This window comes from Bubalus kerabau, chromosome 14 (assembly GCF_029407905.1).
Source record: "Bubalus kerabau isolate K-KA32 ecotype Philippines breed swamp buffalo chromosome 14, PCC_UOA_SB_1v2, whole genome shotgun sequence".
Taxonomy (NCBI): Eukaryota; Metazoa; Chordata; class Mammalia; order Artiodactyla; family Bovidae; genus Bubalus; species Bubalus kerabau.
In genome coordinates this window covers 49,552,074-49,696,252 of record NC_073637.1, presented here as the reverse complement: position 1 = coordinate 49,696,252, position 144,179 = coordinate 49,552,074, and the positions used below count along the sequence as shown (strand labels likewise).

Sequence of the window (144,179 nt, the reverse complement as noted above, 5' to 3'; positions counted from 1 at the left end):
TGCAGGGGGCGTGGATTTGACCCCTGGTTGGGGAACTGAGATCCTGCATGCTACATGGAGTGATCAAAAGTATTTAAAAACAAATAAAATTTTAAAAGAGAGGAATGATGGAATAAAAAATAATATTAAAAAAAATCAGTTAATAGTATTCATACTGAAGATAAGTTTGGCAGAGTATTAACATTATGTGAGCATCATCATAAAAGTGGCTTGGGGTGGCATGAAGCCTGTTGTGTTAAAAGTAAAAATTTGGTCTGAACCTGGTTGGTTGATGAGTGAGAGGCTAGTGAGATTATGGGAAACTTGGTCAAACAAATGTAAATGTTGTGGAGAAAAAAATTAGGGTGGTGTTAGAAAACAAGATAGGCAGCTTGAAAAGGAATTTAGTTATATGCCAAAGGGAACAGAGGGTTGGAACGTAATTGCCCTAGATTATACTTTACAATATGATCCTCTGGGCTGGCTGTTTATAATATAACTTCTGTGTAAGGATAAGCCTGTATCATCTTAATGGATTTTTGATAGAATACCAAAATTTTAAAGTAACAAGGCTGTGCTGCTATCAAGAAGTAATTCTCCTCTTAACTCATTTTTTATTTTAATGTTCTGTACAGTGACTTGCTCATCACTCTTTTTTTCTTTCTCTTAACGATCCTAAGTATATTTTTCCAAAAAGCAACCACTGACAACCCTAAAGCCATTGTTCAGGGCTCTGACTCCTATGAGCCTCTCAGGTAATACTGTTCCTCGTATTCAATGTCATCTTTCTTATCCCGTCATTTGCTTTCTTGGCTGCCAAGCGTCTTCCATTTATCTGTCTCCTTTTTCTTGTGTCAGGCCATTCTGAGTGGTAATTTTTCATCCTGTCTATTTCCTTATCCCAGTGGTCCATTCATTTCCTTCAGGCTCCCTTTCCTTCCTCCTCCATGCCCCACTTCCTGACAGCACTTTCTCTAGTGAAGTTTTGAAGCATTTCAAGAGTTGACAGCTGAAGACGGTGATGGGGCTGAATGAGAAGATGAGCTTATTGAAAAGTCATCCCAGGGTTTCACATTAGAGCTCTTGGTGGCAAATGATGGAAAATCAACTCAGCTTAAGGAAGGAATTCCCAGTAGTAAAGACTTTGTATGCCAGTGCAGGAGACACAAGAGACGTGGGTTTGATCCCTGAGTCAGGAAGATCCCCTGGAGGAGGGTATGGCAACCTGTTCCAGTAGTCTTGCCTGGAAAATTCCATGGACAGAGGAGCCTGATGGGTTACAGTCCATAGGATCGCAAAGAGTCGGACATGACTGAGCATGCATGCACATAGCTTATGAAAAAGGGAATTTATTGGTTCATGTATCAGAAAGGGTAAAGCAGGATAGGAGGGATTACTGTCGGAACCTGGACTCACAAACTAGAACCAGAATTCAATGAATTTTTTTTTTTTTTTTTGATGTTTCATTCTATAGATGGGTTTCCCTTATGTGCTGGGAAATATGGCTACTGACTTTAAGCTCCAGATTCACATCCTCCAGCAGACAAAGGGCTTTCTCTCTCCTGCCCACCCCCTCCAACTGCAGATCCATATATCATTCCCAGGGAAGGCATTTGATTGGTCATGGGGTTGGGGGAAGGGATTAGGATATGGCACTAACAACCTCACCAGAACCATCGACAGGGAGAAGAAAAGAGTGGTTCTTGGGATTCTAGGACAATAAAAATAGCATATAAGCGCTATAGAATTAAAGCAACTTTTAATAAATTTTTCCCTACAGAATTATACAGGAAAGAAGTCCCTTCCTCTGTAGTAACCCTTATAATTAAAAAATTACCTTGAAGAAAAGATTTATAGTACAGGTGTTCCCAACTACAGGGCTTTTTGTTTTAATCTAACACCATGTTAGATTCTTTTAAAAAAGTCTAGCATGCATGCATGCTAAGTCACTTCAGTCATGTCTGACTCTGTGACCATCTGGATTAACCCACCAGTCTTCTCTGTCCATGGGATTCTCCAGGCAAGAATACTGGGGTGGGTTGTTATGCTCTCCTTCAGGGGATCTTCCTGACCCAGGGATTGAACCCACATCTCTTCACCACTAGCGCCAGTAATCCATACTGGTTAAGTAGTTCCCTCCTGCACTGACTCTGGGCTTGGTGGTTTGATTTGTTCTGGCCAGTTGGACAATAATACAAAACAGAAGCTTGAAACATGTGGGCATTGGGGCTTACCTTCACCTACTGCTCTTGAGAACCCTGTTAAGCCTGGTTAATGTGCTAGATTATGAATGGCATGGCCTGGTTATACCCATTTCTCTACAAACAGTGAACCATTGAGGTCATTGACCACCAGTTGAGCATGAAAACAGGAGTGAACAAAGATGATACCACGTGGAGCAGAAGTGATCCATCCCTACTGAATCAAGCCTTCATTTCTGAGGACGGTGAGGCAGCAAACCATGTGGTCATCTGAGGGGAAGCCATTCCAGACAAAGAAAGTTACCAGCATAATATTCCTGGAGTATGATGGGCCTGACTTGGTCCAGGCATAACAAGGAAGCCTGACTGACTGGAGTGCAGTGAACAAGGAGAAAGGAAGTAGGAAATATGATCAGGGAGGTAATGGACGAGAGTGAAGTTACCTGGGACCAGTGCCTATGGTGACTGGCGTTTACTCTGAGTGACATAGGAAGCCATTGGAAGGTATCGAACCGAGTCGTCATCCATCTGGTGGAGGTTTTAACAGGATCACTCTGGCTTCTGCCTTGAGGACAGTTTGATGTGGGGGAGTTGGCTAAGGTGCAAGGGAAACCAGTTGGGAGGGATGATCCAGGGGAAGAGAAAATGGACACTTGGATGATAGCCATAAAGGTGGTAAAAGTGGTTGAATTCTGGCTATATTTTGAAAACAAAAGAGCAGGATTTGTTGGAGAGTATGATGGAGGATGTATGAGAGATTAAGGAGTCAAGGAGGGACCCCAAGGTTGCGGGTTTGAGGAAATGGTAGTTCCATTGACTTGGATGGTGAAGTTGCAGGAGGAACTTGTTTGTAGGTGAAGCTCAGAAGGCCAGCTCTGGACATGTTAAATATGAGATGTTCAGTAGATATCTCAGGGGAGAGGTCAAGCGGGCAGCCAAGAGCTAAAGATTGAAGTCAGCTAGAGGTATAGGGTTCAGCATCATCAGCATGTGGGTGCTATTTAAAGCCATGAGACTGGAAAAAATTACCAAGGGAATGTGCACAAATGAAAAAGACTTTCAAGGACTGAGCCATGAGGTATTCCAATGCTAAGGACAGGGAGATGAGGAAGAATTAACAAAGAAATCTGGGAATGAGCTTCTAGTGAAGTGGAAAAAATAAACAGCAAGAGAGTGAATGTGAAATACCCCAGAAGCCAGGTCAGGAATATATTTCAAAGATGAACCAAGTGGTCAAAAGAGCAAATGTGCCAACAAAATCATTGTTGTCAGGCCAGCAAAATCATAATTGACCATGTGATAATCATATTACTGAGTATAAAATGACAAACTGGATTTCTGGTTCAAATCTTCTATGAGTTGGATACTCCAAGTTGAACCTAGAGCAATGAAACTGCTTTGGGTCTGTTGACCAAATTGGGTAATATGAGGGTCAGACCTTGGACTATAATAAATTCGTGTGACCTTGTGAGGCTATTTGGCAATCCCTCTGTTTGTATCTGCTTTTAATGATAGTTTGGCTTTGTCACGTGCAGGGCCTGCCTGGGAATTCAGTCTTCACATGTGCCTCTAACCAGCCTGCCCTGTCAGAGCTAATCTATTAGCTGCTTTATGAGATATCCCATCTGGGCTGGGTCTTTTATGGATAGGTTTTTGGAGTCATTGCCACACACATGGTGAATGGAGCAGTAGAAACTATGACAGTCAGATTGGAATTTGTACAGCAGAAACTTGCTTGGGAACCAGAAGATTTTGTTTCTAGTGCTAACTCCATCACTTACTTAGATCTGGTATTTAGGATAAGTTACTAAATTTCTTAGTGTATTATCAGGAAAGGTTAGATTATACAGCTGTTAATAAATTAGCAGTAAAATCTCAGTGGCTTAACACAACAAAGGCTTATCCCTTGCTCCTGGTGTATATTTATCCCAAGTGTATGAGCAGCCTCTACTCTCCCTAGTAACTCAGGGACCAGCTTGATGGAGGTTCCACCAGCTAGTAGCTTCTGTAACACACTCCCACCCCCCTTCATCCCTTAGCTCAGGGGAAGAGAGGAACAGGACTGGGAGAAGAAAGTGCAAATGAGTTTTTCACTTCCTCAGTTCTGAAGAACTATGCTTCATTTCTGCGCAAAGCCCATGGGTGAAAGCTTGTTTTGTGACCTCACCTAACTATCGTCAAGTCATGAAGCATAAAGAAACAAATGAAATCTTCACTGACCATTGTAGTCTAGGTCACACTAAGTTTCTATATCTGTTCTTACAATTAATAGCAATACTGTTGTTATTATCATGGAGATATGATTATTTATCTCATAATACTATTATTTATCTCAGATGTTAGGATTAAGTGAGATAATGCAGGTGACATGCTTAATATAGAGCCTGACTCCTAACAAATGTTGGACAAGTTCTACACATGATAAATGTATTATTATTATTATTAATAGGGCTTTCCTGGTGGTTCAATTGGTAAAGAAGCCACCTGCAAAGCAGAAGACTGCCTGCAGCACAGGAGACCTGGGTTTAATCTCTGGGTTGAGAAGATCCCCTGGAGAAGGAAATGGCAACCCACTCCAGTGTTCTTGCCTGGGAAATCTCAAGGACAGAGGAGGCTGGTGGGCTACAGTCTGTGGGATCGCAAGAGTCGGATATGACTTATTTTTATTATAAAGCGGGCAATAAATTGTTCTTTTGTTATTATTATCATCATCATTTTGTGATTCTCTTAAGAGCAAAACTGATTTTGCCTAAGGCCTTAAACATTTGTGACTTTTGGGCCATTGTAAAGTCATTCTGCCCTGAAGTTTGGCTTAGGATCAAGACAAGGGCCATTGACAAAAACATTCCAGGAAAACTGGAATCGAAGATGGCTTCTCTTTACCTTCTTCCCTTGGCCTACCCTTTTTGCCAGTATTCCTGGCCACAAATGCCTCTGTCAGCAACCCAGGAAGAAGTCTGAAGATACTGGAAGCATTTAGCTCTTTCTCCTCCTAAGTGATTTCCCAGGGTCCAGAGCACTTCTTACATGTCCAGGCTCTCAGAGTGTGAGACCCGGGAGGCTGCAGGGGCGGCTCAGTTTTCCTGGCAGTCGGGTTCCCTTGTAAACAATGAAATGAGGTGGACTTAAAAAAATGGTCGTACTCGACAAGCAGACTTACTCTTGTCTGGAAATGTTTTTCAACTTTCTCTTTTCTACCTGGTTTGTCGAGGTATGAAGATCCCACATGACCTGATTTAGAAGCAGAAAGGTCTGTTGAGAAGCCCTATTTGTTGTTAAATATAGGGATATGGAGAAGACTGTACTGAAGGATGGAGAAGGCAATGGCACCCCACTCCAGTACTCTTGCCTGGAAAATCCCATGGACAGAGGAGCCTGGTGGGCTGCAGTCCATGGGGTCACTAAGAATCAGACATGACTGAGCGACTTCCCTTTCACTTTTCACTTTCATGCATCGGAGAAGGAAATGGCAACCCACTCCAGTGTTCTTGCCTGGAGAATCCCAGGGACGGGGGAGCCTGGTGGGCTGCCGTCTATGGGGTTGCACAGAGTCGGACACGACTGAAGCGACTTAGCAGCAGCAGCAGCAGCAGTACTGAAGGAAGGAGAAATGCCAGGTGGTCCTTTGAGCCTAGACTCTCTACAAAGTCCAGCAAGATTGAGTAGCCCGAGAGTTAATCCTGCCCACTGTCTGCTACCGAGACTTTGCTTCCTTACATTTGACCTTGAAATCAATCCTGCTTTTTTACCTCCACGCCCTTCTTCTTTTTAAAAAATTGCATTTATTTTTGGCTGTGCTGGCTCTTTGTTGCTGCCCATAGGCTTGCTCTAGATGCAGCGAGCGGGGGCTACTCTCCAGTTGCAGTGCACAGGCTTCTCATGCAGTGGCTTCTTTTTGGGGGGAAGCGTGGGCTCTAGGGCGCGGGCTTCAGTAGTTGTGGTGCATGGGCTTAGTTGCCCCACGACACGTGGGATCTTCCTGGACTAGGAATTGAACCTGTTTTCCCTGTGTTGGCAGGCAGATTATTTGTCATTGGCTCATCTAGGATGTTCCCCTTCTTTTTTATGCAATTATGTATTATGTGTGCAATAGGTATCTGTCTATATTTTAAAATCTATCTATCTAGGCCAGGTCTCAGTTGAGCCACGTAGGACCTTTAGTCACAGCATGCAAAACTCTTAGTTGTGGCATGTGAGGTCTAGTTGCCTGACCAGGGATCAAACCTGGGCCTTCTGCATTGGGAATGTGGAGTCTTAGCCACTGGACCATCAGGGAATTCCTTGCCCTGCCCTTCTATTTATCATCTGTATTCTACCTGCCAAATGAAATCACACTCATTCTTCAAGGTCTGGTTCAAATGCTGCTCACTGCCTCCTTGAAATCTTTGAAGATGTCATCGCAAGGACTATGTTTTTGTGGTATTAACAGTGTCCGGTGTTTAATAAATGTGTGTCAAGTTGAAAACCTCCCTCTTCGTTAATTTTATCCTTTAGTTTATGTTTTTGGAAGCCACTGACTATGTCAGGGTTTGTGGAAAGTTGTTTTTGCCCCAGAATCTCATCAGGAAAAACATTAAATGTTGAAATTCCCCCAAACTTTCAAGTTTATTAAACTCGAAATAGTTACTCCCAGACATCATCCCTAACTACATGGTATTCCCTTACCTTCTGTGAAATTGACTTGTAGATCAAGGTTTAACCTTCAGTTCAACTTAGTTCAGTTGCTCAGTCATGTCTGACTCTTTGTGACCCCATGGACTGCAGCATGCCAGGCCTCCCTGTCCATCACCAACTCTGGGAGTTTACCCAAACTCATGTCCATTTAGTCAGTGATGCCATCCAACCATCTCATCCTCTGTCGTCCCCTTCTCCCGCCCTCAATCTTTCCCAGCATCAGGGTCTTTTCAAATGAGTCAGCTCTTCACATCAGATGGCCAAAGTATTGGAGTTTCAGCTTCAACATCAGTCCTTCCAGTGAACACCCAGGATTGATCTCCTTTAGGATGGACTGGTTGGATCTCCTTGCAGTTCAAGGAACTCTCAAGAGTCTTCTCCAGCACCACAGTTTGAAAGTAACAGTTCTTCTGTGCTCAGCTTTCGTTATAGTCCAACTCTCACATCCATACATGACTACTGGAAAAACCATAGCCTTGACTAGATGGACCTTTGTTGACAAAGTAATGTCTCTGCTTTTTAATATGCTTTCTAGGTTGGTCATAACTTTCCTTCCAAGGAGTAAGCATCTTTTAATTTCATGGCTGCAATCACCATCTGTGGTGATTTTGGAGCTCCCCCAAATAAAGTCAGCCACTGTTTCCCCCTCTATTTTCCATGAAGTGATGGGACTGGATGCCATAATCTTAGTTTTCTGAATGTTGAGCTTTAAGCCAGCTTTTTCACTCTCCTCTTTCACTTTCATTAAGAGGCTCTTTAGTTCTCCTTCACTTTCTGCCATAAGGGTGGTATCATCTGCATATCTGGGGTTATTGATATTTCTCCCAGTGATCTTGATTCCAGCTTGTGCTTCATCCAGCCCAGCGTTTTTCATGATGTACCCTGCATAATAGCTGATAGATAAAGAGCAGTGACCGCAGGCCAAGCACTGTAAATGCTTTGCTTGCATTGTATTATTTAATCCTCATAGGATCCTTGACTAGTTTTTGCAGTAGAGAACCAAGATGTAGAGAAGTGAAGGCAGTCCCATGGTTGGTTTCTAGTTAGAGACAGAGCTGTTACTCAATTCACCTTTCTCTTATTCCAATCTCATACCCTCAGCTCAACCAAACTCTCTCAATAAAGAGAAACTATCAATTAAAAAAACGTGTTGGAGTATAGTTGATTTACAATATTGTATTAGTTTCAGGTGTACAGCAGAGTGATTCAGTTATACAGATACATATATTTATTCTTTTTTAGATCCTTTTCCCCTAATAGTTTATTACAGAATATTGCCTTGAGATCCCTGTTCTTGTTGGTTATCTATTTTACATATAGTAGTGTATGTTTATTCCAAGCTCCTAATTTATTCCTCCTTCCTCAAAGTGTTTCCCCTTTGGTAATTATAAATTTGAAATTTGTGAGTCTATTTCTGTTTTGTAAATAAGTTCATTTATATCATTAAATTAGGTGCTTTGTATGAATTACATCATATGACATTTGTGTTTCTGACTTGACTTAGTACACCTATCAATGTTCAGATGATTGCTATTTACATGATTATTATCCATCCATGAGTTGGTTCTCTTGTTTATTTTCCTACTGTGTAGGAGACTGCCAGCAACTGGGATAATTAGAGTGGGACTTGAGAACCCCTTTGGCCAGATGCCCTGTGGAAATAACACTGTATCAGTCTGCTCAACTTGGACAGCCTCATTCCATCTCTGAATTGTGTGGGAATTTCCCACTGCACAGCTGTTGGCCATTTGAGAACTAATTAGTCCTAGAGCATAAATAATAACTGACCACCGGGAGGGCTCTTCCTCCTTCCAGTTGGGGCTCCAGATGCTGGCCGGGTGTTTGACATGGCAGCTCTAAGGCTGGGGCTAACTTGTGGTATCTGAAAATATCATCTGGGAATTGCCTGCCTTAGAACCACAGGAATGCTTGTTAAAAATGCAGATTCCTGGGCCAGATTTCAAGCCTATAGATTCACAATCTCCCACATGCCTCTTGCATTCATAACATCTGAGGAACACTGCATTGTTAGGCTTTTGGAAATTTGAGAGGGTGAGACTTTTGTCTCTGTGTGTAATTTTTTTCTAGCCCTGCTTCTAAGAAGATGTTTCTGTTAGGTTTATGCTTATAAAATGGTTATACAGTGGTTATCATACAAGGTCGTAGAGGCCCTGAGCTGAAGCATAAAGTCAAGTAAGAATTCTCCTGCTGGGCTTGGAGAATCAAATAAAGGCCCTGGGAGAAATGAAGACAGTGTTATTTAAAGAGGAAGCAGCCAGCCTGTGGTCTTTGAAGCGGTGGCAGAGAAAACAATCCTGGAAGCCTTGCTTTCCTTCCAGCTTTTATACTCCACGCAACAGAAGCCACACAGCTGGGGCTGGATCTGCATGATGTTGGAAGCAATTTTGAATCATATATCACATTTAAAAATCAGTGTTCAAGAAAATCTGGATTCATGGCCTCTCTTGATAAACCTCTAAATGTGGCATCACTGGGTCCTGTTTTCTGAACCAGCAGTTGATGAGATTTTAACAGACACCACCCACCCCTCCCACTTCTCTTTGTCCAGTTCACCACCATCCTCCCCCTGCTGTCTTGCTGCACACCCGACCTTGTCACTCGTTTCCATTACCTGCCGGACGTGCCTAAGCACGTACCCTCCTGACAATGCATGGCTGGGAGAAAACTGGGAAGAATGCTGAACAGGAAGCAGAGGCTCCTGGAAGCGTGTTCTTGGAATAAGAGCCCCCCACCATTTTAAATTCCTATGTTGACTCACTAGTTGAAAAAAAATGTAAATGTTTAGAGGAAACAGCATGAAAGCAAGACGACAAGGCAGGACCAGAAGGTAGTCAAAGTAAGTGGCTCCAGTCACCTCCAAATGCCCAGGGCCCTCAGCTCCACCTGGGAGGTCACATCCAGGGGTCGCTTCCCGTATTTATGGAGCAAGGCTGGTTGTCTATGTATGTCTTTGTCCTCCAGGTTTTATAAATGATAAATTCTTCTTCTTCGTCTTTTTTAAATTGGAGTATAGTTGCTTTTTGGGCTTCCCTGGTGGCTCAGTTGGTAAAGAATCTGCCTGCAATGTGGGAGACCTGGGTTCAACCCCTAGGTTGAGAAGATCCCCTGGAGAAGGGAATGGCTCCCCACTCCAGTGTTCTTGCCTGGAGAATTCCATGGACAGAGGAGCCTGGCAAACTACAGTTCATGAGGTTGCAGAGGGTTGGACACGACTGAGTGACGAACACACACACATAGTTGCTTTACACTGCTGTGTCAGTTTCTGCTGTACAGCAAAGTATAGTATGAATCAGCCATACATACATATTTATTTCCTCTTTTTTGGATTTCCTTCCCATTTAGACCCCACCAAGCACTGAGTAGAGTTCCCTGTACTATACAGTAGATTCTTATTGGTTATCTATTTTATATGTGGTAAGTGTATATATGTCAATTCCAGTCTCCCAGTTCATCCCCCACACCCTTGGTGTCCATATTTGTTCTCTACATCTGTGTCTCTTCCTGCTTTGCAAATAAGATCGTCTATGTCATTTTTCTAGATTCCACATATATGCATTAATATACAGTGCCGGGAGCCGGCATATTGCATATTGAGTGCATATTGCATATTGAGTGCAGCACTTTCCACAGCATCATCTTTCAGGATCTGAAATAGCTCAACTGGAATTCTATCACTGCCGGGAGCCAGCGTGAGGAATTCCGCCCATGACAAAGGTCATGAGGAAGGAGGCTCGGCATACGCAAAGGCGGGATCGAGCCTCAGGAGTCCCCCTGGAAATTCTCGAGCATCTACCCCGAAAACCAGAGTCTGCCTACTTTCTGCTTTGTGCTTTCACCTACACCTCTGACTTTACGGGGGGCTGTCCCCCACTACCTCTCTCTGAAAAGAGAGTTAGCTTACAGCTCCAGTTAATAATTCCTGGGTGTGACAGTGTTTCAACCTACAAACTCCTTTGGAAATCCTCTAGCCTGCCTGAATGGGTTTTTCCGGCCACATGTGATTGTTCAGAGCCTCCCAACTGTGAGAGGCAGGAGATGTTCTAAACTGCCTAAACACAGATTCCTTTGAGTAGTTAAAAGATTGATTAGAAATTGTATTGGTGAAGGGTTTTTCACTTGTTGGGCCAATGTTTGCTGCTAAGTCTCCATACTCCTTACCTACTGTGTCCTTGGCAGTGTATTGATTGATATAATGGGTGTATAGAAATGTAAAATGCAGCTTTGTCCAATGCTTTTTGGAAGGCTGGCGCCTGACTTTGGAATAATCACCTTTAGAGAAAGATAAGTTTCTTAAAATGTTAACAGGCCTCCTGGCCAGAAGATGATGTCTATCACCTGAACTTTTGCATATGATAAGTTTACAGGAAAAAAGCCTGGCTTGCTGCATGACTCTACCCCTTCCCCCATTATCCTCTATGCATAACTTAAGGTATAAAAACTACTTTGAAAAATAAAGTGCGGGCCTTGTTCACTGAAATTTGGTCTCCCCATGTCATTCTTTCTTTCACCTTCTGGCTGAATTTTTCCTCTGAGGCGGGGAAGCTCGTCAAGCCTACTAATTTTGCCTGGGCTTCTAAGATCTGACCGGGGAGGCCTTAGTGTCTCCTCTCCTTCGGGAGAACGGGAGGACACCTGCGGCCTTCGTAGGTGACGTTATACTCTGCTTTGGAATTTTATTCAGCCTCTTTTCTCCACTGAATTTCCTCACTGAGCTATCCTCATTCTATTACTCTTTAAATCTTTGATAAATATTTATAAATAAATAGGTCGCCGATGCCGTCCCCGCTTCGAATACCCTGGATCAGCCGGGGCTGGACCCCGGCAATACAGTATTTGTTTTCCTGAAGTGATAAATTCTTAAATTACATTTATGAAAGTGAAAGTGTGAGTTGCTCAGTCGTGTCCAACTCTTTGCGACCCCACAGACTGTAGCCCACTAGGCTCCTCTGTCCAAGGAATTCTCCAGACAAGAATACTGGAGTGGTTGCCATTTTCTTCTCCAGGGGATCTTCCAGACCCAGGGATCAAACCAGAGTCTCACGCATTGCAGGCAGATTCTTTACCACCAGGGAAGCCATAAATTACTTTTATAGAAGAGACTTAGAGACTTGTAGAAATGAATTTTTTGTGTGGGTGTGATAATGTGTATATAGTGAAAAAAGAAAAATGTTTTGACGCAGGTAGTTACATACTTCCCGATACTTTCTAGGTACCAGCTGTTGGTCTGGCTTGATGCTTATTGTGTTCATAGAGTATGTTATTTGATTCTCACAAACCCCATGAGGTGGATCTTGCTACCCAACCTTAAAGATGAGGAAACTGAGGTTCAGAGAAAAGAAGAGGTTTGCTTAAGGCATATTAGCAGTAAGTGACAGTTGTTCAGTCGCCAAGTTGTGTCCTATTCTTCTCGACTCCATGGACAGCAGCACGCCAGGTTTCCCTGTCCCTCACCATCTCCTGGAGTCTGCTCAAGTTCATGTCCATTGCATCAATGATGCCATCCAACCTTCTCATCTTCTGTTGCCCTCTTCTCCTTCTTCCTTCAATCTTTCCCAGCATCAGGGTCTTTTCCAATGAGTTGGCTCTTTGCATTATGTGGCCAAAGTATCGGCAAAGCTTTCAGCATCAGTCCTTCCAAAGAATATTCAGGGTTGGTTTCCCTTAAGATTGGTTTGATTTCCTTGCTTTCCAAGGGACTCTCAAATGTCTTCTATAGCACCATAGTTTGAAAGCTTCAATTCTTCGGCACTCTGCTTTCCTTATTGTCCAGCTCTCACATCTGTACATGACTACTGGAAAGACCATAGCCTTAACTATATGGACCTTTGTCAGCAAAGTGATATCTTTGTTTTTAACACACTGTCTAGGTTTATCATAGCTTTCCTGGCAAGAAGTAATTGTCTTCTAATTTCATGGCTGCAGTCACCATCCACAATGATTTTAGTGCCCAAGAAGAGGAAATCCGTCACTGCTTCCACCTTTTCCCCTTCCATTTGCCATAAAGTGATGGGACCGGATGCCATGATCTTAGTTTTTTAATATTGAGTTTCAAGCCGGCTTTTTCACTCTCCTCTTTCACCCTCATCAAGAGGCTCTTTAGCTCTTCTTCTTTTTCTGCAGTCAGGGTGGTATCACCCACATAGCTGAGGTTGCTGATATTTCTCCTGGCAGTCTTGATTCCAGCTTGTAACTCATCCAGTCTGGCACTTCACATAATGCGCTCTGCATTTCAGTTAAATAAACAGAGTGACAATGAACAGCCTTGTCTTACCCCCTTCTCAGTCCTGAATGAGTCAGTTGTTCCATACAGGGTTCTAACTGTTGCTTCTTGACCTGCATACAGGTTTCTCAGGAGACAGGTAAGGTGGTCTGGTATTCCCATCTCTTTAAGAGTTTTCCACAGTTTGTTACAATCTACACAGTCAAAGGCTTTAGCATAGTCAATGAAACAGAGGTAAATGTTTTTCTGGAATTCCCTTGCTTTCTCTATGATCCAGTGAGAAATTTGATCTCTAGCAATTTGATCTCTGGTTCCTCTGCCTTTTCTAAATCCATCTTGAACATCTGGAAGTTCTCGGTTCCTGTAGTGCTGAAGCCTAGCTTGGCGCATTTTGAGCATAACCTTACTCACATGGGAGAGAAGTGCAATTGTACTAAAGAATTGAACATTCTTTAGTACTCCCTTCTTGGGAACTGGGATGAGGATTGACCTTTTCCAATCTTGTGTCCTCTGCTGGGTTTTTCAAATTTGCTGACAATTGAGTGTAGCACTTTAATAGCATCATCTTTTAGGAATTTTTAAATAGCTCTGCTGGAATTCATCACCTACACTAGCTTTATGGGCAGCAGTGCTTCCTAAGGTCCACTTGACTTCACACTTCAGAACGTCTGGCTCTGAGTGAGAGATTACATCGTCATGATTATCCCAGTCATTGAGATCTTTTTCATACAGGCACTGAGATCTTTTTCGTACAGTTCTTCTGTGTAGAAAGGTAAAGTGACAGAGCTGGGGTTTTAAATTCAACTGTGTCTGATTGTGAAGTCAGTAGTTTTTCTACCAGGGAGTCTAATGTTATGTTTTCTCATTTTTTTTCATGGTTTCAAGAGACATGTTATGGTTGAAGACATATATAATGGTATTTATTGAATTGTGTTATACTAACCAGTAGGTCATGCCACCTTAGAAATTTAACAGCATTTTTCTAAATGATAGGAATGTTTACTTGCTTTTAGGTTAGGATGATCACAGGTGACTTATTCTAACTTCTAAGAATTTATAATTATTTTTCAATTATTTAGCATTGTATGGTTTAATATTTTTGGGAAAAGATCCTTAAAAGAAAGTGTATTAAAATCTGCAATTTCTTTCAAGAAAGTGGGAAAGTTTTGCCAATTAACTATAGTGATCATTCTTTCATTTCATTCATTTTTTCCTCTAAATTTATTGAGATTATATTGATATATAACATTGTACAGAGGAGAAGGTAATGGCACCCCACTCCAATACTCTTGCCTGGAAAATCCCATGGATGGAGGAGCCTGGTAGGCTGGAGTCCATGAGGTCGCTAAGAGTCGGACACGACTGAGCGACTTCACTTCACTTTCACTTAACATTGTACAAAAAGCACAGCATGTTGATCAATACACCTATCTATTACAAAATTATTACCAATATGGTATTCACTAGTTCCGCTCTCTCTTCACGTAGTTACCATTTCTTTTTTTGTAGGGAGGATATTTAATATCTATACTCTCAGCAACTTTCAAGGATATAATAAAATATTATTAATGATAATCACCATCATATACATTAGATTCCCAGACTCATCTCATAACTGGTTTATTCTCTGATCAACAACTCCCCTTTTCCCCCACCTCTCAGCCTGTGGTCCTACCATTCTACTCTGCTTCTATGAGTTCAGCTTTCCTAGATTCCACATGTCAGTGATATCATACAGTATGTGTCTTTCTCTGACTTACTTCACTTAGTATAATGTCCTCAAGGTCCATCTATGTTGTAGTAAATAGCAGGATTTCCTCGTTATGATTGAATAATATTTCATTGTGTGTGATGTATATTTACATACATTTGTATTTACTTTGTATATTCACATTTTTTTCCCCCGTTTTTTTTGTTGTTGTTGAAAAACACTGAAGAGGTTTCCATCAGTTCAGTTCAGTTCAGTTGCTCAGTCATGTCTGACTCTGTGACCCCATGAACTGCAGCACACCAGACCTCCCTGTCCATCACCAACTCCTGGAGCCTAGCCAAACTCATGTCCATTGAGTAGGTGATTCCATCCAGCCATCTCATCCTCTGTCATCCCCTTCTCCTCCTGCCCTCAATCTTTCCCAGAATCAGGGTCTTTTCAAATGAGTCAGCTCTTTGCATCAGGTGGCCAAAGTATTGGAGTTTCAGCTTCAACATCAGTCCTTCCAATGAACACCCAGGACTGATCTGCTTTAGGATGGACTGGTTGGATCTACTTGCAGTCCAAGGGACTCTAAAGAGTCTTCTCCAACACCACAGTTCAAAGTATCAATTCTTCTGTGCTCAGCTTTCTTTATAGTCCAACTCTCACATCCATACATGACTACTAGAAAAACCATAGCCTTGACTAGATGGATCTTTGCTGACAAAGTAATGTCTCTGCTTTTTAATATGCTGTCTCAGTTCAGTTCAGCCGCTCAGTCATGTCCGGCTCTTTGCGACCCCATGAATTGCAGTACACCAGGCCTCCCTGTCCATCACCAACTCCCAGAGTTCACTCAAACTCATGTCCATCGAGTCGCTGTCTAGGTTGCTCATAATTTTCCTTCCAAGGAGTAAGGATCTTTCAATTTCATGGCTGCAATCCATATCTTGGCTTATTCTTTGGTGATAGCCATTCTAGCTAGTGCGAGGTGATATTTCATTGTGGTTTCTATTTTTTCTTTTTTGCTTTGAAGTTGTATGACTTCTTTGTATAATTTGAATATTAACTTCTTATCAAACAGATGATTTACAAATATTTTCTCCAATTCTGTAGGTTACCGTTTCATTTTTTTGATGGTTTCCTTTGTGCAGAAGCTTTTTACTTTGTAATCCTACTTATTTTTGCTTTTGTTGCCTTTGCTTTTGGAGTCAAATCCAAAAAATTGCCAAGACCAATGTCAAGGACTCTACACCCTATGTTTTTGTCTAAGAGTTTTACAGTTTGAGGTCTTAAGTTCAAGTCTTTAATCCATTTTGAGTTGATTTGTCTGTGTGGTATAGGATAGGGGCCCGTTTTCATTCTTTTGCAGATTTCTTGGGAAATCTTATGGACAGAGGACCCTGGTGGATTGCAGTCTATGGGATTGCAAAGAGTTGGACATGACTTAGAAACTAAAACAACAACAACCCAGATATCCCAATGTTATTTATTTGGTGCCTTTGTTGTAAATAAAATGATTTACATATGAGTGAATTTATCTGTGAGCTCTGTATTCTAGTTCTTTGATCTGTTTGTTTTTATTGCCAATACTGTATTGTTTTAATTACTATAGCTCTGAAATATAATTTGAAATCAGGAAGTATGAGTCCTCCAGCTTTGCTGTTCCTCAAAATTTCTTTAGCTATTCGGGGTCTTCAAAGTCAATTTCCCTGGGGGTTCTCAGTCCCTTTGCCAGATCCTCAAGTTGGGAAATCTGTTGTGGGTCCTAGAACTTTCTTAACAGTATGAGAATTTATTTGGTATAACTGTTCTTCAGTTTATGGGTCATCTGCTTGGTGGCTCTGTGGTAGGGTTAATGGCGACCTCCTCCAAGAGGACTTATGCCACACTCAGGACTGCTGCATCCAGAGCCCCTGCCCTTACGGCAGGCCACTGCTGACGCGTACCTCTACAGGAGACATTCAAATACTCAAAGGGACGTCTGGCTCAGTTTTTGTGGGGTCTCCTGGTGTCCACAAGGTTTTGTTTGAGCCCTCCAAGCGTCTTTGGTGTGTATGGGATTTGATTCTAAATGTGATTTCTCCCCTCCTACCATCTTGCTGGGGCTTCTCCTTTGCCCCTGAATGTGGGCTATCTTTTTTTGGTGGGATCCAACATTCTTCTGTCGATGGTTGTTCAGCAGTGAGTTGTAATTTTGGAGTTCACAGAAGATGAGCGCATATCCTTCTACTCTGCCATTTGTCATTCCATACAAAATTTTCAGTTCATTTCGGTTCAGTCACTTAGTTATGTCCAACTCTTTGTGCCCCAGGAAGTGCAGCACGCCAGGCTCCCCTGTCCTTCACCAGCTCCTGGAGTTTGCTCAAACTCATGTCCATTGATTCGGTGATGCCATCCGACCATCTCATCATCTGTTGCCCTCTTCTCCTCCTGCCTTCAATCTTTCCCAGCATCAAGGTCTTTTCTAATGAGTTGGCTCTTTGCTAGAGTGTTGGAGCTTCAGCTTCAGTCCTTCCAATGAATATTCAGGGTTATTTCCTTTAGGATGGACTGGTTGAATCTCCTTGACGTCTAAGGGACTCTCAAAAGTCTTCTCCAGCACCACAGTTAAGAAGCCTCAATTCTTTGGCGCTCAGCCTTCTTTATGGTTCCACTCTCATATCCGTACATGACTATTGGAAAAACCATAGCTTTGACTATGTGGACCTTTGTCAGCAAAGTGGTGTCTCTTCTTTTTAATACACTGTCTAGGATTGTCATAGCTTTCCTTCCAAGGAGCAAGCGTCTTTTAATTTCACGGCTGCTGTCACCATCCGCAGTGATTTTGGAGCTCAAGAAAATAAAATCTGTCACCATTTTTACTTTTTCTCCATCTGTTTGCCATGAAGTGATGGGACTGGATGCCATGATCTTAGTCTTCTGAATGTTGAGTTTTAAGCCAACTTTTTCACTCTCCTCTTTCACTTTCATCAAGAGGCTCTTTAGTTCTTCTTCGCTTTCTGCCATAAGGGTGGTATCATCTGCATATCTGAGGTTATTGATATTTCTCCCAGTAGTCTTGATTCCAGCTTGTGCTTCATCCAGTCCAGCATTTCTCCAGCATCTCTCATTATAAGTTAAATAATCAGGGTGACAATATACAGCCTTGATGTACTCCTTTTCCTATTTGGAACCAGTCTGTTGTTCCATGTCCAGTTCTAACTTTTGCTTCTTGACCTGCATACAGATTTCTCAAGAGGCAGGTCAGGTGATCTAGTATTACCATTTCTTGAAGAATTTTCCACAGTTTGTTGTGATCCACACAGTCAAAGGCTTTGGTGTAGTCAATAAAGCAGAAATAGATGTTTTTCTGAAACTCGCTTGCTTTTTTGATGATCCAACAGATGTTGGCAATTTGATTTCTGGTTCCTCCCTTTTCTAAAACCAGCTTGAACACCTGGAAGTTCATGGTTCACATACTGTTGAAGCCTTTCTTGGAAAATTTTGAACATTACTTTGCTAGCGTGTGAGATGAGTGCAATTGTGCGGTAGTTTGAGTGTTCTTTGGCATTGCCTTTCTTTGGGATTGGAATGAAAACTGACCTTTTCCAGTCCTGTGGCCACTGCTGAGTTTTCCAAATTTGCTGGCATATTAAGTGTAGCACTTTCACAGCATCATTTTTTAGGATTTGAAATAACTCAACTGGAATTCCATCACCTCCACTAGCTTTGTTCATAGTGATGCTTCCTTAGGCCCACTTGACTTCACATTCCAGGATGTCTGGCACTAGGTGAGTGATCACTCCATCATGATGATCTGGCTCATCAAGATCTTTTTTGTACAGTTCTTCTGTGTATTCTTGTCACCTCTTCTTAATATCTTCTGCTTCTGTTAGGTCCATGCCATTCTGTCCTTTATTGTGCCCATCTTTGCATGAAAAGTTCCCTTGGTATATCTAATTTTCTTGAAGAGATCTCTAGGCTTTCCCTGTCATTTTCCTCTGATTATTTTATTTCTGTTGGAATTTTGTTAGGGATTACATTGAATCTGTTTATTGCATTAGGTAGTATGGATATTTAATAATAATAATTTTTCTAATACATAAGCACAGAGTATCTTTCCATCTATTCATGTCTTCAGTTTTTCTCAATATTGTATAGTTTTCAATGTATACTCTTTCACTTCCTTAATGAAATTTATCCCTAGGTATTGTATCCTTTGTGATATAATTGTAAATCAGATAATTTTCTTAATTTCTCATTCTAATAATTTATTGTTAGTGTGTTGAAATGAAACTGATTTTTGTGTACTGATTTTGTATCCTACAACTTTACTAAATCTGTTTATTACAACATTTTTCTTGAGGGGGAGAGTCTTTAGGGTTATCTATATATACTTTGCTTATTTAACTTATATGCAGAGTACATCATGAGAAACGCTGGGCTGGAGGAAGCACAAGCTGGAATCAAGATTGCTGAGAGAAATATCAATAACCTCAGATATGCAGATGACACCACCCTTATGGCAGAAAGTGAAGAGGAACTAAAAAGCCTCTTGACGAAAGTGAAAGAGGAGAGTGAAAAAGTTGGCTTAAAACTCAACATTCAGAAAACGAAGATCATGGCATCTGGTCCCATCACTTCATGGGAATAGATGGGGAAACAGTGGAAACAGTGTCAGACTTTATTTTGGGGGGCTCCAAGATTACTGCAGATGGTGACTGCAGCCATGAAATTAAAAGACGCTTACTCCTTGGAAAGAAAGTTATCACCAACCTAGATAGCATATTCAAAATCAGAGACATTACTTTGCCAACAAAGGTCCATCTATTCAAGGCTATGGTTTTACCAGTGGTCATGTATGGATGTGAGAGTTGGACTGTGAAGAAAGCTGAGTGCTGAAGAATTGATGCTTTTGAACTGTGGTGCTGGAGAAGACTCTTGCGAGTCCCTTGGACTGCAAGAAGATCCAACCAGTCCATCCTAAAGGAGACCAGTCCTGGGTGTTCATTGGAAGGACTGATGCTGAGGCTGAAACTCCAATACTTTGGCCACCTCATGCAAAGAGTTGACTCATTGGAAAATACCCTGATGCTGGGAGGGATTGGGGGCAGGAGGAGAGGGGACGACAGAGGATGAGATGGCTGGGTGACATCACTGACTCGATGCATATGAGTCTGAGTGAACTCCGGGAGTTGGTGATGGACAGGGAGGCCTGGAGTGCTGCGACTCATGGGGTCGCAAAGAGTCGGACACAACTGAGCCACTGAACTGAACTGAACTGATATATACTATCATGTGTAAGTAGATACAGCTTTAGTTTTAATTTTCTGATTTGGATGCCTTTTATTTATTTATTTTGCCTAATTGCTCTGACTAGGACTTCCAGTACTGTTTTTAATAAAAAGTTCAAAGAGTGGGGGTTCTTGCCTTGTTTTTCATCTTAGAGAAAAAGCTTTCAGCCTTTCACCATTTAGTATGATGCTAGCTGTGGGCCTGTCCTATATGGCTTTTACTATGTTGAGGTACATTGCCTCTATAGCCATTTTGTTGCGAGTTTTGATAATGAAAGATGTTGAATTTTGTCAAATGCTTTCTGTACCTCTGTGGATTTTTACCTTTTTGTTACTGAAGTGTATCACATTGACTGATCGGCAGATATGGATCCATCCTTACATCCCTGGAAAAAAATCTGACTTGGTTGTGGTGTATGATCCTCTTAATATACTGTTATAATCAGTTTGCTAATATTTTGCTATTTTTGCCTTTATATTCCACAGGGTTATTGGCCTATAGTTTTCTTTTCTTGTAGTGCCCTTGTTTGTTTTTGGTATCAGGGTAATGCTGGCCTGATAAGATGAGTTTGCATGTATTCCTTCTCTTCTGTGTTTTGGAAAGGATGAGAAAGTTTGGTGTTAATTCTTCAAACAATTGATGGAATTCACCGGTGAATCCATTTCCTCCTGGGCTTTTTTTTTTTTTTCTTTTAATAGTGGATTGTTTTTGATTACTGATTCAATCTCACCACCTGTGATTTTTCTATTCAGATTTTCTATTCCTAATTCAGTCTTCTAGAAATTTATCCACTACTCTAAGTTGCCATGTATTGTTTATAATATTCCCATATAATACTTTGTATTTCTATTATAAATTTGTCTCCCGTTTCATTTCTAATTTTGAGTCCTCTCTTCTTTATTAGTAGTCTACCTAGACATTTGTCTATTTTGTTTATCTTTTCAAAAGAAAGCTCTTAGTTTCATTTTTTTCCCTAATATTTTTTTAGTCTCTATTTCATTGATTTCCACTTGAATTTATTATTTCCTTCATTTTATTAACCTGAGACTTCATTTTTTCTTTTTTATAGTTTATTAAGATGTAAAGTTAGGTTGGCTATTTGAAATCTTTTTCTTTTATAGGTACTTTTATTTACTGCTATAACCTTCCCTTTTACAACTGCTTCTGTTGCATCCCGTAAGTTTTGGTTTTATCTATTTCCAATTTTTATTTGTTCGAATTTATTTTTTATTTCTTTTTCAATTTCTTCTTCAACCCATTCGTTGCTCAAGGGTATTTTGTTTTATCTCCACATATTTGTGAATATTCTAGTTTTCCTCTTGCAGTAGATTTCTAATTTCATACCATTGTTGTCAGAAAAGATGTTTGATATTATTTGTTTTCTTTAATTTGGTGACTTGTTTGATGGTCTAATATATAGCTATTCTTGAATAATGTTCCATGTGTACTTGAGAAGAATGTGTATTCTGCTGGTTTTGGATGGAATGTTCTCTAAATGTCTAAATCCATCTTGTCTAATGTATCACTAAGTCCAACATTTCATTTTTGAATTTTGGTCTAGGTGATCTATCCAGTGTTGAATGTGGGGTACTAAACTCCCTACTATTATTACTGCCTCTTTCTCCCTGCAGAGATATTTATTATTTGCTGTAAAGCAAGGGCTTCCCAGGTGGTGCTAGTGGTAAGGAGCCCACCTGCTAATGCAAAGGACATAAGAGACTTGGGTTCGATCCCTGGGTTGGGAAGTTTCCCTGGAGGAGGGCATGGCAATCCACTCCAGTATTCTTGCCTGGAGAATCCTCATGGAGCAGCCTAGAGGGCTACACTCCATGGCGTTGCACAGAGTTGGACACGACTGAAGCAACTGAGGACACATAATGTGTATATTTGGGTGCCTTGATGTAGGCTATGTGAATATTTATAACTGCTATATCTTGGTGAATTGAGCCCCTTTATCATTATGCATTGACCTTCTTTGTCTCTTATTAGTGTTTTTGGCTTAAAGTCTGTTGTGTTTGGTACAAGATTAGTTGCCTCCACATGCTTTTTGTTTCTACTTGTAAGGAATATCTTTTCCCATCCCTTCACTCTGAAGTGAGTCTGTTGTAGCTAGTATATATTTGGGTCTAGATTTTAATCCCTTCAGCCATTCTGGGTGTTTTCATTGGTGAATTCAACTCACACATATCTAGAGTTATTATTGATATGTAAGGACTTAACTAATGCAGTTTTATTAATAATTATCAGTTTGTTTTACGTCTCCATTGTTTGTTTTTACCTCATTTCTGGCTACTTTTGTAAATTGGTGATTTTTTATGATCATATATTCTGTTTCCCCTTTCTTTATCTTTTACGCTTTTACTATAGGCTGTTGCCTTGTGGTTACTAAGATGGTTACATAAGACATCTGATAAATAAAACAGTCTATTTTAAGATGATAGAAACTTTAATTGTCTACAAGAGCTTCACCTTTTTGATCTTCTGCCTTCAAATTTTTGATGCATTATTTACTTTTTATATAGTGTGTTCATTAACAAATTATAATAGCTATAATTATTTTTAATACTCTTTTGATATTTATACTGTAGTTAAGTGTCTAACACATCGTCGTACTACAGAATTAGTTTTCTAAGTTTGAATGTTTACTTTTACCCATATGCTGTATACTTTTGTACATTTTCATGTTACTGATTGACATTATTTCATTTCAGCTGGAAAAACTACTTTTAGCATTTCTTGCAAAGCAGATCCAGGGCTGATGAGCTCCGCCAGATTTTTTTTCTGCTCTAGAAAATTTTGGGCTGGCAATTATTTTTCTTTCAACTTTGAATATGTCATTGTATCTCTCCTGACCTAGACTTTTAGTTGAGAAATCTGCTTAGAGCCTGATGGAAATTTCTTTATAGGTTATTATCTTTTTCCCTTGGCTGCTGTTAGGATTATCTCTTTATTTTTGATTTTTGACAGGGTCATTATAATGTGTCTTAGATATGGTTTTATTTGCACTGAGTTAATAGGGTTATATTAGCTTTGTATACTTGGATATATAATTCTCTACCCAGACTTGGAAAGTTCTCAGCTATTATTTGTTTTAAATTGAGGTGTTGTTATCTCTGCAACCCCATGGACTGCAGCACCCCAGGCTGCCCTGTCCTTCACCATCTCCTGGAGTTTGCTCAAACTCATGGCCATTGAGTTGGTGATGCCATCCAGCCATCTGATTCTCTGTCACCCCCTTTTCATCTTGCCCTCAATCTTTCCCAGCATCAGGGTCTTTTCCAGTGAGTCGGCTCTTTGCCAAAGTATTGGAGCTTCAGCTTCAGTCCTTCCAATGAATATTCAGGGTTATTTCCTTTAGGATTAACTGGTTTGATCTTCTTGCTGTCCAAGGGACTCTCAAGAGTCTTCTCCAGCTCCACAGTTCGGAAGCCTCAATTCTTTGGCTCTCAGCCTTCTTTATAGTCCCATTCTCATATCCATACATGACTACTGGAAAAACCATAGCTTTGACTATATGGACCTTTGTTGGCAAAGTGGTATCTCTTCTTTTTAATACACTGTCTAGGATTGTCATAGCTTTCCTTCCAAGAAGCAAACGTCTTTTAATTTTGTGGCTGGTCGCCATCTGCAGTGATTCTGGAGCCCAAGAAAATAAAATGTCACCATTTTTACTTTTTTTCCATCTGTTTGCCATGAAGTGATGGGACTGGATGCCATGATCTTCATTTTTTGAATGTTGAGATTTAAGCCAGCTTTTTCACTCTTCTCTTTCACTTCTCATCAAGAGGCTCTTTGGTTCCTCTTCACTTTCTGCCATTAAGGTGGTATCATCTGCATGTCTGAGGTTGTTGATATTCCTCCCAGCAATCTTGATTCCAACTAATGCTTCATCCAGTCCAGCATTTCACATGATGTACTCTGAATATAAGTTAAATAAGCAGGGTGACAGTATGCAGCCTTGATGTACTCCTTTCCCAATTTTGAGCCAGTCCATTTTTCCATGTCTGTTTTTAACTGTTGCTTCTTGGCCTGCATACAGGTTTCTCAGGAGACAGGTCAGGTGGTCTAGTATTCCCATCTCTTTAAGAATTTTCCAGTTTGTTGTGATCCACATAGTCATAGTCAGTGAAGAAGAAATTGATTAAAAAAAAAAAATCCCTTGCTTTTTCTATGATCTAACGGATATTTGCAGTTTGATCTCTGGTTCCTCTGCTTTTTTTGAATCCAGCTTGTACATCTGGAAGTTCTTAGTTCACATACAGTTGAAGCCTAGCTTGAAGGATTTTGAGCATTACCTTGCTAGTATGTGAAATGAGTGCAGTTGTACGGTCATTGGAACATTCTTTGGCTTGCCTTTCTTTTGTATTGGAATGAAGACTGACCTTTTCCAGTCCTGTGGGCACTGCTGAGTTTTCCAAATTTGCTGGCATAGTGAGTGCAACACTTTAACAGCACCATCTTTTAGGATTTGAAATAGCTCCACATGAATTCCATCACCTCCACTAGCTTTGTTCATAGTAATACTTCCTAAGGCCCACTTGACTTCACACTCCCTGATGTTTGGCTCTAGGTGAGTGACCACATCTAGAGTGATGATGGTCATCTGGTTCATTAAGACCTTTCCTGTATAGTTCTGTGTATTCTTGCCACCTTTTCTTAATTGCTTCTGCTTCTGTTAGGTCCTTGCTGTTTCTGTCCTTGATGGTGCCCATCTTTGCATGAAACATTCCTTGGTATCTCCCGTTTTCTTGAAGAGATCTCTAGTCTTTTCTCATTCTGTTGTTTCCCTCTATTTCTTTGCATTGTTCACTCAGAAGACTTTCTCTCTCCTTGCTTTTCTTCAGAATTCTGCATTTACTTGGGTTTATCTTTGCCTTTCTCCTTTGCCCTTTGTTTCTCTCTTCTCAGCTATTCGTAAGGCCTCCTCAGACGACCACTTTGCCTTCTTGAGGTGAATATATCATTAGTTTTCAAGTGCACAACATAATGATCTTTGTATATATTGCAAAATGATCACAGGTGAACATCCATCACCATATGTAATTACAAATTTTTTCTTGTGAGAACTTTTAAGATATACTGTTAGCAACTTTCACTTATGCAGAACAGTACTAACAACTGGAGTCACAGTTATGCTATATATGACATCCCTATGACTTATTTTATAAGTTGAAGTTTATACATTTTGACCTCCTTCCCCCATTTCACCAATCCCTCCTTCCCCACGTACCTTTGGCAACCACTAATCTGCTCCCTGCATCTGTGAATTTGGGAGTTTTTGTTGTTTTAGATTCCACATATAAGTGATATCACATGGTCTTTGGTTTTCTCCGACATGTCATTTAGCATACTGTTCTGCAGTTCTATCCATTTTTGCAAATGGTGAGGTTTCATGTCATTTTCTATGGCTGAAGAATATTCCATTGTGTGTGTGTGTGTGTGTGTATTCAAGACACACAGTTTTTATCTATTCATCCATCATAGACACTTAAGTTGCTTCTATATGTTGGCTATTATAAATAATGATGCAATAAATTTGTGTCTTCTTCAGTTAGTGTTTTTTATTTCTTCCTATAAATACCCAGAAGCAGATATGCTAGATCATACGTCAACTCTATTTTTAATTTTTAAAGGACCCTCCATACTGTTTTCCATAGTGGCTGCACCTATTCAGTCTAACAGCATACCAAGTATTCCCTTTTCTCCACATCTTCACCAACACTTTAATTTCTTGTCTTTCTGATAATAGCCATTCTGACAGGTGTGACATGCTATCTCACTGTGGTTTTGATTTCCATTTCCCTGATTATTAGAAATATTTTTTTCATGTACTTGTTGGCTATACTTTTTGGAAAAATGTTTGACACTCTCCCCATTTTAAAATGATTGTTTTGCTATTGAGTTGTATGATTTCTTCAAGTTTTACCTATTAATCTCTTATCAGATATATAATGTAAATGTTTTCTCCAATTTTGTTTTCAGTTTTCTGGCAGTTTCCTTTGCTGTGCAAACGCTTTTTGGTTTGATATAGTCCTACTTGGTAGTCTTGTTGCTTTCTACGGTCAGATCCAAAAAAATCTTAGTTGAGACTGATTTCAAGGAACTTATCACGTTTTCTTACAGGAATTTTATGGCTTTACATCTTTCAAACTTTACTTGATTTATAGTAAATTCTGTAATTTCCAGCCTCATTCTTTTGTACGTGGTGGTTGTTTTCCCAATACCATTTTTGAAGAGACCGTCATTTCCCAATTGTATATTCTTGGCTCCTTGGTTGTAAGTTAACTGGCTGGTAAAATGTGTATCTAGGCACCTTCCAGGTGGGCATTTTGTCTGCTCCCTCTGATTTGGGCCTGGCTCTGTGTGCACATGCACTCCTGAGTCGGTTAATTCCTTTGCTGCTTGCTACAGTCCTGTGGTTTGAATGTCAGCTTGTGAATCCTGTTGGTTATCAGAATTAGCTGATCAAGGGTCCTTCCCTCAGGCAGCAGCCATAAAAGCTCGGGCATCAGACACGTGTATGATCTCGTCTCAGATATAGTGGTCACTTGAAGCAAGCTAGATGTGTCTGTTGGTTTTCCTAGTCTCTGAAGAGGATCCCAGTCACCCCTACAGGAGTGCTAAATTAGAAGCCTGAACCCTAAGCATCAGCTTTTTTTCTCCCCTCTGTGTATTTATTAAAAATTTTTTTCGAATATAACTACTTTACAGTGTTGTGACGATTTCTGCCGTACAGCGACATGGGTTACCTGTATGCATATGTACATCCCTTCCCTCCTGAGCCTCCGTCCCGCCCTTCTAGGTCATCACAGAGCACTGAGCTGAGCTCCCTGTTATGTGGCAGCTTCCCACCAGCTATCTTACACGTGGTGCTGTATGTATGTCAGTGCTCTCTCCATTTGCTCCACCCGTCTTCTTCCCCTGCTGTGTGCACAGGTGCTCTGTACCTCTGCATCTCTACCAAGCATCAGCTTTCAAATAGAAGCTTTTCTTTGTTTGCTGAGTGCGTGAAGTCTTAAGTGTCTTAAAAGTTCACAGCTGGTGGTGGGACAAGTCAAATGCTTGAATGCAAAGATGGGTACGTTGCAAGTTACCTACTGAACACCCTGGCTAAAGTAGATTTCTTAGATGGATCCAGCAAATCTCCAGAACATTGTTAGTTAGCTACATTTGTTTAGACCCCAAAGGACACACCCCCCACCCACCATGTCATAATTTCTATGTACTTAGCAATTACAAGACTATAACTATGCCCCAAAAGATTCCTCAGCATCAGCCATTTATTGGCTTCATTTTAATCTTAATACATTCTAATACACCAATACACCTTGTAAAGATTTATTATTTTGTACTCTAAATAGCTCTTGAAAAATTCACTATTTGTGTGGATAATTAGTCTAGTTAAGGCAAAAAAGGAAGCAATATTCTTGGGGAATGCCACCAACTGAATAACAATAGTCCAAAATTTACAGCTTATAACACAACTTTTATTAGAAAAGTTATACATAACATAGCATCAACTATTTTCAAGAACAATATTAAACCCGATAAGCAACAAAAACCAGACTAACAAAATGTGTAACGAGAAACTAATGACCTTTCTATAATCAAACATTCAATTATCTACAATGTCTTTATACAAAGGGAGAAAAAATCCATGGTTTACAGGCACATGATACTGAAATAAAGCGGCAATAGCAATTTATACAATTACCATTCTCAAGAAACTGAATCATCAAAACAGGAATTACGAGTTCACAAATTTAAAACATCTCACATAATTTAAAATTATTGGGTATACACTGAAGTCTGATTTTTTTTTTCCACACAAGTGCCAACACTTAAGCTAGAACTTTTAGTGTGTAATTTTGCCCTAAAAAGTTAAGACACGTTTTGATAATCATAACAGTCACATAATTTCTGGTGCTACCTGGTCTGTTAATATTTAAAGCCTTTATTTGGATGTTTTTCACTTAATTTATAGGAAACTATTGGATTTCTGTTGCAAAGCTATTACAGTTCCAAAGGAGTGTGCAAGCTTTGGAAAAAAAGATCAGTACTAAAACTTACAATAAATATCAAAGAAGCCATTAGTTTTTACAGCACTGTCTGCTTAAAGGTTAAGTCTACCAGTTGTACAAATTCCCATCAGTCTGTCCTTTCAGTTAGCACAGCAATTTCTATTTTCATGATCTGAATACTCAAATGTGTCCAAACATCTTTTTAAAACCTTGATTTATAGCTCCTGGAAAATTATAGATGCTTTTTATCTTCATTCTACTCTAAAAAGTCTATTTCTGCTCATTTTAGAGTCTCACTAAAACAACAGATTTCAGCATAGTAAGATTCATTAAAAAGTTTCAAATGGAATGATTTACAAAATAGGGCACTTTAAACCAAGTCCTACCTTTTTATAGTTACAGTACAATTTCACATACCAACCCCCACCCCCAATGGTGACTTGTGAAATTATACTTTAAAACTTATCCCGAGAAGACAGTCTGTTTGGGGCACCATCCCGGAAGGCCAATGGTCCCTTCTAAGACTGCCGGGTGTTGCTGATGGGAAAAGACAATTTCTGTCAAAGATTCACACTACTGTTCTTAACTGTCAGGTGTTTTTTCCTGAAACGTTCTCCTTTAGAATGCAGTAATGGAGAACTAAGAAAAACTCCAACCTTCATTTGCTACTCAATTATATGCGCCAATATTGCACACATCTGTTCTGGACTGATCTTGGGGTGCTTGCTTTCTCCACCAGAACACAAACACCATACAAGCAGTTCTGCTTAAAGAGGAGATGGGTAAATTTAAAATACTGGAAAAAAATGAAAAAAGGCAGAGACTTTGTACAGACAAAAATCTAAATTTTCTCGAAGGGTTTTGTGTGCCCTACACACGGGGGCAATTTGTACACACTAGTGAAATGAACACTAGCTCTAATGCTTCTAGCTGCTCAAATAATGTGGAACCTTGGTCCCGGTGTTGCAATGATATCACTGTACGGCTCTTCCTGTGTCAGCTCAATAGCTTGCTGCTTTTTAAGAACCAAGAAGCTGTAGAACTTTGCTGCAGCTTGCTTTCTGTTCGTGTTTCGGCACAACTCAAGCAAACTGATAGATTCAGCTCCAGTTTTAGCGAGAGCTCGCTGAAATAAAACCAAAGAGGAAGGATTAAATGAAGGTAATCAGCAGACCAAAGCAGTAATTTTAGATGCATACTATTTTTGTATATTATGTGAATGTTTCTCATATTTAAAAAAAAACAAAGGGACAATGTTAACACAGACTCATTTCTTTGTAGATTTAATTGAACTGATAAAATAGTAAAATGTAGCACTTACAGTTTCCCAAACTTTCAACTATCCTTTGAATCTATTTTAGGAGACCCTGAGCATCTTGCCTGGTATTTCATAAAGCAATCTCCTCTGTATCTGATACATGAATGCCCAAGGATAAGTGACACTCTAACCCTGTACAATGATTTGACAAATTTAATGATTCAACACATTAAATCTGCTCAACCCAAAATAAGATGTATACACACACCAAGAAGCTCTGCTTTGCAGAGTAACAAAGGGAAAGTATTCACCTGGATGCTTTCCAGGCTTGATTTTAGCCTAACAGCTTATGTATTAAAGTAGTTTAAGGTATGTGGTTTTGGAAGAAGTTTCAGAAAAGGCAGACTTGCTGGTTATACAGCATGTAACTTTTCCTTTTAAGGAAACAATGCCAAAAGCCTTTGATGAAATTTTTCTCTAAGCCTTCACTGGCATACCTGAAGACCATGAAGCATCTGCTGGGTCCTTTTGTTCCACCTTCTTTCCTCTTGATCCTGATCACCCCCTGAAGCATCTTCATCCTAAGTGAAAATGACCCCACACAAAAACTGACAAAACTACTACAAAATGAAGCAGAATCTGTTATCTCCTAAAAACTCTAAATTGTGCATTTTGGTTAGTGGAAAAAACACTTAGCATTTAGTTCAATCTGTTTTTAAATTACAGAAGAATGTCCTCTGTGCATTTAGCTGACTATATGATTCTGTACTGATCTAGAAGCATGGGATCTATACAGTGTGGTCCATGGACTAATGCTGGCAAGCAATGGGTTATTGGCCGCTGCTAAGAAACTTGTATCAAGTGTTTCAAAAGAAAGGGGCTATAATTTATATTTAACTGTAATAGCCTGGTTCCCAGTCACCTGCCACCTACAAGACTGAGATTGGCACTGGGCAAGAGCTGAGATACTCCCAAACTATATTGGAACTATACATAATATCCAAAGGACTAGGAGTTAACAATTTCAAAAACATCAGAAAGTATAATTTTTAATACTAATTGAACATAGTCTGAGATTCTCTAGAACACTGGTTGAAGAATTCTGGGGCTAAATTCTTACTTTAAAACAATGTAAGGCTCATAATCAAGCCCTAAGTGGTTATGAAACCTATGCTGGCATAAATTACAAATATGAACAGATGGTAATGAGAATTAGTCTTGGAAGAAAGTTTAAACATAAAGGTTTAAATAAAATATTTGACAGGACATCAAAGAGAAAAATATCTAAGTCTTCAATAACAATCTTAAAGATCGAACAAAAGCAGGGGGTGGAGGGTTGGGAAGACAAAAGACCCTGAACAGCCAAAGTGTGCATGAGGAAAAGGAAATCCATTCCCAAACTACCTCTACTTTTTTAAAAAATAAAAATCAGATCAGCCAAGTCACAGCCCACTCCACTCTAACGAAAACACAAACCCCTCACAAATAGAGGGGTTATATGAGAGGCAGATGTTAGTAGCAGTAAGAACTGACCCTCAACCACAAGAGAACATCTCAGAGCAGCTTACAATTTAGAAGTCAAGAAATCAGCGAAAGGGCAAACCTCTTGTCCTCCAAAACCCACAAGGGACCGAGTGAGTTATTTAACACAGCATAAAACTTGAGGGTCTTGATGGTCTAGAGCAGTGGTCCGCAACCTTTTTGGCACCAGGGACCGGTTTTTGTAGAAGACAATTTTTCCATGGATCGGGTAGGGTGTGATGATTTGGGGATGAATCAAGAGCATTACATATATCGTGTGCTTTATTTCTATTACTACGTTGTGATATATAATGAAATAATTATAAAACTTACCATAATGTAAAGAGCCCTGAGTTTGTTTGCCTCCAACTAGATGCTGCCATCTGGGGGTGATGGGAGACAGTGGCAGGCGCTCCACAGCACTAGCATCACCACCTTGGCTCTACTGGCATCAGATAATCATAAGGAATCTCTTGCATGCGCATTTCACAGTGGTTTGCACTCCAATGAGAATCTAATGCCACTGCTGATCTGACACGAGGCAGGGCTCAGGTGGTGTGAGGATGGGGCGTGGCTATAAATCGGATGAAACTTCACTCCTTCACCTGCCGCTCACCCCCTGCTGTGAGGCCTACCTAGTTCCCAACAGGCCTTGGACCAATGGTTGGGGACCCCTGGTATAGACTACTCACTAAGAATTTTGCTAAGTTTTGCTTTTATTCAAACATTTTTCATCACTCTGATAATTAACTCAGCTCCAATATGAAAAACAACAACAAGCTGGTGGAAGATTTTCACTAAATCTGGATGGGATTGTACTCATCAGATCTTTTTACATTTCCTTACCTCCTCCTCCTCATCATCTTCTTTCTCCTTCTCCTTCTCTTTTTCTTTTTCTGGTAAAAGTTCTAACTCCGGAATTAACTGACAGATATTTGGAGGTTCTTCTGGGGGCAGCTCTACAGGAGGTATTTCCATCTGCTCTGCCTGCTGAGGCTTAAAGCAATAAAAACAAGGCAATTTAACGATGCACATTTTAAAGGTAGCTTCTTTTAAGTTGTAGTTGCTGCAGTTCTCAAAATGAAAAGAAATACTGGGGTCACACCTCCACACTTCCCTCATAATCAAAAACTGATTACAAGTCTCAACATTAGTTTACAAAAGAAAATCCATTCACTGTCTTATTATCCTAGAGCAAAGGCGCTTTGTTTTTATACTTAACTATTTGCAAGCACTTAACAAAAAATCCTCAAAACTTTCTGTATTAACATTTTAGGAATAAACAGAATCCACTGACTCCAGGGCAATGCAAAAAGACTCTACCATTAATTAGCCTGGCACAGGCAACCATTACTGTGTAAGACTGCCTTAAGGCCATTGCAACTCAGCTTGAGTGCTAAATAGGCCTTTGGGCTCCTCCTGAAGCAAATAATACAAATGAGGAGACTATTTTTCTGGATCCATTTCTTGTATTTTCTTCTCTGACTTAATACAAACAAACGAGAACATTAAAATACTGACAAGGGAACAATTATCCAGAGAGTGGTACTAAAGCAACCCACCTATTACCTGCTCCCCTTCCTGAACTCAAAGAGAAAAATGCACCCAGCCGAGAACTAGTTCTTAAAATTCGCAAGGAATATTCTTTTGCCAGTGTCTTCATGGAGGCTGAACCAAGAGCCTAAGGTAAAAACCCTAAGAGTATCTATCACCTGACACCTGTCTGAATGACTAACCTGTCAGAACACCAAAAAAGACGAGAGACAGCAGCAAGTGTTGGCAAGGATGAGGAGAAAAGGGAACCTTCACGCACTGCTGCTGCAAATGTAAACTGGCTCAGCCATTATGGAAACTGTGGAAGTTCCTCAAAAAATTAAAACTTAAATTAAAACTAGAAATTTCACCTCCAGGTACTTATCCAAAGGAAATGAAATTACTATGTGGAAAAGATGCTTCCATGCTCACAGCTAAGCTATGAAAACAACCTAAGGGTCCATCAACACATAAATGGATGAAGAGAATATGATACACACAGACACAGATATATTATTCACCACAAGAAATTATGCCTTTTGTGACAACACAGATGGACCTGGAGAGCATTATGCTAAGTGAAATGAAAGATGAGTCCTATATGACAGCTGTATCACTTACATATGCCATCTTAAAAAGCTGACATTCACAGAAGCAAAGAGTAAAATGGTGGTCATGAAGGCTAGAAGGTAGAGGAAATTAGATGTAGCAGATGTTGGTCCGAGTATACACTTCCAGTTATAAGTAAGTTTGGGGGATCTAATACACAATACGATGATTACAATGAACAATACAACTGTCCCTGCGTATCTGCAAGGGATTAGTTCCAGGATCCCTCTTCTAAATAGAAAAATTCATGGATGCTCAAGTATCTTACATAAAACACTTATTCCAGACAGCCCTCAGTATACATCCATGGATAAGGAGGTTCAACCAACTATAACTACATACTTGAAAATTGCTCAGAGTAGATCTTGTGTGACAAGAAAAAAAATCTAATTCTGTATAAAGTGATGGATAGTAACTAAACTTATCATAGTAATCATTTCACAATATATACATGTATCAAGTCATTATACTGTACACCCCAAACTAATACAATTTATATGTCAATTTTATCTCAATAAAAATGGAGGGAAAATGTTCCATCTTGCTAACAGTTATTTATTAGCAAGAAGCTTGTTCTATTTTACTCAAAATGTATTTAACAGGTTCCTTATGTTGCTTTTCTTATTCTATCTAGAACTGTCTGATTCACCATGAGCTAATGTTTGAGAAATAAAATAAAATTAGAACCTAGTATCAAGGAATCCATATTAGCCAAGGATGTTCAGGCCACTCTGAAGCAAGACTATCCAAGAGGAGTCAGAAAAAAACAAAAACTTATACACTAAAAACAATTCCCACTCAGGGCACACAGTATTTAGATCCCTGGCTGCCATTTTTTCTCTCTGGATCCATTCCTTGCTATTTTCTGCCCAAACCAAGATACTTCAAAAGGTCTCCTTAAATAACACTTGCTACTACTAGGGATCTAAAATATTGTATGAACATCCCAAACATTTTGATGGAGACATGTGCTTACAGGGATCACGGGTTCTGGGTCAATTTGTCCCGCTTTTCGTTTAACTCCCTGAGGTGGTGGTGGAGGCATGGCGGACTCATCCAAGTTTGTTCTGCTGGTCTCCATCGACTCCTGTAGGCGGCTGGGCTCTTCCAAAATGGGCTCATCTACAATTGGTCACATGAAGAGAAGACTTAGGTCATACAGTCCTGAACAATATTTTAGAACCATTTAATAGTAATATGCCACAACATAGGTACTTTCCCTAGTAAGGAAGGCAGAATAAAATTTTACCTCCACAAAAGTTACTCAATTTATAACAAGACATTTAAAAGTGGGAGGGAGCTTTAAAAGGACAGGTGCCACTTCCAGTCCAAGGCAGGACAATCCTTTAGCAGACTAGCACTCAGCCAACTCCTAAACCTCTAAGCAATCAGAGAATATAAAGCATGTATTTCCCTGTTCAAACTTTGAGTACACTTCTTTGTTCCTAATTTCTTTTACTTTGGCAATATATAGGTAAAATTTAAGCCAAATGTTCACTTAAACTTTATGAGGGAACTATTCTAATAAAACAGACCGATAACATCACGCTGCTGATGTTGCTGCTGCTGGTCCTCTCTAGGAACCTCTGGATTTTCAAATTCTTTGAGGAATTCATCCAAATTATCAGCCTCTCCTCCTTTCCTCCTTTTTCGAAGATCTTCTGGTACTAGTGGTGTAAGACAACGTGTAAAGAGCTATAAAAAATAAAAAAATCAATTATATAATATCTACTACAAATCACAAGAAATGAAAGCCTACCACTAACATTACAATGTTTTAATAGTTGGTGCATATATACATAAAATTGAGCATGATTTCTACTTAATGTTATACCATATTCACACTCCATTCTGTAATTTGAAGTCCTGTAAGATTTTCATTGCAGCAATTTTAGATAATTTGAGGATGAAATTTTTTTATCCATTGTTTAACTTGGAGATTTAGTTTTAAATTTATTGACCTGCAGTTTATTTTCACATTCATACACTTAAAACTCAATCTAACTGAAATCATACCCAACAGCTTTACATAGTACCCTTTTCACTTAATGATATAGTAATTTTATATTATTTCTAGTATGTTTAATGACTGAATATTCCACTGAGTGGAAATATATATGCTTGTGCATATATATGCCACGCTTGAAAGATTTTTTAGAAAAATTTAACTGTAAATAATAATTATTTAACATCTTCATAGAGTTTTTTCCCCCATATTTTAAATTGTCTCAGGAAAAATTACTGACAATGAAACCACTAAGTCCAAAAAAAAATCATCTTAAGAACCTTCTTCCAAATGACGACGATTGTGCGTCCGAAAAAATAGCAGTTTTAACAAAGCTTGCTGCTTTAAAGACTTTGTTTTTAAACAATCGGTTCTAAGAATATTTCAACTCTAGAAAACGGCTTGTAAATTAAAAGAAATTCTCATAAAGCCAGAAATCTGTATTGTGGGAAAAGGAGAACCAAGCCATGTTTTAGCCAGAAAGCATCACCTAAAGAATGTAGACTTGAACCACGGTACACACTAAGGCAACAGAACCACTAATTTATCATAGGAAGCTGAGAAAGAACTATTATTAAACACACCAGTGGCTTTTTAGAATAGTGAAAATCCATTCCACATCTTTTAGAGATGTAGGTGTCACTTATAATCTTTCAAATCAGGTTTATGTTCAGTATACTGTGGTTTAAGGGAGAAAAAAGATGCCATATGGCTGGCTGAACAATACCTGATCAAAAATGATTTAAACAAAAGGTTTTTTTTTTTTTTTTTTTAGATTACATTTTTTTTTTTTTTAATTTTATTTTATTTTTAAACTTTACATAACTGTATTAGATTTGCCAAGTATCAATTAAAGTTTATTTTAAAAAATGATCAAAATCTGTATGAAATTTTAAAAATCTGCAAATGCTATTACCTTCAGTAGTCTGTTATTCCATAAAGGTTGAGCAGGTAAAGAGAAGAGTTTTTCCACTCCTCCTGTCTCTTTCCACATCATCAATTTCTTGGTGGGTGGTGCCAGATCCAAAGTAGTAACAATATCAGAATAATCACTAAGCTGGGCTCTAATTGTCTTGCTATCCAACTCTTTGACACTGTCAACAATGAGCTTCCTCTTCCTCTTGGCTTTTGTTTCTTTGACTGGCATGATAAAAGAAAATAAGGTCATCTTTCTGAGAGGCGAGCAAGAACCCTACAACTTTGGTCTCATTGTATTTATGCCTTTCTACATGCCTAGAAGAAATGTTAAACTTTCATGAGTACAGAATCTATTTTAACTGATGCTTCCCAAGCATCATACAGAAGCTGACATATGATAAATGTTCAATAAAAATTTGCTGAATGAGTATGTATAGACTTTTAGCACAAAATGGGCAAAAAAAAAAAAAAAGAACCAATTCATTTTTGCCCATGTAGTTTTATACTGTAAACACGAAACATATCTCACCTCATTCAGAGTTAGACCCAAGCACTAGGTTTTGCCAATTAGCTAAGTGACCATTAAAAAAAATTAACTTCATTTTGCTAACGTCTTTATTTTCTCATCTGAAATATGGCCAACCACTTACAAGGGATTGTAAAATAATTAGTATAGTGTCTGGCATAGATTGAGGACTCCATAAATGGTTGCAATTACTATGATTTTTATTAGAAAAGTTATAATTCATGTATGGCAGCTGCATAAGCAGCTTGATGAAGTGAAACAAGCCCAAACCCACTTAAATGAACCTGAAACTCCATCCTATACACTTTTTGTGGGTTCATTTCTAATCCTTACTAAATTCTTACAAAGCAGGTAACATTATCTCAGTTTCTTAAGATACAGAAAGGCTCATGGTATTAAATAAATTCCTCAAGATTTCATTCTGTCATACGTTATATAACTCTATTGGTTTTAAAGATAAAATATGCACGTGGTTCAAAAGTCAAGAAGCTGTTACACAGTGATGGCCTCTGTCCAGCCCTCCTCCAGCTACTGAGTTCCCTTCCTTGAAATTACAAGTTCAAGTTAGCTGTCTTAAACAATGCAGTATTTGTCCTTACTTTTTTTAATAGATCTCTGTGATATCTGTTAATAATACAGTACATAATTTACTTAATTACCAAGGTTACCCTACTACTGAAGTTCTGTGAGGAAAGCCTTGTTCATTTTTATATTTTCAGTTCCTAAATCATGTTTGTTACATAGAAAAGTATTCTTTTTAAACCAGAAGCCATGTACTAATTTTGGTGATCAGATTCTATGTAGGAAATCTCGAAAGTTAATCTTGTTTTAACTTAGAAGTAATAACAATATCTTGAGTCACAATGTAAATAGCTTATTCCATCCCACTGTACCCATAAACCATTTAGAAATTTTTAAGTTTCACATCCAAATTACATATTGCCTCTTCTACTCAGAAGAGGCACCTCCAATTATACTTTGCTATGCTTCTTATTTAAGCACTATAACTGATTAGTCAATCTTGTTATCTTACTGAAAAATGCCTTGCAGTGTTTTTAAACTGTTATACATGTGACCTGTTCACATTTTTATAACCCCCAAACACTGAGATACATATGTGCAGGAAGCCTGTTTCATCCTTTGGAAGTTATTTCACAGCAACTTGTAAAAACATTCTGTAAGATACTAAAATTGTCACTGATTAAAGATTCTACGATAGACGTCGGACAAAGGAGAAAAATTATTTAAAATGAGATTACTAGAAAGTGTGTTTGCTCACCAGTGATATCAATAGGTTCCAAAGCAAAGGCTTCTTCCTCATTTGGAACAAGCGTTGTCTGATCAGTCATAGTTGGCATTGGTTCGACAGGATCCACTGAATCAGGACTATCAGGCCCACCCACTATAAAAGCAGAAATTTGGTCACAAAAGGCTTGGAATTTACTATACATCCAACAAATGGTAGGGGAAAAACCCCTTTGAGTAACTGAAAGAAACCCACTGGTACCAAAGAGAAAACATTTTTCTAATTATAAGGTGTTTCCAGTTGACCTACTGGCCAAAACACAAGGAGGAGCACAGGGTTAAACACATAAGAGACTCAACCATAAGCACTGTTTAAGATTCACAGTTCATTAAAAGCTGAAATGTTTAGTTTTTGGTCTTCTACATGAAATATGTTTTTGGATGCCATACAATCACACGCAATCACTGAGCATGAAATGCTTACTTGATACGTTATCATCCTCGTCCATATCATCATGTGCAGGCTGCTCTGGCAACATCACCCCCGCCTCAGACAGGGCAGGGGGGTCGTCAAAGATACCGCCATCATTATTACTAATCAGCTTGTCATCTGAAACAGGGAATGTAACTTAGTTGCATTTAGAAAAGAAATGCTGAAAGATCAATAGCCAATCACTGGGAAAATAAAATTATGTCAAAATGGATTAAATTAAAAACTTTAAATCTATCTCTTCATGGTAGTATATGGAAGTATTAAATACTTGCACACATGGGAAAACAGTCTCCTTCTTAATTTTAAAACTTATACTTACAAACACAAATAGAGAAGCCTGAAGAATTAGTAAAACTTAAAATTCCAAGACATGCACTTATAAACAAAATTAGGTATTGCTAACATTTTAAGGTTACAGGCTTACAGAAAACTTCAACTGAACCAACTGGTCACAATTCACACATATATACCTAGAGAGATGCTCAAGACTGAGATTTAGCAGCCACTCTAAAACACTGCAACTAAATAAAGAATTTATCACCTTGTACTGACTTACCTAATATACCACCATCATTTCCTTCTCCAAAATTGTCATCCTTATACTGGTCTTCATATTCTAAATGGTTAATTTTCTCATTAAGATTGCTGGTGCTCTGCTCAGGCTCTAATAGGAGATTGGAAGCACCAGTGCTTGCTAACATGTCATCATCCTCGAAAGCGCTGCCTTCTCTCATTATCTCACGATCATCCATTCCAAAGTCACCTAAACAAATTTTAGTCAGTCATTAGTTGAAAAAAGTTTGAAATACTGCTGATACAAAAGAAAATGCCTTATGATTTAATTATAATGCCATATTTGCCTAATAAAGTCTTATGTATCTTTGACTATTAAAACATCTGGTTTAAACTTTAAATCTTCAGGATCTACATTGCATAAACTGATTCTGGGGCGTGATCAGAAAATTCAAATAAGATCCAAATTTAGGTTATCCTAAATATGTTTAGTGACATAACTTCAACATTACAGCTAGTGGCTAATGATTTCCTTCTCTATTACCAAAATCATTTTCTTGTAGAATCCTAAATATGTTTAGTGACATAACTTCAACATTACAGCTAGTGGCTAATGATTTCCTTCTCTATTACCAAAATCATTTTCTTGTAGAATACTGATGTTTCCAACTTCTTCTCTCATGGTTATCTCTTCCACTCTACTCTGGTTCAGGCTGAACTGCTGGGCCACATCGATGTCACTATAAAAGAATTTCAAAAACAGTTTAGTCTCAATTCTCACTGTATTGTTTTATAAGGGAAAACATATCTCAATTCTATTCTATAAGGGGGGGAAAAGTATACACACAACCTATGGAGCCTAAATATTTGACATTAAATAAATACAATCCAAGAATCTAAATGATTTAGAAGCGAATTTCATTTGTATTTAAATTTTAAAAATGTTAATGACCAGTAAGCAAAATATAGTATGCTGAAATCACTACATAAAGCAACATGGTATACAGAGAGGAAGAACTTAGAGATGCTTGGGTTTTCATCAGGGCCGGCTAGGCTATGTGAACACTGACGTTAACTGGCTTTTCTGGAACTCTGTTTAATATGAACCAACCTCAGATTGGGTGATAGTGCAGCCTGCACTTAGTGGGGAAAAACACCTGCACATAAGCAGACCCTTGCAGGTGAAACTGGTATTAAGGGTCAACTGTACACATTAAATAAAACTGGCAATGTATTGATAAAGAAAGAAACTGGATGATCAGCACCTGGAGTTCATACTACTAATCACTCTTCCTTTTTAGCTGTGTTTAAAAAGGAAAAATTCCACCATAAAAATTAAAAAAGCAAAAACAAAAAAAACCACCAAAGTATAAAGAGAAAAAGTAAAGCAGTCAAATAGTGCCGAGCACTAATTAACACAATAAATTCAAAGTAATAAATTTACATTTAAGTCACAGATTGTTTTTTTTAAAAAGCAAAAAAACCAAAAACAAAAACATTGTTAAACAATAAATGGGGCTTGATGTAGAGGGTTTCTTGGTTAACTGTGCTACTTAATCACTTAGTCGCATTCCCTGTTGTGGTCATGATAGCTGGCTTTGAAGACTCGAGGGAGGCAGACGACACAGCACAGTGCTCTGTTACAATGGTCATCTCTGGACAACCTTCTGTCCTCAAACGTGTGTTGTGACAATGACCTTCACTCGCCCTTTGTATAAAGTTATCTCACATGTTTATTAAAAGAAGAAAAGAACAAAACTTGTGGCTGAGTACAGCTTGGTCAAGATGATAAAATGGTAGAAGACTTTAGTAAATACCTCTGGAAAAAAATCATGAAGCTACAGTTCAAGTTTATTGATATCATCATGTAAAGCAAACAGCTAGAGAGCTGTTCAATTTACATAATGGCCTAAGCAAATCAGAATTCTCTTTAGCAGTGTTAAAGCTGACATCGTTTACATGGTTTTCTTACAGAAGAAACACTTTTGGGTTATATGTTTCATATTTATATACTATCATAAATACAGCATATGCATTTTGGCTACATGTTAACTCAATGTCAAAACCTCCCAAGAAAACTATGTTATTTGTAAGCCAGTAAAGTTTTTTGGTACACCAAGTCAATAATTAAAGAAAAAGAAAAAGAGAGAGAGACATACTCTAAGTCAGGCAGTGGCTGATCAAAATCATGAAATTCTTCAGGTAAAGTAATGGCATTGTACGCAGCTTCTCGATTTTCCTCAGGCAGGTCAACAACACCTAGAAAAGTAACAGTAAGCTTCAAGCCCTGGCTATACCAAAGTTTACCAAGGGGTCAAGGAAGGTTAAAATGTCAGTTTAATTTCCTAAGGTTATATTCCAGGAGGGTTGCTTCAGTACCACTGAAGCACAAGTACTTTAGCTTGTTCTATAATCATAAGTCACACTACTTGAATCACAAGAAAAAGGTCAAAGCACTAATTATGAATTAAACTGAGAAATCTTTAATAAAAGGACATAGCATCAAATAAATATTAGTAATAGCTTTCTATATAAGCATGAAATTTATGAGGAAAAGGAATGACTGCAAAAGAGTATCCCAAATGCTAAGAGGAATTAGTTATTCTAGAAAAGTGGGATTAAATTATTTTTATTTTCTTTACATTTCCTCCTATATTTTAAAGTGGTCTATAATAAACATGCATTGATTTAAAAGATAAAAAGAAACAAAATGTTATTTTAGCAAAATACGCTTAGTAGCCACAAAGTAGAAAACAATCAAGTATCATGGCCTCTGCCTAAGCATTTTACTTTTAATCAAATCTTAGAATCTCAAAGATTTCACTATTCATGTTACAATAATTTGAAATAGAAGAATACAACATCAGTAGAAATTAACAGTATAAAGCAGCTCTCCTACACACTGAGATTATTTTAGTCAGAATAAAATTTCATCAATACTTAAAATAAATTATACAATTGTAATTATCTATGCAGATCGAAGTTTGGTTCTACGGGTTCAGTTTTAGAAATCAACTATTACCTAAAACAAAACAACAAAGAAATATAGAGAACATTTAAAAAAGTTTTAACAACTTCAGTTAAAAGTGAATTTGATTTTAAGACTACATTAAAATTTTAAGATTTTTTTTCTGAGCTGTATTTTTAAAAACATAAAACAATGAGTTTTCAACACTTCAACCTCTGATGACTGCTGAAAAAGGAGTTAAAAGGGCAGCTCCAAAGGAATAACAAAAAAGGTCTGCCATAATTCCATTCACAGAACAAAACTGAAATGGACTATCTCCCTTGAAACACTGCCTCTCCAAGCTTTGCCCATTTTTGAAGGGCTCCTTGTATTGCAATTAAAACAAACTATGCCCATCTAGAAATACATGCTTAGCAGTTTTCACCCCGAACACAATGAACTTCAAAGTTAAAACAAAAAAGTCAACAATACCTGGCCGAAAAGCCATCTTTATCTTAATGAATGCCTCATTACAATCTGCCAGGAGGTATTTGGCTTTTCTGTGGTAGATTCGAACTACTCCCAGTAAGAGATGTCCTGACGTTCGGAGTGCCATCTTCACCTGCGGATTAACATTAATTTATACAGTAATGTTCTGGTTTTAGAGAAAATTTCAAAGCCTGTATATTGTGCAATTTATAGGCAGTTTATATCTCTTCATACTTTTAACCATTTATTTGAAGTTACCTCATAATCACGACTGAGTGACTTCCCTTTCACTTTTCACCTTCGTGCATTGGAGAAGGAAATGGCAACCCACTCCAGTGTTCTTGCCTGGAGAATCCCAGGGACGGGGGAGCCTAGTGGGCTGCCGTCTATGGGGTTCATACAGAGTCGGAGCAGCAGCATAATCATGTATATTTTTTCTCACCTGTAAATTTCCTGAGTATACAACGAGAACAGACTGACAGAAATCCATGAATGAACATGGATGTGAATGTAGCTATTAAGCAAGTATTAAGGCAACCCATGAAGTATTACCATTAGCACATTAAGTATGTGACACTTTTGGATGCCAATCCAGAGTCACTGCTCCCTGTCAATTAACTGAACTCTGATTTTATGTGGGAAGTGAACATCCCCAGACTTGAAAGATGACAGTCTCGTTCATCTGTGCTGATGCTTGTTTCTGAGTGGGCATATAGCCTAGTTCAACTAACAAGGACTATTAACTAGGTCAGAGAATTCTGAGATATTCCCAATTAAAAAAACAAAACAAAAATCTCCACAAAAAAACTGAACACTCTCTTCCTTCTCCCCTCCTGCGCTGTGAGTAGGTGGGGCTTACAGCTGCCTGCAGTAGCCCTGTAACCACAGGGCACAGGAGTGAAGACAAGGACAAGAAGCCAACAAACTAAGAAAGGTGAGTCTAGGTGAGTCCTTGCATGACATGTTGGAACTGCTGAACCAATCCTAGATCTTCCTACTTCTAAAACTTCTAGTTAAACAAGACCGCTAATTTCCTGTCTAAGCCCCTTTTAATTTTTATTACCTGACTGGAAAGCATACTAAGCAATAAAGGGTAACAGTACTCTTTTTATTTTTTTAAACAAGAAATCACACTCCTCAGCCTGTACTTTATCAAGGTGGATCTTGAACAGTGTTTATGGGGGGATCTAGACTGGGGTCCCATCACTTCATAGGAAATAGATGGGGAAACAGTGTCAGACTTTATTTTTTTGGGCTACAAAATCATTGTAGATTGTGATTGCAGCCATGAAATTAAAAGACACTTACTCCTTGGAAGGAAAGCTGTGACCAACCTAGATAGCATATTCAAAAGCAGAGACATTACTTTGCCAACAAAGGTCCGTCTAGTCAAGGCTATGGTTTTTCCAGTAGTCATGTATGGATGTGAGAGTTGGACTGTGAAGAAAGCTGAGCACCAAAGAATTTACCCTTTTGAACTGTGGTGTTGGAGAAGACTCTTGAGAGTCCCTTGGACTGCAAGGAGATCCAACCAGTCCATTCTAAAGGAGATCAGTCCTGGGTGTTCTTTGGAAGGACTGATGCTAAAGCTGCAACTCCAATACTTTGGCCACCTCATGCGAAGAGCTGACTCATTCATTGGAAAAGACTCTGATGCTGGGAGGGATTGGGGGCAGGAGGAGAAGGAGACAACAAAGGATGAGATGGATGGATGGCATCACCGACTCGATGGATGTGTTTGAGTGAACTCCGGGAGTTGGTGATGGACAGGGAGGCCTGGTGTGCTGCGATTCATGGGGTCGCAAGGAGTCGGACACGATTGAGTGACTGAACTGAACTGAGACTGTGGGATAGAGACAGTAGTTGGGAAAAGAATGAGGGAATTAAACCCTCAATCTAAACAGAATCAGAATTCCTCTGGTTACAGTAAGATTTTTTAAAAGCACAAGGAAAACACGAGTGCAACTTTATCAGACTGTTTTCTAGTTCACACCACAGAAACATTAAATTCTAAGGTAGCAAAGAAAGCTGTTAAATATCTGCTTACAGATTACCTTATGATTAGTATACCATGTTACTTATAACTTACAACACAATGTGTTGTTTTATTTAATACATGTACTCCATAGAGCAGTCCAGGATTCTATTAACAATAACCCAGGACCTACCTTTATGGTCACATGACATGACAGCATAAATTACGAAGTTTCAGCTCAGTTCAGTTCAACCGCTCAGTCGTGTCCAACTCTTTGCCACCCCATGAATCGCAGCACGCCAGGCCTCCCTGTCCATCACCAACTCCCAGAGGTCACCCAAACTCATGTGCATCGAGTTGGTGATGCCATCCAGCCATCTCATCCTGTGTCATCCCCTTCTCCTCCTGCCCCCAATCCCTCCCAGCATCAGAGTCTTTTCCAATCAGTCAACTCTTCACATCAGGTGGCTGAAGTACTGGAGTTTCAGCTTCAGCATCAGTCCTTCCAATGAACACCCAGGACTGATATTTAGAATGGACTGGTTGGATCTCCTTGCAGTCCAAGGGACTCTAAGGGTCTTCTCCAACACCAAGTTCAAAAAAAAAACACCAAAAGCATCAATTGTTCGGTGCTCAGCCTTCTTCACAGTCCAACTCTCACATCCATACATGACCATAGGAAAAACCATAGCCTTGACTAGACAAACCTTTGTTGGCAAAGTAATGTCTCTGATTTTGAATATGCTGTCTAGGTTGGTCATAACTTTCCTTCCAAGGAGTAAGTGTCTTTTAATTTCATGGCTGCAGTCACCATCTGCACTCATTTTGGATCCCAAAAAATAAAGTCTGACACTGTTTCCCCATCTATTTCCCATGAAGTGATGGGAATGGATACCATGATCTTAGTTTTCTGAATGTTGAGCTTTAAGCCAACTTTTTCACTCTCCTCTTCCATCAAGAGGCTTTTTAGTTCCTCTTCACTTTCTGCCATAAGGGTGGTGTCATCTGCATATCTGAAATTATTGATATTTCCCCCGGCAATCTTGATTCCAGCTTGTGCTTCTTCCAGCCCAGCGTTTCTCATGATGTACTCTGCATAGAAGTTAAATAAGCAGGGTGACAATATACAGCCTTGACGTACTCCTTTTCCTATTTGGAACCAGTCTATTGTTCCATGTCCAGTTCTAACTGTTGCCTCCTGACCTGCATATAGGTTTCTCAAGAGGCAGGTCAGGTGGTCTGGTATTCCCATCTCTTTCAGAATTTTCCACCGTTTATTGTGATCCACACAGTCAAAGGCTTTGGCATAGTCAATAAAGCAGAAATAGATATTTTTCTGGAACTCTCTTGCTTTTGTGATGATCCAGTGGGTGTTAGCAATTTGATCTCTGGTTCCTCTACCTTTTCTAAAACCAGCTTGAACATCTGGAAGTTCACGTTTTACATATTGCTGAAGCCTGGCTGGAGAATTTTAAGCACTACTTTACTAGCGTGTGAGATGAGTGCAATTGTGTGGTAGTTTGAGCATTCTTTGGCATTGCCTTTCTTTGGGATTGGAATGAAAACTGACCTTTTCCAGTCCTGTGGCCACTGCTGAGTTTTCCAAATTTGCTGGCATATTGAGTGCAGCACTTTCACAGCATCATCTTTCAGGATCTGAAATAGCTCAACTGGAATTCCATCACCTCCACTAGCTTTGTTCACAGTGATGCTTTCTAAGGCCCACTTGATTTCACATTCCAAGATGTCTGGCTCTAGATGAGTGATCACACCATTGTGATTATCTGGGTCGTGAAGATCTTTTTTGTACAGTTCTTCTGTGTATTCTTGCCACCTCTTCTTAATATCTTCTACTTCTATTAGGTCCATACCATTTCTGTCCTTCACTGAGCCCATCTTTGCATGAAATGTTCCCTTGGTATTTTTAACTTTCTTGAAGAGATCTCTAGTCTTTCCCATTCTGTTGTTTTCCTCTATTTCTTTGCATTGATTGCTGAGGAAGGCTTTCTTATCTCTCCTTGCTATTCCTTGGGAACTCTGCATTCAGATGCTTATAACTTTCCTTTTCTCCTTTGCTTTTTGCTTCTCTTCTTTTCACAGCTATTTGTAAGGCCTCCCCAGACAGCCATTTTGCTTTTTTTGTATTTCTTTTCCATGGGGATGGTCTTGATCCCTATCTCGTGTACAATGTCACGAACCTCCGTCCATAGTTCTTCAGGCACTTTATCTATCAGATCTAGTCCCTTAAATCTATTTCTCACGTTTACTGTATAATCTTCAGGGATTCTTATGAAGTTTAGAGTTATAAATTCTTATTTAAAACTGTAATAAATTTCTGACTAAATCCAAGACAGATCCAATGATGAATCTCTTACCCAATTAAAACGCTGCTCTTAACCGAAAAATGAGACTCTTCCTTTATTAAGGTTTGCCTTAGGAAATTTGAAATTAATAATGACTATACCTAATCCTTCACGTGAGAAAAAAAGGAGGCAAAAAACTCAACCATGGTATGCCATTATCTTGTCCAGAATTAGCAACTTTTAGAAGGTGGTGCACAGAAAACAGAGTAGTGGTTACCTTAGAAGAAGGGGATGGGGGAGAGGCAAAGGGGTAAAGGGATCAACTGCATGGGAATGGATGGAAACAAAACTTTAGGTGGTGAGCACGCTGCACGGTATACAAAAGTTGAAATAAAAAATCTATTATATAATGTTATAAATCAATATTACCTCAAAGTAAATTACTTAAAAATGAAGATAATAGTTTAAAAAAAGGTAGTGTTTGGGCAAAGGCTTTCTTTCTTTCTAGATTAGCTTGGTTCATAATTTAGTCTAGAAGGAGGTAAAATGAGGTGTGGAATTTTTGCTTCTGAGCTTGCTCATTATTAAGCGTGTGGGTATGATCAAGAACACAGGCTATATACATCCAAGGACAGCTCTACAGGGACTAAGAGGGGCCGTTCCAACCAGAGCGGGGGAAGGCATGGAGTTCTGAGTGTACCATCTGTCTGACACTTGTTCTAAACCACTAGATCAACATTTCCCTGCAAGAACTGCACAACGAGAACAAACATTAGAAATTTTTAGGTCACTTCACCCTGTGGAGGTATCTATTGTGATACATTCTACCATAATAAACCAAAATCAAAGAAAAACAGACTTAGAAATGATTTTAAAGTTATAAGTGTCCCTAATGGCGTACAAAATACTCTGCACACATTATGAATAAATGTGTTTTTTTTTAAAAGCCAAATCAACTTCAGTATTTGCTTATGGATTTTGTTAAAGATTAGCCACACATATCTATTTCCAGAAAAGAGTTCAATTTCTCCTTTCTCCATTAACTTAATTCAGTAAGCATACCTATAAAAAGAAAGCATTTCTCAATTTGACCAGCAGTGCACACTGGTACAACTTCCCCACAGAATACATGGTTAATGCATCAGATATCTTAAAAATAAGTATACCACCTGCTCCAACAATCACATTCCCAAAACATCAACATTAAAGAAAGACACAGAACAAAAGATTTTACAAATAACGGTTACCAAATGGTTGTTTTTTAAAGAGGAAAATAAAAACTTTTAATCATACCACTTAGAGCAATCTTTAGGAATATTTTAACGTGCCTTCTAGGCTTTTATATGTGCATACACACAACTGTCCTTTTTGTGTGTGTATGTGTACATAAAACTGCATATTGTTTTGTAATGAGCCTTTATCCAGGAAAAGCTCTGTCTATAGTATTACCGTAATTTTTAATGGCTGCATTAAAAGACCAGAGCAATTCAGAAAATTTGGGAAAAACTATGGATTAGCTCCCTCCTTTCAAAAAATGCAGCTGGTAAAATAAATCATGCACAATCACAACTATAAATTACAAGTCCATTATCCTTTATCTGAAGTCCTAGGGTCAAATGTGTTTTGGAAGTCAAAGCTTTTTTGAATACTATGAAGTTAATGCAGTACGCATGCCATTTATCAAAACATTCCCAGAAGTGTCTGCAACAACTCCCCCCACCCCCAATCATACACATTAGTGTTTCTGCAGTTAATTTATGAAAACACAAATGACCTCACTTCAATTACAGTCAAGTGTGTTTCTGGGTTTTCCTGTGTATTTTAAGTTCTGTGCGCAAGACACTATGACATTGTACAATACAACTGCTAAAATGATGGCAGAGTTATGAACAGAACTTTTCCCGAACGCAGTCTTGTTACAAAACATACAATGCAGTTTTTGTATACATTCATTAAAAGGGAGAAAAATTACATGTGTAACACATGCACCCATGAAAGTCTAGAAGGCATAGCAAAATACTAAAGGTTTCTCTAGGTGGTAGAACTAAAGGTCACTTATTTTCCCATTTGCAGAAAGTTTTCTAATTAGTACTGTCTTCGAAATAATAAAACATCTTTAACACCAATAAATTCTACATTAATAACTCTAAAACTGGTTGAAGTTCCATAGAAACTTTATAATGTACTCTAATTCCAAATCAAACTTTCACTTCTCTCCTGTAAAACATTTTTCCATATAACTTTTCTGAACAAGTCTCTGCTACATCCCAGCTTTATTCCTGGATCCTCTTGCTCTTTCAGCAATGAAGAACTACTCTCATTTAACTGTCAATTCTAACAGTAGCTCCCAATGCTGATCCAGAGATCTGGAATCTTTAAAAACAGGGAAACTGGTAGATATATGTGTATATGCATATGTAAAAATACAACATCCAGAAAGGACCTTTAAAACACAGACGTAATATATGTATAAAAAAATTACATTCAAGGACTATACCTTTATTTTGAGATTAGCCCTTCATACATTTTTTAAATCAACCTGTTTGTTCCTCAATGAAATGCTAATGATGTTAGTAGCTCTGTGTCTGTGTTTTAATGGTCTTTCTTTGGCAACACAAAAAACATGTATTAAGGCATACTATTTGTGAAATCCAAGGGTGGAAACCACTGCTTCAGAAGTTTCAGAGGATACCAAGAAAATGTCTAGAAACAGAGCAGCAAACAAAGCAGATAAGGTTAGGACATTCCCAAGCCTTCCATTCTAGTGACACACAGTAATTAAATATTTAGGGAAAGTGCATGGCCAAGTACAAAAGTTCTATGATGGGAAAAAGGTTTGTATCTTCAAGAAACAGCAAGCAGGCCTGTGAAGCTGAGGTGGAGCAAGTGTTCTGGACACTGTTCACCATATGGATAAAGTAGTTAGATCTGGCCCCTGTAAAATTTTCCAAATGATGGGTCCTTATTTTGAAAACTTTATATAAATTCTATAAATTCCTCAATCAAAAACACCTATACACATATTTAGTACAAAAACATCTAGAAAGTCAAATATAAAATATTTGGGTACTGCTAGACCATGCTTATCTGTCATTAAAAGAGGCAAATGAAAATTATCTTTGTACTCACAACAGAATTTTTAGAGAAGAGAGTATCAAACTGAAACTCTGGCTAATCTATGGATTTTCTTTACCCTCAATATACACAGATGCCTGCCTAAGAAATCATTTTTATAGAATTCTATTTCACACATCAGTGAGCAATCAACAAAGTAATAAAAATATCAACATCAAACATACCTTTGGTGAGATGATACTCTCCACACTGCTCTCTAAATTACACTCAAACACATGGGCTTTGGTTAGCTTCTTATCCCAGTGGGCCGCAAGCCAAATTTTGGCCAGCGGCCCTCTTTTACTGAGGACAAAATGTGCGTAGAACATTGTTCTGGTTGACTATGAAACAGGAGGAAACCTGAGGGGGAAGAAAAATTAACACAAATGCCACATGAGAACTGAATTATCAAGATGTACAAGAAATCGGGCTTCCCTGATAGCTCAGTTGGGAAGGAATCCACCTGCCATGCAGGATACCCTGGTTTGCTTCCTGGGTCGGGAAGATCTGTTGGAGAAGGGATAGGCTACCCACTCCAGTGTTCTTGGGCTTCCCTTGTGGCTCAGCTGGTCAAGAATCCAACTGCAATGAGGGAGACCCGGGTTCAATCCCTGGGTTGGGAAGATCCCCTGGAGAAGGGAAAGGATACCCACTCCAGTATTCTGGCCTGGAGAATTCCACGGACTGTATAATGGGGTCTCAAAAGTGTCGGACATGACTGAGCGACTTACACAAAAAATGTGAAGTTTCCTTTTAAATCTGAGAACTATGTATGAAAGGCTCAAGTGAAGTAGAGTATAAATTAAAAAAAAAAAACACAAAAACCTATTGTTTAATTTTGATAGCATTAAGAAAAAGACTGCTCCCCCCATACTAAGGTGAAAAGGGGACAAAGGTCAGATCACTTTCATGCCACACTAATCTGTATTGGAACAGAATTAACACTGGATGGAACTTCAAAAAGAGTAGGTTTTCTGATGACAATTTTTACTTACAGTGAAAAAACTTTTTTATCTTACAATAAAAGTGCTAGTATGTTTTTTCACTGTAAGTAAAAATTGTCATCAGAAAACCTACTCTTTTTGAAGTTCCATCCAGTGTTAATTCTATTCCGATCCAGATTACTAACTGTGAAAGTAAGAAGTAAGTTTGCTTTTGGCCCAAAGTTAGAAAATTTATTCCTCATGATAAGAAAAAAATGTCCAGGAAGAAAAACACTCAAGCACAGATATTAATCAATGAGGAAATTTCCATTTTAGAACCCCATTTAAAAATGAGATTCTCAGCCAAATGCATTATACAATAATTGCTACCTCATGTCAAGCATTTTACATTTCACCAAGTTGATAAGTAAGTGGGTTGGCCCCATTTTACAAGTGAGTAGTCTAGAAAAGCTGAGCCTTAAAAAAAAGCATTACCTAAGTTTTCTCAACTCAGGAATTTGGAAAGCACTTGCCCTCTTATAATTTAAATACTAAATCGAGAACAATGATACAGTACACAATTCATCGTGACTGAAATATTCTTAGTAGAAATACAAGTATGCTATTTTCCTTTTAGTAATCTAATGTATAAATACTAAGGCAAAAAAAACAGCCTGAAATACTCTAGCTCAGAGAACATATGAACTGTGTAAAACTGTAATTTCCCTTATATCATGTAGTTTTTCTTTTCCACAGATTTTTAAAAATCTTTCACCAAATGAATTCCTATTTTTTTCTAAAATGTCCGTAACTGGAAAAAGGTAAGTCATACTTCTACAGAAAGCATGAAAAGTAAGTAAAATTTTAAAACTTATTTCACATCTATCCCTTGCTCCCTATCATTCCTAAGTTCTGGGCAAACACCAAATCTTCTTTAAACTTTATCATTTTGAGAATGTTACATAAATGGAATCATTCAGTATCTGACTTTGGAATAGCTTTTTGGATTCAACATCATGTTAAAAAATCTATCAAGGTGTTTGGCGCACGTATTAATAGTTTGTTTCCTTTCGACGCTGAGTAGCCTTCCCTGGGGTGGGTATGGTACCACAATTTGCTTAGCCATTTTACCTATTGAAGGACATTCGGTTGTTTCCAAGTTTTTTGATGATTTCAAATAAAGCTGCTATAAATACTTGTGTATACAGACTTCTGGTGAATTTAAGTTTTCACTTTCTAAGACAAAATAGTCTGAGCTGTAACTGGACAGCACAATGAATATTCCTTTAATTTTTTTTTTTTTTTTTTTTTCCCTGTGTTATTATTTTTTTTTTAATTTTATTTTATTTTTAAACTTTACATAACTGTATTAGATTTGCCAAATATCAAAATGAATCCACCACAAGTATACATGTGTTCCCCATCCTGAAGAAACCTTAACACTGCTCCTATCAAAATTCTAGTGAGGCTTTTTAAAATAAGCTACCAACAAGATTTTTCTAAAATTCATAAGGAGAGGTAAAAGACCTAGAATAACTAAAACTGATTTGTAAAACAAAAACTGTGAAGACTCATTCTACCTGATTTTAAGACTTATTTTAGAGGTATAATAGTCAATTACTGTGTAGTCAGAAAGACACACAAATCAATGGAACAGAGGAGAGAACACAGTAATATATCCACACAATTAAGTCCAACTGATTTTTCACAAAGACGCAGAATTTAAATGAGGCAGTCTACTTACTCTTTTTGACAAATGACACTTCAGTGATTACATATCATCCCACAGGCAAAACAAACAACAACAAAAACATAAAACCCTCAACCCAAATCTCACACATTATATAAAAGTACAGACTTAAATATAGAACTATAAAATTTTAAGGGGGGAAAAAGAAAACCACAAGAAAACACCTTTAACACCTAAAGCTTCCTAAGAATTTTTAGACATCACACCAAAAACACGTCCCATAAAGGGGAAGAACCTATTATGAAGGAACCCACTGAGGATGCAAAGACAAGACAGAAAATGAGAAAACATATGTGCAAGCCACATATCTGAAAAAGACCTGGATCCAGAATATAAATAAAGAACTCTCAAAACTAGAGTTTAAAAAAAAAAAAAAAATCCAACTAGAAAAGGGGGGGGCAGATTTCAAGGAAGAGAATGTACTGAAGGCAAATTAAGAACAAGATGCTCAGCACTGCTAGTTAAGAAAATGCAAATTAAGACTCAATGAGATATCACTTCACACCTCTTTTAAGAGCTAAAACAAAAAATAACGGCAACAGCTCATGCTGGTGAGGGTACAGAGAAGTCGCATATCTCATAAATGGCTACTGGGAATGCAAAATTTCCTTTTGAATTAGCTTAAGAAAAAAAGATCCAGACTAAATCAATTTGAATTTTCATGATTTCACAAAGGGACCTAACTTTAAATAACTTTGCTTACTGTACTTTCAATTAAAAACTGTGCTCATTCTTTGCAGTAAGGTACATAAAATACATATATATCAAACATATTCCAGGCAAGAGATTTCACGCCTGTCAAAAATGTTTGGGAGGGTGGTGGTACAAGAGTAATAAGGTCAGGTTTGCCTCATCTTGATGCCAATAATTTGATGGAATTTTCATTCTCTGAAGTAGATGCTTTCAGGGGATCACTAATTCACACTAGGAAAAATTTTTCAAAAGAAAAAATAGGCTTCATCAACTGCCTAAAGTTGTGAAGTTTTTCTTGCACATGTGGAGTTAAGAAAAGAACTAAAGAAGAATTCAGGTCACTCTAAAGTAAAAGGACTAACACCCCCCCTCCCCCGCCCCCTAATCAAAAAAACAAAAGAACAGCACCTCAAGTGTACCTTATACCCTAGTAAATCAAAATATGCTTCCCATAATCAAAAAGAGCCTCCTATGTTGTAGCACTTCTACTTCGAGCCTTAAAGTTTGTTAGTATAAAAATCAGGCTGCCTCTATAGCATTATAAATATAGTCCACAGGATTTTGCTGAAATCCAGTGTCTTTGAAATGTTACTAAAAACACTTAGAAATATAGTCGCTGTTTCACACAATAAGCCCCAAGTTTTACTACAGAAGACAGTCATGTTCCAAATAAGTTAAAATAACTTACTATTTAGCTCCTACAACACTCTGCTGTAGTCAAATGCTAAATATGTATTTAATGAAAATGAAATACACCAAGTGACCTCATAATTGATACATGTAAAAAATTTTGGAAATTTTAGAAATTGAAACTGGCATGTCTCAACAGGTGTCAGTAGCTCACAGCCAGCACTTCAGCTGCTGGTTAAGAGTTCCATGCTTAAAATATCCCAGCTATGTCCAGGCAGAGATTCCTAAACAGATGCTTTCTTGGCATTGGATGGGGAGTAACTAAAGCAGAGTGGTGCTAAAATTAATCTGGGAAACAATTAGCAACAGGAAATCACCTTAATAACTAAAGGAAGCCTGATGGACAGTAGTGATCAACTACTGGCTTATATCTAAATAAGAGTAAAATTTGATCATCCTCGCCTTTTGCAGCATTTCTTTCCCTTACTGATACCAAACCTTTAGCCTGCCCCCCACCCCCACAAAAAAAGGTTGATTAAAAGTTCTCAAGATTCTAAATTTTGGAAATCCCTTACAATAGATCTTCGAAGAAAGCCTACATTTCTGCTTACCAGAAACACAGCTTACCAATTTCGTAATTTCTCAATTTTTTTCTAAAGCAACAAACAACTTTTAAAAACTGATCCTAAAAAGTAATTTAAAAAATTTGATATGAAACGGCAGACTAGTATTTAGGAACATATTCAGGAATGCAAAAAATGGCAATTTAAGATATTTCAAAAAAACCAAAGTCAAATTACAGCTCATGTTTCTACAATGATGTTAAATCATTCTAATATTTCACTCATCTGTTAGAAAGCAGGGCAAGATAGTGGTTGTATAAATTGGTATGCCCTCTTTGAAGGGCAATTTGGCAAAATCTTATACTCTCCAGCCAGAAACTGGGCTTCCATTAATAAGCCAAAGGTATACTTGATGTATAATAACGACAGACCAAAAATTAAACTTACTAAGCTCTAAGGATTTTATGTGTCCATCCTCTTCATGACAGTCTTAGAAGATAAATACTGGCCCATTTTATAGACCAAGAAAGAAAAGGAGAGGTATAAGGAACTTGGCAAAGGTCACCAGTATTCAATGCAAATGCAGCTTGAACTTCAGAGCCCACAAGTCTAACTAAATGTTTTGTTGCCTTGTCAGCTCGACTACAACAAAGTAGTAGGAAAAAACCTACCTAGCCCCTAAGACGGAGAAAGCAATGGCACCCCACTCCAGTACTCTTGCCTGGAAAATTCCATGGACGGCAGGGCCTGGCAGGCTGCAGTCCATGGGGTCTAAGAACTGGACACAACTGAGCAACTTCCCTTTCAAGGCTTTTCACTTTCATGCATTGGAGAAGAAGTGGGGAGGCACCGCACTCCAGTACCCTTGCCTGGAGAATCCCAGGGACGGCAGAGCCTGGTGGGCTGCCATCTATGGGGCTGCACAGAGTCGGACACAACTGAAGCAACTTAGCAGCAGCAGCAGCCCCTAAGAAGTGATTTTAAGCAAATCAATACAATCATGCAATAAAATTCTATGCACTCTCAAAACGATGATAAAGTATTGAAAAAGAGAATTCTCTCTCTACATGTATGTTAACACGCACTTGCAGGAGCATAAAATACCTGCAGAATGAAAACAGAACTGATGAAACTGGTCACCTTTGAAAAGTAGGTCCAGTGAGAAAGTAAGGCCTACCCTTCTGCACCGACGGGCTTTTTTTTAACATAAGGCATATACAAATGTCACCTATTCAAAGTAAAAACAACTCTATTGGGAGTGCTTTTCCAGTAACTAGTGAATTAGGCTGGTTATTCTGTGGTGTTCATTTTTCCTAACCATAAAAAACTGGAAGGTGGAAATTCAGTGATTACTAACCTTGGAAAACATCAACATCTAACTCACGTAAGAATGGAACTGTCTTCTGGGGGGTGTTTGGGGGGAGGGTCTCCAGAACAAAAGGTATTTGCAATGCTACACATTAGAGCTGCGTCCCTTTTGATACTAAAGTTCTTTGAAGGAGCGTTTTACAACCAGATAGTCCTAGGTTCAAGTTCAGCTCCCTCCTTAGCTGTTCTGTAACTGTTAAAAGAGATTTAACATGTGAGTCTCAGCCTTCTCAGCTCTAAAATGGGGATGTTTCCCAAAAAGGATTTTGAGAATTAAAACATCATACCCAACACAATGCCTTTATAGACGCAGTTACTCTGGGAAAAAATCTCCTCCAGAATATATAGAAGTTATCAAGATCATGCCTAACAACTCTGATATCAGAACATTTAAACATAAACCACAAAATCTTCATTTTCAATATCAAGAACTTTCCTTTCTGTACCAAATTATAAGACAGAAAACTCAGAATCTTTGTGTTCCAATAAATTGGAACTCACCAGGAGAATCGCATCCTTAAGCAGTTAATTCTAGAGTGCAGTAATGTCTTGCCTCTAAACACAAAAAAGGTGAAGATTATGCGCTACCAGCATAATTGACTTGTATATAAAAAGCACAAAGTCCACTGAGTTATTCACTACTGTCACCTCATCTGCAAACTGTTAAATAATTTAATCACTGGATATGGCACAGGTCCCCATCAACGTCTTTTTAAAAGTAATTGATTAGCAGCCTCCAACAATAAGCAAAGAAATTTAAGGACCCTGCAACTTCAAAAAACTTCCCCAATCTGTCTTCAACATTCTGCACAATCACACAGCTCACTGGCATTGACATTCATTGGAAGAAAACACAAATTTATTTTCTAGAATTCAATGATTACTCTAAACAGCGTAAGGAGAGCAGATGTTAAACTTTGGCTTGCAAAGAGAAGCCGATGAACAAGCCTTTACCAGAAACCCTTAAAAACACAAGCGCGTTTTTGAACGCTGGAAGCCTATCTATCAAATCCAAAGGTGGCCAAACCCTCTTTCCCTCTTTGAAGAAGGTCGCGAAGTCTGGCAGCACAGCTCGACAGTGTCACCACTAAACTGTTACAGATCCTTCTCAAAGCCTTTCTCAGTGAGGAAAAAAACACCTCCTATTTGTCAGAAACACACACCTCCCTCCCAAACACAACATTCAATATCCTCAATCTCCAGGAAAAGTCTGGGAGGAAAACCAATTATGCTAATTTCCGAAGAATCAGAGGCAACTTCCCTTGGTCGCGTTTTCTATTGGTCTAACATTTGCTATCCCCATCGTAACCATTTTCCTTTAAAAAAAAAAAAAAAAAAACGGGGAAAGGGGGAGCAGCAGCAGTCCCCGGCTAGGGGCCCGCCGCATCCTCCGGGCCCGCGTGTCTCCGATCCCGGCACCCGCGCGCGAAAGACGGTTGCGGCCCCTCGGAGCTGGCATCGCGGGCTGTAGCCGCCTCCCGCCCCGAATCCCGCGTCCTCCCAGACAGCCATTTTCACCCGAGGAGTAGGCGGCCCGGTCCGAGAGCGGGCTCGTTCAAACCTCCTCCTCCCCCTCCGCGGCCCAGGCTTTCCCCTGCTCCCCGAGGGACCCGCCGAGTAACGGCTCCTCTGGCCTAGAAACAGACCTGGACCATTTGTTCCCTAATAAGAGACGATGCGGGCCCAGGCGGCGCGGGTCCCGGCCGAGGGCGGGCCTGGGGCCAGGGACCCGGGGCGGGCGGCGCTGCCGTCCCGCAGCTCAGAAGAGAAGCAGCACGGCTCCGTCCCGGGGCGCGGGCTGTGCCGCGGTCTCCCTCGTCCTCCCGCCCCGCTCCGGAGTCCTGCTCCCCGACGGCAAGACGGCGGGGAACGGGTGGAAGGGGGGGGGAAGCTGGAGCAAAAGAAGGGGTTGGCCGATTATCTTACCTTGTTCTCCGCCGGGAGTTGGGCGGGCTGGGTGGCCTGGGGAGGGGAAAAGGGTCGGGGAGGGGGCGGGGAAAGGGAGGGGAGCCCTAGTGCGGTGTAGCTTCGCAGCAGCTCCCGCTGCCGCCACAGCCGCCGCCTCCTTTTCCGATTCACTCAAACAAACAAGATGGCTGCCGTTACGCCGCGGCTCTTCCTGCCGCCCAAATCCTCGGTTCAAATCGGCAGGATGTTTACGGTCAAAAATGGCACCTGTGCGCCTGCGCAGCCAGCCTAGGACCCAAAATGAGCGACGCAGGCGCCGCGACCATTTCCTTTTCCTAGGAACCCGCCCTCTAGTTGAGCAGCCCCGGACTGAGCAAGCGCAAAGGGAATTCTCTTGCTAGAGGGTCTTCTAGTTTCGCGACACTGGCAAGTGGCTCACGCACAGTGCTTGCCACTGAAGCGCTAATTGGATTCAGTTTTATTCTTTGGCTTATTTTAAAGGGGAAAAAAAAGACAACAACTTGTCTCTGTGCAGTTTTATGTGCCCCTAACAAATTCATTTTAATGATTCTGTAGCAACTAAGGTAGCATAAAACCATTATATAAGTTATTTAAAATGTAGGGGTTCATTCATTCAGTCAACCTATATTTATAGACTGTCTTCTCTGAAACACATGCTAAGGTCTGGAATCTAATGACTATATGAGATAATATCTGCCTAAGTGCTATTTCCCAAAGTGCTTAAGAAAATACAATGGTCTTGCCCCCGCCTCCTGCTCAAGCTTCCTGGCCCCTCTGTACCTCACTGTGCTCCAGTCACTCCGCCTTTTAAATTACCAAATGCACTACGAAAGCTCCTGCCTCACGCTTTTTGTACTCGCTGGCCCCCGTGCGTAGAACAGTCTTGCAATTCCATCCCTTCCCCTTTTGTCTGATTTCTTTTGCTTTTAATTTAAAAATGTTTTATTGGAGTATAGTTGATTTTCAATGTTTTAGTCTCAGGTATATAGCAAAGTGAATCAGTTATACACACACACAGTCTATCCACTCATTGATTCTTTTCCTAAATAGCCATTACAGAGTATTGAGTCGAGTTCTCTGTGCTACAGTAGGTCCTTATTATTTTATACATAGTAGTGTGTATATGTCAATCCCAATCTTTCCGTTTATCCCCCACCCTCTTACCCCCTGGTTACCGTAAGTTTGTTTCCTACATCCCTAACTTTATTTCTGTTTTGTTAGATAATCTCACACATCTTAGTAGAAAAGCCACCTCAAGAGTCTTCCCTGATCCTCTGTATTATGTAGGATAACACTATTACTATAAGAAAAGGTCTTCATCCTGCCCCAAACTTAAGGGCTTTACAACAAGGTCCTGCCAGTTTCTGCTTGTATGACCATGAGTAAGTAACAGCCTCTCTCTGTGCTTTTGGTTTATCACCTGAGAGGATTGTTGCGAGGATTCATGAATTAATATGTGTAGAAGATTTTGGAATGCCGCATGGCCTATTACAAGTAATCTAAGTTTTATTACTTACTATCTTCATTATCATTATCAAAATTATTCTCCCCTATAATTTTTCCCCCTAATGAATGTCACCCTGAGCTAGACATAATGCTCCAAGCCAAAGGAGGAGAGTAGCATCATCATCTTTGGATGTGGACACCTAGCGCTTTTAATCCAGCCCAGTTGTGTGCTAGTTTTTCAACTGCCCTGGGCCCTTCCAGTGTTTTCACACTATACAATACAACTCACTTTTAACTTTCTTGTGTTGTAGCAACAGGTGGATAAGAAAGTGAGCAGCTTTCTGCTCCACTTATTCTGGGTCACCTGATTTTGGCTTGGGACAGGGTTCAACTCACAAGCTGGAGTCCATTAGCCTAGTGGTCATGGCAGCAGGAACTCAAAGCTTCATCAGGTGACTCCTATTTTAGTTGGGCAATGTTTTTATTTGTTATTTTTTAATGGGGAGTTTGACTACTGGAAAAAACATAGCCTTGACTAGATGGACCTTTGTTAACAAAGTAATGTCTCTGCTTTTTAATATGCTATCTAGGTTGGTCATAACTTTCCTTCCAAGGAGTAAGCGTCTTTTAATTTCATGGCTGCAATAACCATCTGCAGTGATCTTGGAGCCCCCCAAAATAAAGTCAGCCACTGTTTCCCCATCTATTTGCCATGAAGTGATGGGACCGGATGCCATGATCTTCGTTTTCTGAATGTTGACTTTTAAGCCAACTTTTTCACTCTCTAATTTCACCTTCATCAAGAGGCTCTTTAGTTCCTCTTCACTTTCTGCCATAAGGGTGGTGTCATCTGCATATCTGAGGCTATTGGTATTTCTCCCGGCAATCCTGATTCCAGCTTGTGCTTCTTCCAGCCCAGTGTTTCTCATTATGTACTCTGCATATAAGTTAAATAAGCAGGGTGACAATATACAGCCTTGACGTGCTGCTTTTCCTATTTGGAACCAGTCTGTTGTTCCATGTCCAGTTCTAACTGTTGCCTCCTGACCTCCATACAGGTTTCTCAACAGGCAAGTCAGGTGGTCTGGTATTCCCATCTCTTTCAGAATTTCCCACAGTTTATTGTGATCCACACAGTCAAAGGCTTTGGCATAGTCAATAAAGCAGATATAATGGTTTTCTGGAACTCTCCTGCTTTTTCGATGATCCAGCGGATGTTGGCAATTTGATCTCTGGTTCCTCTGCCATTTTTAAAACCAGCTTGAACATCTGGAAGTTCACGGTTCATGTATTGGAGAATTTTGAGCATTACTTTACTAGCGTGTGAGATGAATGCAATTGTGCGGTAGTTTGAGCATTCTTTGGCATTGCCTTTCTTAGGGATTGGAATGAAAACTGACCTTTTCCAGTCCTGTGGCCACTGCTGAGTTTTCCAAATTTGCTGACATATTGAGTGCAGCACTTTCACAGCATCATCTTTTAGGTTTTTCCAGTAGTCATGTATGGATGTGAGAGTTGGACTATAAAGAAAGCTGAGCACTGAAGAATTGATGCTTTTGAACTGTGGCGTTGGAGAAGACTCTTGAGAGTCCTTGGACTGCAAGGAGATCCAACCAGTCCATCCTAAAGGAGATCAGTCCTGGATGTTCATTGGAAGGACTGATGTTGAAGCTGAAACTCCAATACTTTGGCCATCTGATGCGAAGAGCTGACTCATTTGAAAAGACCCTGATGCTGGGAATGATTGAGGGCAGGTGGAGAAGGGAACAACAGAGGATGAGATGGCTGGATGGCATCACCAACTCAATGGACATGGGTTTGGGTGGACTCTGGGAGTTGGTGATGGACAGGGAGGCCTGGCGTGCTGTCATTCATGGGTTCACAAAGAGTTGGACACGACTGAGTGACTAAACTGAACTGAACTGAACTGAATGGGGACTTTAAGAGGCTGGCAATAAGGATAGCTGTTGAAATTCCAAGCTATGTAGGGAAGGGGTGCAAGCACTGTTATTATTTTCAATGTTATTTCCCTCAACCAATACAGATTAAATGTTTAAAACATTTACAGAACTTCTGTGGTGGTCTAGTGGTTAAGAATCTACCTGCCAATGCAGGGCACATGGGTTCGATTCTTGGTCTGGGAAGATTTCACATGCAGTGCTGCCAACTAAGCCCATGTGCTATAACTACTGAGCCCATGCTCTAGAGCCTGTGAACTGCAACTTCTGAGCCCATGCACAACTGCTGAAGCCTGCACACCTAGAGTCTGGGCTCAACAACAAGAGAAGCCACCATAATGAGAAGCCCACACACTGCAACTAGAGAGCAGCTCCCCTCCACACAACTAGAGAAAGCCCGTGTGCTGCAATGAAGACCCGGCTCAGCTAACAAACAAAAACAAAACTGTTACAGAAGTAGATGATCAACACACAGTAACAGAGTTCTTTAAGATTTAAACACAATTTCATAGACTTAATCATCAGAATTGCTAGACTTTCAAAGCATAATTCTCTATGACAAAATATATAGTGTAAGTAGGAGAGGTTAGATTAAAAGTAGGAGAGATTAGATTAACAGAGCAATAAGGCAAATGGACAGATTTTCAGGATTAATAATGGAGTGTTAAGTATGAGTGTTAAGTATGTTGTAACAGAATTAAAAGTTATTTACATAAATAAAAAAATCAAAGTAAAAAATATTTGTTTTATGAGGTTACTAAAGTTCTTTAGAGTCCAGAAAGAGTGAATAAACCCTTACTAATCAATGATTATAGTAAAGTCACAGGATATAAAATCAACACACAGAAATCCCTTGCATTCCTATACACTAACAATGAGAAAACATAAAGAGAAATTAAGGAAACAATTCCATTCACCATTGCAACGGAAAGAATAAAATACTTAGGAATATATCTACCTAAAGAAACTAAAGACCTATATATAAAAAACTATAAAACACTGGTGAAAGAAATCAAAGAGGATGCTAATAGATGGAGAAATATACCATGTTCATGGATTGGAAGAATCAATATAGTGAAAATGAGTATACTACCCAAAGCAATTTATAGATTCAATGCAATCTCTATCAAGCTACCAACGGTATTCTTCACAGAGCTAGAACAAATAATTTCACAATTTATATGGAAATACAAAAAACCTCGAATAGCCAAAGCTATCTTGAGAAAGAAGAACGGAACTGGAGGAATCAACCTACCTGACTTCAGGCTGTATTACAAAGCCACAGTTCTCAAGACAGTATGGTACTGGCACAAAGACAGAAATATTGATCAATGGAACAAAATAGAAAGCCCAGAGATAAATCCACGCACATATGGACACCTTATCTTTGACAAAGGAGGCAAGAATATACAATGGATTAAAGACAATCTCTTTAACAAGTGGTGCTGGGAAAACTGGTCAACCACTTGTAAAAGAATGAAACTAGAACACTTTCTAACACCATACACAAAAATAAACTCAAAATGGATTAAAGATCTAAACGTAAGACCAGAAACTATAAAACTCCTAGAGGAGAACATAGGCAAAACACTCTCTGACATACATCACAGCAGGATCCTCTATGACCCACCTCCCAGAATATTGGAAATAAAAGCAAAAATAAACAAATGGGACCTAATTAAACTTAAAAGCTTCTGCACAACAAAGGAAACTATTAGCAAGGTGAAAAGGCAGCCTTCAGAATGGGAGAAAATAATAGCAAACAAAGCAACTGACAAACAACTAATCTCAAAAATATACAAGCAACTCCTACAGCTCAACTCCAGAAAAATAAATGACCCAATCAAAAAATGGGCCAAAGAACTAAATAGACATTTCTCCGAAGAAGACATACAGATGGCTAACAAACACATGAAAAGATGCTCAACATCACTCATTATCAGAGAAATGCAAATCAAAACCACTATGAGGTACCATTTCACGCCAGTCAGAATGGCTGCGATCCAAAAGTCTACACGCAATAAATGCTGGAGAGGGTGTGGAGAAAAGGGAACCCTCTTACACTGTTGGTGGGAATGCAAACTAGTACAGCCACTATGGAGAACAGTGTGGAGATTCCTTAAAAAACTGGAAATAGAACTGCCTTATGATCCAGCAATCCCACTGCTGGGCATACACACTGAGGAAACCAGAAGGGAAAGAGACACATGTACCCCAATGTTCATCGCAGCACTGTTTATAATAGCCAGAATGTGGAAGCAACCTAGATGCCCATCAGCAGATGAATGGCTAAGAAAGCAGTAGTACATATACAAAATGGAGTATTACTCAGCCATTAAAAAGAATACATTTGAGTCAGTTCTAATGAGGTGGATGAAACTGGAACCTATTATACAGAGTGAAGTAAGCCAGAAAGAAAAACACCAATACAGTATACTAACTCATATATATGGAATTTAGAAAGATGGTAACAATAACCCTGTGTACGAGACAGCAAAAGAGACACTGATGTATAGATCAGTCTTATGGACTCTGTGGGAGAGGCAGAGGGTGGGGAGAATTGGGAGAATGGCATTGAACCATGTATAATATCATGTATGAAACGAGTTGCCAGTCCAGGTTTGATGCACGATACTGGATGCTTGGGGCTGGTGCACTGGGACGACCCAGAGGGAGGGTATGGGGAGGGAGGAGGGAGGAGGGTTCAGGATGGGGAACACAGATATACCTGTGGCGGATTCATTTCGATATTTGGCAAAAATAATACAATATTGTAAAGTTTAAAAATAAAATAAAATAAAATAAAAAAGATTTGGTATAAACATTTTCCAGTCATTATCCATCCATTTTTCTCTGTTTAGATTCTGACTTTTCTTCTAATGTCAACAATATTTTTTTATCCCTGAAGAGGATGGTACTATTTTGATCAAAAATGGAACACATTCTAAGGACAACATAGTCAAAAATGTTATAATCAGATGTATTATATTTAAGAAGCAGCAGGACTAAGGACAAAACATTGGTATTGAAATATCATATTAAGATATTAAGTTAGCTAAATCACAGAAATGTTAGATTTCATTCACAATCACATGCTCAGCTTCAGGCATGTGGGTTTGAATCAGGATCCTGCTCTGGAGAGGCGCTCCAAACATCCCTGTCAAGGCCGTACTACGGGTCTGTTCAGGCAGGTAGGTGTCTGCAAAGAAATATCGCCAGGAGCCAGGAGTGGCCCCAGGGATGCTGCAGGTCTCTGGACCAGGTGGGAATGTGAATTTGTCAACCCCTGAGATTGAAGCTTCTCAGGTGGCTCAGTGGTAAAGAATCCACCTACCAAGAAGGAAAGGTGGGCTCGATCCCTGGGTCTTGAAGAAGGAAATAGCAACCCACTCCAGTATTCTTGCTTGGAGAATCCCATGGACAGAGGAGCCTGGAGGGCTACAATCTATGGGGACATGACTGAGTAACTACGCACACACAGTTAGTCCCTATAGTCTTCTATCTTTTGTCTTGCTTCCCTACTGTTATCATTCATTGCTTTCATGCAGTGAGCCCATGAGAATCAGAGGCAAAGGTGATCATTGTATCTTATGTTTGGGATCTAATAGATCAATGGCTCCTCATCCAGTGCTGCCACCCTTTATGTCTATGTGGTAACCATACACCTAATTACCATTCAGCAAGTACCTATTTGATAATCACTATATGATAACACTGTTTTCAATATATTTTTAAAATTTTTTAATATTTTAAAAACTTTCCATTCACTCTACATCCCCTTCCTGCCATTGCACCATTTTCAACTACTCTTTACATCAAAATTTCTTTAAAGAATTGTTCATGTTTTGCACCTCCAATTCCTTCCTTTCCACAATCTTTTCATTGCAGTAAAATATATGCAATACAGAATTCACTGTATTTAATTAATCACCTTAAAGTGTACAAGTCAGTGGCATGTAGTGTAATTACAATGTCATACAACTATCACTACTGTCTAATTCTAGAACCTTCTTATCAACCAAAAAGGAAAACCTATACCCATTCAACTATCTCTCCCTATTCCATCTTCCCTCTGGCCCCTGGAAACCACTAATCTCTGGATTTTCCTGTTCTGGATATTTTATATAAATGGAATTATACAACTTGTGACCTCCTGTACCTAATTCTTTAGCTTAGCATAATGTTTTCTAAGTTCATTCACATTGTAGTGTAATCTGTACTTCATTCCTTTTTATATCTGTATAATATTCCATTGTATGGATATGCCACTTTGTTTAACCATATTCATCAGCTGATGGACATTTGGCTTGTTTTCACCTTTTATCTATTGTGAATAGTGTTGCTATCAACATTTGCTTAGTCATTTGTTTGAACACCTGTTTTCAATTCTTTTGGGTTTATCCCTAGAGGTGGAATTACTGAGTCATATGTAATCACTGTGGAATAGCCAGACTCTTTCTCCAGTGTCTGTACTATTTTATATTCCTACCAGCAATGTATTAAGGTTCCAATTTCTCTAAATGCTCACCACCACTAGTTATTTTCTGTTTTATTTCTTAATTCTGTCCATCCAAGTGGATGTAAAATGGTATCTCATTGTGGTTTTGACTTCCGTTTCTTTAATGACACTGAGCATTTTTTCACCTGCTTGTTGGCCATTTATATTTCCGCTTTAGAGAATGTCTATTTAAATACTTTGTCCGTCCTTAATTGGATTGTTGGTCTTCTGTTGCTGAATTGTATGAATTCTTAATATATTATGGACTCTAAGTTCTCATCAGGTATATTATTTGTAGATATTTTCTCTCTATGGGTCATTCTTGACAAAGATTAGCACAGAACCCAAAAATCTCAAATGTTATGATATTCCATTGTGTGGGTTGAGAGTAGAGTTTTTTTTTTAAATTTAGTTTGCCTACAGGCTTATTATTAATAGAGATACAAATTTTGAAATCCTTTGTTTTCATTGTTGTCGTTCCATCACTAGGTTGTGTCCAGTTCTTTGCAATCCCATGGACTGCATCACTCCAGGCTACCCTGTCCTTCACTATCTGCTGAAGCTTGCTCAAATTCACATCCATTGAGTCAGTGATTCTATCCAACCATTTCATCCTCTGCCACCCTCTTTTCCCTTTGCCTTCAATTTTTCCCAGCATCAGGGTCTTTTCCAATGAGTCAGCTCTTTGCATCATGTCACCAGCCAAAGTATTGGAGTTTCAGCTTCAGCATCAGTTCTTCCAGTGAATACTTAGTGTTGACTTACTTGAGGATTGACTGATTTGATCTACTTGCAGTCCAAGGGACTCTCAAGAGTCTTCTTTAGCACCACAATTTGAAAGCATCAAATATTCAGCACTCAGCCTTCTTTATGGTCCAACTCTCACATCAGTACATGACTACTGGAAAAACCATAGCTTTGACTATATGGACCTTTGTTGGCAAAGTGATGTCTTTGCTTTTTAATATGCTGTCAAGATTTGTCAGAGCTTTTCTTCCAAGGAGCAAGCATCTTTTAATTTCATGGCTGCAGTCACCGTTTGCAGTGATTTTGGAGCCCAAGAAAATAAAATCTAATACTGCTTCTACTTTTCCCCTTTCTATTTGCCATAAAGTGATGGGACCAGATGCCATGATCTTAGTTTTTTTTTGAGTTTTAAGCCAGCTTTTCACTCTCATCCTCTCAGATCCTTTAGTTGTAGGCAATTCTAGAGCATATATCTAATATCCAAATATTTCCCTAAACATTGGAGTTTTTACACATGCAATTTAGTTCTCAGACTATTTGAACTGTAGGTCAAATATAGGTCAACTATAGGTCTATAGTTCCAGACCATGGAACCATAATTAAAATAAATGTTAATGGGTTTAAGAAAGGCCACCAACAGAAATTCAATGTCTCTGAATCTTTCCTTATTTCTGAACCTTTGCAAAAGAATTTAAATTTAATGTACTGGATTATCAGGCTTGGAAATTTGGTTGTACATGTCTAACATTACAACTAATAGGCTGATTTATTTTGGAAGTTAGTAGACTCCTGAAATTTTTGTAAAATAAAGACAGCCCATGCAGAATTGCTATGAATGACCTACAGAAGATGTGTCAGTCAGGGTCTAGCCAGGAAATAGAAACCACTCAGAAAATTGAATGGGACATTTAAATATAAAGCATTATTATCTAGTAATGAACTACTAATAGCAATTAAGTAATTAAGGGATAAATAATTAATAATTAACTAAATAAGAGGAGATGACATCTTAGCAATAAAGTAAACTTGACAGAATACAAGAAAAGCAGACGTAGGGAGGGGCTACTACCTCTACAGTTCGGTTCAGTTCAGTTCAGTCCAGTCGCTCAGTCGTGTCTGACTCTTTGCGACCCCATGAATCGCAGCACGCCAGGCCTCCCTGTCCATCACCAATTCCCGGAGTTCACTCAAACTAACGTCCATCAAGTCAGTGATACCATCCAGCCATCTCATCCTCTGTCGTCCCCTTCTCCTCCTGCCCCCAGTCCCTCCCAGCATCAGAGTCTTTTCAGATCAGATCAGATCAGTCGCTCAGTGGTGTCCGACTCTTTGCGACCCCATGAATCGCAGCACGCCAGGCCTCCCTGTCCATCACCAACTCCCGGAGTTCACTCAGACTCACGTCCATCGAGTCAGTGATGCCATCCAGCCATCTCATCCTCTGTCGTCCCCTTCTCCTTTGCCCCCAATCCCTCCCAGCATCAGAGTCTTTTCCAAAGAGTCACCTCTTTGCATGAGGTGGCCAAAGTACTGGAGTTTCAGCTTTAGCATCATTCCTTCCAAAGAAATCCCAGGGCTGATCTCCTTCAGAATGGACTGGTTGGATCTCCTTGCAGTCCAAGGGACTCTCAAGAGTCTTGCTGAGGCTAAAAGCCATGGAAGGAGAAGATCTGGAAAGAAGCCAATACTGAAATTCAGGCCCTGTTGGAGAGGGTGTGGCTGTGGCCTACTTAATGACAGAGAGTTTGCTGAAGTGCCACCAGCCAGGGCTGGCCGGAAGCCACCTGTTGGGGCCCTAGTAAAACTAGTTGGGAATCAGCCCTCTGGGATGCTGGTGAAACTCACTGGGAAGTCACTTTCTGATTTTTGCATATCGCTGGCAAAACATGTTGGTGCATGAGTGCCTATGTGCTGCATGGGTGTCCTATATGTTGCTTTCTGTCAAGAGCTGTAGGAGCAACCTCCCCCCACCGCCCCAACCCTCCATCTTCACACAAGAACCTAAAAGAGCAGTCCCTGCCTCCAGCAATATCACTGCCTCGCCCTCTGCTGACAAAGCCTAACATTGCACTAGCTGACATGGGGAAATGTTTGCAGGGCCAGCTAGCACAAAGCAAAACAAACAAAGGTGAATTAGGAGCTCAGAGACAATAAATTGATAACTGGCACAGATGGTGACCTGTGACTATTTGAGGGGAGAACCCAGGTTTATGGTTTGTGAAGAAAAGTTTCAGAGGTGGTCATTTGTGGAATTAATGGTAGCACTGTGATTAGTCTGAGAACAAAAGCTTAGCGATGGCTGAAGCAGGAAACCTGTAATAATTGAAAAATAGATTATGTTGCAGGTTATCTGAATTTGTGAGCCAAGAACTTCCCCAAACAGGAAATTCTCTCTTGGAACAGACCCAAACATAATGCCAAAATAGGTACTATACAAATATGTATAAGTCAAGATCACATGTTCTAGATACAGTGTTCTGTTGCATGAAGAATTGGAGATATCAAAAAACAAATGATTTTGTGTTTTTCTTTATCCAGGAGGACTATTGTGACATCAGATCAGGCCTAGCTTTCAGGACCTGGAAAAAAGATGCACTCTTCCTTTTAGGGGTTTATCAATGAAGAATTCCTTTTTTTCTACAATAACAGTGGTTTCAGGGACAAAGAATAAAACATTTACACTGGATATTAATCCCTTATGGGTCATATCATTTGCAAATATTTTCTCCCATTCAGTAGACTGTCTTTTCATTTTGCCAATGGTTTCCTTTGTTGTGTAAAAGCTTTTAAAAATTTAATTAGGCACTATTTGTTTGTTTTTGTTTTTATTTCCCTTGCTTTAGGAGACAGATTCAAGAAAATATTGCTGCAATTTACGTCAAAGAATGCTCTGCCTATGTTTTCCTTTAGAAATTTTACAGTACCTGGACTCTTACTTTTGTATATGGTGCTATAGAATGCCCTGATTTCATTCTTTTACATGTAGCTGTTCCATTTCCCCAGCACCACTTAGCAGAGACTGTTTTTTTTCCTTCCTTGTGAATTTTCGCTTCCGTCCTCATAGATTAACTCACCGTTAGTGTGTTGGTTTATTTCTGGGCTGTCTATCTTGTTCCACTGATCTATGAGTCTGTTTTTGTGCCACTACCATACTGTTTTGATTACTGCAGTTTTGGAGCATAGCCTGAAGCCAGGAAGTGTGATTTCTTTAGATCTGTTCTTCTTTCTCTAGATTGTTTTGGCTGTTGGGGGTTTTTGTGTTTCCATACAAATTTTGTGTTTCCATAAAAATTATTTGTTCTTGTTCTATGGAAAATGCCATTAGTATTTTGATAGAGATTGCACTGAATCTGTAGACTGCCTTGGGTAATATGGTCATTTGAACAATATTGATCCTTCCCATCCAAGAACACAGTATATCTTTCCATCTTCAATTTCCTTCATCAGTGTGCTATAGTTTTCTGCGTACAGCTCTTTTTATCTTCATAGCTCATACAGCTCAACATCAAAAAAAAAAAAATCAGACAACCCAATTAAAAAATGGGCAGAAGAACTGAATAGATATTTTCCAAAGAGGAAATGCAGATGTCTAACAGGCACATGAAAAGATGTTCAACATCATTAATTAACAGGGAAATGCAAATCAAAACCACAATGAGATATCACCTTATACCTGTCAGAATGCTGCTGCTGCTGCTGCTAAGTCACTTCAGTCGTGCCCGACTCTGTGTGACCCCATAGACGGCAGCCCACCAGGCTCTTCTGTCCGTGGGATTCTCCAGGCAAGAATACTGGAGTGGGCTGTGATTTCTTTCTCCAATGCATGCATCCATGCATGCTAAGTTGCTTTAGTCGTGTCCGACTGTGTGACGCTATGAATGTGCGACCCTATGGACAGCAGCCCACCAGGCCCCTCTGTCCATGGGATTCTCTAGGCAAGAATGCTGGGGTGGGTTGCCATTTCCTTCTCCAGAATGGCTCTCATAAAACGTCTACAGGGACTTCCCTGGAGGTCCAGTGGTTAAAACTCTGTGCTTCCACTGCAGGGGCATGGGTTTGATCCCTGGTCAGGCAACTAAGATTCTTAATGCTTGTGGTATAGCTGAAAACAAACAAACAAATAAATAAGTTGGCAAATGTTGGCAAGGATGTGGAGAAAAGGGAAAACTTGTACAATGTTGGTAGGAATGTAAATTGATGCAGCCACTGTGAAAAACAGTATAGAGGTTTCTTAAAAGAGTAAAAATAGAGTTGCTATATGATCCTGCAATCCCACTCGTGGGCATACACCTGCAGAAAACCATAATTCGAAAAGATACATGCACCCTAATGTTCATAGCAGCACTATTTACAATTGCCAAGATATGGAAGCAACCTAAGTACCCAGCAACAGATGAATGGGAAAAAAAAGAAAGATGTCACACACACATACACATACAATGGAATACTACTTGGCCATAAAAAGAATGTAATTTTGACATTTGCAGCAACATGGATGGACTTTATGCAAAGTGAAATAATTCAAAGAAAGACAAGCATTACATTTTATCACTTAAGTATGAAATCTAAAAAAATAGAACCAACTAGTGAATATAACAAAAAAGAAGCAGACTCACAGACACAGAGAACAAACTAGTGGTTACCAGTGGGGAGAGGGAAGTGGAGAGGGGCAATATAGGGGCAGGGATTAAGAGGCACAAACTACTGGGTACAGAATAAGCTGCACGGATCTATTGTACAATATGGGGAATACAGCCAATATTTTATAACTATAAAGGAAGTATAACGCTTAAAAACTGTGATTCACTGTTTTGCACACCTGAAACTTATGCAATATCATAGGGCAACTATACTTCAATAAAAAAAATAGAAAAAATATAAATTTGCACTTGGAAGCAAAATATATATATATATATATTAACATAAGAAAACATCTGGAGCAAACAGTTCCTTGATAAACTCAAAGCCTCACATCTTTTACATCTTCCTGCCCTATCAGCCTAAGAATACTGGCTTCATGGTTGGAATACGATGCCTGTTGTGGTAGGTATCATTTCATCTTTTAAGTCAAGAAGAAGGAAGAAAGGAATTGACATCTATATATGTGCTCAACAGGCATCGTTGGTATCAAATTGTTTGACCAACATTTATTGAAACATCATGTGTGTGGCAATATATCAGACTGTGGAATTTAGTGATTAATTAAAATATGTATATTCTGGGCCCTTTAACAAATCCCACAGGTTCAAATATGAGGCTTCTCCTTCCGAGGGTTTCCTTTCCCACTTCATTCATACCCGACTGCACAAAGCAGAATCTATCTTGAACTCCTGCATACTCACAGTAGGAATATTCCTCTGTCCTGAGTCTTCTTGGTACATCCTGGGAGTTACCTTATTTATACTCACTATATCATATGTTTAGGATAATATTTTATGTAATGGTGTTTTGTGGCAGAATTCCTTAATGTAAAACCCTTTTAAAAAATATAAATTTTATTAGTGGTTGTCAGAGTATTTATTCTCTCTCCTGCTTTCCCTCTTCTTCTGTCTTCAAAACCTAACAAGCTCTTATGTTAGATGATATGAGACTCCCATCTTTAAAGAGTATTCTCTTTGTTGTTAGGGTCTGACTTTCATCTGAAGTGGGAAATATACTTACTAGGACAACCAAAAGAGAAACTCTCTTTTGAAAAATAATGTTCAATAATAATGACAATTTCTCATGATATAAATTACAACTTTAAAAGGGACAGTCCTTTCTGCACTTTTTGGAACCAGATTTTTTTTTTTTGGCTGTGCTGTGCAGCTTCTGGGTTCTTAGTTCTCTGACCAGGCCCTGAACCTGGGCCCTCAGAAGTGAAAGCGTGGAATCCTAACAACTGGACCACCAGGGAATTCCCTGGGAACCAACTCTTAAAAACTTGTACAATAACTCTTTAATAAATAGAAAAAAACCCCACAGTGTGTTAAAAGTGCAATATAATTGACTCACATGTTATTCAATAACTTTGTATTACAAATTTTCATACCCATGAAAAAATATGTTGGCCCTATCCATCCTCTGATACCTTCTGCTTCACCCGCTTTCTGTATTAAGAAATCTCCTCTTACCAGGTTTGTCTTTTCAGAGGAGTAGCCTGTCCTTGGCTTGCCTTTATAAAATTATACAATGAAGAGGATTTTCCCTCTATGATGTTTTTCTAAGATGGTTTTCTCTTTGAAAAATGTTTTCAGTTTCAAAGGCAAATACCACAGATATAAAAAAAAAAAGAAGGAAAAAACCACACTAGACACAGAGTTTAGCTGCTTAACAGAATGTACAGAAGACAGGAAGCAACAGCCAGATTCTCAGGCTCTGATTGTCCCAAATCACACAAGTCATCAACTGAGTAATCAGAAAAGGAAAACAAGCCATTTTTAGTTGAAAGAAGATTTGAATCCATAATATGCACTGTAAATCCACAATGGATGGTTTATAACCAAACAGCTGGTTTTTGTGACTTAATTTGAGTTACCCAGTGCAACATATCTTGAAAATTCCACAAAATATCCTACAGGATACATTATGCAAAATGCTCAAATATTGAGATGCACAATTTTCTTGCCCCTGGGGAGCAGTCTTAACAGTCATCCACAGCAGGTGCAAACTATTCCAGACAGAGGGCTGGGCTGGAAAGAATATATTTTTTCATCAGTTCCAGAAATCCATGTTTCTGAGGGATTAGGAAGAGAAATTTCTAGAATGGAGTAGGTGTTACTCATTCATTGGAAGAGGATTCTAGAATTATTCATTTAGTTTGTGGGATCAAATAAACTTGGGCGTGAGTTATTGCGGTCATTTAGTGTTCCTGATGATCAGCTTTCTTGATGTCAGATGGGGTGTAGTATTAGTCAGGGTTCAGCCTTAGATAACAGGGCACATTTGGATAAACTAAGATGAATGAGGCTATGGTTTTTCCAGTGGTCATGTATGGATGTGAGAGTTGGACTGTGAAGAAGGCTGAGCACCGAAGAATTGATGCCTTTGAACTGTGGTGTTGGAGAAGACTCTTGAGAGTCCCTTGGACTGCAAGGAGATCCAACCAGTCCATTCTGAAGGAGATCAGCCCTGGGATTTCTTTAGAGGGAATGATGCTAAAGCTGAAACTCCAGTACTTTGGCCACCTCATGCAAAGAGTTGACTCATTGGAAAAGACTCTGATGCTGGGAGGGGTTGGGGGCAGGAGGAGAAGGGGACGACAGAGGATGAGATGGCTGGATGGCATCACTGACTCGATGGACGTGAGTCTGAGTGAACTCCGGGAGTTGGTGATGGACGGGGAGGCCTGGCGTGCTGCGATTCATGGGGTCGCAAAGAGTCGGACACGACTGAGTGACTGAACTGAACTGAAGATGAATGAGATAGATGGTGAAGAAAAGCTGACTCTCTCAGGTCTCCAGGAGAGACTCCCAGAATATCCTCTAAAACAAGGGCTACCTCTGCAACTGTCAGGAAGCTGGGGAATCAGAAAGGCCCTCTTGGCACACTTCCAGAATCACGCTACATTAGCTACGGACTGGAGTCAGAAGCTTCGTCCAGCATTAGAGCTCCAGAGACAGACCATGCCTACTACACCCACTCTAGCAAAACCACGTTACTGGCATCCTCACCTTTCCTTCCTTTTATTTACTAAGGGAACACACACATATTTATTGAGTACATAGGACTTCCCTGGTGGCTCAGATGCTAAAGCATCTGCCTACAATGCGGGAGACCTGGGTTTGATCCCTGGGTTGGGAAGATTCCCCTGGAGAAGGAAATGGCACCCCACTCCAGTACTCTTGCTTGGAGAATCCCATGGATGGAGGAGCCTGGTGGGCTATAGTCCGTGGGGTCGCAAAGAGTCAGACATGACTAAGAGACTTCAATTCTTTCTTTCTTTCTTTCCTACTACAACAAATGACTAAAATATATAGTACATTAGAAGGTGATAGGGCTCCCCTGGTGGCTCAATTGGTAAAGAATCCGCCTGCAATGTGGGAGACCTGGGTTTGATCCCTGGGTTGGGAAGATCTCCTGGAGAAAGGAATGGCTACCCATTTCAGTATTCTGGCCTAGAGAATTGCATGGATTGTATAGTCCAAGGGGTTGCAAAGAGTTGGACGCGACTTAGTGACTTTCACTAGAAGGTGATAAGTGCCATGGAGAAAAATAATGTAGGGCAAGTAGAACATAATGAGTGGGTGAAGGAAGGCTCCCTAAGAAAATGATACTTGGGACTTCCCTGGCGGTCCACTGGTTACCACTCTGTGCTTCCACTGCAGAGGGCACAAGTTCAACCCCTGATCGAGGAACTAAGATTCCGTATGCCACATACTGTGGCCAAAAATTAAAAAAAAAAGAATGACAATGATATTAATACTTGTGTGGAGATTTGAGGGAAGTGAGAGGATAAGCCCCGTGAGCTCCTAGGGAAAGAGTATCCAGGAGAGGAAACAGAAAGTGCAAAGGTTCTTATACAAGAGGCTCCCTGGAAGTTTTAAGGAACAGAAAGGAGACCAGCGTGGCTGGAGTGGAGTAGAGCGAGGGGATAAGCCTTCTATGAGACAGTCAGACTTATTCCAAAGTAGAAATTTCTTAAGATGCTTCTTAAATAATTCATTGCTTGGTTTGCTATATAGACTATGTATTTTGAACTAGGATATTAAAGATTTGGACAGATTTTAAACTAACACGTACTAATTGAAAGAACAGATCTATTAATATTAATCTATTTGAAGCTACTGTGCTTTCAAATAAGATTCTGTACTTAAGGTATCATATCTAGTTTGGTGTTTTTTCTTTGTATTGTTTAGGTTTTATCATAAAGAATTTAAAAACACCCATCTTTGATAGAATGGTTTTGTGTGAAGAATTAATCAGTTACATGATTAAATTCTACGCTTTGGGAGATTCTTACAATTGGCTTCATCTTTATTATGGTACAACTATTACATCCGAAAGAAAATCTAAGTTGTCAGATGCATCACTGAAACATATCTTAAGGATGGAGAATAATAAGTAGGCCAGCTTTGACAAATATCTCTTCTCAACGGAAGGCTAAACGTGAAATAATGAACTCACATCTGTGTGAGATAGAAACTTCCATTTGACAAAATACTATAAGAAATAACATGCATATTCTAAGAATACTGGTTTTTATCTGAGACACAAGTGATCTTACTGTAAGAACCATTGTATTGCCATTATAATCAAGAATTAGCCTAGGGATTTAGAGGAGTACATGGGAGCTAGGCTGAGGAGGAAACAACACAGAAGACATCTAAGAGACAGAAGGTGTTGGAGCAGGCTTCCCCAGACTCGGCGTGACTGTCCTTGTGCCGTCTGTGGCAGCTGTCCATGCTCCGGGTCTTTAGCAGCATTTCTGGCCTCTGTCTACTAGTAATATCTCCCTCTCCCTCCTTATGTGACAGCCCCAAGCGTCTCTGGATTGAGGATCACTGAGTTACAATCAGAAGAGTGAAACAACCTACAAAATTGATCTGACTTTGAAATCCGGAAGAGAAATCTCCACCTATGGATCTGGGAACAAAAGGACCTTCTGAACACAGACCTAAAGAATTTAAAATTGAATCTTAGATGCAATTTTAATATTATTGGAAACCTTTGTTAAATAATTATTGGTAAAAATCATTAAATATCTGTGTACAGATTTTAACTCAGAAGAGTTAAAAACTTATGTCCAGACAAGTTTTTGTGTGGACATAAGTTTTTAACTCTTCTGAATAAACAGCAGGGAGTAGAATTTCTGGATCATATGGTAAGAACGTGTTTAGTTTTGTAAGAAGCTGTCAAACTGTCTTCCAAAGTGGGTGTACCATTTTGTATTCCTACCATCAATGCAAGTTCCTGTTGGTCTACATCCTCATCAGCATTTGGTGGAGGCAATGTTGTGGATTTTGGTCATTTTAGTAAGTGTGTAGTGGTGTCTCATTGGCATTTTCATTGGTATCTTCCATATGACATATGAGGGCTTCTCTGGTGGCTCAGCTGGTTAAGAATTCACCTGCAATGCGGGAGATCTGGGTTCGATGATGTGAAGCATTTTTTCACTCACTTATTTGCCCATCTACATATCTTCTTTGGTGAGGGATCTGTTAAGGTCCTTGGCTCATTTTATAATTGAGTGCGTTCATGCTTGAGTGTGTGTGTGTGTGTGTGTGTGTGTGTGTGTGTGTGTGTGCGCGCGCACGCGCGCACACACACTAAGTTGCTTCAGTTGTATCAGACTCTTGGCGACCCTCTGGGCCGTAGCCTGCCAGGCTCCTCTGTCCATGGGATTCTCCAGGCAAGAATAGTGGGGTGAGTTTCTGACCCAGGGATTGACTCTGTGTCTGTTACATCTACCTGCACTGGCAAGTGGGTTTTTTTTTTTGTTTGTTTGTTTGTTTTTTACCACTAACATTGTTACAGTGGGTTTTTTTTTTTTTTACCACTAACATTGTTACAGATACCAAGAAAATAAAAAGACTAGGAGAAAAAACTTGCAAAATACCTATCTGACAATTGACTAGGTTTCTTACTATTGAGTTTAACACTATTTGTATATTTGGAATAACAGCCCTTTATCAGATATGTATTTTGCAAGCTTTTTTTCTCCTAGTCTTTTTATTTTCTCAATATCTTTTGCAAAGCAGGAATTTTTAATCTTAATGAAGTCTAGCTTATCAATTATTTTTTTGTGTGTGGACTCTGGCTTTGTAGCTTTATCTAAAAAGTCATCCCCAGGGCTTCCTTGGGGACTCAGTGGTAAAGAAACCACCTGTCAATGCAGGAGACACAGGTTTGATCTCTAATCCAGGAAGATTGCACATGCCACAGAGCAACCAAGCTCGTGCACCACAAATATTGAGCCTGTACTCTGGAGCCAGGGAACTGCAGCTACGGAGCCCACATGCTACAAGAGAGTAGCCCCTGCTCACAGCAACTAGAGAAAAGCCCGCACAGCATCAAAGATCCAGCACAGCCAAAATGAATAAAGAAAGAAATAAAATTATTTAAAAAGGTCATTACCAAACCCAAGGTCATTTAATTTTCTTCTATATTTTCTCCCAGGAGTTTCATAGTTCTGTGTTTTGCATTTAGGTCTGTGATCCATTTTTGAGTTAATTTTTGTGTAGAGTGTAAGGTCTATGTCTAACTTTACTTGTTTTTCTTTTTAGCCTGTGGATATCCAGTTGTTCCAATACTATTTATTGAATGGAGGAAATTGACAGCAGAGAGGTTGAGGAATATCAAAAGTCACTAGGAAATGGTAGAAGTTATATTTAAATGAAAGTGAAAGAGGAGAGTGAAAAAGTTGGCTTAAAGCTCAGCATTCAGAAAAGGAAGATCATGGCATCTGGTCCCATCACTTCATGGGAAATAGATGGGGAAACAGTGGAAACAGTGTCAGACTTTATTTTTCTGGGCTCCAAAATCATTGCAGATGGTGACTGCAGCCACAAAATTAAAAGACGCTTACTCCTTGGAAGAAAAGTTATGACCAATCTAGATAGTATATTGAAAAGCAGAGACATTACTTTGCCAACAAAGGTCCGTCTAGTCAAGGCTATGGTTCTCCCAGTGGTCATGAATGGATGTGAGAGTTGGACTGTGAAGAAGGCTGAGCACCGAAGAATTGATGCTTTTGAACTGTGGTGTTGGAGAAGACTCTTGAGAGTCCCTTGGACTGCAAGGAGATCCAACCAGTCCATCCTAAAGGAGATCAGTCCTGGAATTTCTTTGGAAGGAATGATGCTAATGCTGAAACTCCAGTACTTTGGCCACCTCATGTGAAGAGTTGACTCATTGGAAAAGACTCTGATGCTGGGAGGGATTGGGGGCAGGAGGACAAGGGGACGACAGAGGATGAGATGGCTGGATGGCATCACCAACTTGATGGACGTGAGTCTGAGTGAACTCCCGTAGTTGGTGATGGACAGGGAGGCCTGGCGTGCTGTGATTCATGGGGTCGCAAAGAGTCGGATACGACTGAGTGACTGAACTGAACTGAAAACTGAACTGAAAGCTTTGTAGACTATACTTTTTAACTACCAGTAATTCTTGCCAATAAGTATGATAATGATATTGGTAGTCACTGCTATTTCTTGAGCTTTGCTATATTAAAGGCATTTTGAGGGGTGGTGAATTAAACTGGACATGATATCATTTAATTTTTAAAAAGAAATATATTACATATGTATATATGCATATATATTATTTATTATGCTATAGGTAATATTTTTCACTGCATTTCACGGATGGACAAACTAAGACTTAGGGAGGTTTAACATCTGCTAGTAAGTGGCTGATGCACTCTTTGGACAGAAGTCTGTCTGACTCCATAACCTATGGGTTCAACTGTCAGCTACTACTTAATTTTAGGGAGTTTCATTTTACCAGTGGTCTCTCCAGAAACCTATAGGCCTTTCCTAAGAAAGAGAAATAAAGCAACTCTTTTGCCTGAGTCCAAAGACAGGTCAAAACCCAAAGTCTCCTTTAAATTGTACAATTCCAGGACATCCAATGTGGCTTTACCACTCATCCCAGACTGCATTTATTACTCTCGTTATAGGCCACCCTCTCTCACTTCAGACTATACTACAAAACTATAGTAATCAAGACAATATGGTCCTGGCTTAAACACAGAAATATAGACCAATGGGAAAAGGATAGGAAGCCCACAGATAAACCCACACCTGTGTCACCAAATCTGTGACAAAGGAGACAAGATTATACAATGGAGAAAACACAGCCTCTTCAATAAGTGATGCTGGGAAAACTGGACAGCTACATGTAAAAGAATGAAATTAGAACATTCTATAACAGTATACACAAAAATAAACTCAAAATAGATTAAAGACTTGAATGTAAGGCTAGACACTATAAAACTCTTAGAGGAAAACATAGGCAGAACATTCTGACATCATTCTCAGAAAGATCTTTTCTGACCTACCTCCTAGAGTAATGAAAATAAAAACAAAAACAAATGGAACCTAATTAAACTTCAAAGCTTTTGCACAGCAAAGGAAATCATAAACAAGATGAAAAGACAACCATCAGAATGGGAGAAAATATCTGCAAACAAAGCAAATGACAAAGGATTAATCTCCAAAATATACAAACAGTTCATGCAGCTTAATATCAAAAACCCCAAACAACTCTATCAAAAACAAACAATCAAAAAATGGGCAGAAGACTTAAATAGGCATTTCACCAGAGAAAACATATAGATGGCCAACAAACACATGAAAGGATGTGCAACATCACTAATTATTCAGTTCAGTTCAGTTCAGTCGTTCAGTTGTGTCCAACTCCTTGCGACCCCATGAATCACAGCACATCAGGCCTCTCTGTCCATCACCAACTCCCGGAGTCGCCCCAAACCCATGTCCATCAAGTCGGTGATGCCATCCAGCCATCTCATCCTCTGTCGTCCCCTTCTCCTCTTGCCCCCAATCTCTCCCAGCATCAAAGTCTTTTCCAAAGAGTCAACTCTTCACATGAGGTGGCCAAAGTACTGGAGTTTCAGCTTCAGCATCATTCCTTCCAATGAACACCCAGGACTGATCTCCTTTAGGATGGACTGGTTGGATCTCCTTGCAGTCCAAGGGACTCTCAAGAGTCTTCTCCAACACCACAGTTCAAAAGCATCAATTCTTCAGCACTCAGCTTTCTTCACAGTCCAACTTCACATCCATACATGACCACTGGAAAAACCATAGCCTTGACTAGACAGACCTTTGTTGGCAAACTAATGTATCTGCTTTTCAATATGCTATCTAGATTGGTCATAACTTTTCTTCCAAGGAGTAAGCGTCTTTTAATTTCATGGCTGCAGTCACCATCTGCAGTGATTTTGGAGCCCAGAAAATAAAGTCTGACACTGTTTCCACTGTTTCCCCATCTATTTCCCATGAAGTGATGGGACCAGATGCCATGATCTTCATTTTCTGAATGTTGATCTTTAAGCCAACTTTTTCACTCTCCTCTTTCACTTTCATCAAGAGGCTCTTTAGTTCCTCTTCACTTTCTGCCATAAGGGTGGTGTCATCTGCATATCTGAGGTTATTGATATTTCTCCCGGCAATCTTGATTCCGGCTTGTGCTTCTTCCAGCCCAGCGTTTCTCATGATGTACTCTGCATATAAGTTAAATAAGCAGGGTGACAATATACAGCCTTGACTTACTCCTTTTCCTATTTGGAACCAGTCTGTTGTTCCATGTCCAGTTCTAACTGTTGCTTCCTGACTTACATATAGGTTTCTCAAGAGGCAGGTCAGGTGGTCAGGTATTCCCATCTCTTTCAGAATTTTCCACCGTTTATTGTAATCCACACAGCCAAAGGCTTTGGCATAGTCAATAAAGCCGAAATAGATGTTTTTCTGGAACTCTCTTGCTTTTGTGATGATCCAGTGGGTGTTAGCAATTTGATCTCTGGTTCCTCTACCTTTTCTAAAACCAGCTTGAACATCAGGAAGTTCACGGTTCACGTACTGCTGAAGCCTGGCTTGCAGAATTTTGAACATTACTTTCCTAGCATGTGAGATGAGTGCAATTGTGCAGTAGTTTGAGCATTCTTTGGCATGGCCTTTCTTCGGGATTGGAATGAAAACTGACCTTTTCCAGTCCCATGGCCACTGCTGAGTTTTCCAAATTTGCTGGCATATTGAGTGCAGCATTTTCATAGCATCATCTTTCAGGGTTTGAAATAGCTCAACTGGAATTCCATCACCTCCAGTAGCTTTGTTCATAGTGATGCTTTCTAAGGCCCACTTGACTTCACATTCCAGGATGTCTGGCTCTAGGTGAGTGCTCACACCATCGTGATTATCTTGGTCATGAAGATCTTTTTTGTACAGTTCTCTGCGTATGCTTGCCACCTCTTCTTAATATCTTCTGCTTCTGTTAGGTCCATACCATTTCTGTCCTTTATCGAGCCCATCTTTGCATGAAATATTCCCTTGGTATCTCTAATTTTCCTGAAGACATCTTTAGTATTTCCCATTCTGTTGTTTTCCTCTATTTCTTTGCATTGATCGCTGAGGAAGGCTTTCTTATCTCTTCTTGCTATTCTTTGGAACTCTGCATTCAGATGCTTATATCTTTCCTTTTCTCCTTTGCTTTTCGCCTCTCTTCTTTTCACAGCTATTTGTAAGGCCTCCCCAGACAGACATTTTGCTTTTTTGCATTTCTTTTCCATGGGGATGGTCTTGATCCCTGTCTCCTGTACAATGTCACGAACCTCAGTCCATAGTTCATCAGGCACTCTATCTATCAGATCTAGTCCCTTAAATCTATTTCTCACTTCCACTGTATAATCATAAGGGATTTGATTTAGGTCATACCTGAATGGTCTAGTGGTTTTCCCTACTTTCTTCAATTTAAGTCTGAATTTGGCAATAAGGAGTTCATGATCTGAGCCACAGTCAGCCCCTGGTCTTGTTTTTGTTGACTGTATAGAGCTTCTCCATCTTTGGCTGCAAAGAATATAATCAATCTGATTTTGGTGTTGACCATCTGGTGATGTCCATGTGTAGAGTCTTCTCTTGTGTTGTTGGAAGGGGGGGTTTGCTATGACCAGTGCATTCTCTTGGCAAAACTCTATTAGTCTTTGCCCTGCTTCATTCCGTATTCCAAGGCCAAATTTGCCTGTTACTCCAGGTGTTTCTTGACTTCCTACTTTTGCATTCCAGTCCCCTATAATGAGAAGGACATCCTTTTTGGGTGTTAGTTTGTAAAGGTCTTGTAGGTCTTCATAGAACCGTTCAACTTCAGCTTCTTCAGCGTTACTGGTTGGGGCATAGACTTGGATTACTGTGATATTGAATGGTTTGCCTTGGAAATGAACAGAGATCATTCTGTCGTTTTTGAGATTGCATCCAAGTACTGCATTTCGGACTCTTTCATTGACCATGATGGCTACTCCATTTCTTCTGAGGGATTCCTGCCCGCAGTAGTAGATATAATGATCATCTGAGTTAAATTCACCCATTCACTTATTATTAGAGAAATGCAAATCAAAACTACAATGAGGTATCACCTCACAGTAGTCAGAATGACCATTATTAAAATATCATGTATGAAACGAGTTGCCAGTCCAGGTTCGATGCACAATACTGGATGCTTGGGGCTGGTGCACTGGGACGACCCAGAGGGATGGAATGGGGAGGGAGGAGGGAGGGGGGTTCGGGATGGGGAACACATGTATACCTGTGGCGGATTCATTTTGATATTTGGCAAAACTAATACAGTTATGTAAAGTTTAAAAATAAAATTAAAAATAAATAAATAAATAAAAAGATCTACAAACAATAAGTGCTGGAGAGGGTGTGGAGAAAAGGGAACCCTTTTAGTACTGAGGGTGGGAATGTAAACTGATACAGCCACTATGGAGAATAGTATGGTGTTTCCTTTAAAAACTAAAAATAGGGATTCCCTGATGGTTCAGTGGTTCAGAATCCGCCTTGAATGTACGGGACACCAGTTCAAGCCCTGGTCTGGGAAGATTCCACATGCCTCGAAGCAGCTAAGCTAAGTGCTGCAACTACTGAACCTCAGGCACCTGGAGCCTGTGCTCCACAGCAACAGAAGCAACCACAGTGAGAAGCTGTACAATGCAACCAAGAGTAGCCTCCACTTGCCACAACTAGAGAAAACCCAAGTGCAGCAACGAAGACCTACCACAGCCAAAAAATTAAAAAAATAAATATTTTTAAAAAACCAACTAAGAATAGAACTACCATATGACCCAACAATCCCACTCCTGGGCATATACCTAGTGAAAACTATAATTCAAAAAGACATGGGCACCCCAATGTTCATTGTAGCACTGTTTACAAGAGCCAGAATAAGGAAGCAACCTATGTGTCTATCAACAGAGGAATGGATAAAGAAGATGTGGTACATATATAAATGGAATATAACTCAGCCATTAAAAGAAATGAAATTGGGTCATTTGTAGAGACGTGGATGGACCTAGGGACTGTCATACTGAGTAAGTCAGAGGAGAAAAACAAGTATCATATGTTAACGCGTATATGTGGAATCTAGAAAAATGGTACAGATGATCTTATCTGCAAAGCAGAAACAGAGACACAGATGTAGAGAACAAATGTATGGACACCAAGTAGGATGGGATGAATTGGGAAACGGGTTGACATACATACACTGCTGATACTATGTATAAAATAGATGACAGATGAGAACCTACTGTACAGCTTGAGGAGCCCTACTCAGTTCTCTGTGGTGACCTAACTGGGAAGGAAATCCAAAAAAGAGGGGACATATGTATATGTATAGCTGATTCTCTTTTTTGTACAATAGAAACTAACACAATATTGTAAAGCAAGTACACTCTAAAAAAATTAATTTTAAAAAATCATGCAAAAAATATATACAGGCCACAGAGACTAAGTAGTCTGCTTCATGAAATATGGGCTGGCAGGAGGAGCCTTTGGTTTTCTAATGGGGAAGTGGAGGATGCCAGTAATAACTTCCCGTGTTTCCATGAACATGTATTATTGGCACTTGCATTCACAGAGTTGAATCCATAAATTTCTAGAAAATTATACTCATTTTCTTCATCTCAGAAATCAAAAGTTTCCTAGTAGGAAAGCAAATTGACTTTCCTGTAATTTTCTTAGTTCATTTCAGTTCAGGAGCCTTTCACTATCTGAAGTTTTCTAAGTGTAGCTCAGAGGCAAATGAATCTTTCACTTTAAATAGCATGAAACATCTGGGAGTTACTTCTTGTCTGTTAAATTAACAGTTCATGGAATTCCATGAAGTGTAGAGTTTGTCCTAAATTCACAGTAGAATGAAGTCCTTTTCCCTGATGGAAAACTTTCAGTGGTGTGCTGAGATAGGTTTTGCTCAGACTGCATTTTGCACATTGATTTAATTGGGTGATTCTCATTCTATTTTACTTTAAGATGATGTCTCTATGGGATGAAGTGAATTTTTTTTTAAACAGAGGTATGATGCAGGAGGAATTAGTTATTAGCTAATATCAGAGACTGTTGATCCAGTCATTAGACTGCCAGGCTGAAGTGACCTGCGATTGGGAGACTTTTCAAGAGCATTCTTCTGATGGTAAAAACTGAACACTGTTCCATATGAGTTCTTCCCTTATATTACAAGTTCACCTTTTGGAATTCAAAACATCTGGTCAACATGAAATTCTCTCTCAAAACCTTTCTATAATATATATTCTTTTAAACATTTTGTGCGGAAAGTTTATTTCACTAAAACCTGGCAAGCCCAAGCATGCAACTCCAACATACAAGACTATTCCCTTTTGTTCTAAACATAGCACTGTCCTCTGGATGGGGTCCAACTTTCACAGAAAAGACCTGATTGATCCCCTCTCTCATTATAAACCTTTAATGATATGGACGACCCAAACACAATGCAAAATAAGAGCAGACTGAATCTTAATTGCATTTGAAAACAGGCTGAATTCATATTAGTTTTCTGACCGCTTTAACCTACACTAAGTTTACTATCAATAAAAGCCTCTCTGATTTAAAAAAATTATTATTATATCTGCTGCTGTTAAGTCATATCTTTCCATATTTGTGCAGCTGCTTCTTACATTTATCCTTAGTTAATTTCTTATTAGTGTATTTTGTTTCATCTAGTACACATCAGTATTTTTTACTTTTGATTTTGTCAACAGTGTCATCCGGAAATTTGGGGTATGTAACTTTACCCGTCATTAACAATAAACAATGAAGCAAATAAATATTAACTGACTAGCACCAAGGACAGAGTCAATACATAGTTAAAGCAGTTAGATAGATTCTGTTACCATGTGTATATTTACATAGACCCAACTTCAGTATTAATGTACACTTTTCTAACAAAAGACTAATTCACATACCAGAAGGCTAATGGATTGATTTGTAATAGAAGATTTAACTGCTGTGACTAATGTTATCATCATGTCCATAGCTGAAATTCTTATTATTATTATCAAGATATCTGGGATTCCAACTCAATAATCAGAAAAGAATGTTTTGCAAATGATCTTGCAAAGCAAAATCAAGTTTAATATACCCAAGAATTATTTCATCTTTTTGTATTCACTCATACAGATTAACAAGAAATCCGATTTACTAATTGGTTGTGATTCAAACGTCAATTTGAGATTGTTTTGGTTAGAATTTGTAACATATTTCCCCTAGTAATAATATTACCATGGTGGTTAAATTCCCAGTTATTTCAGCAAAAGCCTGTTTGAACTGTAATGTGGATGGAACAATGTACTTTTAGCCAAAACAGGAAATGATACCTGTCTTAAAACTAAAAATTAAATCAAACACACACAACGAATGAAAACACTTCATAAAATATTCACAAAAATTCTCCTACCTTCAGTTTCTCTTGTGGTAAGTTGGCCCCAGTCTGCTTTCAGCACTTTCCCTCCATCCTCATGGCACAATGGGCATACCTGTAAAGTGGAATTTATTATGCTGCACTTTAATTATCAACTTATTTTTGCTCTCTTCTTTACTACAAGAATCTTTTGTAAACTCTGACTTGCTAATGGAGGTTTTGAGATTTTTTAAAGAAATTTTTGGAGGATTTAATTATCAGCATGATGCACGCAAAAAGGCCAACAGAAGGCCAGTTCAATGATCCACTATTGGTAAAAACATTTATAGGAAAAGAGGATGGTTGTCTAACCTTTTCTGAACTACAGAAAATAATGTTTCATAACAATCGCTGAGTGAGAGTCAGCTGACTGGTTTCTCAGAACAAGTCTTAAACCCTTTTAGTCCCAAATTGCTTATGCATTTTTATCAGTTCAGTTCAGTTCAGTCGCTCAGTTGTGTCCGACTCTTTCCGACCCCATGAATCACAGCACGCCAGGCCTCCCTGTCTATCACCAACTCCCAGAGTTCACCCAGACTCACGTCCATCGAGTCAGTGATGCATTTTTATCAGGAGTGCTAATTTCTTCCCAGAGGAAGCGTTGGAATAATAAAACAAAATAGGGTTCTGTTCCATACTAAGTTTGGACAATTTTTTTTTTTTTTTTACAGACATAATGTGGTCTTGTATATATAAACAACTCTGGTTTTTAAAAAAATAATGTGGTTTGGTTCAGTCTTACTAAGGAACCCAAATTTAGCTCTCCACATTTAGAGGTCACAGGTATGTATTTATGAGAATATTATATATAGAGAGGCTGTGTGTGTGTCTGCAGATGCTTCACACTCTCTCTCTATGGAATCAAGGTCAGGAAGACTGTGCCCTCAAGCACTGTGATGATTTATGACAAAGCAGGTGTTACAGAGCATGTTGAAACAAAATAGAAAGAATGCAAGTGTTAACAACATTACATTTCAAGCCAGTAAGGACTAGTTCAAAAATATGAAAACCTGCAAGATATTAAACTGCAGGGAAATCAATTTTGCCTTAGGAAAACAAGACCACATCAGTGTATCCTGAACGACAGATGAAGATGATTAGTAAGAAGAGTTATCCAATATGCACGCATGCTCAGTCACTCAGTCATGTCCAACTCTTTTGCGACACCGTGGACTGTAGTCTGCCAGGCTTCTCTGTCCATGGAATTCTCTAGGCAAGAATACTGGAGTGGGTTGCCATTTCCCTTTCTGGGGTATCTTCCCGATCCAGGGATCAAACCTGTCACTTGCATTGACAGGCAGGTTCTTTACCACTGAGGCAACCAGGGAAGCCTAATGCAAGCATTATAAATAGGCTCTATGTTATATTTTAAAATTCTTCACTGGAGTAGGAACATTTCTACTTAAATAGTAAAGTTAAAAGCCGAAGATGTTCTTCCAGGAGTTAATTATTAAGCACCTCTCAGTAGATATTTATGATTCTTGGATGATGGAATCAAATTTTGTCTTTCTAATAACTACTAGAGATTATGAAATCCAGTAGAAATAATTTATTATATTAATTAAGAGATACTGTAGAGACAGGTTTAATAGTAATAGGAATCAGACAGTATTATTAAGGTTGGGGTGGATATATAAAATAATGCTTTTCATGACTAAAATTTATCTTGATTCACTTTCTTAAAATAACTCTTAATGTATTTCATTTCTCTGATACTTTTATTACAATTCTCTATGAATATCGTTTAGCCTAGGTAGGATATTTCATCAATTAAGTGTAAATTGTATTATGTCAAGACAGGAAATAATAAAGTTATGTGTGAGTGTTAACATATCTGAGACTAAAAGAAAAAAATTAATCTAACCAAGATGCCAATCACAAAAATAAATTACATGAGTTGAAGAAAAATGTGAATGTCAAATAAAAAAGAAAAATAGCATTCTAAATCTAACAAGGTGAATGGGTAGAGTTGAGTTCCAGATAAAGAAATATTTAAACTCATAACTATTACTAGACTTAATTTCAAGCCAACAAATTTCAATTTAGATTTTTTTCTTACCCTGAGTTGCAGCAATATGTCTCCATTTATTGATGAATCCTGTCAAGAATGACAATGGAAGACGAATTAAACCATCAGGACACTCCTCCTAGGATAGAATGCCATCTATATGAGGGAACAGAAAGCAAATTAAGTGTAAAATTAATGTGTATCACCAGCATCTTCAAAACACTGACTCATAATCAGGCTTAAGTAAGCCTTTGTTATATATTCTTCAGCTTTCAATTGTCAGTAAGCATGGGGTCTTTGAACAAAAAAAAATCTCCCCAGGAAGGCTATGGTAAGTAATGATAAATTGTCAAAAGACACATTCAAGAAAAGCAAAAAAATTACATAGGGCTATTTTTATTTAATTTTTTCATTCAATTTTAAATTATAATTTATTTTAAAAACTTTTGCAAAATTTCCCTTTAATTAGTAAGAGGAAATTAATAGGCTTATTTTAGAAAAAAAATTAAGAGAAACTGAAAGTAGAAAAGTAGCCTGTGAAATGTTTACTAAAGAAAAGCACTCTGTTATTCTATACCTCTCCAAACTTTCATTGTTCCTTTAAGCTAACTGTGCGTATACTGACTATACATTCAAAATGTATATTGTATTCTGTATCTGTGTATATATATATTGTCTTCTGTACTTTTATTCACTTAGTGTAATATAAGCATGATTGCATGTTACAACATCCTGTTGATAAAAATAATTCTTAACGCATTCATGGTATTCTGACTAGTGTATACAATCCCAAGATATAAAAAACTTTTTAACTTAATGCAAATAAATAGCTATCCAAAGATTGTACCAACTTGCACCATTATGTCACCATCCTATTAGGAGACTGCTTATTTCATTCTTCTTCCTAATATTAGTCTATTTCTGGACTGTTTGCTCCATTTCTTAGATCTCTTTATCAGTTCCTATCCAAGTACTCCACAGTTTAAATAACAAAGCTTTAGAGTGTATTTCGGAGAAGGCAATGGCATCCCACTCCAGTACTCTTGCCTGGAAAATCCCATGGATGGAGGAGCCTGGAAGGCTGTAGTCCATGGGGTCGCTGAGGGTCGGACACGACTGAGCGACTTCACTTTCACTTTTCACTTTCATGCATTGGAGAAGGAAATGGCAACCCACTCTAGTGTTTTTGCCTGGAGAATCCCGGGGACGGGGGAGCCTGGTGGGCTGCTGTGTATGAGGTCGCACAGAGTCGGACACGACTGAAGTGACTTAGCAGTAGCAGAGTGTATTTTGATATTGAACAGCCAAATGTCTCCCAAGATTCCTCCTTTTTCGTCAGGTCTATAAAAAGTTTATTAGGCCATCCCCCATATTCATATTGCAATTACTTTTAAAAGCAATACAAATAATCACAATTCTGATTATGTCTTATTGCCTCAAGCCCTTCAATGACTTACCTTTTGTCTACTGTGGTGGTGATCAAGTAGGGGCTGTCCCATCCCCCAGGGGACATCTGGCAAAATCTGGAGGCATTTGGTTGTTGCAGCTGGAGGGGTGGGGTGCTTTCTCCCAGCATCTGGTGGCTGAAGGTCAGGGACACTGCTGAGCACTCTTCACTGTCCTATAGAGGATGACCTCGCCCAACAGCAAAGAATTTCCCCCAATTTCCACAATGTCAACAGTGTGGGGGTTCAGAAACCTTTGTAAATGGGGATAAATTGAAAATTCCATTGCTTGGCACATCAGTCTCTCTTTCATATAAGTTAATAGTCTTCAAACTGAGGTATGTATACTGATGGTCAGATTCCAGATTCTCAACATGATCTTCTGGAGAAGGAGCCCAAGTTCAAAATAATTCTTCAACATTAGAAGGAGGAAGAGAATGGGGAGGAAGAGGCATGTTTTTCATCCATCTCAAATCTTACTATGTTGCAACGCCCCTAGGCTAAAAAGAGAAAACACACTAGCAAGACTACTTAAATCAGGACAGGGCATAAATCCACACAGCTACATCCATGTGGCTTCAGCCTTTCTTTTTTTTTTTTTTTAATGGAATATACTAGTGTATTTAATAAATGCTAAGCTTATCTCAAAAGTTGGCTTAAAGCTCAACATTCAGAAAACAAAGATCATGGCATCTGGTCCCACCACCTCATGGGAAATAGATGGGGAAACAGTGGAAACAGTGTCAGACTTTATGTTTCTGGGCTCCAAAATCACTGCAGATGGTGACTGCAGCCATGAAATTAAAAGACACTTACTCCTTGGAAGGAAAGTTATGACCAACCTAGAGAGCATATTCAAAAGCAGAGACATTACTTTGCCAACAAAGGTCCATCTAGTCAAGGCTATGGTTTTTCCTATGGTCATGTATGGATGTAAGAGTTGGACTGTGAAGAAGGCTGAGCGCTGAAGAATTGATGCTTTTGAACTGTGGTGTTGGAGAAGACTCTTGAGAGTCCCTTGGACTGCAAGGAGATCCAACCAGTCCATTCTGAAGGAGATCAGCCCTGGGATTTCTTTGGAAGCAATGATGCTAAAGCTGAAACTCCAGTACTTTGGCCACCTCATGTGAAGAGTTGACTCATTGGAAAAGACTCTGATGCTGGGAGGGATTGGGGGCAAGAGGAGAAGGGGACGACAGAGGATGAGATGGCTGGATGGCATCACTGACATGATGGACGTGAGTCTCAGTGAACTCTGGGAGTTGGTGATGGACAGGGAGGCCTGGTGTGCTGCGATTCATGGGGTCGGAAAGAGTTGGACACAACTGAATGACTGATCTGATCTGAAGCTTATCTCTGTGCTTAATTTTTTTCTAGATATTTCACAGGTTTATGATTCCATTTGAACTTAAAAACTGGTTTTGTCAAAAAAAATAATCCATTGGGCATATTTTAATTGGATTACATTGATTTTTTGGATTAATTTAGGGAACAATGCTAGTGGAGGTGATGGAATTCCAGTTGAGCTATTTCAGATCCTGAAAGATGATGCTGTGCAAGTGCTGCACTCAATATGCCAGCAAATTTGGAAAACTCAGCAGTGGTCACAGGACTAGAAAAGGTCAGTTTTTATTCCAATCCCAAAGAAAGGCAATGCCAAAGAATGCTCAAACTACTGCACAATTGCACTCATCTCACATGCTAGTAAAGTAATGCTCAAAATTCTCCAAGCCAGCTTCAACAGTATGTGAACCGTGGACTTCCAGATGTTTAAGCTGGTTTTAGAAAAGGCAGAGGAACAAGAGATCAAATTGCCAACATCCACTGGTTCATAGAAAAAGCAAGAGAGTTCCAGAAAAACATCTATTTCTGCTTCATTGACTATGCCAAAGCCTTTGACTGTGTGGATCACAATAAACTATGGAAAATTCTGAAAGAGATGGGAATACCAGAGCACCTGACCTGCCTCTTGACAAACCTCTATGCAGGTCAGGAAGCAACAGTTAGAACTGGACATGGAACAACAGACTGGTTCCAAATAGGAAAAGGAGTACGTTGAGGCTGTATATTGTCACCCTGCTTATTTAACTTATATACAGAGTACATCATGAGAAACGCTGGGCTGGAAGAAGCACAAGCTGGAATCAAGATTGCCGGGAGAAATATCAATAACCTCAGATATGCAGATGACACCACCCTTATGGCAGAAAGTGAGGAGGAACTAAAGAGCCTCTTGATGAAAGTGAAAGAGGAGAGTGAAAAAGTTGGCTTAAAGTTCAACATTCAGAAAACGAAGATCATGGCATCTGGTCCCATCACTTCATGGCAAATAGATGGAGAAACAGTGGAAACAGTGGCTGACTATTTTTTTGGGCTCCAAAATCACTGCAGATGGTGACTGCAGCCATGAAATAAAAGACACTTACACCTTGGAAGGAAAGTTATGACCAACCTAGATAGTATATTATAAAGCAAAGACATTACTTTTTCAACAAAGGTCCATCTAGTCAAGGCTATGGTTTTTCCAGTAGTCATGTATGGATGTGAGAGTTGGACTGTGAAGAAAGCTGAGCACTGAAGAATTGATGCTTTTGAACTGTAGTGTTGGAGAAGATTCTTGAGAGTCCCTTGGACTGCAAGGAGATCCAACCAGTCCATCCTAAAGGAGATCAGTCCTGGGTGTTCATTGGAAGGACTGATGTTGAAGCTGAAACTCCAATACTTTGGCCACCTGATGCAAAGAGCTGACTCATTTGAAAAGACACTGATGCTGGGAAAGATTGAGGGCAGGAGAAGAAGGGAACGACAGAGGATGAGATGGTTGGATGGTATCACTGACTCAATGGACATGGGTTTGGGTGGACTCTGGGAGTTGGTGATGGACAGGGAGGTCTGAGGTGCTGCGGTTCATAGGGTTGCAAAAAGTCGGACATGACTGAGTGACTGAACTGAACTGAACTGAAGGGAATGCTGATGGACATGCGTTTGTCTTATTTTATATCCCTTAATGGACTTCCCTGGCGGCTAAGACGGTGAAGACTCTGCTCACAATGCAGGAGACTCCAGGTTCGATCCCTGGGTTGGGAAGAACCCCTGGAGAAGGGAATGGCAACCCACTCCAGTATTCTTGCCTCGAGAATTCCATGGACAGAGGAGCCTGGTGGGCTATTCACGGGGTCGCAGCGTAATGCATGACTGAGTGACTAACAATATCTCTATATCCCATAGTAAAGTATTATAGTTTTCTCCCCATTTCTTGTAAAGTTACTTGAATAAGATCTTTTCTACCTTGATACTTTAAAATGACTAATATCTGAACATGCAGTTGGCCTGACGTAGACTTCCCACCCTGTGACTCTTGATTACTCACGCTTATGTTCCTGGTGGACTGGTTGGGTCTCACTCATCTTTATATTCTCAGCACTGGGTAGGGTGCCTTACACATTGCGGTGGGCCGCAAATGTCTACTGAATGAAGAAATGATAGGGGCATTTATAGGCAGGACATCTGAATTTTAGTACCAAGTATTCCACATACAGCCCTCTCCTTCCCCCTTTTTTTTAAAAATAAGTATTCAGATTATTGTATTATTATTATGGGGAAATAGATGTATAGATTAAAGCAATTCCTGCCATTGTTTGTATTTTCTCCTATTAACAACGATAAACACTGCTCGAGCAGTTACATGCTTGGCATTGTGCTAAGAATTTTGCCCATATTTACCCAATTCACTTTTTTTCCCCTAAAGACTACTACTAATCACTTAAATAATAGACTTTAGGACTTCCCTGGCGGTCCAGTGGTTAAGACTCCATGCTTCCACTGCAGGCCACATGGGTTCGATCTCCTGGTCACTTGCGACCAGATCCCATGTGCCACACAGCGCTGCCAAAAAAATAAATACACTTAAAGAAACAGACTTTAGAGAAGTTTTAGGTTCACAGTAAATGGAGCGAAAAGTACAAAGAGTTCCCCTGTACCCTGTCCCCACCCCGACTATGCATGCGCACATATACACACACACATACAACTCCACAGTTTCCCTCACAATCACTGTCAGATACCAGGATAGGACATTTGTTACAACTGATAAACACATCATTATACACACACATACACACTGACATTTTCATTACTAGCTTTTTTATTTTGAAGGACTGTATAATGTGTCTTGTCTTTCTCATTATAAAATGCAAATAAGCTTTCTTTTCTGAAGGCAAAGAATAAGATCTACTTCTCTTAGTCCCACAAACTCTAATCCTGCCATGGGCAAGACCTGGTATAAGGCTTTTCTAGAACTATCTCAGGAGGCAGGTGGCGGGGTGCTGGTTGTACTTGAACACTGGGTGGACAGCAGGCAACTGGGAATACCAGTCTCCCAAAAGACATTCTTAAAACCAAATAGAAGAGTTGACTCCCATCAGAAAAGAACAATCCAAAGACTGGCCTTTTCTTCCCCTAAAAGAAAAAAATGAAAAAAAGAAAAGAAAAAAAAAATCATTAAATCACTGAGGCAATCAGTGCTTTATTGAGAAAATACTGGTGGTCATGTTCCATTCAGAGGTGATATATTGACCAGAAACTGCATTTCTAGAAATCTGTCCTAAGGAATGAAGTAGAGTTGGGTGCCAAAACATGCAAATAATACAAACATCTGTAGCATGCTTACAATGTGCTATGTAGCTCATGTCATCAGTGAGGTTGGTGATGTAATCCTTATTTTATGAGGGAAACTGAGGCTCCAAGTAGGAAATTGCCCCAAGTCACCAATCTATGAAGTAAAGTCCAGATCAACTCAAAATCTATCTGATGACCTTGACTTTTGGGTTCAGCCTGTGTGTGTGTGTGTGTGTGTGTGTGTGTGTGTGTGTGTGTTGTGTGTCTGTCCTTGTGTGTGTTTCAAAGTAGGGTTCAGCCTGTGTGTGTGTGGGGGGGGATGGTGTGTCTGTCCCTGTGTGTGTTTCAAAGTAGTTTTGTCCTAAGAAACAACGTCAGGGAAATCACTGTTTTGATATCAGTTATATTTCCCCCAAACCAGTCCAAATACATTCCATCTACAATCTTTAGAGAGGCCGGCTCTCTCTTTTATGTTACGGTCACCAGCACCCTGGTTGAAAGGCTAACACTATATGGCCTGAAGGCAGGACTGTGAGTGTAGAGTCCAACAGATCTCAGGGTCTCTCATGGATGGAGGGATTAACCTCCAATACTTTAATAACGGTACTGGATTCCTGGGCTTATCTTATTCCTGGCATCCATGAGCAGTGTATCTTTTAAATTCTTATCAATCACTTATAGGAAACGTCATTCATTACACCACTGTAAGGATTAATGCTGAAGTTGAAGCTCCAATACTTTAGCGATCTGATAAGATGAGCCAACTCACTGGAAAAGACCCTGATATTGGGATAGACTGAGGGCAGGACAAGAAGGGGGTGACAGAGGATGACATGGGTGGATAGCATCACTGAGTCAATGGACATGAGTTTGAGCAAACTCCGAGAGATAATGAAGGACAGAGAAGCCTGGCGTGCTGCAGTCCATGGGTCACAGAGAGTCAGATACAATTTAGTAACTGAACAACAAAAATACTAATTAATACACCCTCTGGTATAGATGTCAATAAGAATACTTTACCAAATAATCTACTCTGAAAATGTTGATCCTTTTCAGGACATCTCAAGTGCCATTTAATTGTCCTTGGGAGATGGCAATAATATACAGAAGTGTACAAAAAAGATCTTAATGACCTGGATAACCCTTATGGTGTGATAAGTCACCTAGAGCCAGACATCCTGGAGTGCAAAGACAAGTAGACTTTAGGAAGCATCACTATGAACAAAAATAGTGGAGGTGATGGAATTCCAGCTGAGCTGTTTCAAATCCTAAAAGATGATGCTGTGAAAGTGCTGCACTCAATATGCCAGCAAATGTGGAAAACTCAGCAGTGTCCAGAAGACTGGAAAAGGTCAGTTTTCATTCCAATCCCAAAGAAAGGCATTGCCAAAGAATGCTCAAACTACAACACAAGTGCACTCATTTCACATGCTAGCAAGGTAATGCTCAAAATCCTCCAAGGCAGGCTTCAACAGTACATGAACCAAGAACTTCCAGATGTTCAAGCTGGATTCAGAAAAAGCAAAGGAACCAGAGATCAAATTGTCAACATCCGTTGAATCATAGAAAGAGCAAGGGAATTCCAGAAAAACATCTACTTCTGCTTCATTTACTATGCTAAAGCCTTTGACCGTGTACATCACAACAAACTGTGGAAAATTCTTCAAGAGATGGGAATACCAGACCATCTTACCTGCCTCCTGAGAAACCTGTGTGCAGGTCAAGAAGCAACAATTAGAACCGGATACGGAACAGACTGGTTCAAAATTGGGGGAAAGGAGTACATCAAGGCTGTATATTGTCACCCTGCTTACTTAACTTGAGAGAGTTGGACACAACTAAGTGACTGAACAAGAACAAAGGATATGGCTTAGGGATAATTTGCATTATGCTCCAGAGAAAAGCCTACACACAGATGCATGCACACACACACACACCACAAAATTCTTATATTGCTGTAGCTTAAAATCAATTATCACACAGGCCATAGAGCAGCCTCAGCAAAAAGACACTACTGGTATTTTCATTCCAGTGTTATTACAATAATTAAAAAAATTAAAGTTGAGTAAGAATGGCTTGATTCAAAAAGAAATCCTGACACATTCTTGGATTTCTCAGTGGCAACACTTTGATATTTTGGGCTGTAGAATTCTGTTTTGGGGGACTGTCTTGTGCTTTGAAGGATGTTTAGCAGCAGCCCAGCTTCTAACTCACTAGATGCCAGGAGTACTCCATTTCTCCCCGTTGTGCCCATCAAAAAGCACACTGTAAAATGTCCACTGGGGGCAAAACCATGCTTGGTGGGAATGACTGGTTTACAGGATGGAATACCACGCGCTCAGTTGTGTCTAACTCTTTGTGACCCCACAGAATGTAACCTGCCAGGCTCCTCTGTCCAGGGACTGCTCAGGCAAGACCACTGGAGTGGGGCTGCATTGCCAACCCCAGGGGATTTTTCTGACCGAGGGATCAAACCTGCATCTCCTGCTGACCACTGACCCACTTGGAATGCCATACTATGAAGCTATTAATAATAGCCTGTAAAAAAATTTAATGACCTTGGAAAATGTTCAAAATATTTTTTAGTAAAAAATCAGGATTAAACAAAATAAGTATGCCCCCAATTTATAAAATATAAAACGGATATATGTACTAAAATATAACTACAGCTGATCTTTCTGTACCAAAGATTAGGTTTTCACACGTGCTATCTATTTAATTTCTGAATAACCTTATGAGGTTGGTACCATTATTAACCTCATTTGACAAAGAAACTGAAGCTCAGAGAGGTTAAGAAACTTTGAAAAATAATATCAAAATATTAACTTCAATCCCGTTTGAATAGTAAAATTTGGGTGCTATTTATTTATCTCTTTATTTTTTCCAAGCTGTTCTCAATAAATATTTATTACCTTTTATCAGAAAACATAAAGATATTGTAGAATCACAAACCTTTCTTTTAGAGAACAAAATGCATTTACTGAGTGCTTTCTTACTTTTCACATAATACCTATAGTCTTAGTCTTCTTCCTCTGACTTGACTTTTAAAAAAATTTCTTTTTTCATTGAGAAAATGAAATAATTTTTGAAATTAATTATGTATAATTGACATAAGACATTATATTTGCTTCAGATACACAACATAATGACTTGATATTTGTATATATCAGAAAATGATCACCACAGTAAGTCTAGGTGCAATTTTTTTCCTGTGATGAGAACTTTTGCATATATCTACAATGGACTATTATTCAGTCATAAGAACGAATGGAATTCAGCCATTTGCAACAACATGGATGAACGTAGAGGGTATTATGCTTAGTGAAGTAAGTCAGACAGAGAAAGACAAATACTCTATGTTACCATTTATATGTGGAATTTAAAAAATAAAACAAATGAATATAATAAAACAGAAACAGATTCACAGGTACAGAGGACAAACTAGTGTCATCAATAAGGAGAGGGATAAGATAGGGATGGAGGATCAGGGATGCAAACTACTATGCATAAAATAAACAAGCAGCAAGGGAAGGACTCATGCTGAAGCTGAAACTCCAGTAGTTTGGCCACCTGATGGGAAGAGTCGATTCATTGGGAAAGGCCCTGAAGTTGGGAAAGATTAAAGGCGGGAGGAGAAGGGGACAACAGAGAATGAGATGGTTGGATGGCATCACCGACGCCATGGACACGAGTTTGAGTAGGCTCCGGAGTTGGTGATGAACAGGGAAGCCTGGCGTGCTGCAGTCCATGGGGTGGCAAAGAGTCGGATACGACTGAGGGACTGAACTGAACTGAAACAAGCAGTAAGGACATATGGTACAGCACACAGAAATAAAACCATTATTTTAAAATAGCTTTAAGTAGAGTACAATCTATTAAAATGTTGAATCACTGATATGCACCTGAAACTAATATATCAACTGGACTTCAATTAAAAAAAGATCTACACTCTTAGCAACTTTCAAATATGCAATACAGTATTATTACTATAGTCATCATACTGTACCTTGACTTCTTTTTTAATAACATTTTCTTTCTAATTATTTGATCACTTAAACGTGTAATGAAGAATCTTCCCCATGATTCTAGCTCAGATGAATATTTAGTGCTTCAATTTAAAGCCCTGAATCACTGAAATAAAACTTTGATGAAACCCTTCTAGAAAAATAAGGTACCCAGATACTGTGAAACATTTTTTTTTCCTAACTTAAAATTAACTAGAAAACTCAAAAAGTCCCTGTTGAGATCTTTTGAAATATATCAGCCAATATTCCTCTCCTTGGTGAAGAATGTTAACAGGCAGAACAGATAAAAATAGATTTAGTATGCTTTGAGGATGGTGAGTCCTTGAGCCTGTGGAAGCTTAGGTTTTTGATATCCTAAGATCAGGACACAATATTGATGTTTAGGAAAGTAAGACTTTTTGACCACTGGAAGATACTCTTTTTTTTTTTTTGCCACTCCACTCGACTTGTGGAATCTTAGTTCCCACTGCTGCTGCTAAGTTGCTTCAGTCATGTCCGACTCTGTGTGACCCCATAGACGGCAACCCACCAGGCTCCCCCGTCACTGGGATTCTCCAGGCAAGAACACTGGAGGGGGTTGCCATTTCCTTTTCAAATGCATGAAAGTGAAAAAATAAAGTGAAGTCGCTCAGTCGTGTCTGACTCCTAGCGACCCCATGGACTGCAGCCCACCAGGCCCCTCCGTCCATGGGATTTTCCAGGCAAGAGTACTGGAGTGGGTTGCCATTGCCTAACCCTAACCCTTAGTTCCCACAACAGGGATCAAACCCAGGCCCCTGGCAGTCAAAGTGCAGAGTCCTAACCACTGGACCACCAGGGAATTCCCTGGGAGAAACTTTTATGTTGCTACTTGCTTGTTTGAGGATTACTCAAGTGGCAAACAAAATCAAAATCACAATGAGGTACCACCTCACACTGGTCAGAGTGTCTATCATTAAAAAGTCTACAAATAACAAATGCTAGAGAGGGTCTGGAGAAAAGGGAACCTTCCTACACTGTTGGTTGGGAATGTACATTGGTGCAGCCACTGTGGAGAACAGTATGGTGGTGCCTCAAAAAACTAGAGTTGCCATCCAGAAATCCCACTCCTGGCATATGTCAGGGCAAAAGTATAGTTCAAAAAGATACATGCACCCTATGTTCATGGGCTTCCCTGGTGGTTCAGATCATAAAGAATCTGTCTGCAATGCAAGAGACCTGGGTTAGATCCCTGGGTTGGGAAGATCCCCTGGAGAAGGGGAAGAATACTGGCTACCCACTCCAGTATTCTGGCCTGGAGAATTCCATGGACAGAGGAGCCTGGCAGGTTACAGTCCATGGGGTCACAAATAATCGGACACGACTGAGCGACTTTCACTATGTTCATGGCAGCACAATTAACAATAGCCCAGGAGAAGGCAATGGCACCCCACTCCAGTACTCTTGCCTGGAAAACCCATGGATGGAGGAGCCTGGTAGGCTGCAGTCCATGGGGTCGCAAAGAGTCGGACCTGATTGAGCGACATCACTTTCGCTTTTCACTTTCATGCATTGGAGAAGGAAATGGCAACGCACTCCAGTGTTCTTGCCTGGAGAATCCCAGGGACGGGGGAGCCTCGTGGGCTGCTGTCTATGGGGTCGCACAGAGTCGGACACGACTGAAGCGACTTAGCAGCAGCAGCAGACATGGAAACAACCTACATATTCACTGACAGATGAATGGATAAAGATGATGTGAGACACACACACACACACACACACACACACATGAGAATAGTACTTAGTCACACAAAAAATGAAATGCCATTTGCAACTAAATGGATGGAACTATAGACCATCATATGATGTGAAGTAAAACAGAAAGATATCATAGGATATCATTTACATGTGGAATCTAAAATATGACACAAATGAATCTATGAAACAGAAACAGACTCACTGATATAGACTTGCGGTTGCCAAGGGGACAGTGGTGGGGAAGTGTTGCATTGGGATTAGCAGATGCAAACTATTATACACAGACTGAATACACAACATGGTCTTATTGTATAGCACAGGGAACTACATTCAGTCCTGTAATAAACCATAATGGAAAATAATATGAATTATATATAATTAATATATAAGTGAATTACTCTGCTGTCCACCAGAAACTAACACAACATTGTAAATCAATTATACTTCAATAAAAAAAAATGGCAAACACAGTTGGTTTCTGATCACTAATGAAAGCATTTTTTGTGTGTTGGTTATTTATGTTACCCTCTTGGCTGGGTAGAAAGAAGTCTTCATGACTGGCCTCTACTTACTCATCTGGCCTTGACTCTTCTTCACAATTCTTCTAAGTTCTCGACCCTCATTCAGTTTGTATTAGTTTCCCCCTCTCTATATTTTCCTAGAACTCAGTGAGCTACCATGAGAGATTTCTCATAGAGCTATAGGTGGAAACTTTTAAAAAATCTTCATAAGTTGCCTCTTTATGGAAGGAGATGTGGGTCTAGTGATGGCTGCTGCTGCTGCTGCTAAGTCGCTTCAGTCGTGTCTGACTCTGTGCCACCCCATAGACGGCAGCCCACCAGGCTCCCCCGTCCCTGGGATTCTCCAGGCAAGAACACTGGAGTGCGTTGCCATTTCCTTCTCCAATGCATGAAAGTGAAAAGTGAAAGTGAAGTCGCTGAGTCTTGTCCGACTCTTAGCAACCCCATGGACTGCGGCCCACCAGGCTCCTCCATCCATGAGATTTTCCAGGCAAGAGTGCTGGAGTGGGGTGCCATTGCCTTCTCCAAGTGATGACTAGGTATCACTACTGAGTAGTAAACATCACCCAAAGCTCACGCTGTTTTTCATGTATTTTTTAATACAATATGATATTTGACTCTAAGCTTCAAAGTCAAGTTCCAACTTATGGAACATTCAGTCCCACTTTCCAGTCCCCATTCCAACACATTCACTAGGAAGGTATTTCTCAATAATAATCATCAAACAAATACACAATTTTCACATGTGTATTGGGCCCTTGTCTAACATTCTCTTTATCCAGGTCCTCTTTCTTTGGAGTCAGTCAATAAGAAAATAGAAGTTAGGTATACCAACCAAGATAGCATATTGAAAAGCAGAGACATTACTTTGCCAACAAAGGTCCGTCTAGTCAAGGCTATGGTTTTTCCAATGGTCATGTATGGATGTGAGAATTGGACTGTGAAGAAAGCTGAGTGCCGAAGAATTGATGCTTTTGAACTGTGGTGTTGGAAAAGACTCTTGAGAGCCCCTTGGACTGCAAGGAGATCCAACCAGTCCATTCTGAAGGAGATCAGCCCTGGGATGTTTTTGGAAGGAATGATGCTAAAGCTGAAACTCCAGTCCTTTGGCCACCTCATGTGAAGAGTTGACTCATTGGAAAAGACTCTGATGCTGAGGAGAAGGGACAACAGAGGATGAGATGGCTGGATGGCATCACTGGCTCGATGGACATGAGTCTGAGAGAACTCCGGGAGTTGGTGATGGACAGGGAGGCCTGGCGTGCTGCGATTCATAGGGTCGCAGAGTCGGACACGACTGAGCGACTGAACTGAACTGATACAATTTTAACCAAAGGTGCTTTAAAACGGGCAACCACAGACAGAAGAGCTAGACTCAATAATACCCATGTCACTATAATATGTCTGAGAAACTTAGAATTGATTAGGTATTCTCAAGTTGGTTTCTGCCTCTAAAACAAAACTTTTATCACAGCCAGGAAAGTTATAAGGGGTTTACAATATTGAGAGCCTTGGACCATCTTTGTCCATCACGTGGTCCCTTCTTTCCTACCCCTCATCCCCTCTGCTAGATGCAGAACTCTGGAGCCATCTTTGTGTGTGTGATGGGAATGAGAAGATAATTTGGGGATTGAGAAAGGAGGATTAGCTTAGTATACTCATGTGTTTTGAAATGTATATTCTATAGAGATTTAAAAAATCAAATCAAAATGCTCAAGTGTGTGTGCTAGTCATTCATTGGAAATTATCTGCTAAAAGATGTTAGGTTAAAAATTAGCAAAGTGAATAACTGTTCAATCTATTAAATTAACATAGTCAACTGGCATGCACATACTAATGCATTTTGCTAGTAGAACAATTTAACAATTTAAAACCTAAACTATTATTAATGTCATGTATATTTTCTTTTACAACGTTAGTTTATCTAACGATTATTCTGCATGCTTATATATCACCCTTTACAAAACACCTCTAGTGAATGCTATCACAGGTGGAAGTTAGTTATTCAGTAGAACTCAGGCTGGATGCAATAGGCTTGGAAGATTAACAGCTTTGCAGCTAGAATTCCTAGTTCAAGTCCCAGCTTTGACCCCTGTCATATTTATTACCCAAGTTACTTAGTGATCTTAAGCTTCAGTTTTCATTTCCCTAAGAGGAACACAATATAATTGTCTACCTTATAAGGGTTATTGAGAGACTAAATGATACATGTGAAGATTTTGGTACAGTGCCCAACATACAGCAGAGGTTTAATACATGACAATGATACTGCTGAAAAAAGAGCAGCAGGAAGGCGAGCTAGGGCCAGGAAGATATGGATCATGGTGGTACCATTAAGAAAAATTGGAAACACAGAAAGAGGGCTTGGCTGATCCAGAATGAGGTTGATAAAAGCATATGATAGTCATGATCTGGTATGTGAGGTGGTAAAAGTAAGTTTTAGGAAATGGCATGTTAAGTTAACTCCCATTAGCCTGGGGAGAGGCTGCAATGTCTTTTTGTGGACAGCAGGGGGCCCCCAGGTACTGGAAAGCAGCAAGCAAGGCTCCTTTTTTTTTTTTTTTTTTTTGTACTTTGCTTAGTTTTCTTATTGCTGGCAAAAGCTAAGACCTAGCCTCATTTGGTGTCATGGTTTAAAAGACAGGGACTAGAGAGGTGCAGCGCAAGCCATGGGACACCAAGGATAGCCAGTGACCTCCAGAAGCTATAAGAAGAAACAGCTAGAAGAAGCAATCTTTCCTTAGATTCTGGAGGGATCCCGGCAGGGCTGACACTTTGATTTGGGACTTCTGGCCTCTAGAACTGTGGGAGGATAAATCAGTCTGTGGTGATCTGGCTGTCGTAGGAAACTAACACACCTTCCTTTGTAGGAGAAGACCTGCATGCTGTGTGACATCTCCAAGGTCACAGAGTCAACGGGGTAGCCAATCTCGCATTCCATCTTGCCTTTTAACTGTTCTTTAAGAATTTTATTTTTCTTAAAGAGATGGGAATACCAGACCACCTTACCTGTCTCCTGAGAAACCTGTATGTAGGTCAAGAAGCAACAGAATCAGACATGGAACAACCAACTGGTTCAAAACTGGGAAAGGAATATGTCAAGGCTGTATATTGTCACTATGCTTATTTAACTTATATGCAGAGTACATCATGTGAAATACCAGGCTGGATGAATCACAAGCTGGAATCAAGACTGCTGGGAAAAATATAAGTATCAATCATCTCAGATAGACAGATGATACTACTCAAATGGCAGAAAGTGAGGAGGAACCAAATAGCCTCTTGATAAAGGTAAAAGAGGAGAGTGAAAAACCTGGCTTGAAACTCAACATTAAACAGTCTAAGGTCATGCATCTCGTTCCATCACTTCATGGCAAACAGAAGGGTAAAAAGTGGAAGCAGTGACAGATTTTCTTGGGCTCCAAAATCACTGCAGGTGGTGGCTGCAGCCATGAAAAAAGACACTTGCTCCATGAAAGGAAAGCTAGGACAAACGTAGATAGCATATTCAAAAGCAAAGACATCTCTTTGCTGACAAAGGTCCAAATAGTCAAAGCTACAGTGTTTCCAGTAGTTGTATGGATTTGAGAGTTGGACCATAAAGAAGGCTGAGAGCTGAAGAATTGATGCTTTTGAACTGTTATGCTGGTGAAGATTCTTGAGAGTCCCTTGGACTGCAAGGTAATCAAACCAGTCAATCTTAGAGGAAATCAACCCTGAATAGTCACTGGAAGGACCGTTGCTGAAGCTCTAATACTTTGGTCACCTGATGCAAAGAGCCAACTCACTGGAAAAATCCCTCATGCTGGGGAAGACTTTCGGCAAAAGGAGAAAGGAGAAGGGGGCGGCAAAGAATTAGATGGTTAGATATCATCACAGACTCAATGGACATGAATTTAAGCAAACTCTGGGAGACAGTAGAGAACAGAGGAACCTGGCCTGCTACAGTCCATGGGATTACAAAGAGTCGGACACAATTTAGCAAGTGAACAACAATACCAAAAACCTCATCAAGTTGTATACAGCTTTCTGTATGTGAATCATACCTCAATAAAATGTTATTTTTGTTTGTTTGTTTTAGATAAAAGAAAACAGTTTAAAATCAGTACAAGCTTATGCCATATAGCACAGGGAACTCACCTTGGTGCTCAGTCATAACCTAGAGAGGTGGGATAGGGGTGGGATGGGAAGGAGGTCTAAGAGAGAGGGGATATATGTATACGTATAGCGGATTCATGCTGTAGTACAGCAGAAACTAACACAACATTGTAAAGCACTTACACTCCAATTAAAAATAAATATATCAAAGACAAATTACCCAATAGAAAAAGAGACATTTCAAAGATAAGAAGAGACAATTCACAGAAAACTCAACATAAAAAAAAGTACAACTTTAAAATAACAAACACTCATTATCTCAAGATTTCTGTGTTCAGGAATCTGGTGTAACTCAGCTGGGTTTTCTGCCTCAAGGTGCATGAGGATGCAGTCAAGGTGCTGGATGGGGCTGCAGTCATCTGAAGGCTTGGCCAAGCGAGGATTTTCATTCAGGCTCACTCACATGGTTGTGTCAAGTTTCAGTCTCTCGTGGGCTGATGGACAGAGGGCTCATTGCTGTCCTCCAGCCCTTGCTTCATGGCTTCTCACAAGTCAGCTCATGGCATAGCAACGTGCTTTCTTCAGAAGAAGCAAGCAAGGAAGTACAAAAGACTGAGCAAGGTCAAACTCAGTCTTTCTATAACCTAATCTGACATTTCATTTCAAGAGGCCAGTCAGTGGTAAAGAATCCTCCTGCAATGCAGGAGGCGTATGTTCGATCCCTGGGTCAGGAAGACCCCCTGGAGGAGGGCATGACAACCCACTCCAGTATTCTTGCCAGGAGTATCCCATGGACAGAGGAACCTGGTGGGCTACCATCCATGGGGTCGCAAAAAGTCAGACATGACTGAAGCAACTGAGCATGAACAGAATCTAAGAAGTGACATCCCATTTCAAGGGGCCAGTGTGGCACTATTGGTAAAGAACCTGCCTACCAGTGCAGGAGATGTAAGACCCTTGGGTTCAATCCCTGGGTCAGGAAGATCCCCTGGAGGATGGCACAGCAACCCACTCCAGTATTCTTGCCTGGAAAATCCCATGGACAGAGGAGCCTGATAGGCTGTAGTCCAGTGGGTCGCAAAAAGTCGGACACGACTGAAGCGACTTAGCACCAAGCATGCACACCCCCAAATACTAAAAATGTTTCTGACAATTACCAGCATTTCAATTTAAATCTGTGTCATCAGTCACAAAAAGCATGCATTTGCTAGCTTATTTCTTCTGCTTGGGCGTTCTCTGAACAGTGTTTTCTGTGTGCACTCAGTTGCTCAGTTGTGTCTGACTCTTTGTGACCCCATGGACTGTAGCCCATCAAGTTCCTGTCTATGGGGTTCTCCAAGCAAGAATACTGGAGGGGTTGCCATTTGCTCCTCCAGGGGATCTTCCTGATTCAGGATTGAACTGGTATCTCCTGTGTCATCTGCATTGGCAGGCGGACTCTTTTACCACTGAGCCATCTGGTAAGCGCACTGCACTAAATACGCTTCAACGAACATGTTGGTTGATTGAATAACATTTAAATTTCAATGGAAAGTTCAATCTTAAAAGAAGGTAATAATATTCTCCAGCAGATTTTGCTTCCTGAGTACTTCCTGGGTATTTATAACTATTCTGAAAATTGAAATTACCGAAGAAAATAGTTAACTCGTGTATCTTATGTAAAAATATATCTATTGGAATGGGTATCAAAGTTGCTGTTGGACAAATTTGACATTTATTCTATTGCTCAAAACTCTTGAATATCATAGTACATAAAAGGCAGAAAAATGTCATAAGTTTTCTAGTTCCTGTATTTTTCTGGTGTCATGTTTACCTGAATCTTAAAAGAAGGTTGTAATTGAAATGTCTTCAAGAAACAAAGCCTGAAGACAAGATAAATAGTCAAAATTATATTAAAATAACATACCCCTTTTATATTTGGTGTGGAAATGAAGCTGTGATGCTCTACTCAGACTATAAAGTGACAGTCTAAAATTACAGTGCCTTGTATATCTGCTTCTATATACTCTCTGTCAATAAAAAAGTTACTGTTATCTATATTTCACATGTAACTCATAACTCATTTAACCTAATAAAAGAGGAAGTGTTTTTGAACAGTTACTAGACATTTTTTGTACCTCCCAACAACTAGATTTTTCCTGTTTGAGGCAAATACGCTTCTGCACATCTCTGCTCAGAAACGATTCAGCCAAAACTCCCAGTCCTCTGGATGCTTACATCTGCATTCTACTTTTAGAAAAAGGAAATAAAGCAAAAGGATAATCAGATATCAAGGCTTTCGAAAAAGAAAATACACTCATCTTCTTGGATTTCTACATTTGTTTAGTTCTCACTCAAACTATATAGCCACAGTAGGCCAGCTTCCCCTCTAGCCACGATTATCTTTTTTTCTACGACTCAGGGAGTTGCCTGCCCAGGGATAGTGCTGGAAAACAGAAGAGGGTTGATTGTGTGACACCATCGGCAGATTTCGCTCGCACATCACAAGTGCCCCATCTGTTCACGGTTCATTGGCTGAAGCTAGTCCTATGGCCAAGCCTGAAGTCGCCGTAGTGTAGAAATATAATCTTTCCATTGCAAGAAGCAGAGAATACTGTGAGCAATAAAACTCACCAAACACACTTAGAAGATGTGAATGAGATGATTATACTGATGCCAGGTGATCACTGACAGCTTAAAATGGTCATCCAACCCATCAGAATGGACTGTGTCCAGGCTGAATTCACTCTTGTAGTTCAGATTTGACTCAGCTTCCCTTGCAACTCTAATACCAATTCTCTTGTATCTTTCAGAATCCCGGCACTGTGATTTTTGCTGATGTAATGTTCAGAAACATGCCTCTACGTCAAGAACCCCATCACATCCCTCATGTGAGAAGTACGGATAACATATACGAAGGGCCATAAATGGTTCAGTGGGCTCCTGTGTGCTGTAGTTAATCTCCTTAGTAACTGAGTGAAGAGGGAAAGATTATTTTCTTTTTACTTGTGAACAAATTGACCCAGAGAGCTTACACAAAGTCAAATGGCCAGCAAGGGGTGAAGCTGGGATCTGAAGCCAACATTTTGACCCCAAGGTTCTGGCAAATAAAGGAAGAAAGATAGTGACTACATTCCAGACATTCCACAACCAAAAAGAAATTTTTGGCAACTATTAGTTAGCCAGGAAACAGAATGACCATGTTCCCCACAGGCTCTCAAGTGATTCAAATCACTAACCTGTTCACTGAAATAAATTACAAAATATTTATTTTAAGGCTTATAAGGAAAGTCTCCTTTCTCTGAAGCCTAGAAAATATGTTTCTTTTTTGCACAGAACACTTGATAGAGAAATATTTGTTCCTTTTTTGTACAGAACACTTGAGGACATTCTGTTTGCAGTGGGAACACAGAGAACCCATTGCTTAAAAGAATAATTGTTCAGAGTGGATGGTTGAAGATGAAGCGAAGAAGTGAAATTAGAGCTAAAGGTTTTCAAGGTACAGATAAAGAACACATAGAAGAACTGGGATCCAGGCTTCCCAGGGAACAGCGATTAGGCAGGGAAACAAAGTAGAAATGAGTTGCAACAAAGGTGGGTATTAACTGGTGAATTTACGTAAAAGGATTTAGAGAGGAGCCTAGAATTTTGCATAAGGAATTTCTGACTTTTATTTTGTTGCTGTTCTGTATGAATTAGGAGGATGACATATGTATTCAAGGTTTCCCAGGTGGCACTAGTGGTAAAGAATCTGCCTGCCAATGCAATGGCACCCACTCCAGTACTCTTACCTGGAAAATCCTATGGACGGAGGAGCCTGGCAGGCTGCAGTCCATGGGGTCGCTGAGGGTCAGACATGACTGAGCGACTTCACTTTCACTTTTCACTTTTCATGCATTGGAGAAGGAAATGGCAACCCACTCCAGTGTTCTTGCCTGGAGAATCCCAGGGACGGGGGAGCCTGGTGGGCTGCCGTCTACGGGGTCACACAGAGTCCGACACAACTGAAGTGACTTAGCAGCAGCAGCCAATCCAGTAGGACCTAACAGATACAGGTTCGATCGCTGGGTTGGGATGATCCCCTGGAGAAGGAAGTGGCAACCCACTCCAGTATTCTCACCTGGAGAATCCTATGGACAGAGAAGGCTGGCGGGCTACAGTCCATGGGGTCGTGAAGAGTCGGACAAGACTGAGCACACACACACACACACACACACACACACACACACATACATATGTGCATTCAACCTCCTTCTGCTGTTCAAAAGGACTGAGAGAAGGTGGCCTTGCTAAACACAGGGAGGAAGCAGGATGGCACTTAGGCTAGGGAAGAACTGGTTTAAGTAATTGGAATAAAAGAAATTCAAAGTTCTAACCTTCTTTAGCAGATTTTAAATGATTCTGTAACTGTATATTGCCTGATACAGAAAAAAGAAAAGAGCAAAACCCTTGGAGACACAAAGATTTGGTATCAAATCTTACCTCAGCCATTTCCTTTGTCTACTATATGACCTTAAGCAAGTCTCTTACTTTATTTGAACTCCAGGTTCCCATACAAAAAACAGACCAAAACAAACCTAACATGGGATTTTTGTGAAGATTAAGTAAACTGTATACTATTTATATCTGTGCCTATATTTATCTGTATATCTATAAATATATCTGTATCTGTACCTGTGTCCACATCTATATCTATATACTACTTAAGAGGTGCTCTATGAATGTTAATTGCTTTCTGCCTTGCTGTATTCATCAATTTACTAATGCATTTAACCAATATTTAAGTGTTTGTTTCATGCTAGCATTGTGATAGTTTCTGAAGATGATGAAAAGGTGATGAAGACAGAGACACAGTCCTTAGGAAGCTAAAGGAGAAATAGATATATAGACCACATGATTCCAGACATCACATGGTTTCAAAAAGTTAGCTGAGACTTCTAGGTTCAGGCACTGTCAGCTGGATAGACTTGGGATTGCTGTCATGACCTGTCACTGCATCATGCAATCCATATTGCACAAATGCTGTGCTCTTTTTAAGCAGGCCTGATATATCAATTTGGAGTCATTCTGGAGAATATCATAAACTGACGTGATTACTTCACATTTGTTTTAGCTCTCTGCTTGGTCTACTCAACTCCTTCTGCCTTATTTCTCTCCCCTTCATCCTTCTCTTTGTTCCGATGCCCTCTGTTTCTTTCTCTCCCTTCTTTTCATTCATCTAACAAACTTTTACACAGTGCCTACATTTCTCATGCTAGTAAGGTTATGCTCAAAATCCTTCAAGCTAGGCTTCAGAAGTACATGAACCGAGAACTTACAGTTGTACAAGCTGGGTTCAGAAAAGGCAGAAGAACCAGAGACCAAACTGCCAACATTCATTGGCTCACAGAGAAAGCAAGGGAATTTCAGAAAAAACATCTACTTCTGCTTCACTGACTACATGAAAGCCTTTGATCATGTGGATCACAACAAACTGTGGAAAATTCTTAAAGAGATGGGAATACCAGACTTGTCTCCTAAGGAACTGGTACACGGGTCAAGAAGCAACAGTTAGAACCTTACATGGAACATAGAACTGGTTCCAAATTGGGAAAGGAGTACAACAAGACTGTATACTGTCACCCTGTTTATTTAACTTATATGCAGAGTACATCAAGCAAAATGCCAGGTTGGATGAAGCACAAGCTGGAATCAAAATTACCAGGAGAAATATTAACAACCTCAGATATGCAGATGATACCACTCTAAAGGCAGAAATCAAAGAGTAACTAAACAGCCTCTTGATGAGGGTCAAAGAAGAAAGTAAAAAACCTGGCTTAAAATTCAATATTCAAAAAACTAAGATCATGGTATCTGGTTCCATCATTTCATGGTAAACAGATGGGGAAAAGTGGAAGCAGTGATAGATTTTATTTCCTTGGGCTCCAAAATCACTATGGATGGTGACTGGAGCCATGAAATTAAAAGATGCCTGCTCCTTAGAAGGAAAGCTATGACAAACTTAGACAGTGTATTAAAAGGCAGAGCCATCCCTTTGCCTACAAAGATTCATGTAATCAAAGCTATGGTTTTTCCAGTAGTCACATACAGATGTGACAGTTGGACCATAGAGAAGGCTGAGCACCGAAGAATGGATGCTTTCAAACTGTGGCACTGGAGAAGACGCTTGAGAGTCCCTTGGACTGCAAGATCAAGCCAGTCAATCCTAAAGGAAATCATCCCTTAATATTCACTGGAAGGACTGATGTTGAAACTGAAGCTCCAATACTTTGACCACCTGATACAAAGAGCAGACTCACTGGAAAAGATCCTGATGCTGGGAAAGTTTGAGGGCAGGAGGAAAAGGGGGCGACAGAGGATGAGATGGCTGGATGGCATCACTGACTCAATGGACATGAGTTTGAGCAAACTGGGAGATAGTGAAGGACAGGAAAGCCTAGTGTGCTGCAGTCCATGGGATCGCAAAGAGTTGGACATGACTTAGCAACTGAACAACTAAATGCCAGATGTCATTTTAGGTATTGAGGTTAACAAAAGAAAGTACCTATTCTCATGCAGATCATATTAGCAGACAGTAGAAATTACATGAGAAAACAATAAATGTATGACAGTTGGTACAGGTATTCAGCAACACAAAGCAGGGCAAAGACCCAGAGAATGACAGGAATAGAGGCGTGTACATATGCTAATTTAGATCAAGGAAGGTTTCTCTGATGAAGTGACATTTGGGCAGAGACCCAAACCCAGTAAGGGAACTAGCCATTCACGTATATGGAAGAAGAGACTCCTAGGAAAAAACAATAATGAAGCAAAGGCCCTGAAGTCAGAACAGTAAAGCAGACAGGGTGGCAGGATGGAGTAAGCAAAGGAGAGAGGGAGGATATGAGATGAACTAAAAGAGTTTCGGTGTGACTCTGGATATATTGCAAGGTAGGGCCTATAACATATGCTGATGAATTTCAGGCAGGGAGAAAGAGGGAGAAAAAAAAATGTGTGGGTGCTTCCCAGGTTTATGGTTTGGGTAACTGACAGAACAGAATTTCCATTTACTGAGTTGGGGGTGGGGGTACTTCAGCCTGAGCTGTTTCCTTCAGTATTTCTAATAGCCAAAGGCTCCTCTGATAGCTCAGCTGGTACAGAAACTGCCTGCAATGCAGGAGACCCGGCTTCGATTCCGGGTCGAGAAGATCCACTGGAGAAGGGATAGGCTACCCACTCCAGTATTCTTGGGCTTCCCTCATGGCTCAGCTGGTAAAGAATCTGACTGCAAAGCAGGAGACCTGGGTTCGATCCCTGGGTTGGGAAGATCCCCTGGAGAAGGGAAAGGTTACCCACTCCAGTATTCTGGCCTGGAGAATTCCATGAAATGTATAGTCCACGGGGTCACAGAGTCTGATGTGACTTTCACTTCACTTCAGGTTGGCTACTAACAGATTCTCCTAATTTTCTCTATGTCAAAACACATTTATTTTTCCTTTGAAGGCTATTTTTGCTGGATACAGAAATCTATGTTAATTTTTTTTCTTCTGAATCTAAAAAAACATTGTTCTAATATCTTCTGGCCTTCATTTTCTTTCCTGACAGGAAGTCAGGAAAAACCACTTGATGGTTGTTTACATATGTGGATATTTTTTTTTTCCTGTGGCAGAGTAAAAACATGTCTGCAAATTTTTTGATACTCCTTACTTCAAAACATGGAACCTAATCCCCCACCACTTAAAAGGGGTCCAGATTTAGATACCTGGTTCTAGTAAACAGAATGTGGTGATGCTGTGTGATTTCCAAGATTAGATCATAAAATAGAACACATATACAGAGCTTCCATCTGACGGTCTCTTTCTCTGTCTTGTTCTGAGGTAGGCTGGCCACTACATCATAAGGACACTCAAGCAGTCCTGGTGAAGGATGCACATAGAGAGGAACCGAGGGGCTTCCCTGGGGGCCCAGTGGTAAAGAATTCACCTGCCAAAGCAAAAGACACAGTTTCAATCCCTGGTCCAGGAAGATCCCACATAACTCGGAGCAACTAAGCCCCAGAGCCACAACTGCTGGATCCATATGCCACAACTCCTGAAGCCTGCACACTCTAGAGTCCATGCTCCACAAGAGAGGTCACCACTGTGAGAGGCCACTGCATCGCACCTAGAGAGTAGTCTCCACTCTCTACAACTACAGAAAAAACCCGCTCAGCAACGAACACCTAGCACAGCCAAAAATAAACAAATTTTTTTTTTTTTTAAAGAGAGGAACTGAGGCTTCCTACCAAACACCAGCACCAACTGCCAGCTATGTGAATGATCCACCTTGCATGTAGTCCCTATAGCTCCAATCACACCCAACTTTAGATGACTATAGTTCTGGCTGACAGTTGACTGCAATATCACGAAAGTCCCAGATCGTCACCTAAGCTGTTCCCAAATTCTTGCCCACGGAAACCATAAGGCATGATGTTTATTGTTGCTGTTAACCACTAAATTTTGGGATAATTTGTTATGCAGCAATGAATAATCCATCTCCTAACTCAAATGTCTCTGCATGCTATATTTACTCTGATTTATCAATGCTTTAATTCACTTTATTTGTATAAAAGAAAAAAATACTGTAAAATTCAACATTAAAATGCGCCAACAACTAATCTCAAAAATATACAAGCAACACCTGCAGCTCAATTCCAGAAAAATAAACAACCCAATCAAAAAAATTTCTCCAAAGAAGACATACAGATGGCCAACAAACACATGAAAAGATGCTCAACATCATTCATTATTAGAGAAATGCAAATCAAAACCACAATGAGGTACCATTTCACGCCTGTCAGAATGGCTGCGATCCAAAAGTCTACAAGCAATAAATGCTGGAGAGGGTGTGGAGAAAAGGGAACCCTCTTACACTGTTGGTGGGAATGCAAACTAGTACAGCCACTATGGAGAACAGTGTGGAGAGTCCTTAAAAAACTGGAAATAGAACTGCCTTATGACCCAGCAATCCCACTGCTGGGCATACACACCGAGGAAACCAGAAGGGAAAGAGACACATGTACCCCAATGTTCATCGCAGCACTGTTTATAATAGCCAGGACATGGAAGCAACCTAGATGCCCATCAGCAGATGAATGGATAAGAAAGCAGTGGTACATATACACAATGGAGTATTACTCAGCCATTAAAAAGAATACATTTCAATCAGTTCTAATGAGGTGGATGAAACTGGAGCCGATTATACAGAGTGAAGCCAGAAAGAAAAACACCAGTACAGTATACTAACGCATATATATGGAATTTAGAAAGATGGTAACGATAACCCTGTATGCGAGACAGCAAAAGAGACACAGATGTATAGAACAGTCTTTTGGACTCTGTGGGAGAGGGAGGGTGGGATGATTTAGGAGAATGGCATTGAAACATGTATAATATCATATAGGAAACAAATCACCAGTCCAGGTTCGATGCAGGATACAGGATGCTTGAGGCTGGTGCACTGAGATGACCCAGAGGGATGGTACGGGGAGGGAGGTGGGAGGGGGGTTCAGGATGGGGAACATGTGTACACCCGTGGCAGATTCATGTTGATGTATGGCAAAACCAATACAATATTGTAAAGTAATTAGCCTCCAATTAAAATAAATAAATTTAAATTAAAAAAAATAAAATGCGCCAAAATGCACCACACTTAAAAATATCTATCTATGGAGAAAATTATTAATTTGTGGTAAAACTAGCCTTCTAAAACACCATTTTGTCTTACTGATTTACTTTCACAGCTTGAACACTCTAATACTTGGTATATAATAAGATACTGAATAAATACTGCTGATGAATGAATGGATGCATTTGTTCCTTCAGGTTTTAAGCTTCTAGAGGACAAAAACTGTGTTTTATTCCCCTTTTTATCCCGTATGAAACAATGCTTAACTGAACATGCTCCATTCACTATTTGTTGAATTAAATCAAACTTAGCTGAAATCCTTGTTGAAGAAAATGATCTAGAAGCAGAATTGAAAAATTATGGCAGAAAACTAATTTTAAACATTTATACTGCATGTTGACGGGTGCTGGTTTTTAAGCCTCATCACCTATCACATACATGCAATAAAAACTACACAAAAATAAAGAAACCCCTAAATCTCTAAATTTATATTCAGTTGGTTCATAGTAGACCATATGGATTTTCATAATTTCCACCAATAGAACACGTCTTCAAATGTTTCTAGAGAATCTTGATAGAACAATATACAATGATAGATATATGGATGTTCAGGTTGTAAACTACTGAAACGTGTTGAAATTGGCAGATTATCTGCAGAAGCAGTAACCTGCATTCCACTTTATCCAGTTATAGCCTTAATTCATTTCTGTAGAGTTGAATTTTACGAGCAGAGGGAATTTTCACATTCAGTCATGCAACATGTAAACTGAGCAATGTCTTTCCTCTTTCGGAGGTAGTGTGTATCCAAGGTGTGTCTCGGTGGCTTAGAATACAAGCTAGACTTTTTCAGTGCAAATCCCAGCCCTACCACTTACTAGTTTGGTGATCTTTGCCTTACTAAGTCAATTCAGTCGTGTCCGACTGTTTGTGACCCTACAGACCATAGCCCAGGTTCCTCTGTCCATGGGATTCTCCAGGCAAGAATACTGGAGAGGTCTGCAGTGCCCTCCTCCAGGGAATCTTCCCAACCCAGGGATCGAAAACGTGTCTCTTACATCTGCCTTGGCAGGCAGGTTCTTTACCACTAGTACCACCTGGGAAGACTTACAGCTTAACAACTGCCTTAGTTTTCTCACCTGTGAAACAGAGAAACTAAGAGTACCTTTCTCACAGGGTTACTGTGAAGATAAAATGGGTAGGGCCTGACACATAGTAAATGCTAATAGCAGTTAGCTCTTACTGCCCTCAATGCCAATCACGAACTTGGAACAGTTTGTGGGAATTGTGGGTAACCTGTAAATCTTTATTAAATGATTAATTCTGAGAGTACTATATAGATATTTCTGCCCCTTTTGTGTGTGTGTGTGGGGGGGGAGGTATTTGCATTCTATGATCACATAAAACTTTTAATTGTTTATTCCTTTTTATAAATTCTTCATTAGACCCCAAAGAGGCAGCTGATTACGTTCAATGAAAGAGGATATACAAGTAGTATTGGCACATGATTACACTGAATTGGGATTTAGAAAATAACACACTTTGGAGTAAAGGACTTTGCCGTTGTTCAGTCGCTCAGTTGTATCAGACTCTTTTCGACCACGTGGACCGCATCACGCCAGGTATACTTTTCATTATAACCCCTTCATAATGTGAAAGTGGCAGAATGGTCTCAAGTATAGAAAAGAACATGGAGTTTCAGAAACTAAGTGTCTTCTACATTGTTGGGCTTGTGGAAACAAGTGTGTGTGTACTCAGTTGTTTCCGACTCTTTGGGACCCCATGGCCTGCAGCCTGCTAGGGTCCTCCGTCTTTGGAATTTCCCAGGCACTGGAATGGGTTGCCATTTCCTACTCCAGGGGATCTTCCTGACCCAGGGATCAACCTACACTGGCAGGTGGGTTCTTTACCAGCTAAGCCGCCAGGGAAGCCTTGTGGGGTCCCACAAGCCTGGAATTGTGGAAAGATTATTCTAACTTGCCAATAGGGCCAAGCTTCTCCCACTAGGCTGTCTTAGGAATGTCTGGGATGGCTAAGGGGTCTAATTAAACTTTATATCCTCAACACCTGTCACAATGCCTGGCCGTCAGTAGAAAGCCAGAGAAAAATATTTTAAAGGGCTTCTGAAATATTAAACAATCAAAGCAACCCGGGTCTCAGACGTTCCATCCGGACCTCACTTTCACCTACCTGGGTGGACTTCAGTCTCTCCTTGGAATGACACTCAAGGAGCGAGAAAAAGGGATCCAGTTGAAAACTCTTCTCGGGGTCATGGGAACATACTTCCTTCGGTTGCTAAGGAGGGTAGGACAGACGTGAGGCTGTAGGAGTGGAGCGCCTCTAAGGAGCAAGCGATAGCCCCGTCCCACGCGTTTCCCCGCCCCCGCCGTCACCAGCTCTAATTCTCACACTTGGAAAGAAACCCTTTGCCATACAGCTCTGCAGCCTGGGAGCCGGCACCTCTGAGATGGGCCTAGAGGACTCCGGCCGCCGCAGAGAGGGGCCCTCCCGGGGCCCCCACAGCATCCTCCACGCGGCCGGGCTCCGGTCCTCCACCCTGCGTCCCTCACGAGGCTTCCTCGAAGGCGGCAGGGGCGTGGACGGCCCGGAGGAGGCCCAGGCCGCCGGTCCGCGGCTGGACGAGCTCAAGCGGCGGCTGGTGCGCGCCTTCCAGCGGGCGGTGCTGCGCGGCAGCTCCAGGCGTTTGCGGGAAGAGGCGGCGGCGCGGGAGGCGCAGAGCCGGGCGCGCGTGGAGAGCGCCCTGGCCGGGCTGCGCGCCGAGCTGGTGAGCGTGCCCGCGTTGGGCTCTCGGGGCCACCTCGCCTTGGTCCTCGCCCGGGGCCCTCGGCTGTATGCCGCGCACGTGCCCCACCGAGGACTGGGGAGGCCGAAGGCAGCTTTTCCCGGGCAGACGGTGAGGCCGTGCAGCGCCGGCGAACTGGGTTCCTGACGGCACTGATGCTATTGCCTCCCAGGCAGCATCCGGGAGGGAACCGGCTCTGCAGAGCCCAGGTGCTGGCTGACTGTCTCCGGCGAGGGCTGAGTCTACTGGTGACACAGCCAAGACCCCCGTAACCACTCCTCCTCAGCTTGTTCTCTTTCTTTTTTTTTCCTACCAAATAGAAAGTTCCCTTTAGGGCACTTGCAGTGTATGAGCATGCAAGGGGCCGGGGCGGAAATTTCAATGAAATAAACTCAGGGCATGGTGAGCGAGTCCATTAGCAAATGTTTCTTTTATTTTGCAAGTTTTACTATTACCTTTCTCCTTGGTAAGAATTCAGAAAACAGGAAATGGTAATAAGGAATTTTGTAAAATTATAGCTTTTTAACATTAGGCAGGAGAACAGTAGGTAAATAGTTACTGTTTTGTAATTTAAACCATTTTCGAGTTAGGCAAAATTTGAAATAAGAGCAATTTAAGCTTTAAAATGGTGCTACCTATTATTATGCATGGGAATCTGGTGGTTCAGCGGTAAAGAATACAGCTGCAATGAAAGAAGTGAAGTGAAGTGAAGTCGCTCAGTCGTGTCCTACTCTTTGCGACTCCATGGACTGTAGCCTACCAGGCTCCGTCCCTGGGATTCTCCAGGCAGGAGTACTGGAGTGGGTTGCCATTTCCTTCTCCAGGATATCTTCCCAGGAGACCCGGTTCAATCCCTGGGTTGGGAAAATCCCTTGGAGATGGGAATGGCAACCCACTCCAGTATTCTTGCCTGGGAAATCCCATGGACAGAGGAGCCTGGTAGGCTGCATAGTCCATGGAGTCCCAAGAGTTGGGCACAACTTAGCGACTAAACCACCATCACTATGAATATGCATAGTGGAGATTTGGAAAGTTATACTCTTTTGCATTGCATGCTAATAAAATATAAGCACTACCTACTTTAGAACTGATTCAACCATCAGTTAATGTCTGAAACTTAAAACTTTACCTTGTTTCTATTTTTAAGAAGGGCAAGAAGGTAGTACATTAAATTTTCATTTAATTTTACCTGTGTTAACAATTTGAATTTGACAAAGAATGTATTAATTTTGACCCAGCTATATAGTGGCTCAGACGTAAAGCGTCTGTCTGCAATGCAGGAGACCCGGGTTTCGATCCCTGGGTTGGGAAGATCCCCTGGAGAAGGAAATGGCAGCCCACTCCAGTATTCTTGCCTGGAAAATCCCATGGACCCAAAGCCTGGTAGGCTACTGTCCATGGGGTCGCAGACATGACTGAGCGACTTCACTTCACTATCAAAGAAACATGATTTTCTTCCAACACCTGAGCAGTGGGTGGGTGAAACCCCTTATTTGAAGAGATGGCCTGGAGGGGCATGCTGTGGGTCAGGATGCCAACTGGATGGCTGAGACCGGGCTGAACCAACCCTCTGCTGCTAACCTGGGGTGTCACCCCATCACACCTCAGCTGACTCATATTTAAATCAGGTGAAGAAAGTATATTCAAGAAGCTCTGAGACAGTTGAACTTTAGCTTCTAACTAGTCACTCCACCAGAAGGAGTTTTAAGCAAGTAATGTACCAGGGTGGGGATAAAGCAGAAAATAAAATTTCAAACAGGTGACGGTTCAGAGCCCAGCATTAATATTTACAGTCTCTGCTCTTATTGTTCCTGTTACCTTAGGAATGCTAATTAGCAAGTTTAGGTTTCATCTGTAAAATGGAGATAATAAACCCATAGAATGGCTCTAAGTATTATACAAGATAATGTTACAGGAAGTGCCTAGAATATAGACACTATTCAGACTGGCTTTTACTGTTTTTTGGTTGTGCCCCCTCAAATGGCAGATACATAGGCATGAAAGATCAAGGGTTTTGCTGGAAAGAGGCAGAGATTGTCACACAGATGCTGTGTTCCCGAGACACAGACCATGGTCATTGTCTTGGCCACCACTTCATCGTTGTATGTGACCAGTCATGAAGAAGCAGCAAGAGAGTGTGGATCCTTAACATTATCACCACTAGCTAGAACAAGCCATTTCTGATAATGGTCTCTTAGCCAGATTTCTGTAGGACTTGACACCCATCCACACCTTATTTGTTAGGGTGGTATTTGTGTAAGGAACAATGATGAACAGGCTCAGTTAATTTACAGACATGTTGCTATTTTTGTTTTCATTTATTTTCATGTTGCTATTTTTGAGATGTCATTTATGCTATTACGTGTTGTTTGAATTGGTCTTCTTAATGGGATGGGTTGAATTCTGGGAGCTTGTGAGTGAATTTCAGGGTTTCTATATACTTCAAATTGTATGCCAGGCTTTGTGTGCACGTAAAATTCACATCTTTCCCCAGAGTGAGTTAATAGCTTTCATTAGATTCTCAATGGATCCATGAAGAGAGAAAATTAAGGAACCATTGGTGTTCAGATTTCCTAAAGAATTATGAGTTACACGTACTTTTTTTTTTTTAAACTTAGATGGTAAGCCATTATCAATAATTTAACTGATTCTTGGCATGAAAGTACAGGATGGGTATTCATCAGTTCATCCATTTATTTATTCCTTCACTCAGTCTTTAAACAAAATACACAGAGAACCCAACATGTTGTATGCACAGGCAGTGCACCCGTGGTTAAGGACACAATTAAGGATAGCAACAGACTTTGTGCTCAAAATCACCAGTTTAGTGTAGGCTGTGTGCTAGGAGAGGGACACATACAGAATGCTGTGGAGGCACAGATAAGGTGAGACAGAGAGGGCTTCTAAGAAGAGCTGGCATTTGGCTGGGCTTAACGGGAAGTGGGTGGCAAGGGGCAGAAAGGGCAGAAGATGTGGCTCAGTATGACGTGTTTATTCCAGGACAGTCGAGATTTCTGACCAGCTGCCCCAGGGGTGGGGGTGTGTGTGTGCTTGTGTGGAGAGGGCCAGCAGATAAAGCTGGAAGAGCAGGGCAGGTTTATAGGGCCTCTGTGCCACACTGGAGAACTGAAGCTTCCTGTAGGCAGGGTGTAGGGGCTTCTTGTGCTGGTGGTTGTGTGGTCACTGTTTCCTGGATGTTCATTTACTTTATTCTGCAAACTCTTGCAATTAGAGAAATGGTTCCAAGTGCTGAAGAATGAAAAATACGTCAGAGGAAAACTGAACGAAATTACATCCAATGATTTTATTTTGCAAATTAGGAGGGGACCACCCATGTTTGCTTTTTACCGATGGAATGTCCTGGGTCACCCTTGGGTGATTTCTGATGGGGAGTTGATGTGGGGTTTTCAGCAGAGAGAACAGGGTTCTCCTGAACTGCATTAAACAAGACCCTAACTGAAGAAATATGCAGAGTTGGTTACTAGTTTTCAACTATAATGCAAAGACTATGCTGGACTGCCTCTTAGGTACACTGCCCGAAAGATCTACTTTTTCTTTTAATACATGAGGACCTTCACAAACTCCCATTGGAGGGAGGTTATAAATCAACCTTGCTCTACAACGGATTTCACTCTAGAGTGAAAATTGTTAGATTCTATAAGTACACATAACTGTACATGTGCCTCTAAGGGGTCATTAAATGTTTTGCTCAACAGGGAGGCTGTTTAAAATCCTAAGAACTTGAAATGACAAGTAATCAAGTAAATGGGCCCAGGTCCTGAAAGCTCAGGTGGCCCTGGGCAGTTATCCTGGAGCTCAGAAAGCTCATAAAGATAAGTGATTTCCTCGCAGATCACATGCCATTGCTTGGAAACAGCCTTCCAAGGACAGGAATTTTTCAAATGGAGAGCTCTGTGCATCAGCTATTTTTGTTTTCATTGCAAGGCCATTTCGAAAGCTATTTGTATATCTGGATTTTACCTTGTTGTATAGAAAGTCAGTTTTAAAGTCAGGCCAAATAGTCAGAACTGGAGAATAAGATGAGAAATACATCTTTCTTGATGTCTTATTTTCCTTCCTACAAAATCCTTGTATTTTTCGTGTGCAGAGAGCAGGTTCATTTGATCCATATCTCAGGCTAATAAAAACCCTTATTCTCTTTCTAACTTTCAGCTGGAAATGCGTTTCCAGAATCGTCAGCTGGCCAGAACTCTGCTGGATTTAAACATGAAAATGCAACAACTGAAAAAAGAGGACGAAATGGAAACTGCATTAGAATCGCAGAGCTCTGAAGATAATGCTCAGGATCTGGAATGAGTAAATGCACAGATGAAGGTTTGAACCCTAAGAATAATGCAAACAACGCTGAAACAGTTCTAACAGTAACATGATTGATGCTTAGCATAGGATTTTAGGGGCAATTTTTAGACCAAAATCTTCTAGGCCATGGGGAAGTGCCAGTGCCATGAGAGGGGAGAGAGAAAATGGTGTGTTGACAAGTTTTAAAGTTATGTATTGTTTTGTGTGGGACATAGAAGTAAAAGAATGTACTGAGACTTACCTGTTGGACCAGTGGATAAGAATCTGCCTGCCAATGCTGGTTTGATCCCAGGTCCTAGAAGATCCCACATGCTGTGGGGCAACTAAGCGCCGAGCTGCAACTTCTGAGCCACGCACTGCAACTACTGAAACCTGCGCGCTCTGAGCCCACGCTCCGCAATAAGAGAAGGCACTGCAACAAGCAGCCCGAGTGCCGCAACTCGCTGTGTTATAGCCTCTCGCCTCCGGTAGAGAAAGCCACCATAATAATGAAGATCCAGCACAGCCAAAATAAATCAAGTGTAGGAGAAGAATGTACGGAAGAATGTCTTAGTGCCAATTTCCAGCATTTTCTCTTGTGCTATCTTGATTTTCTGAACTTTCCTTAGAGTCTCATTAATTTTTGTTCTACTTGATTATACTTCATTTGTCTGCCCAGCCAGCTGTTTAGTAGTCTTCCCTCCGCACCCCACCCCACCCCCATTTTTTTGAAGAATTACTTCTGCCTGGATTCCAACCATACCCTTCAGGTAGAGTCTTCCATTAAGGGTGACTCACCACCTTGGATATAGTCAGGCGAATGAAGGCGGTTTGGTCAGATTGTTCTCCGGAGCTTTTGAACTAGAAGTAAGGGAGCAGATGAGTCTTAGAAGGTGATGGTGGAAGCGGCAGAGGGGCTTGGAAGCTGCTGGCGGCTACCAAGTGAGAAGGTTGCGCTTTTTGCAGAAGATTGAAAGAGAAACCCTAAGAGCCCAAAAGGGGAGAGAGAACTGCTCTTCCTTGGCTTTGGGGTCCAGCTGTTTAAATCCCCAGTCCTGGCTATCATTAGGATACATGAAAATTCTCTCGTAGCCTCCTATTACAATCTCCTTTTGCCAAGTCAACTGAGTTGGAGTTTTACGACTTGTATTCCAAAGATTCCTAACTAACACAATTCTTTTGTTATTAAGCTTTCAGGAGTTAAAGGGCTCATATTGAATTAGAATAGCTACCTCTGCCTTAAAAGTGCTGCCTTCTGGATGCAAAAAATAAAGCTAATTTAAAAAATAGTTGCCATATTCATAATAATCATCTGTAAAAATGAATTTATAAAACAGGTCATTTGCACATTTAATTAACAATAAAAATTAGTTCTGGAAGACAAAGGAGAACAGAATGGATGTGGTCTTTCTCTTAAATACAAGTTTTATGTGTGTGAGGATTTGAGGATATTCTGAACAAATTTTAGTTTGTCCTTAACTTTTTTGGGTTGCCATCTCATGTGAAGAGTTGACTCATTGGAAAAGACTCTGATGCTGGGAGGGATTGGGGGCAGGAGGAGAAGGGGACGACAGAGGATGAGATGGCTGGATGGCATCACTGACTCGATGGACGTGAGTCTCAGTGAACTCCGGGAGTTGGTGATGGACAGGGAGGCCTGGTGTGCTGCGATTCATGGGGTCGCAAAGAGTCAGACACGACTGAGTGATCTGATCTGATCTGATCTAATTAATGAATTCTTAAATTCTTTGGTACTTAATTTCTTCTCTCTGTGAAACTGAGGCACCACTAGGTTTCAACTTCCAGGACATTGTCAATGAGGTGTCAGCAATATCCTGAGACCTAGTCCCTGGATTTCTTGAGATACTCTGCATATGTGCTCCTGCCTTCCAAATATACAGGCTGATTTCTTAAATTGCATTTGTAAAACAGGTTTCATATATGTTTCTTCATCAAAGTTATAGAAATTCTGAAGAAAGAGGCAGTGGAATTCCTCATGATCTGTTCTTCAAAAGAGACTAATCAGATATTGGAGCAGTCATTCTAAAGTACATTTTACAACTTAACATTTATAAATTCTTGAGATTTTGTGTTTAGCAGATATTCAGGATGCTTCACTTTATAAGTGCAATTCCTTACAGAATGCAGAGAAACTGATGTTAGTTAGCATTCATGTGAATGATTTGATTCCACTAAATGTGCTCTGTTGGGAATCAAAAGAAACTAAAAAAGAGAACTTCTGAAAATGGATGCATTGTTTTTGACATTGTCAGATAAAAAGTCCACAATTTATTGTAAAGTTCTTGGTCACCAGTTTTTTGTTCTATCTTTCAGTGATAAACTTTGGATCACCATATCTTTTAGGAATGACAGATGGAGAAATAGAGAAAGAAACTCTTTGTTTCAAAAGTCTCTTATTTTTTGAAGCCCTCATTAGAGGAGGTGGCTTGTGATATTAGCTGACACAAAGAGATACAGTGAGAACTCAATACATGGGACACTATTGCTATTAAATGTTTTTGCTTTGTTTCCCCTCATGAAGTGAATTCTGCTCTCATACCATAGCCTTCATCTTTTTTTTTTTTTTTAAGTAGCAGAAGCCAGATTGTGTTCATATATAGATGTATTTTTGCAACTGCACTCAGCTGTTTATTGTTTGCTGAATTCTGGTTCTGTTCGCTGCTCGTAGACAACAGGGACTCTTTTCTACAGGATGTGGGAATGCACTTCCAATGGCTACACTTCCTCACTTTTCAGAGTGTTTAAATAAGTGAGACCAACTGTGTGACATTTTAAAGAAATACGAGGTGGAAGGGACCAAACTCCTGCCAGCTGGAGGGGAAAATGAGAAAATAATTATAACCTAAATGATGCAGCAGGGAAGCAGTAACTGGGTAAGTCAAAGTACATAAGATGTTCACCCCAGTAGTGGATAGAGAGTGCCAAAGACGAGAACTGAAAAAACAGTTAAGTGAGGGAAATACGGTGTTAAGGTTTTCCAAAATGCTGATTTCTCACAGCTTTAATTACAGGGGGAACCATGTTAGTTGGGAACAGGCTTTCACTCTATGGTACCTGGTTAGGACCTACCAGAGAAGAGGTGCCAAATTAATTATGACACTTAGGAGCTTTGCACAGGTTGTTAGGCATTAAATCCCTTTACGGGTGGCCTGGATGAATCCATATTTGGTTGCTTGCCAGACTGCTTCTGCTATTATAACAGGTGCTTCTGGAACACCAGCCTGGGCAGAGTCTGTTGTGGGTAAACCTGGGATGGCTGAGCCTGCACCCGTATAACTGCAAGAATGACGTCTCCCTGGTCCCTGCCCTGGCAGGGTGCCGGGCCATCAGGCAACCATCAGTTTGGTGTATTCACCACTGTTATCACTGCCGGAGTTCCTCCCAGCCCTGAGCCTGGCACAGGGCCCTCCGGTGCCAGCTGCTTCCTCTCGTTCATTGTCGCCACCTCTCCTGCCTCTTTGGCTGTGTCATTAACGAAGGTTAAGGGAAGATTAGAACTATGGGTAGGTTTCAGGTTGAACCTATGCCACTCTGCTTACCTCTGCGTCTGGCAACCTCTTGTTTCACCTGGACCAGGTGCTGTAACTCAGAGATGGGCACGGACCACTCATAGCAGCCCGAGCCAGGTACTGCTTCTCAGGGGGCCATGCATCATCAGTGCTTCTGGGTCTTGGCTCTGATGAATGCTGGGGCTTACAAATTTCTACCTCTTCCTTAAAGAACACACTGCTACCATCCTTCTGTGCCGGGACCAGTGCAGGAGGGACCCTTGGGATGTAATGATAATGAAACCAGCAATGACACTGGGCCACCCTCTTCTGTGCCCAGTGTTGTTCCAGGAATGGAACAGTATGTATTAGCTTATTTAATCCCATGATGATTGGTATGCATGTAGACCATGATTTTGGAGTCATCTGGCCTTGATATTTAGCCCTGGCTCTGTCACTTACCGGCTTTATAACCTAAAGTAAACTGCTTTTAATCTCTTTAGATCTGTCAAAAGAAGCTAGTCAAAATGGGTTGTTGTCATTTAGTTGCCAAGCCATGCCTGTTCTTTGCAACCCCATGGACCGTAGCCCACCAGGCTCCTCTGTCCATGGGATCTCCCGGTTAAGAGTACTGGAGTGGGATGCTATTTCCTTCTCCAGGGTATCTTCCAGACCCAGGGATCAAACCCACATCTCCTACATTGGCAGGCAAGTTCTTTACTGCTGAGCCACTGAAGCCCCAAGTCAAAATAGTATCTGTCTTATTTAAAACCTGAGGAGCTCAAGTTAAAGAACCTTGAAGCAGGTTTGGGAGACTGAGTGGTGAAGGCTCTTTCACTTCCTGTGTTTCTTTCTTTTACATCTTCAGTTCTACATGATCGTGCTGCACTTTTGGACTCAGACCTTCCCTGTGCCTCTTTCTTCGTCATGTCTTCACTGTGACTCTCTAACGTTCTGCCGCCTGTTCTCTGTTGTGATGTTGCCTCTTCTGCTGCTGCTGCTAAGTCACTTCAGTTGTGTCCGACTCTGTGTGACCCCATAGACGGCAGCCCACCAGGCTCCCCCGTCCCTGGGATTCTCCAGGCAAGAATACTAGAGTGGGTTGCCATTTCCTTCTCCAATGCATGAAAGTGAAAAGTGAAAGTGAAGTTGCTCAGTCATGTCTGACTCTTAGCGACCCCATGGACTGCAGCCTACCAGGCTCCTCCGCCCATGGGATTTTCCAGGCAAGAGTACTGGAGTGGGGTGCCATTGCCTTCTCCGAGGGAGATATGAAGTCACCAGTAACTGCTACTTACCAACCCCTGAATCTGCCTGGCACACAGTGCCATGTGCATTTAAAACTTGGTCATCCCAGCAACACTGTGAGGTTGGAACTATTGCTTTTTCCATTTTATCGAGGAGGAGATGAGTATCAAGGAGGCTAGGTGAGTGGAACTGTCAAGATTCTGGTCCAGGGCTGGGTGTAGTGTGGTTTTTGAGATCCTCCCAAAAGTTTCCCTTGTGGCTCAGCTGTAATGGAAGCCTGTATGAGGTGCTAGGCATATTTTCTGCAAGGGTCAGACAAAGAAGACTTCCTTGAGGACATGCTCTTAAGTTCTTTCTGTTTCACCTGGAAAAAAGCCCTCATTCTGTGCCTTATATTCTACATAGACAAGCTGGGTGATCTGAACACACTACACTCTGTTTGGGCCTCATTTTACTCATTGGAGAGCTTCCCGGTGGCTCAGATGGTAAAGAATCTGCTTGTAATGCAGGAGACCTGGGTTTGATCCCTGGGTTGGGAAGATCCCCTGGAGGAAGGGAAAGGCTACCCACTCCAGTGTTCTGGCCTAGAGAATTCCATGGCCAGAGGAGGAGCCTGGTGGGCTACCGTCTATGGGGTTGCAAAGAGTCGGACACAGACTGAGTGACTTTGACTTTACTTACTGGAAAATGAGAGGAAGAGTGGAGTGGTCTCTAAAGCACTTTTCTAACTTGGAGACTCTATTCCAATGCTGCCTGCTTGCACCTGGACCCTCCATCACTTACCTCTGACTCACCCAGACTGCCTGACACCTGTGGCTGGGGTCGGGGAGGGGAGGCGAGCTGCTGGCTGTTAATCACTGGCCCTGGGCTCTGAGTTGCACTCTCCCGGTCCTTGACCCCATCACACCCTGGCTGTGGCAGCCTTGATGACAACGGGAAGCAATTCTTGTCACTCTCAGATGCCTCTCTGCTCTTCTCACCCGCACTGTGACTGCAGCCAGGGGAAAATGTCACATTTGCACTTCACAAGGAGACAAGCATTGCTCAGACCTTTTATGTGTTAGATTTTGGAAGCAGCCTGGCAGCTTGCCTGCTGAGGGGACGCAGCAGGCTGAGAGCGGTGTAATATGTAGCTAGGAGTGCAGTCTCTGGAGTCCGGTGACAGAGGTGGAAATCTTGGCTTCTTCAATGCCTCATTGTGCTTTTACTGCTGAAGTTCAGTTTGCTTCTTCTCTGTAAAGTGATAATAGTCACACCTACCCACCCGATGGACTTGTGGCGATCTCATGGATTAAGGTATGTGAAGTGTTTAGAATGCTCTCAAGTAGTGTTTATTATTTTAACCACCCACCTAACAAACATCCTGCTCATCCTTCTTGTCTACTGGAAGTGCCCAATTCCAAGAGAGACTGAGAAGGACAGTTTCACTTTCCCCAGATCTTCTGGGAGCTTAAGATGGCTATGAAATCCAGTTTTGTATAATAAGACATAAAGGAAATTTGCAGGGGTTTTCCTGAGAACCGGGCTTCCCCTGTGGCTCAGCTGGTAAGAATCTGCCTGCAATGCGGGAGACCTGGGTTCAATCCCTGGGTTGGGAAGATCTCCTGGAGAAGGGAAAGGCTACCCACTCCAGCATTCTTCCATGGACTATATAGTCCATGGGGTCACAAAGAGTCAGACACAACTGAGCGACTTTCACCTTCACAGCACCATTTTCTCTTCCCACAAAGTGAGGAATAGGAGTAAGCTCTCTTTCTCCTTATGTCCTTGCTGAGGACACTCTCACATGAGGTGGAAAAGCCTGCCCCTGCAGCAGCGACCCTGTGACCAAGGTGGGAGGTACCTGGACTCTTTGAGGATGGGAAGACAGCAAGATGAAGAGAAGCAATGTTTCTGATGCCACTAGTGAGGTCCTGAGCCAGCCCTGAGACTGCCTACCTGTGGCTAGTCTTGATCTCTAGTAGAAGAGCAACATCGATAAAACTGAATTATTCATCACTTTTATTTAAGTATTTAGTTCCATGAACACAATGAAGGATCACTAACTGACACACTTGAATCCCAACAACCTTCTGGGAGAAGGCTCAGGATGATGTATTATCTGACTGCAACCTTAGATATCAGAAGCTACATGCAGAGGATTCCAGAAGCATCATTTAGTTGCTTAAAAGCCTGTAATGAGGACCCACCTCATGCAACAGGAGACCAATCAAAGCATATCAGAGTAAAATGCATCTGAGAGAGACTCTCTCCCTAATGCTGTGGAGACTCTGGAATTCTGCAGTAAAGGTTCTAATGAAAATATTTCCACATGCTCACACTTGTTAAGAGAAAGACAACAGGTTCAAAATGGAGTAACTTATGCTAAGCCCCATGCCATCAAACTGAGACTTAACTCAATTACAGTTTAGGGCCTCTGAGAAATGGAAGTTTAAACCAGTCAACCAGTAATCATGTGATCAGCGCTAATCAAGTAATTTGTCTGATAGAACCCTGCCATCCCCTAAAAGAAAGTGACCCTGCAATAACCAACCCACTTTTTTTTTTTTTTTTTTGCCTAATAGAACTTCCTTGTTGCTACTCCCTATTGGCTATAAAAGTCTTTCATTTTGTCAAGCTCCTACCTGCAAGATTGGATTCTGTCTGCTTCAAATTGATTTTTTCTCAAATAAACTCTTAAAATGTTTCAATATGTCTCAGTTTATCTTTTAACACACTCCATGAGGGATACCCAAACGCCTATGGAACCTGCCACCTATCTGATTCTGTCAGAGAAGCCATTTTATTTTTCAGCAGTTGAAATAATTGGAATGAAATAATTTTCTAACGTGTTTGAAGAGTGAACTGGCAGCAAAGTACAGTAAACTGTTGGTTAGCTTTAAAATTTTATTTCAGGGAAGTTTAGCGAACTGTCCAAAGAATAAAAACCAGTCAAAATCAAGTCTATACAAAAATTGCTTCTGAATTGGTATTAAGGATGCTCGTCTCTTTAAACTTCTAAAGGATTCATTTAGGAATCGTCATGCAGAGAAATTCCTCAAGATTTCGAGGTGAGATTGTCGGGTTACTGAGAGCACAACCAATGACTTGATGGTTTATTGTTTACCCTGAACCCTACAGCTTACCAAGTTCTTTATGGTGTATAATTTACCACTTGTTGTCATAGCCAAATGTTCATTAAACCCACAATATCTTTCTGGGGGTATGTTGCTTGAGGCTGTTGAAATTTGAGGGGCAGCAAGAAAGCTTGTTTGACTTTGGGAACATCATCCTCATCCTGCTTCCCAAGATGTCACTCTCTCTAAATGGCCAGTATTACCTCCAGGAGGAAGTACCATTCTGGAAGTCAGAAAATCCAGCTATGGGAGTCAGCTCTGAGTTGAACCTGCTGTGTGATATCTGGTGAACTGTTGATGTCTCTGGACTTCAATTTCCTCATTTATAAAGTCAGAGGTTGAACTCAAAATGATCTTTAAGATTCTTGGGGTTAAGCATATTGTCTCCAACTGATGCTTTTGGAATCACCCTTGGAAACCATGCTGACACCAGTTCTTTGGCGTGGGTTATTTTAGGTGGTGATAGGAAAACACTAACCTTTAGAGTATCTGTAGTGAACAATTAAAGAAGAGAATAGAAAAAAAGGAAAAATACAAAATTTAAATTCTTTGCACTTTATAATTTGGCCTTCAGTTCAATTGACAGGCATGAATGTAATAGTCCAAATATTCTTTTTTTTTCTCACTCCTTCCCTCCACTTTCCCTTCCTTTTTTCACTTAACTTTATTGTTATGCCTATTGGGTGCCAGGCACTATTCTAGGCATGTGTTGAACATCAACACTGAAATGAACATCTTGCTGGTGCTAAGCATAGGAGAAAGAACATGAAAGAAGGCGTTCTAGCTCTCATGGGTCTATACCTTGGATGAGGGGGCAGATAATTCATTAAGATACTATAGTGTAATGTGATCAATGTTGTAACAGGGGAGAATTTAGAGTGCTGAGGGAGTAAATGGGAAGCACACTTAACCTGGGTGAGACAGGAAGGGGAAGGCTTCCAGAAGAGGCGACTGGGGAGAGCAGAGGAGGAACACAGTCTTTGGCAAAAGCAACTGCTCATGGAAAGCCAAGGGGTGAGCAAAGTCATCATCCACTAGGAGGAGGTGAAGAGGCTCCTGGAGCTTAGGAGTATAACTGGAGCTTAGAAGGAAAGGGTAAGATGTGACGAGTATGGCTTGAGTCGTAAGGAGAGGTGGCTTTATGATGACAAATGTTGCAAGCTTCCCTTTGGATTTCAGACTTTATCCTTAAAAGCAAGGGTAGCCATTAAAGAATATTTTAAAATTCAATTTTCATTATAATAATACATGCACATAATATATAAAAACAGTAAAGTCTAAAAGCCTTACTCAAAAACTTTCAGTGCCCTATACCTGAAATGGTACCCCTGCCCTGATACCATCCCAGAGGAAATCACTGTCAATTCTTTTACTTTCAAAATAATGCCTCTTTCTTTTGTTGTTTTTGGACATTATGCTTTCTTATTATGATAGAGAAGAATTCTAGCTCTCTTATTTCTAATCCCTTTACTCTTCCCAATATTAAAATGGGGTGGGAGGGGGAATATACCTTTTTGTAGAAGTCTACAGGCAGGTTTCCACACACAGCACAATAGTAAGGAATACTGAATGTTTGGATTTAGTCATATCTCAGCTATTCTTAAAACAACTCTATAAGTTCATTAAGATAATTGGCTAAGTATTTTGGGATAATATATGTGTGCTCATAATTTCTGTCTACTTAGCTAAGAAACTGAAATAGTTAGAATCCAGAAGAATTTTACAGAAATTGAAGCAACCACACTTGAACTGAGGGAAATGCAGATTTCACATCTTTAATGAGAGTTCAATGTTAGGAAAATGTCTCTCTTGATTTTTTGTCTTAAAGAATGTGGAGGATATTAATGCTTCTATACTTTGTCCTTTGATTTATGCTCCCACTTTTTATGGCTCTGGTATCTTAAATAATAAATACCCTTAAGATTTCCTCAATATCCTTAGGAAGGAAAATAAAGGAAACACAAAATAAAGGAAGAAGGATGGAAAGAAGAAAGAAAAGCTAAATACAGCCATTTATTTTATTCACTCATTCATTCAAGATATAGTCGAATCTCTTCTATTTATGTATAATAATCTATCTTATTTATGGAAACCTACAAAGATATATGTGATGTAAAGGCAGAAATAAAGATACAAATGAGAAAGTGGGACAAAGAGAAATAAAACCAGGTGAATAATTGACACCAGGGTAAGATCAGTACTTGAAATATTAATTTTTGAGTATTTTTAAGCAATAGGTCAAATATTGAGCCTAAGCTTTCCAACAACTAACATTGAAATCTATTTCTAGAGAATTATCAAGGACAAATTATTATATATATATATATATATATATATATATATATATATATATATGCCTAGGAACTCAATAAGTTAGCTCATTGTGTTAATTCATTAACTAGAAAACAATTGGGTTCAATGAAGGCTTTCCAGAATGATGACTTTTGCCTTTAGCATGGAACATTAACCTTATAGAGCTATAATTAAAAACAAGAATCAATATTTTAAAAAATTGGAGTATAATTGCTTTGCAATGTTGTGTTAGTTTCTGCTGTACAACAATGAGTCAGCTATATATATACACATATATTTGTTTAGGCCAAATTCCACAGGACTGGAAAAAGTCAGTTTTCATTCCAATCCCAAAGGAGGGCAATGCCTCAAACTATCATAAGAGCACTCATTTCACATGTTAGCAAGGTTATGCTCAAGATCCTTCAAGCTAGGCTTCAGCAGTATGTGAACTGAGAACTTCCAGAACTAGATATAGAAGAGGCAGAGGAACCAGAGATTAAATTGCTAACATTCATTGGATCACAGAGAAATCAAGGGAATTCCAGAAAAATATCTATTTTTGTTTCATTGACAAGTTAAAGCCTTTGACTGTATGGATCATAACAAACTGAGGAAAATTCTTAAAGAAATGGGAATACCAGACCACCTTACCTATCTCCTGAGAAACCTGTATGTGAGTCAAGAAGCAACAGTTAGAACCTTACATGGAACAATGGATTGGTTCAAAACTGGGAAAGGAGTACGTCAGGCTGTATATTGTCACCCTGCTTATTTAACTTCTATGCAGAGTACATCATGTGAAATGCAGGCCTGGATGAATCACAAGCTGGAATCAAGATTGCCGGGAGAAATATCAACAACCTCAGATATGCAGATGATACCACTCTAATGGCAGAAAGCGAAGAGCCTCTTGATGAGAATAAAAGAAGAGAGTGAAAAAGGTAGTTTAATACTCAAGATACAAAAAATGAAGATCATGGCATCTGGTCCCATCATTTAGTGGCCAACAGATGGAGAAAAAGTAGAAACAGTGACAGATTTTATTTTCCTGGGCTCCCAAATCACTGCGGATGGAGACTGCAACCACAAAATTAAAAGATGCTTGCTTCTTGGAAGGAAAGCTTATGACAAACCTAGACAACATATTAAAAAGCAGAGACACCACTTTGCCAACAAAGATCCATATAGTAAAAGTTATGGTTTTTCTAGTAGTCATGTACATATGTGAGACTTGGACCATGAAGAAAACTGAGTGTCAAAGAACCAATGCTTTCAAATTCTGGTGCTGGAGAAGATTCTTGAGAGTCCTTTGGAATGCAAGGAGATCAAACCAGTCAATCCTAAAGGAGATCAACCCTGAATATTCATTGGAATTACTGTTGCTGACCTGGAGAAGGAAACAGCAACCCACTCCAATATTCTTGCCTGGAGAATCCCATGGACAGAGGAGCCTGGCAGGCTACAGTCCATGGGGTCTCAAGAGTTAGACACAACTTAGTGATGAAACCACCACCTGTAGCTGAAGCTGAAACTCCAATATTTTGGCCACTTGATGCAAAAAGCCAACTCATTGGAAAAGACTGACACTGGTCAAGATTGACGGCATAAGGAGAAGGGGGCGGCAGAGACTGAGATGGTTCAGTTCAGTTCAGTTCAGTCACTCAGTCGTGTCCAACTCTTTGCGACCCCATGAATCGCAGCACGCCAGGCCTCCCTGTCCATCACCAACTCCCGGAGTTCACCCAGACTCACGTCCATCCAGCCATCTCATCCTCTGTCGTCCCCTTTTCCTCCTGCCCCCAATCCCTCCCAGCATCAGAGTCTTTTCCAATGAGTCAACTCTTCGCATGAGGTGGCCAAAGTACGAGTTTCAGCTTTAGCATCAGTCCTTCCAAAGAAATCCCAGGGCTGATCTCCTTCAGAATGGACTGGTTGGAACTCCTTGCAGTCCAAGACTCTCAAGTCTTCTCCAACACCACAGTTCAAAAGCATCAATTCTTCGGCGCTTAGCCTTTTTCACAGTCCAACTCTCACATCCATACATGACCACTGGAAAAACCATAGCCTTGACTGGACGGACCTTTGTTGGCAAAGTAATGTCTCTGCTTTTGAATATGCTATCTAGGTTGGTCATAACTTTCCTTCCAAGGAGTAAGCGTCTTTTAATTTCATGGCTGCAGCCACCATCTGCAGTGATTTTGGAGCCCCCAAAAATAAAGTCTGACACTGTTTCCACTGTTTTCCCATCTATTTCCCATGAAGTGATGGGACCGGATGCCATGATCTTTGTTTTCTGAATCTTGAGCTTTAAGCCAACTTTTTCACTCTCCTCTTTCACTTTCATCAAGAGGCTTTTGAGTTCCTCTTCACTTTCTGCCATAAGGGTGGTGTCATCTGCATATCTGAGGTTATTGATATTTCTCCCAGAAATCTTGATTCCAGCTTGTGCTTCTTCCAGCCCAGCGTTTCTCATGATGTACTCTGCATAGAAGTTAAATAAGCAGGGTGACAATATACAGCCTTGACGTACACCTTTTCCTATTTGGAACCAGTCTGTTGTTCCATGTCCAGTTCTAACTGTTGCCTCCTGACCTCCATATGGGTTTCTCAACAGGCAAGTCAGGTGGTCTGCTATTCCCATCTCTTTCAGAATTTTCCACAAATTTATTGTGATCCACACAGTCAAAGGCTTTGGCATAGTCAATAAAGCGGAAATAGATGTTTTTCTGGAACTCTCTTGCTTTTTCCATGATCCAGTGGATGTTGGCAATTTGATATCTGGTTCCTCTGCCTTTTCTAAAACCAGCTTAAACATCAGGAAGTTCATGGTTCACGTATTGCTGAAGGCTGGCTTGGAGAATTTTGAGCATTACTTTACTAGCGTGTGAGATGAGTGCAATTGTGCGGTAGTTTGAGCATTCTTTGGCATTGCCTTTCTTTGGAATTGGAATGAAAACTGACCTTTTCCAGTCCTGTGGCCACTACTGAGTTTTCCAAATTTGCTGGCATATTGAGTGCAGCACTTTCACAGCATCATCTTCCAGGATTTGAAAGAGCTCAACTGGAATTCCATCACCTCCACTAGCTTTCTTCGTAGTGATGCTTTCTAAGGCCCACTTGACTTCACATTCCAGGATGTCTGGCTCTAGGTGAGTGATCACACCATCGTGATTATCTTGGTCATGAAGATCTGTTTTGTACAGTTCTTCTGTGTATTCTTGCCATCTTTTCTTAATATCTTCTGCTTCTGTTAGGTCCATACCATTTCTATCCAGTATTATCTACTCAAAGGACATGAATTTGAGCAAATTCGGTGAGGTAGTGAAGGACAGGGAAGCCTTGTGTGCTGTAGTCCATGGGGTAACAAAGAGTCAGACATGACTTAGTGAGTGAACAACAACAACAAAAAATAAAAGCCATTCTACCTGCATATTAAAAAACAGTTATCTTAATTATTTTAAGTAATCTTCCTTCTTCCTGCCTCCATTTTATCCCTTCTTATTCTACACTGATGTTAAGACCTTGACATAGATTTTACCCCATTGTAACTTTCACTCTTCTCAGTTCATCACAAAACTATTCTTACTGATACTCACTTCAGCCATGACATTAAAGTCATTTTATGGGCATCAATAGCCTGGGAATAGTTTGAATTTATTCAGTTTATCCAAGAGTTGATTCATTTTCACAGAATTAAAAGTTAAAAATTGAAGAAAGATCAATACATGTTACAAAAATCTCATGTTGCTTCTAATACATTTATTCACCAGGTAGTAAAAAATATAACCATATCCCTGTCTAAAGGCACTTCCTTTATGACACTGTCCAGCAAAGATCTGATTTCAGTTTATGGAAACTGACACACTGCTTTATGAAGTATTACTTAGTGCATTAACAGTTCATACTTTGGGAACAGCGTACAGTTTTCACTTTATACACAAGGGAGAGTAATTTCTGAAATCCCTCCCACATGCCAAGGTAGAGTGCAAGGACCACAGAAAAAACTGCAAGACTCAAGGAACTCAGAGTCTGGTGGGGAAGGGAGATAAGCCAGCAAATGATGCAATATGATGGTATTAATATAGGTATTGTATAATAGGTGTTATATAAGGCATCTAAATTGGATTGGGAGTTGGGGAGGTCAGGGAAGGCTTTCCTTAAAAATTTAGGAGGTCTTTAGACTAACAGAGAAAGCTCATTTCATGGAATTGAGGAAATTACTTAAATTGGGCTTCATTTATTTCCCTGAAACACCAGGTCTGAAGGGAACCATGAGGCTATTTAAAGTTTCCCTCTTAGATTTCAGGCAGGACTGTAGTTATACCCTTCTAGAAACATGAGAATCAAACTTACAGGAATAATTTCTTTTAAAAAATTGTGGTTAAAAAACACATAACATAAAACTTACTACTAGTGATATTTAGCACATTGACAATACTGTATAACCATCACAGCTATCTAGTTCCAAAACATTTTCATCAGCTCAAAATGAAATGCAATACCCATTAAATAGTCACACCCCCATTTTCCTTTCCCTCTAGACACTGGTAACCTTTAAAATGCTTTCTGTATTCTATGGATTTGCCAATTCTGGATATTTCTTATGATATATAATATTTGATGATATGACATGAGTTATATTTCATATGATATGAATATTTCATATTTCATGAAATATGTGACTTCTTGTGTGTGACTTCTTTCACTTAGCATAATAATTTCAAAGTTCATCCATATTGTGTCATATATCAGCATATGGTATATTTCTTTCTTTTGTGGTTGATGATATTCCATTTTATGGATATACCACATTTTACTGATCCATTCATTAGTTGATGGACGTCTGGATCAACTTTTTAGCTATTGTGAATAGTGCTGCTACGAACATCTGTGTGTAAGTTTTTCTATGAACACCTGTTTCCAGTTCTTATGAATTTAGAATGAGAAATGAAATTGCTGGGCCACATGGTAATTTTATGCTTAGCTTTTGATAGAACCACAAACTACTTGCCACAGCAGCTACAGCATTTTACTGAGTTTATTTTTAATGAGAAAGCATTTCTTTCAAGGCTATCATGTGCTTTGTTAATTTTTTGTCTCTTGACTTTAAAAGCTCACTTGGAGGATTAATAATTTTTGTGAAACTATTAAAGGCATTCTGAAAGCAGCCTTTATACATTTAAATTAGAGGTATTATGTATTCAGGCATTCATTACAGTGTAGTGTACAAGAAGTTTGATAGTTCAATAAATTTATATGAAATTCAATCTCTATAGGTGTGAGCTTTTATAATCTTAGAAAACCTGAAGCTGAAAGGAGACAAACTGAGTTGAATTAGTTTGCCACCATCTGACCTGTTTTTCCTAATGAGCTATTGGAGGCACAAAAAAGTGCAATTCTTTTGAAGTCAGCAGTGCATGCTGACTGCGGTTGTTAAATCCATTAATTAATCTATCTTTATTCAGGACATTCTAATGAACTGAAATCCAAGATTGCTTTAATCCAAAGTAGAAGCTCAAGCATGGATGAACCAATGACATTTGCCCTGTTCCAGCCAACTTTCATAATGGTCTCTGAGAGATAACCAGGTAAAAAACAAATTTGAACTGTTTATGGCTCCAGACTGTTTTGAAAACTCTATTGAAAACAGCAGGCAATTACATATTTGTCTGAGCTCCTATTATATACTTGGCTCACAGTGGTGCTTTAGGAAAGATCATCAACTTAAAGTATTTATGTAGACCACTCCCCACAGCATCTGGATTCCTGGATGTCAGACTTTCTGAGAAAAACCTGTATCCTAGGCTTGAATCAATCCAAGACTGGCTACAGTGGATCAAGGTGGCAGTGGAAGCTCACACAGCAGGCTTCAAAGCAAAAACAAGACATCAAGAGCCCTGTCTAAATTTTTCTTTATCATTTAAAAATGCCTGATGCTATATAAAATCTCTCCATAACCTACTCAAGCACTTTGTTGGGAAAGATGGTACATTCACATGTGAAAATGAAAGTTGCTCAGTCGTGTCCTACTCTTTGTGGCCCCATGGACTATACAGTCATGGAATTCTCTAGGCAAGAATACTGGAGTGGGTTGTCATTTCCTCTTCCAGGGGATCTTCCCGACCCAGGAGTTGAACCCATGTCTCCTGCATCTCCTGCACTGGCAGGTGGATTCTTTACCACTGGTGCCACCATCGGTGTATAATATTATGTTAATTGCAGGTGCACTACTTAGTGATTTGATATTTGCATATGTTATGAAATGCTCACCACGGTAAGTCTGGTAACATCTATCACCATACAAAGTTATTATAATATTACTGACAATAATCCTTATGCTGTATATTATACTGCTGTGACTTATTTATTGTATAAATGAAGGTCTGTACCTCTTAATCCCCTTCACCTGCTTTGCCCCCAAACCTCCTCCTCTGGTCATCACCCATTTGTTCTCTATGAGCTCTGTTTTTGTTTTCTAGATTCCACATGTATGTGAGATCATATGGTATCATCTTCCTCTGATTTGTTTCACTTTAGCTTAATACCCTCTAGATCCATCTGTGTTGTCACATATGGCAATATTTCATTCTTTTTTAATGGTTGAGTAATATTCCATTGTGTGGAATATATATGTATATACATACATACATATGTGAGTATATGTATGTGCTGTGTGTGCTTAGTCGCTCAGATGTGTCTGACTCTTTGCAATCTCATGGCTGTAGCCAGCCAGGATCCTCTGTCCATGGGGATTCTCCAGGCAAGAATACTGGAGTGGGTTGCCATGCACTCCTCCAGGGGAATCTTCCCAACCCAGGGATTGAACCCAGGTCTTCCGCATTGCAGGCGGAACTGGAATGGGCATGGCAACTCACTCCAATATTCTTGCTTGGAGAATCTCCATGGACAGAGGAGCCTGGTGGGCTACTGTGTCTCCCTTATCCTTTCATCTGTTGATGGACACTCAGGTTGCTTCCATATCTTGGTGATTATAAACAATGCTGCTATGAACATAGGGGTGCATATAACTTCTCAAATTAGTATTTTTGTTTTATTTAGGTAAATACTCAGAAGTGGAATTGCAGGATCATATATAAGCAGTATATAAATTTTTTTGAGGAATTTCTACAATGTTTTCCAAAGTGGCTGTGCCATTTTACAATCTTATCAACAGTTAATGAGAGTTTCCTTTTCCTCACATCCCCTACCAACATTTTTTGTTTGTTGTCTTTTTAATAATAACCATTCTGATAGGTGTGAGGTGGTATCTTATTATGCTTTTGATTTGCATTTCCCTGATCAATGCAAAGAAATAGAGGAAAACAAGAGAATGGGAAAGACTAGAGATGTCTTCAAGAAAATTAGAGATACCAAGGGAACACTTCATGCAAAGAAGGGCTCAATAAAGGACAGAAATGGTATGGACCTAACAGAAGCAGAAGATATTAAGAAGAGGTGGCAAGAATACACAGAAGAACTGTACAAAAAATATCTTCATGACCAAGATAATCACGATGGTGTGATCACTCACCTAGAGCCAGACATCCTGGAATGTGAAGTCAAGTGGGCCTTAGGAAGCATCACTATGAACAAAGCTAGTGGAGGTGATGGAATTCCAGTTGAGTTATTTCAAATCCTGGAAGATTATGCTGTGAAAGTGATACACTCAATATGCCAGCAAATCTGGAAAACTCAGCAGTGGCCACAGGACTGGAAAAGGTCAGTTTTCATTCCAATCCCAAAGAAAGGCCATGCCAAAGAATGCTCAAACTACTGCACAATTGCACTCACCTCACACGCTAGTAAAGTAATGCTCAAAATTCTCCAACCTAGGCTTCAGCAATACATGAACCATAAACTTCCTGATGTTCAAGCTGGTTTTAGAAAAGGCAGAGGAACTAGACATCAAATTCCCAACATCTGTTGGATCATCGAAAAAGCAAGAGAGTTCCAGAAAAACATCTATTTCTGCTTTATTGACTATGCCAAAGCCTTTGACTGTGTGGATCACAATAAACTGTGGAAAATTCTGAAAGAGATGGGAGTACCAGACCACCTGACCTGCCTCTTGACAAACCTATGTGCAGGTCAGGAAGCAAGAATTAGAACTGGACATGGAACAACAGACTGGTTCCAAATAGGAAAAGGAGTACATCAAGGCTATATATTGTCACCCTGCTTATTTAACTTATATGCAGAGTACATCATGAGAAATGCTAGGCTGGAAGAAGCACAAGCTGGAATCAAGATTGCCGGGAGAAATATCAATAACCTCAGATATGCAGATGACACCACCCTTATGGCAGAAAGTGAAGAGGAACTCAAAAGCCTCTTGATGAAAGTGAGAGTGGAGAGTGAAAAAGTTGACTTAAAGCTCAACATTCAGAAAACGAAGATCATGGCATCTGGTCCTATCACTTCATGGAAAATAGATGGGGAAACAGTGGAAACAGTGTCAGACTTTATTTTTTTGGGGCTCCAAAATCACTGCAGATGGTGACTGCCGCCATGAAATTAAAAGACGCTTACTCCTTGGAAGGAAAGTTATGACCAACCTAGACAGCATATTCAAAAGCAGAGACATTATTTTGCCAACAAAGGTCCGTCTAGTCAAGGCTATGGTTTTTCCTGTGCTCATGTATGGATGTGAAAAAGTTGGACTGTGAAGAAAGCTGAGTGCCAAAGAATTGATGCTTTTGAACTGTGGTGTTGGAGAAGACTCTTGAGAGTCCCTTGGACTGCAAGGAGAGTCAACCAGTCCATTCTAAAGGAGATCAGTCCTGGGTGTTCTTTGGAAGGACTGATGCTAAAGATAAAACTCCAATACTTTGGCCACCTCATGTGAAGAGTTGACTCATTGGAAAAGACTCTGATGCTGGGAGGGGTTGGGGACAGGAGGAGAAGGGGATGACAGAGGATGAGATGGCTGATAGCATCACCGACTCGATGGACAAGAGTTTGGGTGAACTCCGGGAGTTGATGATGGACAGAGAGGCCTGGCGTGCTGCGATTCATGGGGTCGCAAAGAGTCGGACACGACTGAGCGACTGAACTGAACTGAACTGAACTGATGATTAGCAATGTTGAGCATTTTTACATGAGACTGTTTGCCATCTTTATGTCTTCTATGGAAAATGATCTATTCAGGTCCTTTGCTCATTTTTTAATCAGTTTTTTTTAAAAAATATTGAGTCGTATGAGTTTTTTTTTTAATATTTTGGATATTATCCTCTTATTATGTATTTAGCAAATATCTTCTCCCCTTCAGTAGGCTGACCTTTCATTTGTTGATGGTTTCCTTCACTGTGCAAAGGCTTTTTACTTTGATGTAGCTGCATTTATTTATATTTGCTTTTGTTTCCCTTGCCTGAGGAGATAGGTCCAAATATATAATTAAGATCTATGTCAAAGGGAGTACTCTCTATGCTTTCTTCTAGGAGTTTTATAATTTCAGGCCTTACATTCAAGTCTTTAATCCATTTTGAGTTTATTTTTGTGTATGGTGTGAGAAAATAGTCCAGTTTGATTCTTTTACATGTAGTCATCCAAGAGTCTCAGCATCACTAATTGAAGAGACCGGTCTTTTCTCCATTGTATATTTTTTGCGTCCTTTGTCATAGATTAACTGACCATTAACCATGGGTTTATTTCTGAGCTATCTATTCTCTTGCATGATGTTAACTGTGAGTTTATCATATGTGGTCTTTATTATGTTGAGGTATTTTCTCTCTATGGGCCTCTCAGGTGCCTCAGCAGTGAAGAAACTGCCTGCCAGTGCTGGAAACACGGGTTTGATCTCTGGGTTGAGAAGATCCCCTGGAGAAGGAAATGACAACCCACTCCAGTATTCTTCCCTAAGAAATACCACGGAGAGAGGAGCCTGGGGGGCTACGGTCCATGGGGTCACAAACTACTCAGACAAGACTTAGCGAGTATACAATAACAACAGTTTTCTCTCTACACCATTTTTTGAGAGGTTTTTATTTTTTTAATCATGAATGTTGAATTTCGTCAAAAGCTTTTTCTGTATCTATTGAGATGATCATATGATTTTTATTCTTCAATATGTTAAAGCTGTCTATCATCTCATTGATTAACTTCTGGCTATTGAACCATCTTTGCATCTTTGGGATAAATTCCACTTTATGAAAGTATCAAAGAACTATTGAACTCAAGTTTGTTAGTGTTTTGTTGAGGATTTTTACATCTATATTCATCAGTGATATTGGCTTGTAATTTCACTTTTTTTTGTAGAGTCTTTGGTTTTGATATCAGGGTGATACTGTCCTTGTAGAATGAGTTTGGAAGTGTTTCTCCCTCTGCCATTTTCTGCAATAGTTTGAGGAGCATAGATATTAACTCTTTTTAACATGTTTTGTAGAATTTACCTGTGAAGCAATCTGATTCTGGACTTTTGTTTGTCAGGAGTTTTTTTTTTTTTTTTTTTAATTATCAACTCAATTTAATTAGTAGTAATTGGTCTGTTTATATTTTCTATTTATTCTTCTATTGTGTATTTCTGGAATTTATCCAATACTTCTAGATTGTCCATTTATACTGCTATATAATTGTTCACAATTATCTCCTATATGGTGATGGCTGTAACTTTTCTTTCATTTCTGATTTTTCTGTTGATTTGGGCTCTTGCTATTTTTGTTTGTTTGTTTGTTTTTGATGAGCCTGGGTAAAGTGTTATTGATTTTGTTTCCCTTTCCAAAGAGTCAGTTCTTTTTTTCATTGATCTTTTTTATTGTTTTTTGTCTGTCTTTATTTTATTGTCTCTGTTTACCCTGTTTTTTGTTTCTTTCCTTCTATTCACTTTGTGCTTTGGTTCTTCTTATTTTTCTAGTTCTTTTAGGTGAAGAGTTAGATTCTTAGAGAGACTTTTCTTGTTTCCTGAGGTAGTCTTGTATAGCTATAATCTCCCCCTTAGAACTGCTTTTGCTGCATCCTATAGATTTTGGATTGTTGTGTTTCCATTTTCATCTATTTTCATGTATTTTAAAATTTCCTCTCTGATTTCTCCCACAGCCCACTAGTTGTTTACCAGCATATTGTTTAGACTCCACCTGTGTCTTTGCAGTTTTTCCTTATAGTTTACTTTTTGTCATATTGTTGTGATCATAAGAGATGTTTGCTCAATTATAAAAAAAAATTACCAGATAAGTAAGAGACGAGAGGGTGTTGTTACTTAAATATGGATAAAGAAGATGTGGTACTTATATACAATGGAATATTACTCAGCCATAAAGAAGAATGAAACAATACCATTTGCAGCAACATGCATGGACCTAGAGATTATACTAAATAAAGTAAGGCAGACAGAAAAGAGAAATACCATATGATAGTGCTTATACATGGAATCTAAAAAAATGAGTCAAATGAACTTACAAAACAGAAACAAAGTCACAGATGTATAAAACAAACTTATGGTTATCACCGGATCAAGAGAGGGAAGGGATAAATTGGGAGATTGGGATTGACATACACACACTGCTATATATAAAATAAATAACTAATAAAAACCTACTGTATAGCACAAGGAACTCTATTCAATACTCTCTAATGGCCTATATGAGAAAAGAATCTAAAAGGGTGAATATATGTATAACTAATTCACACTGGAAACGAATGCAACATTTTAAATAAACTATACTCCCAATAAACATTTTAAAAATTAAAAAAAAATTACCAGAGGAGAGGGTGTTAACACTCAAGTACAAAATGATGACAATAAAAGCCCTTTAGTGCCATGACAGAGACGGCAATGGCGCCCCACTCCAGTACTCTCGCCTGGAAAATCCATGAATGGAGGGGCCTGGTGGGCTGCAGTCCATGGGGTCGCGAAGAGTCGGACACGACTTCACTTTCACTTTTCACTTTCATGCATCGGAGAAGGAAATGGCAACCCACTCCAGTGTTCTTGCCTGGAGAATCCCAGGGACGGCGGAGCCTGGTGGGCTGCCGTCTATGGGGTCGCACAGAGTCGGACATGACTGAAGTGACTTAGCAGCAGCAGCAGCAGCAGCAGCAGTGCCATGAAGGTAATGACACTAAGTTCCAAAAAACACTTTACTGCTAGCTTCCTGTCTTTTAAACATGTGTTTAAACACAAGGACCAGACTTGAATAACAAGTCTCTGACTCGTTCACCAAAGGGAGCTTTGGGGAAATTTGCAGTAATCTATCCTCACCCCTTGAATGTTTCTGGCTGTTAAACTGCTTCTTTTAAACCTTTAAAAATAATAAACAGCTATATTTTGTCATTCTCATAAGAGAAAAGTAAGGATGTGCATTTTATAAAGGACTAAGAGAGTGCTGTGACTCAAATATCCCTCAGGATTGAGGAATCAACTTTTAGAAGTGTAGAGTGAAAACATTTTTAGGATTTCTCTGTCTGAAGTGGTAGGATAAATTTAAAAATATAAAAAACATGTAATCCTGGTGAGTCCAACTTAGCTTATATTAAAAAGCAGATGGAAGAGAAGAGAGCTGGTAATGGAAAGTTAGCATAAAAAATTGAAGAACCACCTTATCTTTTCTATATGACTTTTAAATTGTCTATGGAATTATTTTGCCTCAGATGGTAAAGAATCCATCTGCAGTGCGGGAGACCTGGGTTCAATTCCTGGGTTGGAAAGATCCCCTGGTGGAGGGCATGGCAACCCACTCCATTATTCTTGCCTGGAGAATCCCTTTGGATAGAGGAGCCTGGCGAGCTAGAGTTCATGGGGTCACAAAGAGTTGGAAACAACTGAGTGACTAAGCACATAGGAAATTATTTTAATTTGAATAGTCTATATCTAATTGAAGCATGTTGTTCAGTCATACATTTTTCCATGTTGTCATGGAAACTGTCCACTCAGGACATTGATAGTTAACAAGGATTGATGTGTTCTGATTTCTACATTGATCAAGCTACATTTCACCTCTGTAACTTTGAAACCACCAAGTTCAGTTGGATTTTCTAATCTTCAAAGTGTAATGGTTTGTCTTTAAGAGTTCACAGAGGTAATCAGTGTGTACCTGAGTAAACCAAGTCCATACGTGAAGATGATTCATATTGATTAAGATATATTGTAGTTTCCTCATGGTAGCAGATATGTTTATAAAGTATAACCAGCTACAGTTAGAAGTGATAGTTCTTTCTAAATGATAAGATATAACTTACAGTTGTACTTTTTAGATTAGTAAAGGAACAAATTGTGTGACACACCCAGTAATTTTAGGGCAGGCTGGCTGAAGTTTGGAGATTCAAAATCTTCAAACTTCAGTGTTGTAAACTCTCTAAAGGTCTCCTGGAAGAAGATGCACTATACTATCATAAGAAAGGCCTGTACCTTCGTATCACAGACCAAAAAAGGCTGGGGATCATTTCCCAATACTAATTCTGTGATGTCAGCCAAATCACCTAATAT

The 144,179-nt window shown here is 39.9% G+C and overlaps 2 protein-coding genes across 6 annotated transcripts; one reads left to right on the top strand and one right to left on the bottom strand.

Annotated features, from left to right (window-relative positions):
* Positions 1-27,530: 27,530 nt before the first annotated feature.
* On the bottom strand, positions 27,531-115,762 carry RAD21 (RAD21 cohesin complex component). Of its 3 annotated transcripts, XM_055546369.1 has the most exons (16): positions 115,683-115,762; positions 87,501-87,605; positions 85,439-85,517; positions 49,721-49,895; positions 42,147-42,276; positions 40,867-40,966; positions 39,341-39,447; positions 38,751-38,957; positions 38,186-38,311; positions 37,736-37,858; positions 35,929-36,152; positions 34,543-34,702; positions 33,984-34,129; positions 31,712-31,861; positions 29,842-29,925; positions 27,531-29,212 (listed from the first exon to the last, which is right to left on the bottom strand). In XM_055546369.1, exons 4-16 carry the CDS (start codon positions 49,862-49,864, stop codon positions 29,021-29,023), a joined length of 1,893 nt encoding a protein of 630 aa, XP_055402344.1. In that variant the 5' UTR covers positions 49,865-49,895; positions 85,439-85,517; positions 87,501-87,605; positions 115,683-115,762; the 3' UTR covers positions 27,531-29,020. The 3 variants fall into 3 exon arrangements, with proteins under 3 accessions (XP_055402344.1, XP_055402343.1, XP_055402345.1); XM_055546368.1 differs by lacking the exons at positions 85,439-85,517; positions 87,501-87,605; positions 115,683-115,762 and adding an exon at positions 57,389-57,622; XM_055546370.1 differs by lacking the exons at positions 85,439-85,517; positions 87,501-87,605; positions 115,683-115,762 and adding an exon at positions 57,109-57,126.
* Positions 113,511-121,982, top strand: AARD (alanine and arginine rich domain containing protein). Of its 3 annotated transcripts, XR_008702269.1 has the most exons (3): positions 113,511-114,779; positions 114,938-115,114; positions 120,469-120,537. XR_008702269.1 is itself a non-coding variant. In XM_055546372.1 (2 exons), exons 1-2 carry the CDS (start codon positions 115,960-115,962, stop codon positions 120,610-120,612), a joined length of 462 nt encoding a protein of 153 aa, XP_055402347.1. In that variant the 5' UTR covers positions 115,811-115,959; the 3' UTR covers positions 120,613-121,982. The 3 variants fall into 3 exon arrangements, 1 of the variants encoding a protein (XP_055402347.1); XR_008702268.1 differs by lacking the exon at positions 113,511-114,779 and having other exon boundaries at positions 114,788-115,114; XM_055546372.1 differs by lacking the exons at positions 113,511-114,779; positions 114,938-115,114 and adding an exon at positions 115,811-116,277 and having other exon boundaries at positions 120,469-121,982.
* The last annotated feature ends 22,197 nt before the right edge of the window (positions 121,983-144,179 follow it).

Coding starts and splice junctions, on each gene's coding strand:
- RAD21 (XM_055546369.1), bottom strand. CDS start 49,864: ATGTTCTACGCACATTTTGTCCTCAGTAAAAGAGGGCCGCTGGCCAAA. Junction 37,859..38,185: donor CGAGGATGATAACGTATCAA/GTAAGCATTTCA, acceptor CTGCTTTTATAG/TGGGTGGGCCTGATAGTCCT. Junction 34,130..34,542: donor TCAGCAGCGTGATGTTATCG/GTCTGTTTTATT, acceptor GACCAATTGTAG/ATGAGCCCATTTTGGAAGAG.
- AARD (XM_055546372.1), top strand. CDS start 115,960: ATGGGCCTAGAGGACTCCGGCCGCCGCAGAGAGGGGCCCTCCCGGGGC. Junction 116,278..120,468: donor CCGGGCTGCGCGCCGAGCTG/GTGAGCGTGCCC, acceptor TCTAACTTTCAG/CTGGAAATGCGTTTCCAGAA.